At 39.1% G+C, this 144,179-nt stretch overlaps 2 protein-coding genes across 4 annotated transcripts; both read right to left on the bottom strand.

The window, feature by feature from the left end:
* Window positions 1-2,699: 2,699 nt before the first annotated feature.
* On the bottom strand, window positions 2,700-50,644 carry fam149a (family with sequence similarity 149 member A). 3 transcript variants are annotated; one of them, XM_004911184.4, is made up of 14 exons: window positions 49,574-50,641; window positions 19,991-20,101; window positions 18,095-18,227; window positions 17,624-17,766; window positions 15,011-15,136; window positions 12,469-12,648; window positions 10,549-10,736; window positions 10,007-10,161; window positions 8,232-8,326; window positions 7,570-7,797; window positions 6,599-6,719; window positions 5,835-5,963; window positions 5,341-5,419; window positions 2,700-3,467 (listed from the first exon to the last, which is right to left on the bottom strand). In XM_004911184.4, exons 1-14 carry the CDS (start codon window positions 50,179-50,181, stop codon window positions 3,394-3,396), a joined length of 2,370 nt encoding a protein of 789 aa, XP_004911241.2. In that variant the 5' UTR covers window positions 50,182-50,641; the 3' UTR covers window positions 2,700-3,393. The 3 variants fall into 3 exon arrangements, with proteins under 3 accessions (XP_004911241.2, XP_002934449.3, XP_012811109.2); XM_002934403.5 differs by lacking the exon at window positions 49,574-50,641 and adding an exon at window positions 25,690-26,264; XM_012955655.3 differs by having other exon boundaries at window positions 3,333-3,467; window positions 5,341-5,415; window positions 49,574-50,644.
* Window positions 50,645-59,676: 9,032 nt separating this feature from the next.
* On the bottom strand, window positions 59,677-78,852 carry tlr3 (toll like receptor 3). Its single transcript, XM_002934402.4, has 5 exons — window positions 78,726-78,852; window positions 75,903-76,344; window positions 67,981-68,172; window positions 64,055-65,886; window positions 59,677-62,037 (listed from the first exon to the last, which is right to left on the bottom strand). Exons 2-5 carry the CDS (start codon window positions 76,335-76,337, stop codon window positions 61,803-61,805), a joined length of 2,694 nt encoding a protein of 897 aa, XP_002934448.3. The 5' UTR covers window positions 76,338-76,344; window positions 78,726-78,852; the 3' UTR covers window positions 59,677-61,802.
* Between the last annotated feature and the right edge of the window lie 65,327 nt (window positions 78,853-144,179).

The following is a 144,179-nucleotide window of genomic DNA, read 5'->3' on the forward strand; positions in this document are numbered from 1 at the left end:
ATTGGCAATAACCAAACAAATGCGTATGCTCATTGACACAATTAATTAGGAGACAGTCCATTCAGATTCCTTCAGTAATAATCCAATTATACAATGCTTCCAAACTGGGATGGCATGAATTACATTTGTACATACAATGCTATTACATGATTACTGTGCTACTGAAGTGGATTGTTTTAATACAGTAGAAAAGTTAATGATGCCACTATTTTATTTTGTCAAATTTGTGGACTATAATACAGACTTTTCAATCCAAAGTAATACAAAAATAAAATTCTCTTATAAATAATATACATATGAAATTTACATAAAGGGTGTGCAGAACATGTCTGTATGTTTTGATGATTGTAGAAAGTGCATGGATCAGTTAACAGGGAATATAAAAGGAACACCATCACAATCCTTAGCAGGTCCCTTTCTACACCTCCTGCTTCCTACACTGGGCAGCCCCCGTGTACCTCCTGCTTCCTACACTGGGCAGCCCCCGTGTACCTCCTGCTTCCTACACTGGGCAGCCCCCGTGTACCTCCTGCTTCCTACACTGGGCAGCCCCCGTGTACCTCCTGCTTCCTACACTGGGCAGCCCCCGTGTACCTCCTGCTTCCTACACTGGGCAGCCCCCGTGTACCTCCTGCTTCCTACACTGGGCAGCCCCCGTGTACCTCCTGCTTCCTACACTGGGCAGCCCATGTGTACCTCCTGCTTCCTACACTGGGCAGCCCATGTGTACCTCCTGCTTCCTACACCGGGCAGCCCATGTGTACCTCCTGCTTTCTACACCGGGCAGCCCATGTGTACCTCCTGCTTCCTACACCGGGCAGCCCATGTGTACCTCCTGCTTCCTACACTGGGCAGCCCATGTGTACCTCCAGCTTCCTACACTGGGCAGCTCATGTGTACCTCCTGCTTCCTACACTGGGCAGCCCATGTGTACCACCTGCTTCCTACCCTGGGCAGCCCATGGGTACCTCCTGCTTCCTACACCGGGCAACCAATGTGTACCTCCTGCTTCCTACACTGGGCAGCCCATGTGTACCTCCAAAATCAGAAAAGAAACCAGTCCTGCCCCACTAACTGCTTATATTCTTCATCCCTTAGGATGGAAGATTGCCCATTGGCCCTTACACTTGACATATTTTACTTCTATGGTGATAGATAAAATTATTTCTGCCACTGTGGCAGGGCCCAGGCACATTTGCAAACCCCAGTAGTTACACAAATGCTTGTAATGCTAAGTGGTCTCAGAAGGGCCTTTCCATAGCCTGACAAGATCCTAACCTAATGGGATTTTCATACCTGCCCAGTAGTTTGGTCAGACCATCGTCAACAGCCAATGTTAGTGCTTCAGTGCTAATGAACTCATGGCCTGCTGGCTTCTTCTGATGTCTTTATTTTAACAAATGTGGTGGTGGTTCATATAACTGGACACTGTCCCATTGATTAAGGCAAGAAAGCTTAATTATCTATATTAGTGCCAATCTGTTGTATAAAAGGGCAAAATTGAAAACATTATCACCGTATTTACAATTCTACTAAGCTGGAGTTACTTCTCAAGGCAAATAAATACTAGATTTCAAAACAGATTTTGAAGAGTTCAGTAATGAATACAAATTAGTGTTGCACTATGATGAAACAAAATGGATCTCCTGGTCTGGTGGGTTCAGGGTTTGGGTTATATCCATAAACTGGCCAAGCCATACCTGTAAATACTGGAGGTGTTTTCAAATTAAAAAAACAATCATTTTATAAATGGTGCTAACATTTAAAAAGCACAGTTTAAATAAATATTTTCTGATTTTAGACCATTTTGATTTGGGTTAATGGCCCATTTATCTGCTTATCTGCCATAGATTATACAATTCACAGGGCCATATGTCAAGGACCTGACTGCCAGAGCTGTATATTTTATGTTTCTTGGTTGCTCTATGATCTCTGCCATGCTGCTAGTTGACTGGCACAGAAAGATCAAGGGCAATGAATTGGCTCAAATTCAAGCTTTGCTTGAAATGTTACACCTTGAATCAAAACCGCTAAATGACAGACAAATGAGGGATATTATTGTACATGGAAAAAAGTACATATTGTACATATTCCAAAAAGTAAGGGAAATATTTCACATTCTTCGTTGTAATAGTCTTAATTAGGCAGTTATTACACTGCATATTTTAATTGCTCATACTACATTTTTACACTAGGGGTGTATTTATTAACATTGGAGACAATGTGATGCCCATAGAAACCAATCGGCAATTAGAGTTGAACAGTCACCTACAAGTTAGAAAACAAAAGCAAAGATCTGATTGGATATTATGAGCAACATTACCGGTGATATTTGTGTCCAATGCTAATAAATACACCCCTAAATGTTTTTGTGTTGTACAAGTGCATACAGCAAACTAAAAATATGTGCTATGACATATATTATTATTATGTATTGTGTGCAATGGGAAAATTGTGCATATTATTTCCACTTTTTTACATTCCCCAAAAAAATGCTTTTACAAGTGAGCTTGGGCTAAAAGAGTCTGATTCATCAACAAAAGATTGGATATTTTCCAATAAATCCCATCTCCAGATGGCATCCTTGACTCCTACAGGAGATCAGGTTCTACCAACTGATCAGCTGTTGCAAATAATCCATAATGAACTCAGCATTATAAGTGGCTACTTATTTCATCCAGAGTCAAGGCACAAGTATATTATGTACTGTATCTATTTATTAATATTTGTTTTTCTGACTTCAAAACCTTTAGCAGTATCTGCTTATTTGTGGCCTTTTGTACTGTGAAACATTTGCTTTCAGGTGGCACTTCACTTTCAGCAGGAAGTTTTTGGAGTGCAACATGCCAGAGGTTTGCAAGTCTGCCATTTTCTATGTTGCTGTAGGTATAACTAATGAATCTGCATCTGATCTATTTGGAAACAATACAGGCTGTTTCATATGGAATACTCAGAATAATCCTGTAACATAACGTTTTACAATTGTTTATGCTCCATCTGAAATATAACAGCAATGATCATAATGCGGAGTCTGTTTTGTACAACTTGCCCCACTAATTGACATACAGTATCTGTTGCTCAGTTATAAACCTTGTTACAAAGAATATGGTAAATAACATGTTTGGCAATCAAGAGAGTTGCATATAATATTTGATGCAGTAACTCACCATCCAGAAAAAAATGGATTCATGGGTTATTTACAACAACAAGCTGCCCAATGAGATTTCATGTTGTGGCCATGTCTGATGTGCGGTGTCTATATATACAAATTTCATTTTACTGAGAAGGTCCCCCTCTAATGCTGTTTGTATACAAAGTTCAAATTTGTTTTGGTAATTTCTTGAGTTAGCATTTGGCTATTTGGCCCATTACTGTCCATTTCAGTACATTGTCTTAAGAGGCCACTTGAGACTTTCTTCTAGAAGTTGGTTGATTCCTCTGGAAAGATTTAGGCTGATACTGTGAACCTGGAAGAAAAATATACAAGTTTGTCTTTAATATGGATTACATTTTTAAAATGTCAAGTACTTGATCCCAACTAATATATAATTAATACTTATTGGGGGCAAAACAATCCTATTAGGTTTATTCATTATTTAAATGATATTTCAGCAGACTTAAGTTATGGAGATCCAAATTACGGAAAGATCCCTTATCCCGAAAACCCCAGGTCCCGAGCATTCTGGATAATAGGTCCCATTCCTGTATTTATATCCCTTAATATTCAATAAAACAAAGTATTAATAATTTGATACAGGTACCATTTTTATTGTTAGGAACCAATTTGATATATTTATCTACTCTGTGATGAAAGTGCATATTTGAGCTGAAATCAACCCTGTGTACACATTGCCCACAGTGCATCTAGGAAAGGTTTAGCATATTCTCTGCCAGCAGAGAAACAACAAGGTTGTAGAGCTGGTGTGATTCTCCTTGGGGATTTAATCTGATAAGGCTGGTTGTTCAGAAGATAGAGATGACAAATACATTGTCACAACTGTTTTTGAAGAAATTATGGTTATTAGCCAGTCATAAACATGTTCCTTATCAATTCTATTCTAAGTCTAAAAGACATCTAGATTATCATAATATATAAATGGAGTTTGAAGTTCACGCTGAAAATCACAGAATAGTGTGTTTCCACAGTATTTCAGTCTTTGGTGTTGCGCTTTCAGTACATAAGTTTACTTTTATTCAGTTACATGAATATATATATATATATATATATATATATAACGTTGATAAACTCCACGTAAAGAGGCCTTCTGGCCATTGTCATTCTTCTAAAGTTAGTGTGTCAGGAAAAGCCACCAGCTACTGAGCTGTAGTGTAGAATTAATGCAAGCAGAACATACGCCACCATTGATTCAGCCTCCTCTAATCATTTGCATATGTTCTGCGTGACTATATAACTAATACCGCTCTGAGAAATAAGTTGTTCTATTCTCCCCCAGCTTCCCATGTTTCTTTGGCAATTTGGCCCAAACACTTTGTACTGTTAACTTTGCACTGCACAACTCAAGTGTCACTCTCAAAGTTTATACTTTTTATACACTTAGAAACATTAAGTCACATCTAAAGTAACAGCAAGGTTCCACATCAGGTAGGTCACGGAGATCAATAATGTGCAATATCACAACAGTTCTGAGCTTTATCTTATCAGCTGACACAGTTGAAAGGAGGTTGCTGTACTGAGGACTTCGGACATACTGCAGGTTAAAAACAAAACATATATCTTTGCTCATTGAAATCATATTTAGTAATTAATGGCTCCCTACGTGAGCAAAGTATAGGTGCGGCTGGGCGACATGCCGCCCCTAAAATTGTGCTGTCCTACGGCGAATCTGGGCCTGCAGGTGGCAGCACAAATTTTGACTTTTATAAGGTTGTGGATTACTTTGGCCAACAAAGAAGCCCAAAACTTAATACTAACAAGTTCTAGGCTACTTTTTGTTTATATCTCTATCTTTAGTTATCATTGAAAACACTAGAATATGATGGGGGACAGGCTTGTGTCTTCAGGAACAGACTACACTATTAAATGCTAACCACTAAGTGGTAATCTGTTTTTTCCATCCATAAATATTACTGTGTGCAGGAACATGGAACCAAATCCAAACTTCTAATTTCAAGTGGCTTTTAAGAGACTGAAAACTGAAGATAAAACATTTTTGTTCACACATGAACACATGCATCTGATTATACACATTTCAGTTAAGATTTAGTTACGTAAGCACAATGCAAAAAGTATGAATTAGATCCTTCATTTTAGCACTACAATAACCAGTTACTAATGATAAGATAAATATTGTATGTACTATAAAGATTGTAATTTCTTACTTGTTAGGAAAGCCTGCCCAGTCCATGTATGGTTGGTAAAATCCATGGGAGTAAATGAGCGTCTGTGTGACAATTCTGACTGAAGAAAATACATAAATTATTCCAAGTTCAGATATTCAGTGTTATTTATGACCTACTCATAATACAGATGCATTTTTTTAATGTTATTTCATTTATTATTTAGAAGACATGAACTGTGGTCAGTTTGGCAACACCAGTGGGATAAAACAAAAAGGTTTATGTTGAGTCTGATGCCTGTATAGTTACAAATGACATTGACAGGCTGATTACATTTACCTCCTGCGGCCAATGATTACATCCACAGGATAATGCATAGTTGATGGAACAGGTTTTCCAGCACACCAAAAAAAATCTGTTCCATCTCAAACTGATTCCATTAGAAACATCAGAATAATTGGAAATATTATTGTATTTTCTGTGTATGATAATATCACATTTTAAAGGTGTGTATGCTAATGTGAATAGGAACTTACTCTAAAGGTATGCGTAGTGTTTGGTCTTGAAAATTGCTCTTGAGGTGCAGTCCTCTCTCGTGGGAGTCGGCGACCTGCACTATCAGGTACGGCACTAGATACTCGGCTGTGGGGGGGCCTGGTTTTGTTCTGAGAAAAAGAAAGATTTACATTATGGCTGCCAGGATCCTTCTGTTTCAACAAAGCATATCAGGGATATGGAAGACCTGCCTAATAGTTGGGAAATACATAAGCATATACTAGGCATAAGTTTATGTTTTGCCTCTTTAGTAGATATAAGTAGATTTAGTGGGCTGAATCTTTGTCTACTTTGCCTGATTTCTGTCATTTTTGGTCCTTTCAGTCAGGACCACGATCTCACATATATTAGTAACACAGAAATAGTGATACTCTAGGTAGTGCAGTATCTGCAAGCAGTATAAATTCCTACAGTGGATACATATATTAACATGAACAGGAATATGATTTCTTTATATTTTCATTACATAACACAAAATATAACAGTATGCCTTTATAGTATGTACACCTTGTGCTTTTTGATCAGAGCAAAAAAGAGAATGGTTTGCTACCATATTACCAAGTCAAATGATATTTTAGTTACATTCTATTTACAGTTAGTCAGCAAGCAGCTGGCTAAATAAAGCACCTAGAGAACCGATTACTATCGAGACACTCTCATACCTGAACAATCGCTGGTTTCAACTGGCTATAAAGTTAATTATTTCCAATCTATCACAAAAACATATGCACTATTAGAAACTCACAGCTGAATGCCGAGATCCGGGGACTGGCAGGTATTGCTCGGCCACTTCTGCGTTAATGGGTGGCAATTTATTTCTGTTAGCTTGGAAGGATGGTGACGGTAACCGGTCAAGCCCCGTGTATCTGAAATGCAAAAAAAAAAAAAAAAACGTTACTGCACTAAGTAAATATATTTTATTATAAAAATAAACTTACACCTTCCCAAAGCCTATAAGTTAATTGTTTAAAAATGTCATTGATGTGAAAATGCTAGATTCATTTATAATTACAGTTCGTAATTCAATACTTTTTGGAATAGAGTCCAAATAAAGGGAAAATGCCAAAAGGAAATCCATGCGCTAACTCTTTTTGTAGAGAGGATTTAAAAGTTCAGCTTTGCCTATACAGGTATGGGACCTGTTATCCAGAATGCTCGGGACCTGGCACTTTCCAGATAAGGTATCTTTCCGTAATTTGGATCTCCATTCCTTAAGTCTACCAAAAAATCATTTAAACATCATTTAAACCCAACAGGATTGTTTAGCATCCAATAAGAAGGAATTATATCTAAGTTGGGATTAAGTACAAGGTTCTGTTTTATTATTACAGAGAAAAAGGGAATCATTTTTAAAAATTTTAATTATTTGCTTATAATGGAGTCTATGGGAGATGGCCTTTCCGTAATTCTGAACTTTCTGGATAACGGGTTTCCGGATAAGGGATCCTATACCTGTATATTATTCCATACTGCTATATGAGTCTTGTTGGAAAAAGAGTAGTCATGTACCAAATCATATACAATGTATGATGTATATGATATGAAAGTATGGTATAGGAGGGAAAGAATACATTTCAAAATATCTTTTTAGCATTCTCACTAAGATCCCCCTTTAGATTCGTAACACAGAAAGGAAAATATGCAAGGACAATAAAAACGAACTGCAAGCCATGCAACAGACAAGAAACACAATAAGCTTAATTGCATTAAACATACAGTTTTGTCCCTCTTAAGACTTCATCACTGTAGACATTCGGGGTTTTGGACCGCAGAGGATCAAGAGTAATAGAAGGCAGGCGGCGCTGTGTTGGCGTTTTCCTAGAAGGTGTTTGCAATATTCGTGATGAGGAGAGAACACTGTTATCACTTAATCTTCCCAGTCTGTTCCGTGCTGAGTTTAAGACTCGGGGTGCAATGTTAAAGCTTTTATCTAACTGTTCATTTCTGCAGAAAAAATGAAATCAGATAACCAAATAGCTTTGAGTCTTGTATTGGTGCAGATTTTTCATCATAAACACACCATTTCATTTCACTGCCATCAAGGCTTTTGGCCAAAGTACTTAAAATAAAACTTTTCATAAATATTTCAAAACTTGGGTACAAAATGTCCTTCTGCTCAAGAAAGGTAGAATTTTGTTATTCCATGCACAGGAGTTCCCTGTTACTTAGAGAAGTTTCCCTTTAATTCAGTTGTAATAAAATGTTGCATCTAATGTTAAAATATAATTTAATGTTAAAGAAATGTGGCATCTAATATTTAAAGCCTGCTTAGGGCTTCCCCTGGTAAAAAACAAAATCACATTATACTAAGCACAATTTGTCCCCCAGAAGACATCTACAGAAGGTGATGAGACATTTCCTGCATGGCCTCTACTTACTGCATCTTCTCCGCAGATCCAGCATGTCGGTGCTGCAGGGGTTTGGCCTGAATTGTCATAACACCATTCAAGTCATTGTATAAATTGCGATTTGCCTGCAAATATATATATTATTAACATGAATGCTTTGCACTACTTACACTGAATTGCAAAAATTATATGTTAAATATAATATTCTTAGAGTTTTCAAAGTTCCGGTCCTATGGCTATTTAGAGCTGCAAGTCAATGTCATTAGCTAGCTGTAGGCAGACAGCTACTTGCATAAGTCATATCTAATTTAAGCACCATAGCAGAACTTTGTTTTAAAATGAAAAGGGATATATAAAATATACAGACATTTTCCCTTCCCTCTTTTATTATTATTCAGGTATAATGAGAACAGCTGCTATGCAATTTAACTGGCTATAAGGAATAGGATGCCAAGTGGACATATGGTCTGATAGTTCAATATGTGACATAAGCACAACCATAGCTTTAGGGATCAAATAGGATTAGACTCTGGGTGCAGTTACCACTCAATGTGTGTTTTATAACACAACACTACATCTAGGATATGATTTCAGAAAAAGTAGAAATTTCTTTAAAAACAATTATTAAAACCAGGCCAGGATCACTCAGGATTGCAGCAGTAAGGATTTCCAAGCCATCCCCACCAGACCGTAACAGCACCTGCCATAGACACTGTATTCCCATTCATATGTGAATAAATGGGAAGTGGCTTCAGGGTGAGGAAGTTACTTTTTATCAATGTGGATTTTGTACCAAGGCCAGTCCAGAGCCCTTTGTGCCATTAGACTTATTTGTTGTAATAATTATTTGTCCCCACCCCTGCAATAGCTACTCTCATGTTTACTCCTGTTGATAAAATAAATAATCGTTTTTCTACACAAGTGGGGAGAAATAATTATTATGACCTTATTATTTTTTTTCTCCAAATGTATCATGCTCACAGGAGTGAATGCAAACCTGTGCATGTAGCTGTATCTTGCACACATAAAGCTACAGCCCAATCTCAGATATGGGTGTGTAAAACTAATAATTATAGGAGCTGTTCAAGAGCAAGCACTTTGACATAAGCCTCTTATTCCTGGTATAAATCTAAAATAATGTGGACATTTCATTACAGTTCAGTAAATGCACTACCCTGAACTCTGGGGTGTTTATCTTTGCTTTCAGAAAATACTATTTACAATATGAAATCCACCACTCCTCTACAGTCAGTTTAATAATTAATGAAAGAAGAATCTCCCAAAAATAATGAACCCTAAGTGCACCTATTAGATAAAAACTGTTTCCCCTGCTGCAGGTGCAGATTACCTGGGGGAAACAATAATAAAGTTTCATGATGAGTGCTCTGCCACCTGCATGGTAGCTGACTCCATATTGGGGCACATGTATTTGCATAATGAGCTAGTGACCCAGCTCACTAATGCCCATAATACTACTGTTTCCCCCATTTGGAGTTCAGACTCTGTTTGCCAGCTGATAAATATAATAAATATATATAATCCTCTAATGGGGGGATTGTTGAAACCCTAGCACCTGGATATTTCATATATTTTTTATATTTTGATTGTTTGTAAAGGGCAAGAATATCTTAGCCCGTAGTGCCCTCCATTATTCTAAATTCTGTTAGCCAGCTACTCTGAGTTGGAAACAATTGTCCTGTGATGGGTGTCCTTTTTCATTGTTTGTGATCATCATATAATACATTTTACTGATATGAATAATGATACATACACTATATTAAATGCTGTTGTTTTTATGTATTTACCTGAGATGGAAACAGGTAGGAGCTGAATGATAAACTTCTTGCTTCTGAACCTCTAGATGGAGGGACACTTGCTGACTCTGAAATAATACGTGGGACTGGGATTGGAAGATACTTATTGTCATTTGACTGGCGCTTCTCCGTTTGCTTTAGCTCCTCTGTAAAAAAACATTGTATGTTACTTGTTGCAATTGGATTCTGTCTTACCAACTGGACACTAATTTTGTGTGTATATGCACAAGTATACAGATTACAAGGCAGGTAATACAAGGCATGTGTCTTTGTAAAGTACTGCACAATATGTTGGCGCTACATAAAGCAGAATAATAAAATGTTATCAATATAAGATAACAGGAATATGATGGCAATCCTGGGAACATCGGTAACAGCTAAAAGAATGTTGCATAACTATTAAAAAAAACACAGCAAATAAACTTTGCTCAGTTTGTGATCCCTTTAAAGTTGTGTGTTGTCACAGTTACAGTATATAGAAAATGATCACAGGCTTCTGGAGCACAGTATTCATGTCAGAAACAGAAACCTACCCAATGCTTCTTCCCAGAATCTTTCAATGAGCTCCTGCAAGGAATCAACTGCTTTCCTCCAGGCATCATCAAATACTTCTGCGGCCACAGTGTCTTTCATGCAGGCATTAGGAGAGACAGGAGGAATGCCACGTTTATTCCTCTTTCGATGAAGATTAACTTTCTTTTGATCCAAACCCTCATCATCACTAATGATTAAAGCAAACTTAGCTTTACTACCCCTAAAACAACAGGCTGCCATGCAGGCAGCACAGATGTATGACCAAAAATGCAGCTAATATGAACTAAATTAGCCCAAATACAGTTAATAAATAACAATCTATAAAGGTATACTTTGTGACAGGGGCAAAAATTAGCTTGTCCATGAAAATTATTTAATGGACAAGGTACATAAAGAAGATCAAGGTGACTCACCCTAAACAATGTAGGGACTAATTTTTTGGGTCCAACCCAGAGGTTAATAATGCCTGACTTACATACATTATGTTAAAAAAATGAAAACAATATAATTTATAAATGATTACAATAATTGTACTTTTTTGCTTTATAACAGCATTAGACACTACAGAAATAGAATCAACTGTATGGAGTGCTTGGGGCGGGGTTTTTTTCTTTGGAGATCCATGGCGTAAAGATTTTTCCCCGATGTTTCTTCTTCTTTTGTTGGCTAACATGGCCTTAGCCTTAGCACTTGTTTAAAACCCAAACTGCATTTCAGGCTTGGGTCAGTGCTGCAAACATTGCTAAAAAAAATAAAAGGCTGCCAATATGGTATCCCTGGGAAAAGCTCCATGAGGCTTGATCATGTTCTGCCCCAAAAGGCAGAGCTGTTCTAAAATCTTGGATTGCCATAATCATCTAAATACAATGATGTTGCACACAATTTTATCATGTCCTGTCGTTTGACTTGAAGTGTTTCAGAGATCTGATACAGGTATGCGACCCGTTATCCAGAATGCTCAGGACCTGGGGTTTTCCGGATAAGGGATCTTTCTGTAATTTGGATCTCCATAATTTAAATCTGCTAAAAATCATTTAAATATTGAATAAGCGCAATAGGATTGTTTTGCCTCAAATAAGGATTAATTATAACTTAGTTGGGATCAAATACAAGGTACTGTTTTATTATTACAGAGAAAAAGGAAATCATTTTTTAAAATTAGAATTATTTGCTTATGATGCAGTCTATCGTAGATGGCCTTTCCGTAATTTGGAACTTTCTGGATAACGGGTTTCTGGATAAAGGGATCCCATATCTGTATATGTTATTTGGCCAAATAGGTGAAATGGCTTATTTCTGGGCCTGAAAAACTGTAAGAAATTAATGCTCTAGGGTGGGATTGAAAACATTCAGTATGGGCTCTGTCAGGTGTTTTTCACTTTGAAATGAAAGGGAAGTCTCAAAAACTCGAGGATTATTTTGAAATACTGCTGAAATACACAGATGGAGAAAATTCTCAATTTACTTATTCAAACTGTAAGAACGGATTGGTTATTATGTGTCCAGCTCAATGCAGAGTCAATTTTCTGTTCAGCTTCATATGAAATAAACATATTTTTCTGTGTTAAGCTGGCCGTGCTACCAACTAGTTTGAAGGTACAATAACAAAAAATATGATTTCCCAAACTCATTTTCCAGAAGAAAATTGTGGTGCAAAAGCACCCTGGCTGCCTAGAAGGGCATCAACATATGTCCCAAAAAGAACAGAACAAAGTGTCGCACAAGTGTCGTAGACTTGTACCCCTGAAATATAACCTGTCACATTCTGTGAATAAAAACAAATAAATTAAGCACCCTTGTTTACTTTAGTGTGTGAGGTGCCTTATTGTATTTCTTTGTGGCAATAAAAATGGTCACAACTGTATGTGCATTGGAATATAATTGTGCATTACTTATTTATAGCAAAACGTATTATTTACTTTTCCCTGCTGTCAAAAGCGAGATATTCCTCAACAGTACCATCCATGCCATAAATCTCTTCCTTGAGAAATGAATAGGACGACAGCTCAGACATTCCTGGGCTCCCATTGGTGGCAGAATCTTGCACTTTGTGTAGTGGAGATGCTCTGGGTACAAGCTTTGACCCGGAGATGCAGAGCCTACATTATAAATAAAATAAAAGAAATTAAAAGATTATTAAAAAATCTAACAATTTAATTAGTTTGGTTCTCTTTTAATTCAAGTAGCCAATAGCCACTTAAGTCAGCGTTTTTCAGCGTTTTTGCCTGGTGTGCCGTAGGTGCAGACAAGACTCCCCCGGTCCCCTCTGGGACACCTTCCACTTCCTGGCTCCCTGATGCCCGGAAATCGTCACTGCCTGTGACGTCATCCGGCATCAGATCCAGGAGGGCGGAGCAACCAGAGAGGAGAGGCAGCACTATCCTGCCCTGGCACAACCTGACCGGGGGGAGCAACTGCCCTGGCCCTGCCCCGACAGACCAGATCCACCAGGGGCCAGGCCCATGCACAGCCGCCCTACTCCCCACCGGAGGACAATCCCGGGACACCCCTGGATGCCGCACCCCAAGACAGCCTGACATGTAAGAAACCAATTAATAATAATATATATATAATATAAAATTTTTGTGTGTATATATATATAATATAATAAAGTAATTATAAAATACTTTCTTTGTGTTTATTTGATTCCTATTCAAGAGAATTACTTTATATATAGTCAATATAGGCACAGAGTTAAATTTTTTAACATTTTCTAATGGTGGTGTGCCTCGTGATTTTTTTCATGAAACAAGTGTGCCTTTGCCCAAAAAAGGTTGAAAAACACTGACTTAAGTAACCTTAACATCTTTACCATAAAGACTATAACCCCCATATGTAATAAAAGGCAGTAAGTTTTCCCAATAGCAGTAACCCATAGCAATCAATAAAATGTTTGCTTTAAAAGTGTTTTTACAAAAAAAATAGCAAAAAAAAAGTATGGGTTAATTTTTAACTGTAATAACTAGTGCTGTTTCTCCCCCACTGAAAAAGCAAGAAAGTCCATGTAGGATTAAGGGCCTAACGGGCCAAGAGCTTAGGATTTGTATGTGCATAATAAGTCAGATACATATGGGTCTCAAAGTGTGCTGTACATCGCAGAGAAGCAAGTCATGTAAATGTTGCCATGTGGCTACAGATTATCGCTACCCAGAAAATGTCAAATCCAGCACTGATTATCAGTTGCAGTTGGTGATTTATGTCACTTGTCACATTACTCACTAAAACTTTTCAAAAAACAATCTACCCATGTACCATTTTATGTAATACACCAACCATAATGCTTACCCATTGTGTTACTATCTCACAAATGCCAGTAAGTGTCACTGCTACAGAAATGAAACAACAAAGCCTGGCAAAAACTGCATCACACTCACTGAGATATTTCATTTAGATTAGGGAGGAATGGGGAGTGTGGTTCATTGTGTAGTGATATCATGCAGTTTCCATCAGAGAATGAAACATGAAATGTCATTGGAATATAGGGTAATTAAGGCAGGTCACTGCAAAGCAACACTGTAGATATAGACCTTGCCAATCAAAGTACTGTAGCTGGAATTATTCATGGAATGAAGGCTGGGAATTCAGGGAGGACATGTCTGCTGGTTTTCATTGTATCTTCAAGCTCCATGGAAATGGAAATTCTCAATAACTGATGGAATGTCTGATGGAATCACTGTACTGGCAGGAATTTTTAAGCTGTTCTTGAAAAAAATGAAAATGTACTAAACGCTAACCCTCGCAAACTGCCAGTATATACCAAAGATTGCTGCATGTTGTTAAAAGGAATACCTGGAAGTTCTACTCATAAGAAAGAGATGCTTAGCTGGCTGGATGTATTACAGTCCAGTGGCAGTGAGCACCACCCACAACATGTCCTACTGATGAATTACCGGTATATCAGGTGCCAATAAACCCATTCTGAGTCCTTAAATATGAGGAAAAGATAATACTTTGATCCTAGGAATCCTCCTAGTGAAAAGAGGGACAATCTGCTCTTAATACTGATTAATTGATGCTCAATTTAACCATATAGCGAAAATGAACTGGTGCAGATTAGAAGAAAAATCTTACCTCTCTCCTCCAATCCACCGACAGTGACAAGATACAAGGAGGTGGTAATAGTAGTACAGAGTTCATTCCCAGTGTGCACTCTTATTATAAATATATAGATACATTTTATTTCCAAAAGTGGTGTCTAATTCTTCAAAATCATTGGCCAGTTATCCAAAATACCAAATGAGTCCAAATTACGATTAAATGTGATACCACACAAATAAGCCAGTGTTTATGGCCCTGCACTTTAGAATGGGTGTCTCTGCACGATGTGCCTCTAGGTGGCAACTGTGAGCTAAAACAAAAGGTAGAACACAGTCGGAAGTGTACCTGCACATTGCCCCACTAAATTAGATATTTTATCCTGGTAGGTACAGAGAGAGAGAGAGTTTAGAATGCACTACTTACTCTTTCATGTCACTGCTGCTCTCCCCAAGATCAGATAACGAATGAACATATGCATTGCTGGGTGATCTGCTCTGGAAATGCTGGAAGCCTTCATCCTTTGGCAAAATAAGCTGTTTTCCTAATATTCTAAAGTACAGACATATAAAAAAAATAGCAGGAATCAGTGAATTAGCAGGTGCTTATATGCTTTCAATATGTTTATACTGTGTGTATCAAAATATGAATAACTTGTTCTTATGTAAATTCTGCACTGGCAATTAGGGCTGGGCGATATACCGTTTAATACCGAATACCGGTGTTTTTTTTAAAAACTATATTCATTTTTCAGATACCGCAATACCGAGGTGTCAGGGTACTCACCCGTGCGGCCCGGTCTCACGCGCGTCCTGTTGTCCGCGGGTCGTTGCGCACGCGCGTCGGTGTGCGCTTGCGTCAAAGCGCACATACATGTCAAAGCGTGCATATCCATGACTCGCTGACGGCGCCGGTTCTGCGCATGTGTGGGGGGTATTTAAAGCTATCAAACGCCTCCTCCTGTGCTATGTTGTCTGCGGCCTTGCCTGGGAAACTAAGCCTGCCTGATTTACCTTACGACTTTCTGTTGCCGATCCTTCGCTTGCCTGACTCTGATTTTCAATACTGCAGTAATTATTCTCTAATTTATTAGGAAATGGGGTTAACACCTAATCATACATGGAAAAAAAATACCGTCAAATACCGTGACACCGAAATAATTTTGAAAAATACCGTGATATAAATTTTTGGTCATACCGCCCAGCTCTACTGGCAATATTAGAACTGGTGCTGCCCAGTAATCACATGGGAGACAGCATCTTTGGGTTCTGTTTTTATAAAAATACATTTTAAAAAAATTTTAAGCTAAAGAGGAGGTGATACAAGCACGTATGCACAAAGTGTGAAAAGCAATACTGTCATGGGAGTGAGGGTAAAAGGGCAAGAGAAAGGAGATAATGAGATGGAAGAAACTGATATAAGATCAGATCAGAAGGATACAGATTGAGGAACGTAACCGAAGAGAATACGGTACTAAACTATTTTATAGCTGAGAAGTCTAGAGGAAAGGCAAGTCATTAATAAGAATTAAAGGGGCAGTTCATGTTAATGTTTGTGTAACGTGTTATGAAGACAGTAATATCCTAAAACAATTTGCAACTGTATTTCATTTGTGCACTTAATGTTCAGTACTTTTAAATGTATCTGTAAATGTTGCTATTGAAATTGCTCTTGTAAATGATGCTATTTGTTTATCCCCTTCTGTTCTTTGAGTCTTAAAAAAATGTAACAACATTGTTTCAGAAGTCAGAGCCAAAAATTGGTACAAAATTGCCTTTTCCTGCATTCACTCTTCAATACCTATTTCTGCATCGATATGCTGGTTGCGCCTATTCAGCTCACTTTGGTCAATACAATTTTTTTTTTTCCCTGGGCCAGGATACCTTGTAGCACAGTGCCATGTTGCCATTTTTCTTACCTTTGTCAGACACCCTTTGTCAGACCTAGACCCCTTAACAGACCTAGACTTACACACGTGAATTTGAGTCAGTGTCAGACTGGGCCCCGGCCCTAGTACCTTCAATGGCGCCCTAGCAAAACCTTTTGTCCCGCCCGGTCAACGTCACGACCAATATCCAAATCTTTTTGGTTGTCTTGTCGATTCGCCATACACGCACCAAAATATCGTACGAAACTAGGTTTTGTACAATAATATTGGTGAGTGTATGGCCAGCTCTAGTCTATTCTAGGGATCCCATGGAAAGCTGATGGCACTGTGCTACAAAGATACCGAGTTGGTTGTGTTTTATTCCTTAAAGAAGCACTGACCTTGAAAAAAAAACACTTTTCTTCCTCTGCATTGACTTAAATAGATTACACCAGCTCTGAGGTAGTCTAAATATTGTTGTACATTTTTGGAGTAAATTAAAATACAAATCTTTATAAGTATCACCACTTTAACTTGGTAATGGATTGTACCTGCTGATTTCAGCAATGTTGATGGATGTTATTAAATCATAATAAAATTGTGATAAATCATGTAAAATCCAGAGAAAAAAACAAAGCTTGGTTAACAGGTTTTTTATTTTACACCACATTTTACACACAAAAAAGATATTACGGAGCTTGATAAATATGGTTGGGAAGTTTTGTTGATTTCAAGTCAGGAGCAGATATTTACATAACCCACAAACACTGTAATTACTGCCAGGCTAATCGTAATTCCAGGGTTCTCTTTCATCAGTGTGTGCCCATGTGCATAATATATCAAAGTTGGCTGAAGGGGTGCATTGGGGTATTATGGCGCAAACATATTTTAAAGGGGTGGTTCCCCTTAAAGTTGCACCTTTGCAACCAGGAAGCTGCTATTCAAAATTGGAGAGCTACAGAACAAAAAGCTTAGTAATTCAAAAACCATAGACAACAAAAATGAAGACCAATTGCAAATTGTCTCAGAATATGCTAAAAGTTAATTTAAAGGTGTATGCACAATTCTGCATGCGTATTTGAGCTTGCCTTTATAAATGGAGCCCCCCATTTACCCATTACAAAAGATACAGCATATCACATGACAAATAAGGCTAGTTGTTCTGCTATTACCTCAAATGAAGGGATCGCTTAGTCCACTCTTTCCCCTCCGCTTGCAGGGTCTTGTTTTGTGAGGTGATGTTACCTTCAAAAAGCATTTCATCCACATCCCAGAATAACTGATGTACCCGCTGTGTGTTGGCTTTATCAAACTCCTAGCAAACATGGTACAATACAAGGCTCTGCATAAATACAAGCAATATCACGTTCATGTTCAAATAGCATTTTGTGTAGAAGATAAATGGTTTCTTTTTATTGTTATCTGACTCACTGAATACACACACTGTCTCACTGTCTCAGTAAGTGACACACACCACACGCTGAGTAAAGTGATTGCATTTGATTTACTGTGCAGTCTATTATACAGAAATACTTTTTTTTTGTTTGCCAGCTGCAGCTCAATTACTATGCCTGCTGGAAACCATTTCTGCAGTTGTGTCAATCTCCAGTCAGAAATGCAATGTTTGGAAAGAGGTGACATACATCATCTGTCCAGGAATAAACGGAGCTTCTCTCTGTGGACAAGCCAGTGGTATAGCTTTGTATCCCCGACCAGGAATGATTTAGATCAGTTGGAGTGGTCTGCCCACTGGACGTCAAGGAGGATATGGATTCACTGTTAAGAAAAAAAAATGAAAATTATTAGCAGCATAAACTGCCAGTAAATTTTCTTCCTAAAGTTTGGGGAAAAAAGTAGTACTTGGATTTACCTGGGGGTGCCTAACCAATTGGAAGAGCACCTGAAGTGTCATGAGATCGCACCCTCTAACCCCACTATGCTACTCTGCATTTTTAATGTCGCATTTACATTTTCTGTGCATGGTATTTCTTTGCCCAGTATGGGTTATGTCCTTTTATTAAGCACAGTTCTTAAATATTCAGTGTCTATTTTTCATTTTAAGAGGCAACCCATTCTTTTGACTTTATATCAATAACTGTGGACACTGCAGCCTTCGGATCTAAACAAACTGGCACTCAGCTTCCATTCCTGTGTGTGAATGACTAAAATGACTAAGAACCAAGTTTTAAAGGCAGTGTTCCTAACTCATCTTTCAGCACTAATGGAACACAAAACCCAAGTGCTGTCTGATTGTTTATGAGGCCGTATACAGCAATGTTTGACCTGTATTCACCCTCAAGATATAGCCATAACCAGTGGGTGGGCTTGACCAGATATTGTAATTGGCATTGGAAGAATTCTGCCCTAACACATGTATGCAGGGTTTATGCATTTATACGTATACATTTAAAAATGTATGTTGTTCTGTGTCACAGTGCACACTGATTTTTGTTGCCACTGTCACTTTTCACCTTCCATTCCATTTTCAGTTCTAGTTTCTTCCATCTCATATCTTTCTTATATTCTCATTATTTATCCTTTATGTTCTGCTTCTTAACTTAAAGAGACTCTGAAACCAACTGTAAAGCTGTCCCACTGCGCCCCCTAGTTGATGAAAAAATGTAATTACACATGTAAACCTATTCACCAATGAGAATTTTACTGACCAAAACCTTAATTAAAGATGCAAGAGAATTGACTAATAAGAGTGATGATTCCCAGCACTATGTCAGGCATCTTCCTGTTATCTTACATATAGAGATAAATATGTAATTTTTGCCTTCATTACATGACACTGGAATCAGACAGGGAGATAAAGGCCAGGCTTGCTCTGTGCTGGGAAACTGTACTTAATGCTCCCAAATCAAATTGCAGGAACAAAGAACATGGAGCCAGATTTATACACATCAGCTGGGATTCTCATTAGAGAATTATTTTGCATTTCAATGCTGCTGTGGGCACTGGAGAGCTTGAAAAGTTTTTTTGTGCAATACTGTTTTAAGAATACAACCCTGATGTTGCTGGACTACAGCTCCCAGCATGCCTCTACCTTCATTATATATTACATTATTCTGGGATTTGTAGTCCAGCAACATCTGAGTAAAGTTTGGTTGAGCAGTGCTGTGAAGCAGGGTTTAGTGTCCATTTAAACATATATTTGTGTCTCTTGCCCCAGCTTGTTGGTGTGTCTTTGTGGCTAGTGTGGTAGGTTATGTGTTGTCTGCATGCCTGTATGGTGAGAAAGTGTACTGTGTACATTTGGAGGTGCCAAAGCTGGGTTCACCACATGAACTTTGCTAATCTTCTTAAGAATTTAGATTACTGGTTGATCTTTGTGACCCTAGTAAATATATATTCTTGCTGGTACCCAATATTTGTTTCCTTTGGTAGCGAAATACACAGTGATGTTTCCTATATTCACACATTCCTTGTGTTTCATTTTACAATAGTTCAGCAGAGAAACATGCACACTTTGGTGTTGCTTTCTGACACGTTGCCCATTACATTCCATATTAGTAAGAACCCAGTTTAGTACATACCATGTGAAATTATGGATAGCCTCCTGTACAGGTTTTGTAAAATGTTCTGGAAGAGAATCTTGAACATTGTCCGAAAGGTAATGATCAGCACCTCCCCTTGTTATTCCCTTCCTAAAATACAACACAGAACACAACATGGTTACACCTGGCAGCCAGTAGAACCTGTAAAGGCAAACCTAAGAATGAATTATTCTGGTGTTGTGAGATAAGAATGGAACATCTGCCTTCTGGAATAATACCAATTGACTTTTATTGCACTTGGAGCAACAATCATACTACTTATTCTGTATAGCATATTGCAATGAATAATGGTGGCCATACGTGTTAAGATTTTTCTCTCTCTTATGACCAATTTCAGTGCAATCTGACAAATCCGTCAAATTATTGTATAGTTAGTGGATACTGGACGATCGCACATCTATCGATTTTCATTGTTAGCAATGAAATTTGCCTATTGTCCAATTATTTGCAGGACCAAGCAGGTAGTTTTTCTAGCTTTAACGTGTATGGTCAGCGTTAGTTATTGTGACCTTATCTTCTGGACACACTGGCTCTCAGCAAATCTGCTGGCAGCCAATCAGAAATTAGCTTTGCTTATTTTAGCACATATAAAATAAAAGCAGGTAACTAGTTACTACATATGGGTTCAAACTGGACCCTAAGAAAATACAGATTCACCTGAAAGATATCCATATCCATATGTACCCTGTCTTGGTTGTGAAGCTTTTCATATATAGAGTGACAAGTTATGGCAAAATGTCTAAACTCAATGCCCAATGAGCAGTCACACTTAGGACTGTTTTTATAGTCGTTTCTTTTAAGAGTGGACAAACACATGTCTCTCTCTCAAAGGAGGTTGCCCAACGTTGTACCAAGTTGACTTTTAAGTCATTTGGAGAACCTTGTTCCTTGGATGGTTCTCACAACATATACCTTCTTCACTCCCCATTGTCATCTACCCTGCAAAGATGAGCACTGCCAGCAGGCACCGCCCATGAATTATTTAGGCTAGAGCTCTTATATAAAAGGCTGGCAGTGTTCTCATTAATTTATAGATGTTCTGATCAAGACATTTAGCATGAGATCAGGCACTAGGATGCCTTGTTGACTGATTAGATCATATTTCTTGTTTTAATGACGCTCCATCTCAAGTTTGGGGATATAACTTTTCCATCTTTGATCTTATTAACACATTATAGGTAGGTAGTACTTATCAGCAAATAAAATCAAATGAGATTCCCTCATTTTGCTAAATTTCCCATATTCATTTATTTATAAAACTACAACTTCAACAACAAAAATATTGCAGTTTGCCTTATTTATACAGAAGTTTGCTAAACAAGAATCCATCAGTCTGCCTGAAAATAATTTGGGCAAAATTACTGTAATGCTACTGAGACACCTGGATTGTAATGAAATAATACTTCACGTATGGGATCCGTTATCCAGAAACCCATTATCTATATAGCTATAAATTATAGGAGGACCATCTCCCATGGACTCCATGATTTCCTTTTTCTCTGTAATAATAAAGTAATATCTTGTACAAGATCCCAACTAAGATATACTTCACCCTTATCAAAGGTAAACCAATCCCATTGGGTTTATTTAATTTTTACATTTTTAGTAGACTTAAAGTATGGTGATCCAAATTATGGAAAGTACCCTTATCTGGAAAACCCCAGGTCCCACTCATTCTAGATAATAGGTCCCAAACCTGTTACTTAAGGTGGCCATACACGAGCAGATCCGCTCGCTTGGCGATGTCGCCAAGCGAGCGGATCTTCCCCCGATATCCCCACCTACGGGTGGGCGATATCGGGGAGCATTTTGGTTAAAAAAAAAATAATCCGATCGTTTGGCCCTGGGGCCAAACGATCGGATTATGTGGGCGGCAATGGGGCAGTCGGATCGGGGACCGCATCAACGAGCCGATGCGGTCCCCGATCCGACCAGATTTTCTAACCTGGCCGATCGAGATCTGGCCGATTTCAGGCCAGATCTCGGTCGGCCAGGCCGCTCTGCTCTCCCCATACACAGGCCGATTAGCTGCCGAATCGGTCCGAGGGACCGATATCGGCAGCTATAGTCGGCCCGTGTATGGGGACCTTTAGGTAACAGCAGTATCAATAGATAACAGTGATGTAATGCTCTACTACAGGTATGGGTTCTGTTATCCAGAGACCCATTATCCATAAAGCCCTGAAATACAGAAATATAGCAATAATCTTTTTCAAACAATTCTCACAAAGATTTTCTTTTCTCTGTAATAACAAAACAACATTTTGCACTTGACAGTAACTAAGCTGAATATATCCATGTTGGTAGGTAAGACCACTATCTGTCTTAGCAGCCTTAACTATTGTGATCCAAATTACGGAAAGACCCCATATCCATAAAGCCCAAGCATTAGAGACTAAATGCCATACTTTCAGCCTCACACACTGACAACATGGCGGGTTTGGCAAAATACCTACTTTGACAAGCAACCAGCTGTAATTAGCCTACCTGGATTTGTCACATCCAAGGGACTACAGTGATCTGGTGTGACATTTTACTAACAGATTAACAGTATAGGGGGATTTGTTTTCTGCATTCTTCAATGTCATTTTTCAGTAAGATGCTCTTTGGGTTTAATGGTGTAAATGTTATAAGAATTTTCTTGTAAAAAAAAAAAAAAAAAAATCCGGCAGCAGCCTTCAGGCCTAAACCATCCAGCTCTGGTACTACTGGAACATTAACCTGCTGGCTCAATAATTAACAATTGCCTTATCATTTAGTTAGTCTGCAAGGGAAATTGTTTACAAAGGGCATGTCACTATATAATAAGCAATTAGTTTGTTAAAATCCCTGTTTCATTAACTTTTTTTTCATTACTTTGCTAAAGCTACAAATGGGCCCCACATGAGAAAACATGGAAAAGGCAGTTCCCCAAACTCACACCTTGGTGTTACTGACTGCGATATTATTATAGATTCTGTTATCATTTCTATGTCTCTGCTTCTGACATTGTGTATCTTTTTTTTTTTTCTTTTCTTTAAAGGTTGATTTTTATTGAGTTTTAACAACAATAGAAGAAGAAAAGATAGGGTGGAAAAAGGACAGAGAAAAGGAAAGGGAGAAAAGGGATTGGAGAGTAAACAGACATTGTGTATCTTACTTTATTTCCCCTAGGCCTAAACATGTTTATGAACTACCATAACAAAATTAAATTAAATATTTAAGTAATATGAATAGCCATCAACAAATAAAACTGGCATTGTTGTATAGCTGTGACATCATTAATTAAAAAATTACTTATTATGAATGTGATCTACTGAGGGAATAATGTAGCCTTACAGTAAGATACAGGGAAATGAATTAATGACTGTAAATTAATGATGCCCTCACACCCACACACATCATGGAACTTTAATATCATTATATTTTAAAGTAAAGGGCAAGTTATATCTTTCTTGAACATCAGTGGACATAATGCATCAAGCACAGCTCCCCCTTGCACCTGCAATTATGCTGCAGTTATGGGAGGGAACATTGTATTGTGGGTAAAAAGACATGGTGGCTTGCATACACAATTGTACATCACACACAGCACTTGCACTAGTAAATGAGTCCTATTGTGATTATTTTTTATATTTTTTTGCAGAGAGTCAAGTGCATGTAACACAAATTACATCACTAAGCACTGATTATAAATGATTACATCACTAGGTACTATTTATAAGGAACAGGAGTAAATATGTAAAAAAAAAAAAAAAAACCAAATATTTCACTAAATAAAGTCTAAGCTGAAAGATGTTGTTGCTAGTTAGAGAGTTGGACTTTGGAGTTCACATAAAATATTCCAACTTCTGAAGTGCAACACAGACGGGCGCCAGGGGTTGCCGATAAGAATACTATTGGTTTCAAGGGGTTTAAATATTTAAAGAATTAATGGAGGCTAGATTCTGCTATTAATTAGAAAGCTATAAACAACTCAGTATCAACAAAGGTGAGACATGGAAGGGCTTAAGGCGTCCAGATGTTCCACTATTGTCTCTACAATAAAGTCGGATTAAATAACGTCTCCAGAATGTAAGGCAATATTCATTTGTGATGTAATTTTAATGAGCTCATATGAAGAATAAGATCATTGATGTAATCGTTTAAGCAGCAGTTTTGTACCACACCTTTGTTTACCACTTCTGTTAGCGCCTGAGATACCCTGTTTGTGCTTAATTTCTAGTTTTTATGAACTTATCAGTGCTACAAGTTATAGGGCCAGCACACACAATAAATTAAACTGAATATAATAAATCCAATAGCCTGCCTTTGCCTTAGCTTCCACAAGTGTGAGCACAAAGTGTGCACAAGAGAGAATTTTTGCACTCTCAGCCTGCAAGAAACCAGGGGGAACATTGAGGCTTATTACTATTACAGGTGTTGAGGTGCAACAGTTCAGTTATCAATAACAACCAATAAAATCTTTACTTCAATTTTCCAAAACTAATTGCTGATTGGTTGTTGCTGTTAACTTCTATATGTAAATTAGCTCCATGTCTTTATCAGGTTTATTTTTTCAAATCTATATATGTATATAATCTATATAAGTGTTAAATCTGTCACCCTGCAATACTATCCTAAATTCAAATAAGCATTTGCCCCAAATCTGCCCAACTTCAGTAAGTCCACCTTAATAAACTACTGTGACCCACCCTGAGGTGCCATCACTATTATTGGCTCTAGGGCTGTGTTTTATAACCTTTGGTTTCTACATGCTTTTGGACAACAACTTACAGAATTTTTCAACATATAACAAAGGGTTAAACTGGACCATAGGGTATTCACACCCAAGATACAAATTTCAATGACTAAAAGTACATCATACACTAATGGGCTTATTTATCAATTTTCGAGTTTGGGAATTCGAGTTTGTTTCTCTAAATTGAATAAACTCGCATATCAAATGCTCACTTATTTATTAATGTGGTAAACTCATTCGAATGAAAAACTGAAATACCTTGAATTTTCGAGTTTACAAACTTGAATAAAACTAGAAAACTCAAATATCTTGAAATCACCCCCTAAGTCATGTATTACTGACACATAAATTGTCACTTAGAGATCAGATCCGTAATGGTTTATTGACATTAGCCTGATAATGTATCAAATGGCCTCCATGCTGCATAAAACAAAGCTTCTAACATATCTCAGACATGATACAGGTAAAAAGGTTATTGTTTGGTAAATCCAAGTACCCATTGTGCTACATAATTTGAATATGGGTCACTTATGAATTGGAATAGGGGGCACTATTTCACTGCAGTCTATAAATGATATTCCAGTTTACCTTATCAAATGTATCAGAGATTCCACACCCAAATGAATATATACGAAAATCTATATATATGAAACAAAACACAGCTGGTGTAAGCTATCAGTGAACTTAAATCAAATCCAAGGGGTTGATTTTGTGTGCAGACAGTCACACATCATCTGTGTACAGTGAAGTATGTAATAAAAAGTTCCATTTAAAAGCAAACACAAAGGTCCAAACCCAGCTCTGGCACACACAGACAGCAATGGCACACAGACAGACAGCATGGCACACACACAGACAGCATGGCACACACACAGACAGCATGGCACACACACAGACAGCATGGCACACAGGGAGCAGGGTCCCTCCTGGGTTGGGATTAGAGGCTGATAGCACTTACCCAATGATCACAAGGTCTGCATGTGTGTCTGAGATAAGAGTGTGATGTTGCTGTCGCTGCTGCTGTTGCAGAGATCTGTGCTTCAGTCTCCAAGCAGTGTAGGGATGTGCAGCTATAGGCATGGGTGGCAGCAGGTTAGAATGCAGTCACAATGGAAAGGATTTGGTTTCCAGCAGCCACGGTTCATTTTCCTCCTCACACAGCAGCAGCAGCAGCAGCAGCAGGGAGCGCACATTCCTCCTTAGATCACAGCCACTCACTGTCCGCACAGCATTCAGCAAAGGCGTCGGGGTTCAGCCATCTGTGCTGCCTGTCAGGAGGGAAAGCTAATCTTCTCTCTCCCACAACAGGTTAATTCAGCCTGCCCTGCCCGCCCTTAACGGAATGGGCGGTGGTCTGAATGGGAGTGCGGAGAGGTGAAGGGTTTGGCAGGAACCGAATTGGATACGCGCTTTATCCACAAACCAAAGCAGTGAGCTCGGTACCTGCCGGATAATACGGCCAGAGAGCAATACACTGCATGGCGTTTTATATTTAGTAACAGGCCAGAAATAGGGGGAGATGCATTGGGCTGGCTGAGGTTCTATTTTTAGCCGTTAATCCCACCCTCGTTCTGAGACGCGCTCATTTCTGCTATATATATAGGGGGTATTGTGCGCTATATAGGGGGAATTGTGCGCCATATAGGGCAGTATTGTGCACCATATAGGGGGAATTGTGCGCCATATAGGGGGTATTGTGCGCCATATAGGGCAGTATTGTGCACCATATAGGGGGAATTGTGCGCCATATAGGGCAGTATTGTGCACCATATAGGGGGAATTGTGCGCCATATAGGGGGAATTGTGCGCCATATAGGGGGTATTGTGCGATATATAGGGGGTATTGTGCGCCATATAGGGCAGTATTGTGCACCATATAGGGGGAATTGTGCGCCATATAGGGGGTATTGTGCGCTATATAGGGGGTATTGTGCGCCATATAGGGGGAATTGTGCGCCATATAGGGGGAATTGTGTGCCATATAGGGGGTATTGTGCCCCATATAGGGGGAATTGTGCACAATATAGGGAGTATTGAGCGCTATATGGGGGGTATTGTGCACCATGTAGGGGGTATTGTGCGCTATATAAGGGAGTATTGTGCGCCATATAGGTCGAATTGTGCGCCATATAGGGGGTATTGTGCGCTATATAGGGGGTATTGTGCGCTATATGGGCGGTATTGTGCGCCATATAGGGGATATTGTGCGCTATATAGGGGGTATTGTGCGCTATATGGGCGGTATTGTGCGCCATATAGGTGGAATTGTGCACAATGTAGGGGGTATTGTGCGCTATATAAGGGAGTATTGTGCGCCATATAGGTGGAATTGTGCGCCATATAGGGGATATTGTGCGCCATATAGGGGATATTGTGCACAATATAGGGAGTATTGTGCACTATATGGGGAGTATTGTGCGCCATATAGGTGGAATTGTGCACCATGTAGGGGGTATTGTGCGCTATATAAGGGAGTATTGTGCGCCATATAGGTCGAATTGTGCGCCATATAGGGGGTATTGTGGGCTATATAGGGGATATTGTGCGCTATATAGGTGGAATTGTGCGCCATATAGGGGATATTGTGCGCTATATAGGGGGTATTGTGCGCTATATGGGCGGTATTGTGCGCCATATAGGTGGAATTGTGCACAATGTAGGGGGTATTGTGCGCTATATAAGGGAGTATTGTGCGCCATATAGGTGGAATTGTGCGCCATATAGGGGATATTGTGCACAATATAGGGAGTATTGTGCGCTATATGGGGAGTATTGTGCGCCATATAGGTGGAATTGTGCACCATGTAGGGGGTATTGTGCGCTACATAAGGGAGTATTGTGCGCCATATAGGTGGAATTGTGTGCCATATAGGTGGAATTGTGCACCATGTAGGGGGTATTGTGCGCTATATAAGGGAGTATTGTGCGCCATATAGGTGGAATTGTGTGCCATATAGGTGGAATTGTGCACCATGTAGGGGGTATTGTGCGCTATATAGGGGATATTGTGCGTTATATAGGTGGAATTTTGCGCTATATAGGGGATATTGTGCGCACCACGCTGCCGAACTCTCTGCCTCACACAGCTTTGTGTCTCTGTATTGTACTGAATGTTTACACATTGTTTTCTATTTTCTCTGGATAGTATCATTGTCTCTTAAAGGAGAAGGAAAGGCTAAGTCACTGGGGGGTGCTAAAATGTTAAGCACCCCCAAGTCACTTAAATTGCTTACCTTGTACCCCGGGCTGGTGCCCCTGTTAGGAGAAAACCACACCGTACCTGCAGCGAGCGCTTCCTTCTTCCGCATTTCTTCGAAATCCCTGGCCCGCCGAATGCGCATTAGAGTGAAAAGCCGACTTTCTTGTTTAAGTTCGTCTTTTCACTCTAATGTGCAGCGCACCAACGCGGAAGAAGGAAGCGCTCGCTGCAGGTACCCCGGGCTGGTGCTGTTCTCTCCTAACGGGCACCAGCCTGGGGTAAAAGATAGGCGATTTAAATCACTTGGGGGTGCCTAACATTTTGGCACCCCCAAGTGACTTAGGCTTTCCTTGTCCTTTAAGGGGCTGTTAAAAGTATATGAATTTAAGAAATAGGATTATCCCAATTTCTGGCTTCTTTCTCCCACAATTTTATACAATGAACTGCCACCTCCAACCCAGTGTGCAAAAACAAGTTCAGTTTGCATATTGGTTTTGCCTATTAAAAAACTACCACAGGCCTCTATACCATTTTGGTCTCCCCAAAAACAGAGGACATCATGATCCAACCCAGCTGCCTTGCTACGTTCAAACATGTCAGTGATCAGGCCCAACCCCCACCTATATCCTCTAAGATCTCTCTATTTTTGGACATCCAAATCTAGGATTGTTGCATCTGCCAGGTTCCCCCTCTGACAGGGCTCCAGCCTGATTTCCCTTACAAATGGAAGCTCCTTCTGTAATGATCATATATTCCTTTCCCCCTACTGGACCTGGATTTATCCATACCCCATCCAACATACCAGTAACCTGTGCACATTTATGGGTTCACAGTTCTTCATTATTCAGTAAAAAAAGCATAGTGAGAATTTGTTCTCCAGACTGTGCTTGGTTTTAGGAGCCTTATAAGAAGGAGGCTCTACACTAGCAGTCAGCATTATGTGCACTGGCTTTAATTGTAGGGTTAATGTCAGACAATGCCCAAAAACCTAAACACCTTTTAGCAAACCTTTGCAAATTGCATTTAGTAGAATCCACTCCAGATTATAAAGTTTGGCCCTTATTAAGGCTTACGCCACATGGGGCTGATTTTCCCTTTAGCTGTGCCTGCACCCTGAGGCACCCCGGGTGCAGGCAGACGTGGCAGATATCAGCCAAGAAATGTGAGTCTTCACAGTTCTAGCCAATATCCAGTGTGTCTGCCTAACCAGGTGGATTCAGGTAGATTTTAGGGTTATACTTTTTTTTTTTTTATATAAAAGCAGCAGCCTGATTGGTTGAATATTGTGCTAGTTAGCCACATATGTGGATCCACTTGCAGCCCCATACAGGTCTCTTTAAGCTCCAGCATGGTCTCTAATCTGGTTTTGTGTATTGGTGGGATCATCTTTAATGTGATCAAATTGCATTAAAACAGGGATTTTAACATTATATTGATTATCTCAGCAGTACAAAATATTCTATTTTTAACTGGCTTTTTTTAAAAAAAATGTAAACCATCAAAATAATTTCATGTAAAATTTCCCAGACTGCTCTGGGAGTTTACTAAATTTTTTTCTGATATAATGAATTTGAAATAACAGTGCCACTTATTTCTCCATTTACAATAACTGTATACAGTTGGCAGAATATTAAGCTAGTGAGAAGAAGAAAGCCTTGTAATGCAGGTTCTGACTATAACCAGTCAGCAGGTGGCGCTGCTGTTTTAAATTAATTATATCAGCAGCGTAGAAACTGATTATATTTCCTTTAATGCAGAGAACCAAGGCTAAACCTATGATGGGTCCTGCAGGGAATCATATAGAGAGGCAGCCTGATAAGCTGCCTTGTGGTTCTGCAAACAGCCCTAATTATTCCACCATCATTAAAAATAAATAAAGTGTCAAGAGAACATAATTACGGATCCAGCTAATTGGCATAATGTCCTGTAGAACGCCTAAAGGGAATACCGCGGATGTGAACACAAATATTGATTTATTTTCTCTGTGCAGTTGGTGTCATCAGTTTTTGTTTGGCAAACAAATAATATATACCCATTAAATGCCATGATTCAGCTGGATGCTTTTAAAGGGAAAATGTAATATTTTACAGTGAATTTTATTTTATTTTTGTTTCATTTCTGATCTGGACATTTGTCCCATGAACTAAACAAAAGATTGTGTTCAACTGTATCAAACAGAAGAATGGCCAAATGTCTCAGGACAACCCATTAATGAAGTAGAAAGGAGGCACAGCCTCTCTCTTCCTTTCTGTTTCACGTTGATGATGATGATGCACCGCAGGAGATGGATGGGAGGCACTAGCAACAAGACTTTAAGTTAAGACTATCTGGGATAAGGTAGCTACCATACTGCTCCATATATGGCCATCTTAAAACTATAATGAATGCTTCTGCTGCCAAGGACTAGTGTAGAACACTCCTGTAAGTGACAATATTATATTACTAATATGAGTAGGGCTCATGATAAAAGTAATGTAAAGTAATGTAAAGTAAAGTCCTTAGTACCTGAGGAAATGTTCTACCAAAATCAGAAGAGGCATAAAAATCAAAACTATATTAAAAAAAGGTTCAATAACATATCTACATATGGTAAATATAAGTGAATCATGCTCTCAGTATAGATCATGGGCTATGCTTGGTGTTATGGGTGTGACCAACTGAGTGTATAGGGCCTGTGATTTCTGAAAGCAGCCCTGCTTACAAATGTAAAGGACTTGGGGATAGACCAAAGTGCTAAAAAAATAATTATACTGCAAAGTTCTTCTGCTTAGGTTCAAAATATCCAACCTGCAAATCAAACTGTTGTTTAACTATAACTTTGAGAATCCCATAAAACCTTTAAATTCACGGGTTAGATCAGTGATCCCCAACCAGTGGCCCATGAGCAACATGTTGCTCCCCAGTCCCTTGGATGTTGCTCCCAGTGGCCTCAAAGCAGGTTCCTATTTTTGATTTCCTGGCTTGGAGGCAAGTTTTGGTTGCATTAAAAACCTGGCATAATGCCAAACAGAGCCTTCTATAGGCTGCCAGTCCACATAGGGGCTACAAAGTAACCAATTATAGCTCCTATTGGCACCCCCCAGTAACTTTCTCCATGCTTGTTTTGCTCCCAACACTTTTTCCATTTGAATGTGGTTCACAGGTATAAAGGTTGGGGATCCCTCGGTTAGACAATGTAAATTTTCATAGTTTGCTTTGTGAATTTTCTGAAAGAATATTAATAAATTGGCATTGAGTATTATTTTTACCAACCAGGCTGGTACATTGCCAGCCAGGTGGCAACCTTATTTGTGAATTCAATTCAAAAATAATCACCTGCCACTGGTTGGGGCCCACAGTAGTATCAGAGATGGGTGGGTCGGCGTGAGTCTATAAATAGGTGGGACTTGCCAGATCAGGTAGGGTTCGGACTGGGAGCAGGCAGGTGAGGGTCGACTTTTAGTCAATCTGCACATCACTTTTCCGCAGGGACCAAATGTGTTGTGTTGTATAATTGTACCAATTAGGATTGCCACTGGGGCAATGATGCAGGCTGGGTGTGCTTCTGAATTCAGGGGGTGGGGCTATGATACAGTGATCAATGATTGCTACTTCATTCAGTGACATTCCTGCCCTTATTTTTTTAATTTGGAAATCCGAACAGGCGGTTTTTACCCAGACAGCTGTTATGAAAACCATTCAGGTGGCAACCCAGCTCACTGGTGTGAGCAATTTTTTAAATACATACAATGGTATATATATCTTTCTATATATGTATATGTGAGCATTTTTAATTTATATATATGAGGCTTTTTAATTTATAGGGCCTGTTATATATAATAAGTGTTATAATAACAACATTACTGTTGGACAATATGCAATTTAAAATAAATTCACAGATTAGGACAGTAGGTGTCACTGCTTGAGCATGGAAAAACACTGCCCAAGGCAAGAACATTCTAACCTGTTGATTGCTTCTGATAAAACTGCCGACATGCAGTAGCTGGGTTACAAAGAGTACAGAGGGCTTGGTGGGGCTGATGACCAATGCAATAAATGTGTACAAAATTGGTTCAACATAGTCTCAGTTATGAAGAAAGACTGGCCAAGTTGGGTCTGTTTACACTGGAGAAGAGGCGCTTAAGAGGTGACATGATAACTATGTATAAATATATAAGGAGATCATATAATAACCTTTCTAATGTTTTATTTACAAGTAGGTCCTTCCAACGGACACGAGGGCACCCATTCCGTTTAGAAGAAGGGAGGTTCCATTTAAATATTCGGAAAGGATTTTTTACTGTGAGAGCTGTGAAGTTCTGGAATTCCCTCCCCGAATCAGTCGTGCTGGCTGATACATTATATAACTTTAAGAAGGGGCTGGATGGATTCTTAGCAAGTGAGGGAATACAGGGTTATGGGAGATAGCTCTTAGTACAAGTGAGGGAGTACAGGGGTATGGGAGATAGCTCCTAGTACAAGTGAGGGAGTACAGGGGTATGGGAGATAGCTCTCAGTACAAGTGAGGGAGTACAGGGGTATGGGAGATAGCTCTCAGTACAAGTGAGGGAGTACAGGGGTAGGGGAGATAGCTCTCAGTACAAGTGAGGGAATACAGGGGTAGGGGGGATAGCTCTCAGTACAAGTGAGGGAATACAGGGGTAGGGGGGATAGCTCTCAGTACAAGTGAGGGAATACAGGGTTATGGGAGATAGCTCTCAGTACAAGTGAGGGAATACAGGGGTAGGGGGGATAGCTCTCAGTACAAGTGAGGGAATACAGGGGTAGGGGGGATAGCTCTCAGTACAAGTGAGGGAATACAGGGGTATGGGAGATAGCTCTCAGTACAAGTAAGGGAATACAGGGGTAAGGGAGATAGCTCTCAGTACAAGTGAGGGAATACAGGGTTATGGGAGATAGCTCTCAGTACAAGTGAGGGAATACAGGGGTAGGGGGGATAGCTCTCAGTACAAGTGAGGGAATACAGGGGTAGGGGGGATAGCTCTCAGTACAAGTGAGGGAATACAGGGTTATGGGAGATAGCTCTCAGTACAAGTGAGGGAATACAGGGGTAGGGGGGATAGCTCTCAGTACAAGTGAGGGAATACAGGGGTAGGGGGGATAGCTCTCAGTACAAGTGAGGGAATACAGGGGTATGGGAGATAGCTCTCAGTACAAGTGAGGGAATACAGGGGTATGGGAGATAGCTCTCAGTACAAGTGAGGTAATACAGGGGTATGGGAGATAGCTCTCAGTACAAGTGAGGGAATACAGGGTTATGGGAGATAGCTCCTAGTACAAGTGAGGGAATACAGGGGTATGGGAGATAGCTCTCAGTACAAGTGAGGTAATACAGGGGTATGGGAGATAGCTCTCAGTACAAGTGAGGGAATACAGGGGTATGGGAGATAGCTCCTAGTACAAGTGAGGGAATACAGGGGTATGGGAGATAGCTCTCAGTACAAGTGAGGGAATACAGGGGTATGGGAGATAGCTCTCAGTACAAGTGAGGGAGTACAGGGGTATGGGAGATAGCTCTCAGTACAAGTGAGGGAATACAGGGTTATGGGAGATAGCTCTCAGTACAAGTGAGGGAATACAGGGGTAAGGGAGATAGCTCTCAGTACAAGTGAGGGAATACAGGGTTATGGGAGATAACTCTTAGTACAAGTTGATCCAGGGACTTTTCCAATTGCCATCTTGGAGTCAGGAAGGAATTTTTTCCCCTCTGCAGCAAATTAGAGAGGCTTCAGATGGGGTTTTTTGCCTTCCTCTGGATCAACTAGTAGTTAGGCAGGTTATATATAGGCATTATGGTTGAACGTGATGGACGTATGTCTTTTTTCAACCCAACTTACTATTTTACACCATACACACACAAATTATTGTACAACAATCTTAACTTATAGTTATGCTAGTATCCGCATTTATACCAGCCAGCTGCCTTACATGCAGTGCACCTGCTTAGACAGGTAAGGCAATATTGTTGTAGAATTTCCAAAGTACTAGATCTAACCCAGTAGATTGGTAGGTAGCATCCACTAGTCATTTGTTGAAAACAAATATCTACAGTAAATGGTTTCTAAAGCTGATGCAATGTTAGAACTTTTATGACATTTATCCTGTGTAAAGGTTGCTGGAGCCCTAGGGAATCAGTGCTTGCTCACCGAGCTGTTAACACAATTGTCCTTGCTTGGTTGTAGCAGCCACAAAGATGCTGAATATAGGGAAATAAATGCTATAGAAAGAAAATGACTGTATCAGAGAGAAAGTACCAGAGAGTTGCATCCCATGTGCATCACCAGTCTGCTATTGCCATAGCAATTGAGGGGGCAATAATTGTAGCACTTGATTTCTAGTTCAGGTAAGGGGCCCATTATCCAGAATGCTCGGGACCTGGGGTTTTCTGGATAAGGGGTCTTTTCCGTAATTCGGATCTCCTACCTACGAAAAATATTATTTAAACTGTAATTAAACCCAATAGGATTTTCCTCCAATAAGGATTGATTATATCTTAGTTGGGATCAAGTACAAGGTACTGTTTTATAATTACAGAGAAAAGGGAAACCATTTTTAAAAATGTGAATTATTTGATTACAATGGAGTCTATGGGAGATGGCCTTTCCATAATTCGGAACTTTCTGGATAATGGGTTTCCGGATAAGGGGTCCAATATCTGTACTGGTATGTGCATGATTCAGAATTATGTGACGTGCATATAATATACCAGAGCCATAATTAAACTCTACCTGGGCTACATCTTCCCTGCAAGCGAACGTTCTTCAGGAAGGCAAGATGTTGCCCAGATACGCAGCTGCGCTACTCTGCTCTTTTAGGTTGGGTCAGAGACTATGCGATAAGGGAGAGGTGAGGGGGGTCGAGGCAGGCCAGTTAAGGGGGCTTTTAAAGCCGGGGAGGGTGTTGTTCTCCTTTAAGCAAGTAATTCACATTTTTAGAAATAATTTCCTTTTCGTAGTAATAATAATACAGTACCTTGTACTTGATACCAACTAAGATATAATTAATCCTAACTGGAAACAAAACAATCCTATTAGGTTTATTGAATGTTTTCAAATAAATAAATGATTCGATCCGAATATAAGCCGAGGTATCTAATTTTACCTAAGAAAACTGGAAGAACCTGTTGCGAGTAGAAGCCTAGGGTTGGAAATGCAGCAGCTTCTGCTAAGTTTCAATAATCAAAATAAATACCAATAAAATTAGGATCTATCAATCTTACTGAACAAATACAGCAGAAGTCACTAAAGTCTGCCCCATGAGACAATCTGTAGTGACCAGATCACTTTGTGTATGGGTTAAGTAGAGCTTCACTTCACATATGTCCAGGCCCATCTTCTGGAGACCATCAATAGAAATGCTGAGGGATTCAAAAGAGACCATATGTTTGTTATGCACAGTGGACATGATTATGCACTCTATGTAGGCCGTGCAAAATAGCAAACCTAAATGAACCTTCACTATCAGCACCTCTGCATAGTGACATTGGCAATATGTGATGTAATTCTATACAAATATGTATATTATTAGTTTATAAAGAAAGACATTTATTCAACATAATTTTCTATGCATGATCAAATCACTTGAAAAAATAATTGCTGTCTTTTAATTCTTTGCCCTGGGTTCTTAGAAATCAAAGCTCTGTATTTGAAATGGAGTAACCTAGCTGATAAAAGTATGAAACTTACTTTTTCAGTATTTATACAAATAATGCACTCATGTTACAAGATGTCCATAGATCCCAACGATCAAATGTACTCTGTAGCTCTGCAAGGCCGGGATTGACATGCAGGGAGAGTGTGACGCCGGGGGCGGAGCAAGGAGTCAAGAAGGAGTGACGTGCAGCGGGAGCAGGAATCAGGTAGCAGAGGGCGCTAGCTGGAGGGACTCAGGTATAAGACGAGGGTTAATTTTTCAGCACATTTTGGGTGCTGAAAAACTCAGAGCTTATACTCAAGTATATACGGTACAATAACAATTGTAACAGCAGGAAGTAAAGAGGAGCCTTAAGGTGGCCATACAGATTTTAGCTGCCTATTTGGGTATTTCAGACCAATTCAGTAGCTTATCTGCCCATGTATGGGTACCCTCGATGGGCCTACCCAACCGAGATCTGGCCTAAAACTAGGCATATCTCATTCAGGCAGGTTTGATTTTTCTGTTAGATTGGGGACCGCATCGGACGGCGCCTATGTCACCTGTTTAATTCCCTTGGGCCAAACGATCGAATTAGCCTGATATCGCCCACCTTAGGTGGCCATATCGAGAGAAGATCCACTCACAATAATCCTCAACCACCAGGATCATAGGTTTATCAATCTGAATAGCCACAGAACTCGCCTTACATGCTAAGATAATCGGGCAGTATTATCGAAACTGTCTAAAGTGCCCAACTGAATCTGGGCATGCAGGGGCAGTTTTACATAGACCTTTACATAGATTAAATATTATCTTAACAGGAAAATAAACAAAATATACAAGCAAATCCAGCTAAATTGTCTCTTGTGAGCTGCTGCTTTATTCATAGGTTTCCACTGAGTTTGCATGTCTGTCTCTGCAACTTCCCCTTGTTAATTCCTCATTCCTTCGCACAACCTGCAAAAAGTTGTGTTGTTTTCAAATAAGAGATAAACTCTGCTACTTGTTTGTATGTGTGTTAAGGGTATGCAATCATGGGCTGCTAGGTGTGTCCTTGTATGGGATTTATTAGGGCGTTTTTCTAACTCAAGTGTTGCAAAATAGTAGAAGATATATAGGAGATATTATATATAAATAAACAAAGCTGGCAGTGTAGAGGGCTCTATGTAGATTCTCTCCAAGGGAACAAGATAAAAATGTTTGTTGAAGCTTTAAACTACAACATTGGCTAGCTTCTTCCTATTGGACTGCATAAAGCACGATGACCTATTAGTATAATAGAGGCGCTGTACAATGGAACAAGAACAAAAGATTGCATGCTTGTGTAATACTTGCCAACTGCTCAGCAGAACAAATCTTCATTCACAACATTCAATTGTTATTTATATAAAGGTGTCAGCCAAAAGGAAATCATAACTGTGACCATGAATGAGTCTGGTAGCGTAGACCAACAATACATTTATGTTCTGCCATTTTAACTTTTATTTTATGTGCTACACTTTATGCTATCAATGCTTTTCTCAGATTTGTCATTTAATTTACAAAGTCCATTGGTAATTTCAAGCAATACATTATAATGTACATTGTAAATGTAAAAAAGAAATTGCATCATTTCCAGTTTGTTTAGCCAGACGTTTAAATTTAGTTTAGTTGCTTATATGGATGTATACAGGAGAAAGTATTTTGCAACGCTTTCTGGCCTTGATTAATAAGAGATGCTGATGGTATGTAAGTACAAAAGAGGAAGCGCTATTTATGTAGTGGTTATTAAGATGTCCCTTTATTTTTATCAGACTGATTGCAAAATCTCTTTTGCCCTGTTTGCTAATTGGCTGCAGGCTCCAATTCACACATAAATGACAAAGTTCCATTTTTCCAATTTCATGCTCAACATAAGCAAATAAAAACTAATTTGTAGAAAAGAGTTTAGTTGTGGTTTAAAAAAAAAATATAAAACCACAAAAATCTGAATGTTATTAAATGAAACTGCAAAATGACCCATAGCCAAAGACAAGTATGTGACAATTATGTGTAAGAACAACAACAGAACTTTATAAAATACTAAGGGGCCGATTCACTAAAGGTTGATAATGCTTATCGCATGCTTTTTTGCGTTAAAAAGCATGCAATAAAAGCATTAAGACGCATATCGCATGCGCAAAAAACGCTGTTATTTCTATTGCATTGTGTTAATTAGTGAATAGAAATAGTACTAACGCATGATTCACAAACACATATAAAGCGTTAAACGCTCTAAATATCGCAATAGTCTGTGCTAAATATTGCAGTAGTCTGTAACACCTACTTGGGGCAGGCTGTACTTATTACTTTTGGCAACACAATATGGACTTTGCAGTGGGATTTTTTTCAAGTCTGTGTTGGCCCTAGAGTGATGCAGCCTCCAGTTTTCAGGAATATGGTAATTTTCAGAACAGTAGTTTTCCGAAAGTAATCGGTACGTGTGTAATATCGTGCGCTAATATAGCAATCGCCAAAATATATCATGCGCAGTGCAAAATAATGCACGCGGTGGAAAATAACGCAAGAAAAACGCTCATCACGAGTTAAATAACGCAAAGAACATCGCTTCTTAATTGTGACACGTGTCCTTTTAGTGAATCGAGCGTTAAGTTGCAAAAAATAAGAAGTGATAAAACGCATTATAAAAATAGCATTCGTTTTATTGACCATTAATGAATCGGTCCCTAAATATTTTGCACACCTTGCTTTTAGGGCATTTTTATTTCCTAGTGCTACTGGTCCTTTAAAATTGGCAGATAAACAACTGAATGAAATGCAGAGAACAGTGATGGAATGTGCACAGAGCCAAATGTACCTGCAAAGGTGAAACCGGCTTAGAAATGGAATGCACACTCGTTAGCCCTATCATTAATCCCTATGTACTTTTTCTTATTGTTATGCTAGAGGTTGAAAGGAGTTGCTAAGACAGAGAAAGACAAACTAAGCAAGTATTATAGGGCCAGTTTAAGACGTCTCTAAACTATGTATTATTGTTAAAGAAGAAGGAAAGTTTAACACCCCCCTCAGTGATTGTAATAACTTACCTAATACCCAGAGCTGGAGCTCCTGTTAGCAGGAAAGTGCATGGGGTACATGCAAGAAATCCTCTTCTTCCCCTCTTCTTTCTTTAAAATTCCAGGGCCAACAAATGCACAAGAGAGTGAAAAAGCCTAAGGGCAGTGGCAGACGGAGAGATTAGTCACCCCGTGCAAATCTTCGTTGCCACTGCCCTAAACAGAATTCAAATACTCCTTCTCTTAGGGCAGTGACAGTGCCTGAAGTTACATGAGGGGAAACTTCGGTGACTAATCTCCCCGTCTGCCACTGCCCTTAGGTTTGATCACTGAAGCAGTATTTTGATGATGTTCTAGACCAGTGGTCCCCAAATAGTGGCTCAGGAGCAATATGTTGCTCACCAACACTTTTGCTGCTGCTCCCAGTGGCTTCAAAGCAGGTGCTTAGTTTTGAATTTCTGAATTGGATGCAAATTTTGGAGGCATAAAGTTTTGTACTGCCCAACAGAGCCTCATGTAGGCTGCCAGTCCACATTGGGCTACCAAATAACCGATCACAGCCCTTATTGGTGACCCCCTAGGAACTTTTTTAATGCTAGTGTTGCTCCTCAACTGTTTATAGTTAAATTTTACTCACAACTAAAAAAGTTTGGGGACCCCTGTTCTAGACCAAGGGGAGATCTTTCAAAGATCTGTTCATCATAAAACACATAAGCCATTAGAATTTTTTAAATTCAAGCCACCCATTAAAGTCAAACAGTTTGCCGGGGGTCCCTTTACTTTTAAACAAATTGATTAACTCATAAGCATCTTCCCTGTCAGTTGCACAACACCACCATGCTAGGATTCTTATTAGACAATTAGTAGTACATAACATGTATTTGTGCAGTTCAGTATCTATAATAGAACAATCTTTAACTGCTCACACACTTTACTATCTATTGCCCTATTCTTATATATTACGGTGGTTCACCTTTAAGTTAACTTTAAAGAAGAACTAAACCCTAAATATGGCTAGAAATGCCATATTTTTTACAATATACTGACTGCACTAGCCAAATGTTTCAGCATCTCTATAGTAGTAATGATATAGGTCTTTACAGTCATCACATGAGCTCCCCATCTTAGATTCTGTTAGAATTGTCCAGGACAGTGTACATGTTCAGTGGGCTCTGAGCGGCTGTTTAGCAGCTAAGTTTAGGGGTTATTGCAAATTATCAAGCAGAAAATGAGGCTGGTTGGTCATATAAACTGATGCCACAGATCTGTTTAAATCTATTAAATTCTTATGCTAATTGCACTGGTTTTAGAGCTCCCATGTAATGTGAATCTGAATTAATTACTTCTCAGCCTTAAACTGTTACATTTATATTTTATATATACAGTATACAGTATTGTGAGTGGGTCTCTAAGCTCAGGTAAGTGCCAGCAGCACAGAGCATGTGCAGGGAATCAGCAGAAAAGTAGCAGGGGAGCGACTGGGGCATCTGTGAAGGCACAGATATTCCCTGCTAAAGAGCTGAGGTACAGATGCCCAAAACATAATGTACAACATTTCTAGCCTATTTCTTTAGTTAAGCTTGAAATCTCCTTTAAGTATGTTATCCCATTTCTAGCAACTTTGCAACTGGTCTCATTATTTTTTTTATAGTTTTTGTATTATTTGACTTTACCTTCTACATCTTTTCAGCTTTCAAATGGAGGTCACTGACCCTGGCAGCCAAAAATCAATTGCTCTGTGAGCTTACAATTGTATTATTTTACTTTTTATTCATAATCTATTAATTTAGGCCTTTTCATATTCATATTCCAGTCTTTCATTTAAACTGCTTGGTTGCTAAGGTAAACAAGACATAAGCAATCAGCTGCTGAAATTCCAAACTGAAGAGCATTTGAACAAAAAGCTAAATGTCTGAAAAAACCACAAAAGATAAAAAAAACGAAAACCAATCGCAAATTGTCTACCTTTTGACCTAAAGCATTTTATGTTGACATACTGCATTTATTGCAGACATCATATAATTAGAACCTGAGGTTTACACCTCCACTATTGTTCATGCTTGTGCATCAGGTATTATATCAGTGCTGTCTGATTCTAGGCCTTAAGGGCATAAACAGGTCAGGACCTCTGTTTACCGTCTGTTAAGGAAAGGTGATTCGGTCATACTGACTCAGTTGCAAATGACCTTGCCTGTTCTCAGACACGTGTATATTTAAATCCTAGGGTAACAAACAACCACAAAAAGTCATCCTGATAATTTTCATACATGGCAATGGGTCGTTTAGTCATCGGACTGGTTAGAAATGTTGGTTGGATAAAGGTACCATCTGCACATGAATTGTGTATCTAAATATATCCTTGGGGGCCAACAATGCATTTCCAGGAAGTCACTTTGGTACGATTGATGTCTGCCAACTATTTCATGTTCAAAACATCATCCCTTTAGGGCAGGGGTACATGGAGAGATTAGTCAAGGCGCAACAAATCTCCATTGTTGCGGGCAACTAATCTCCCCGCAATGCTATCCCACCGGCCAGAATGTAAATCGCCGGTGGGATAGCATATGCGGCGCCGCGATTTGTCGAAGTTGTCTTGAGAGGAGACTATGGCAAATCCTGGCACCGTGTATGCCATCCCACTGGCGATTTACATTCTAGTCGGTGGGATGGCATTGCAGGGAGATTAGTCACCCGCGACAACAGAGATTTGTTGCGGTGCGACTAATCTCCCCGTGTGTCACAGCCCTTATCCTACAATTTCAGTCTGAATGTTAGTTTTAGATCGTTGCATTTAAATGTACGATTAATATCCACACCTACGTTGGAAGAAGACTAAAATCTGAATGTGTATGGCCAAATTAAGAATGGTAGTCAAAGACCCATATCTGTGGCTAAGCCTTCAGTTTGTCAGAGGTACATATTTACTTAATTCTTCTTTCATCCTAAACAGAAATAAAGTCATGTTTGTGTTCTGACTGAGAATTCATTTGTGCATTGCATGTTAGTAAGGGCAATGACACACGGAGCTACTTGTAGACAGATACTTGTCACTGCTACTGAACACAAGAATATACCCTGCCACAGCCAATACTGAGAATTGTCTTTGCTAAAACACACCTCAGTGTTGTCTATTTTGTAGCTGTGACAAGTAGCTGGCTACAAGTTGCTCTTTGTGTCACGGTAAGCACGTCATTACAATCAACCACTGGCATTATGTCACCGTATAAGACAACAATTGCTGCCATTTTGAAACCACCTAGAAAACTAGTAGAATATCCGAAGGCAGAAATAATGTTCAAATGGGAAAAAAATAATACAGGTAACCCATTATCTAGAAAGCTCTGAATTATGGGAAGGCCATCTCCCAAAGAGTATATTGTAAGCAAATAATTCAAATTTTTTTTACATGATTTTTTGTTTTATTGGACACTAAACAATCCCGCTGAGTTTATTTAATACTTAAATGATTTTTAGCAGATTCAAATGACAGAAAAATCCCTTATCCAGAAAACCTCAGGTCCCAAGCATTCTGAATAACAGGTCCTATACCTGTACTAAAATACAGTCAAAGTTTTTTTTAAAAATGATGTTTTTCACAAAGACCATATACAGTATGGGATGTGTTACATGGATTGTTTGGTTTTCCATATAAGGATTTGGTTCATAAAAATTACTTTAACATTAAATAGACTTGGGATGCACCAAATCCAGGATTCCACACTCCTGGCCGAACTGAATGCTTAAAATCAGATGACTTTTTGTCACATAAACACAGAATTCAAAGATTTTTCACTGCACGCTGCGCAAGCGGTTCCTTGTTCTCATTTGCATATGCAAATTAGGATCCAGTTCAGTATTCACTCAAATCTCATCACAAATGATTCAGGATTTGGACGAATCCCAAAATAGTGGATTCGGTGCATCCTTGAAATGAACCCAATAGGGTTGTTTAACTACCAATATAGATTCATGCAGTTAGTGCAAGGTACTGTTTTATTATGGATAAAAAAGAAAATTAATCAGACATTAAAATCAGCCATTATTTGCTTAAAAATTGAGAAATGGGAGCTGGGCTTTCTGTAATTCTGAGCTGTCTGGATATTGGCCTTCCAGATAAGAGTTACCATAGCTGTACCATATGTGATGGTCGAAGAGCAAGATGTTTTTACCTTCAAGAAAATGGTAAGGGACTGAGACTACATCACTTGCTTTATTATTTAGTTTAACTTCTTATTCTTCTATAAGATGTTTAATTTCCCAGCTATCTGTTGTAATACCCTAATAAAGCAATCAATACTGCCTACAACCTCATCATCATAAATTTTAATTTGAAAATACCTGCCCTTATTAAAGTAACAACTTTAGTAAGTTTTAGTTTCAGTGCTATTTTTAGCAGGTCATTAGCTTGTACTAATTTTCTCTTTGTATGCTCTCCGCCATGTGAATATTTTATTTATACTGTAAATACCTGTATTGTTATTTCAGAAAAGCCAAAGACATTGAAGAAGCAATAAGATACCATTCCGGACGAAGAAAGCCTACACCTATCCGCTAACATTTTTTTAATTAGCTCTTCCATTTTGAAGAAGCAAAATTAAATATTGAACACTACAGACTTGACAATCGCCAAGACTTAAGTATATTCCTGGATCATATCTCTTTCACTCTCAGATTCTCAGCAGGGGATCGACAGGTCACCTGTTTAGATCTCACAGAAACACTTTGCTGTGAAAGTATCTACAGTCGTCTTTCCAGTTACATACCACGTAGGCCTTTTTCCAGGGAATGAAAGGAGATCTGCCATCGTTAAACAACAAAGTTGCTTGAAGTAATTAGTTTTCCCAAAAAGGTGTAGCTATCTCCTCTGGATTGTAAGCTTATGTGAGGAGAGCACAATATTGCTGAGTGTATACACCTGTATTCATTTTGTCTGATAATTACCGTATAGCCTTTCTTTGTTTTTAGCGGAATAAAAGTGGGAAATCACTGAACTTGAATGGTATTTCAAAAAGCATCAAAGCATGTAAAAACTGTATTGTTATTTCATGCCATGGGAGTCCAAAGATGTTTTATGTAGGGGAATCTCCAGAAAATTGATTATCATCAGAGCAAATATTCCAGATATACATGTACATACATCAATCAATGGCATAGTCATCTAGAATCTTTTTAGGGGAATTTTTAGCATTTTCCTTCATGTACTGCCAGCATTTTTTATACCAGTGATCACCAACCAGTGGCTCATAAGCAACATGTTGCTCCCCATCACATTGGATGTTGCTCCCAGTGGAGTCAAGGCAGGAATTTTTGAATTCCTGGCTTGGAGGCAAGTTTTGGTTGTATCAAAACCATGTGTACTGCCAAACATGCCAGCCCCAGGAATTCTTGTGTTGCTCTCCAAATTTTTTTATATTTGAATGTGGCTCATAGGTAAAACAGGTTATGGATCCCTGTTTAATATCATGCTCTCCAGAACATACTACTATCTAGTGTAATATATGAGATTTTTCCTCTTAATTTCAGGCTGCAAGTTGGGCATCAGAGCCTTCATACTTTGAAATTCTTGTTTCCTTGTTTCTGAATTGTGTCGTAGATTAAATTATCCTGCCCTGCAGCAAGACATTTTTTTTAAATATGTCTCTGAAACCTTATATTTTTTTAAATCCCCAAGAAAAATCACTTTGGATAAAAAGTACATTCAAATTTCAAATATGTTATATAAAAGCCTTTGCAATTATTATACACGCCATTGATTTCCAGGAGGGTTAGAAAGTCAATTTAAGGAGAAATGCACAGCTCGGGGTTGCTGTGGGTAGACTGCTTACGCTACTGAAGGCTAATAAAAACAGCCAAGATGTTGCAGGCTACACACTATATATCTCCCTTCCCTAGCAAAATGCCTATGAATAAAGAGAAACTGCCAGTCTCTGCCAGTAGGACAAAAGAACTGCATATCTTTACCTCAGTTACTTGTTTTCACTGTAACTAATGATCTGGGAGCAGTAAAAACAAAGCTAAAACAATGATAAAGCTTGAAAAGTTCCATCCTGTTTCTAGGAAGGATTTCTTAGCACTAACAAGGTATTTCTACAAGAATTGTAACAATGGGAGCTGCAAAATGTCCTCTGTATAGGAGTGGCATTTACAATCTGCTGGTTTACCCTTAACTGGCTATCCCTAGTATGCAGCAATAATTTATTCAATATATGTATCCCCCACATTTGTGCTACATCTTGAATTTAAGCTGATATAGTATTTGAGTATATTCTCCAAGATGCATACTCTCAAAATTAGAATTGCACTATTCTAGCTATTGGTAACCTAATAGTCTGTTTATTTTGACCAACACTTGTGCATTAGAAAGGGTAACACACTGCTGGAAGAAACTGCATATGCTTAAAAGTTAAAAAGAATATTTGACAGTGCTCACCTGCAGAAAATTTTCATCTGGTATTGTCCCCTGGCCTCCTGATTTGCCAGAAGCCCTAACTCTTAGGGCTCTGGCACACGGGGGGGGGGGGGGGGATTAGTCGCCCGCAACAAATCTCCCTGTTCGCAGGCGACTAATCTCCCCGAAATGCCATCCCACCAGGATGGCATACGCGGTGGCGCAATTTCAGTGAAATTGCGGAAGTTGCCTTGGGAGGAAACTTCCGCGATTGCCGCCGCGTATGCCATCCCACCGGCGATTTACATTTTCACCGACAAAATTGTATGAAACCTCGTTTGTACGATATTCAGTGCGTGTATGTCGACTCGCTGATTGGGCTGATCGGTTAAAAGATTTTGATCAGGCACCATTGAAGGCGCCTGAGCAAAATCTACCTTCAGGGCTGAATCGGCAGAAGGAGGTAGAAATCCTACTGTTTCTACCTCCATATCTGACGATTCAGCCCTGAACTTCTGTGGAGTGTGGGAACGATCTTTTGTGCGACCATCGATCGAAAATCGCCATGTGTGTGGCCACCTTTACCCTTGGATACAGATTTATAGAGTGTTAAATGACACTCTTTGTTTGTGACTGAGGAAGCTGTATAGGTAGGAGAAAAGCACCTCATTTTTCATGTGCAAGAGAATAATACATATTTTACATGGACGCTCCAGGAGTGCTCTGCAATATAAGAAGGGTCAGGTTGCAGTATACTGTAAATATGTGTATGGTATATACTTATACCCTGTTATTTAGAATGTGTTTGTGTGTGTTGATTTTAAAACAGGCTACAATAAGAAGTTTTCCATTGTAGGACTTGAGTACAAAAGGAAATATTCTCTGTAGGGCTTATGTATGTCCACAAAGGCCCCGTACTTCCCCCAAAGTTAGTTGTGCATAAAACCACTTTCATTAAAGGTACTAGTGCAAAAATATGATCCTCGCACTTCCCAGTATTTACGCTCAGTGATGCTCAGTCCTTCCTGCCTTACTTTGCAACTTAAGTGTTGTTGCATATACTAAAGCAGGGGGGAGCCATGGAGCTACCGTTACTTCTGGACCAGTGTTCCCTCAGTGCCCTGTATTAATTGCTGCAGTTTATTTGCTCCAAAAGAATAGGTTCACACATCACTTGCATGGTGAACGCCGGATTTGACATCAGTCTTTGAAAATATTTGGCGCAACTGCCCCAATTTGCGCATGTGCAGTCACATTTATTTTGTAAATTTGTGGAAAAATGTTGCATTGCGGGGGAAAAAACATCGCAATGCTCAAAACTGTTCTTTGCTCAGTGCACTTGTGGACATACATGTGCTGTCGTGTTGGAATAATACAAAGCCTACTTTTTCTATCTTTTTGAACCCGTTCTTGCTATGTTTACTTCTTTTTTAAACTCTTTTGTGTCACAGGCTGATAAAAGCTGCTGATTTGGCCTTTCTAGGTCAAGTCTGGCCCATGTATGGGGCCTTTCCAAGGACCCGCAGGACTGCTAACTGACAAAAAAGCATGCCTATACCTATTGTGCAGGTTATAAAATCCCATCGGACAAGGAACGCATTACTGTGTTGGTGAAGTTTATTCCCAGTACATCTCTGTAGGCCCACAGTATTACCCAATCATTGGCATGCAGGACAAACAATGGCATAAGCCATACGTATCTTATACGGTTTTTATTATTTCTGTTACAATAGAATATTTAGCCAGCAGCTTGACATAGAAGGTTTATATGCTGTTTTTCTTATGTTATTATAAACCCATAATATAAAATCAAATTATTTACTCCATAGAAACTTCCATAGAAGGGGAAATAAAGCACATTTAAAAGCAGTCACATATTCAACAGAAATACAAGCTGTGCCTCCAACACTGCTCCAACACTGCTGCTATCAATTTAAATGGGATTAACCACAGATCCATACATCCAATAACGAATGTTCACAGATTAACAATAATTGTATGCAGTACTTATGCTTTATAAAATGAATAATATTAATGGATCCTCCCAAGTTCATTGTACAACTTATATAATTACCCTGCAGGAAAAGCAGCTAAGGACATAGGCCCTTGACTTCCTGTGACAGTCAAGAAACAGAATATATAACACTTAAAGGCTAATGCTCTATGGGGCTGATTCTCAGCCTGTGCTTAACTACTCTGGAATCCGCCTTTCCCTGTGCCTACATTTGAAGCTATTGCATTGGCCTGAGGGGCATATGGAGTGGATTTTGGCACTGAAATGCGTGAGTATGCGTTTTGGAGGCAATCTATCTGTGTGCCTGCACTGGGGCCGACACAATAGGTCTGGTTGCAGCACAAGGAAAGGCTGATCTCAGCCTAGGGGCCAATTCTCGGCCTGTGTTTATCTGCAGGCCAAGAATCAGCCCCGTGTGGCATTTGCCTAAAGGGGTAATCATATTACTGCTTCAGTTCAAGGACCGATTTCATGAAAACCTCATGTACAGCTCTATATTGTGCCTGTTTAATTAGCAATGTTCAACAATAGCCATGAAGCTGTGTAAACACGTTACCACTATGTGCACACAGTTATTCCAAATTATATAAATACCAGCCTCTTCTGTGCTGACTGCTGTGGTACATTTTACTTCATTAAATGGGTAAAAATACAGGTCTGGACACAATAATACAAGGATGAATGATCTTTGGGTTTGATCCTGAGCTACATCCACGGTACTCTCTTTGGGTTTCCTGTACGATATGGTTATAGGATCAGTGTTGCTTTCAATTCTTTAAACAAAAAACATAGAAATATTGTGGCCTTGAGATAATAATGTGGTGTGTCAACATTTTTTGATGGAAATAACCCTATTTAGAGGACCAAACCACATGTACAGTGTGAACCACTATCTAGCCATTGACTAAAAAAATGTTAAAATGTTTTAAGCTTGATGCTTAGACATGAAAAACATATGCTGAATGGCTGCCCATGACTGACAAATGATTTACAAATTAAGCAAAAGTAAAACAAAATATGTTTACAGAGCACAATTAATTTGTCAGTGCAAAACTATATTGCTTAGAATGGAGCTGTCCAACCTACCCTCCAGCTTCCAGTATGTCCAGTCTCCAGGATCCACTGATGATGAGCTTGGGAAGGCCTGCTTTATTATACAGTCTTGTGTGTTTACTTACCTAAGCACTTTTTTGCACAATTAGAATTGTATGTTAAAATAATTAAGGCACATCTTTATTGTTAGAATTGGAATTCTTGTAATCCAATCCAGCCAATAATGTTTGCCAGATGATAAAAGATTTTAGTTTCCCCTCTGTGCAGAATTGGGCAAGAATTATGGTCTTTAGCCATCAAGCTGCAACCAATGTCAGTATCCCAAATGCACAAATGAGTTATACAAATATATCAGTCAATTTGTTAGGGATGTCAGGTTACTAGGCCTGCAGCAGCTGTTGAACTACAGTTCCCAGAATTCTCTCTCTGCCCTTGGCAATTAGGATATAAATAGGCATTCTTGGTCTAGGCCTCTTAACCATATGCTTAAAGGAACAGTAACACCAAAAAATGAAAGAGCTTTAAAGTAATAAAAATATAATGCACTGTTGCCCTGCACTGGTAAAACTGGTGTGTTTGCTACAGTAACACTACTATAATTTATTTGATAAGCTGCTGTGTAGCCACGGGGGCAGCCATTCAAGCTGGAAAAAAGGAGAAAAGGCACAGTGTAGATAACAGATAAGTTCTGTAGAATACAATTGTGTTTATCTGTTATCTGCTATGTGCCTGTGCCTTTTCTCCTTTGAATGGCTGCCTCCATGGCTACATAGCAGCTTATTTATATAAATTATAGTAGACTTTCTGAAGTAAACACATAACTTTTACCAGTGCAGGGCAGCAGCACATTATATTTTAGTTACTTTTATACACTTTCATTTTTTGGTGTTACTGTTCCTTTAAAACCCTTTCTACTGGTACAGTGTACTCATAATCAGGCTAAAACAACCAGTACCAAATTTAGTAAAGACTGCTCTATCTATTAATCTAAATGCAATATATTTCAGTATGAATATTCATATTTATATCGCACAGTGATTAAATATCTATGCAAAAGATCACATGCAATAGGACACAGAGTCTTACTAAAGAGATTTGCATAACAGAGCAGTGAAATAAATTAAATTAGGTTTTGAAAGCCTATTTTCTGCATGGTTCCTGCTACCACTTTTCTTTATACTTATCCCTTATTAAAACAGAACAAGTACCTGCAAACTACTGCATTAATTACAATTACTATTTAGCAGATTAGTCTGCTCAGTGCCATATTTAAACAGAGAAGTATATAAAGGACAGATACACTATACAGTTATGGGATCTATTATCTGGAATACTTGAGACTTTCTGTAAAGCAGAACATAAAGAAAAACTGAAGAAGCCAAAAATAAAGAGTTATTTGTTCAAACAGGGCATTACTGGAAATAGCAGTGCCACCTTACAATTAATAACCTCACACCTGTGTGCTGCACTCTGATTGCTTTGCTTTCAAAGAAATGTATTCTGTCACTAAGCACTTACCCTTGGCTATGGTGGCTTTCTTCATAATCTGTGGTCTCCTCTCCGATATCCGGCAAAGTGAAGAGCATGGACTTGGTGTTCCATCCAGGAGCAGAGATATCCTGATGAAGCCGGGGAGAACGACTGGGGTGGCTGAGCTGCATTGCAGGCATCACTACACTTGCATTTGAGGGAGCTGGACGTACTAGAATGGGAACTGGTGGTGTTGGAGAAGTAACTGTACTTTGTGGCCCTAACCCAGATTCTTCATTTATCTGCTGAGGGTATGACCCCAAGGAACCGACCCCTAAGTTGGCAGCATGAGGTTTAGTTGAATGGGATGGACTGCTGGGTGTAGAATATCCTGTCAGGTGAGTAGTCAGCACCTTTCCAGATGGAACTCGAGGTAAAGATGAAGACGAAGATGTTAATGAGCTCAGAATGTTTGTTGGTGATGGTGGTGCCGGTAGTAATATAAAAGAAGCTTTTTGGGCCAGAGAACCATTTGTGTTCCCTGAAGCAGAACCCTGAGAAAAAGGACTACTAGTAGATCCAGGATTAACTGGAGACACTGAAGATTTAAAAATCTTTGCAAAAATAGTACCCAGATCCAATACAGCCACCTTCATTTCTTTGTGTTACAACAAATAACATACCAATTTGTACCAAACTGTGTATTAAAGATGTAGCTGGGCAAACCCAAGATAAGGATAAGGTCACAGAGGGCAGCACACCCATAGGCTGAACAAGTCCACACCAGAGTACAAAATCCACAGAGTCCCCCTCTCACGCAATACTGCATATCAGGTTGGCTGGGGAATCAAAGACACTCTTACAAGGATTTTCCAATATGGAACCCAGCCCATACAATGCCTCTGCTTCCTGTGCAAAAGAGAGAAAAGTGCATTATTGGTGCTCCTGGGTGAAGCAGAAAGCAGTGTGTTTATGTCTTGATTCAGTGGCTTGGAGCAGCTGACACAGGAGTAGAGGGGCGGGTGGTTGCTATGATAAACAAAAAAGGGAGAGACTTGTAATTGGGCCTTTCAGGCTCTGGGGCCTGAAAGGCAAAGCTTTCACCCTGAGAGACGGAGAAAGAAAACAGATTAAGTCACTGTATTGTACTCAGGACTGAAGAAAAGCAAGCAGAGCCCAGTCAGAGGGAGGGGCCCCTGTTTGTAGCCTGTTGCTGACTGGCATGGCTTCTTGGGCTGTGCGATTTGCTAATGGCATTGTGCTGTAAGGTGATACAGCTCCCTTTAACTTTACTCTGTGGCCTCTCTTGTAAGACAATTGCATGACTTTATTTCATTCCAAACTACACTTTTGCCTTTACAAGTAAGTAACCTCTGAGCATTAAAAAAGTAAGTTGTGACCGTGAAACAGTTATTATACTGGTCAACTATAAGTTTCTGAAACAATAAAATTTATATTTAGGATTTGTTGCTGGGAAAATAAGTAGTAACCTGGTGCCTGATGATCGGGTCCATTTACGTCTGCCAGTGCAGTGAGCAAAGTGCAATTTTGAGTGCAATCACCATGTTTTTTTCCACAATGCAACATTTTTTTCCCAGAATTTAGGTGTCATTGTGGATGTAAAAAGGCAATTCTATTAATACAATTGTGCTGCGCCTACTACAATTGCGCCTGATTCAATGGACACAACTACATGTGCGCTTTATGTGGCTGGTGTCATACCATTAATAAAATACATTTCTCCTGGGCAACATTTTTTTTACTAAACATTTGTTAAAAGCTCATATGGAAGTACTCGATATTAAAAGAATATACTTTAATGTAATAATTAATGTAATGTGGGTTAATAAGATAAAGAGGACTGAAAGGTTGTATGTAGTGCAGCCCAATATAGTGCTTAGTATGATGGCACATGGGTTCCTTTCTCTGCTGGTGTATTTTAGCTGGTAATAAGTGCTACAAACTGCCCCTGCAGTGGTGTCAGGTCAGGCACATTAGGCAATTGTCTAACTAACTAACTAATAAACAATTACCAATATAATATGTTGCTTGCTTTTGAGTCTATATTTCCCATGGTGCAAAGTAGCCCTGTCATTACCACCTGCCATAGGGATCTGCTTCAGCCTGCACCCACTGGCTCTGTCTATCTTGTACGTCTGAATGGCTCATAGTTAGGGGAAATGTAGGGGGCAGGAGGTGGGACATCAATGTGCCTGCCCTCCTAATTACAATACAGGTATGGGACCTGTTATCTAGAATGGATAAAAGATGGGGTTTTTCCGCATAAGGGGTCTTTAAGTAATTCGGATCTCCTATCTTAAGTCTACTAAAAAAATTATTTAAACAGTAATTAAACCCAATAGGATTGTTTTGGCTCCAATAAGGATTCATTATACTATATCTTAGCTGGGATCAAATACAAGGGGTCATACCTGTACTGCCAAATTAAGTCAGTTCTGTGTTCACAGAGCACACGCAGGTCCCTGTACTATTTTGGAGTACAAAGACTTGCAATTTAGAAAAATGCAGAGAGAGCGCAAAAAACATTTTATACACTTTGCTTCCTGCCCTGCACTTTGTAGTTGACTCCTATCATATTAGTGGGCAAACTAGGCTTTCCTATACTATTCTACTTAAATCTGCAACCAGAGTAAAGTGATACTCTTATAATGTCTATGCTTTTATTGTGATAGGAATTAATGTGTTCATCTCTCAATTGCTTTTTCTTTTCCTAGCTATTCTCTCATGTATATTGTTTATGATCTCCTACAGTTCTTGCTAAGCAAACTTGCATGAGAATTTGCCCACTATTTGCAATGTTATAACTGAGCCATTAGATATTACAGGGGAGTAAACTGTATGGCAGCTCTTTTTCTCTCTCTTTTTAATAAATATCATCACAGCTTTATTTTTTGTCAAATAACCAAAAGCATTTAATATTTTGAAACAAAGGGAAATTCATCAATACAGTACTTAAATAGTAAATATAGTAAACAATACTCCTACAACTGACTGATGTGATCATCTAACTGCTTTGATGTTAATGTATTTGTCAATGCTTTGAGAATTCTCCCCTTGAAAAGGTGAGCATCAGTGAGCACATTTTGGCCCCAGGCTGATTCTCAGTCTGACTAAATGGAGATCATTAACTGCATAATTATCCAGAGTTAACTCTTACTGCATAGACTTGGCTCTGTATTACTGGCCAGCCAGTAGGGACCCTATAGCACCAATCGGCAATAATATTATACAGCAGTCGATTTGAACTTTTATTTTCTGATTCCCCTTGTCAGTGGGTGCATGCCACTGCTGCTCCTATTCCCAATTATTTCAGCCAATAATTTAAATATTCCATAGATTCTGAATTTTTAATTCCATCTACCAGCGTATGGCCATCAGTTGTTAGTGTATCTACCTGGGTGAATGCTGCACTGCCATCTAGAGTAAAAAGCAAGGACATATTTTAGGGACAAGGAAAGTCATCCCTTGTCCTTTAAACGTTTCCTAGGCCTTCTATAAAAAGAATATTTTAAACATGTGAATATACACATTCAAAATCAGACCATCTTGCAGTAAATAATAATTATGTAATTAGTCATGGCCTGGACAGATCTGATGCTAAACTTTATGTCTGGTCAATGTACTAGCTGATCTCTCATATACAAGAAGCGAACCAAGTAGATGCTTTGCATAAGTGCAACACATTTAAAAAGCATAATACCTGCTATTCTTTCCCTAATCCCTGTATGTTCATGGTCCAATCATTATCCTAATCAGGGTCAGTGGCCCCCTACAACAGACAAAATTTTAAGCTGTATCCTGGAAAGAGCCAGTGAAGAATCAACACAAAACTTTTTACCATATGAAATGATTAATGAGAACCAGTTAAAAAGTTCCCTATACAGGTAGGGGATCCCTTATCTGGAAACCTATTATCCAGAAAGTTCCAAATTATGGAAAAACCATCTCCCATAGACTCCATTATAAACAAACAATTCAAATTTTTAAAAATCATTTCCTTTTTCTCTGTAATTATCAAACAGTACCTTGTACTTGATCCCAACTAAGATATAATTAATCCTTATTGGAGGCAAAACAATCCTATTTGGTTTATTTAATGTTTAAATTATTTTTAGCACATTTAAGTTATGGAGATCCAAATTACGGAAACATCCCTTATCTTTGAAACCCCCAGGTCCCAAGCATTATGGATAACAGGTTCAATACCTGTACTACATTAATAAACAATGCTAACTATTAATGTACATAATCTTGATTCTTATGTTTCAGACTCTTAATCTCCCATATCCACTTGAAAAAAATGATTATATAGCGGTTCTGATTTTTACCTGGAAAGGCACTCTGTTAGATTATTTTGATTATTTTGGTATCAAAATTACATCCCAGTTAAAAGACCTTGGAAAATAAACTATATACCACTAGTTAGATCTATTATAAGAGACCATTAGTATGTGCAGGGACATGATTACACAGATGCCTAGGATTTCCCAGTCAGTTTAATTATTATCTTTCTTCTAGCTTTTCCACTTTAGCTTTCTTGCCATGACAGAAGAGCAAGCCCCAGTTGGGGTGCTATTAAAGAATTGCAAATTTCTTCTGAGGCAGTTGATTGTCTGAATTGAATAAATAAATCAGAATGTTCTGGGTGCACAAACCCAACAACTTCCCTTTCACTACTTTTCTTTGACTCATTCTATCTTTTTTTGCACAAATCTTCAAACATGACTCTGGCCTTTATGCTACATAAACTCTGTGTACACGTTGTTCAATCATGAGGTGATGGATTCTGGGACTTGAAGTTTCTCTCTATAGAAACATAGTGGGTGGTGCACAGATTCTCTGCAAAGCAGAGGGACTTCAAGTATCCATCACTTCACAAAGGAAAAGGTGTGTCAAAGGGATATTGGGAAATGATTTGTATGAATATCATGGTTTCCTTTCAATCTGTGGGATCAGGTACGTATAAATACATTTATATTTATTTCTGGAAGTCCAGATGGAGTTTATGCATCTTTTCTCTGTAAATCCAACTGAATGAGCTCATCTCAAAAAGGGGGGTATATTGTTTCTTTAGTTTTGCTGTCACTATAGGAAGTCAAATCCAGATTGGATTCACTTTGGTAATGGAAAAACTGGGATCATTACAGCAGATTGGAGACCTTCTGTATCTTTGGTTCTTAGATAATATCAATTCAAATCTTTTAATAGAATAGCATTATTGATATACTGTAAGTTATTTAACCCATCAGTGTTAGCTCAGCTGAGGATTTGAATGCTCCTTCTTCCTTCTCTTTTAATTATTGTTTTATGGTTGATTACTACAGTAGTCACATACTCTAGTGCCCCCAACTGCTTTGAGAAATGTTTTTAAAGGTTGAAATCAAAATTTTATCTTTTGAAACAATGACATGGCACCTATGATGTGGTAATACTTATGACTAGCCGTTATTCCCAAGTCAGATGCTCATGATTGAAAAGCATGGAAACAACATATTCCCATTCATAACATCAGTTATCAGTTTGAGAATAATATTCTACAAAGCCCAAAACCAGGCACTTGAATGCTGTTGAAGATGCACCAGAAATGTGAGATGAGAGTATCACCTAAATGATGATTCAATCAAACTAATTAGAGAATCATCACATATGAACTCATGAGTAATTTAAACCTGTCAATGTCATTGAAGATTATCTGTAATCAAATATCAAATTACATTACGGAGAGAATGCACCAAAAGCCATGTTATCTGTGACAATGGAGAACTAGATAACTTCTACTAAAAAAAAACAAGTATGTACCTACCTACAAGTAAACTACCTGGGGGCCGATTCACAAAAGGTCGTTAACACTTAATACATAGTTTTATGCATTAAAAAGTGGTAGTTAATTAAGTAACACTTCATCAAAGTAATTTCGCATGCGTTACTACTCATATTGCATGCGCAAAGATCTCAATTATCGCAAAGCGTTATGTCCATCGCATTGTGATAATTATCTAATAGAAATAATACTAACACATAATTCACGGACATATTTTAAGCGTTAAAAGCATAAAATATGCTGATAATTTGTGCTAATATTAACACCTACTAGGAGTGCACGTTTAACACATTGCGGTTTGTGAAGACAACTTAGAGTTTGCAATCGGATTTTTGTTGCATTGTGAAGAAAAGAATCAAGTATGTGATCGTCCTAGAGTGACGCATCCTCGAGTTTTCAGGGAAAGATCAACTCTAGAGGGATTATCAGAGGAGGCGCTATAGGTTAAGTAGCGCAGCAATCTATAGCCTGTATGAGGTACTGGAGTCTTATCTGCAGCCATGCTGTTCCTGGCATAGTCAAACTCCTGCGCTCCCTTCATTTTTTCAGAAACAGAAGTTTTCAGAAAGTTGGAGGGATCTATGGGGCAGTGTCACAGCCACATTTTCACGTTGCCTTGGCCAGGTCCTGGATGCAATACGTTCAGAGTCTGGGAATTATATAAAGTTTCCCATCAATAGAAATGACTGGAACATTGTAAAAAGAGAGTTCTATTGTGTGAGTGGCATCCCAGATGTCTTAGGTGCCATAGACTGCACCCATGTGGCATTTAATCCGCCACTAGACAAAGAGCATATTTTCCAGAGTTGCAAAAATTTGCATTCTCTGAATATCTAAGTGGTGTGTGACACTAACATGAATATCATGAGTATTGTGTCAGGATTTCCAGGCTCTTGTGATGTGATGATTCTTAAAGCAGTCTAGATTATATGCTGATTTTGAAATCACGCATGAAATAATGCATAAATATATTGCATGCTTTAAAATATCGTTTACAAATATGTCATTGCAAGATAAATAACGACAATAAAATCGCTTCTTAATTCAGACAAGTGTCCTTTTTGGCCATAAGGCTACTTTGTTACATAGGGGGAAGTGCAAAGTGAAATAAAAGTGGGCACGGCAGGTGTGAAAAACAGGACTCTTTCTATGTGACTGACTGTAATTCCAAAAAATCATGCCAATATTTTTGCAACCAATCACAAGGGCCACAGACCAGATATGGCTAAATTATCAGATGAAAACAGCAGTAAACAATCTGAGATTTATGACAAAGTTCAATACTGGGGCCATTTTTATTTAGTTTTAGTTACTAAGGGCCGTGACACACAGGGAGATTAGTTGTCCCGTAACAAATCTTCGTTGTCGCAGGTGAGAATGTAAATCGTCGGTGGGATGGCATACACGGCAGCACTGAAGTTTCCTCTCAAAGCAACTTCGGCAACTAATCTCCCCATGTGTCACCGCCCTTAGGGGCTGATTTACTAAGACACGAATTCGAATCCGAATTGGAAAAATTCCGATTGGAAAACAAACATTTTGCGACTTTTTCGTATTTTTTGCAATTTTTTCGGCGCCTTTACAACTTTTCGGAAATTGTTGCGACTTTTTCGTTACCAATACGATTTGCGTGAAAAACGCGAGTTTTTTGTAGCCATTGCGATTCGCTCGTATCTTGTCGCGACTTTTTCATATTGAGCGCTCGTAAGCGGCGGCCGAAACTTTCAGACTTAGCATGTTTTTGGATGCCTCCCATAGGACTCAATGGCACCCTGCAGCTCCAACCCGGCCCAAGGAAAGTCTCCCATAGGGCTCAATGGCACTCTGCAGCTCCAACCTGGCCCAAGGAAAGTCTCCCATAGGGCTCAATGGCACTCTGCAGCTCCAACCCGGCCCAAGGAAAGTCTCCCATAGGGCTCAATGGCACTCTGCAGCTCCAACCCGGCCCAAGGAAAGTCTCCCATAGGGCTCAATGGCACTCTGCAGCTCCAACCTGGCCCAAGGAAAGTCTCCCATAGGGCTCAATGGCACTCTGCAGCTCCAACCTGGCCCAAGGAAAGTCTCCCATAGGGCTCAATGGCACTCTGCAGCTCCAACCTGGCCCAAGGGAAGTCTCCCATAGGGCTCAATGGCACTCTGCAGCTCCAACCCGGCCCAAGGAAAGTCTCCCATAGGGCTCAATGGCACTCTGCAGCTCCAACCTGGCCCAAGGAAAGTCTCCCATAGGGCTCAATGGCACTCTGCAGCTCCAACCTGGCCCAAGAAAAGTCACCATACTGAAGCTTGAATGAATCCGAACGCTATGAAAAAATCGCACATTTTGCGCAACTTTTGGAATGGCTACGAAAAAGGCGCGACTCTTCGCGTAAGTTTTAACGCTACAAAAAAATCACCAGACTTTGCGCAACATTCGGAACGGCAACGAAAAAGTCGCGATAATTTTCCGAAAAATCGCCAAATACCGATCATTACGAAAAAAACGCAATCGGACGCATTCAGCCCGTTCGTGGGTTAGTAAATGTGCCCCTTAGAAGTAGTAACATTCAAATTAGATTTAGCTAAATAAATGCAACAATATGTTTTTGGGGTTTGGTGTGCACTTTATTTCAAAGGATCTTGTAATTAATAGGCTTTGCTTTCATTAAACAGTGTCAATATGCAGCAGTTTGGGGCAGTAAAATAAGACTGGAATCTATCTATAAAGCAAGTGTGCAAAAGACCCCAGTGATCTGTATTACAACTATTAATACACTATTGCATAACTAACTCCTATAGCATTAGCATCTCCATGCCCAAGGTAGAGTTCCTAGGGTCCACCCATAATAAGCATGCAGTGGGGGATTAAGGGCAGACCCCCTATTGTTGAGCCACTACTTCAATTATGTTTTACAGAATACTCAACCAGGGTCAGTTTATTCCTTTACTATTCTGAATATTTAAAAGATACTGCTTGCTGACTAGCCTGGTGCCAATAATATGGTTTAGGGGACGTCTCAAGTTATAATGTGAATTCCTTTTTTCTCAAGCCAGGGCTGTCAACAAAGCCATTACATTCCCAGAGTATTTTATTAGTTCTACAGAGCGGGGCTGTTTGTTGTATGTGTACTGTGTGGTATGTTGTTTCTATGTGCTTTGTGGGTGTGCAGACGTTACCTGAAAGGAGTCACTATGTGCTGAATAGTTTTGCAGTATTTTTATTTAAAGGGCAAGCAAATGTTGTCCTAAACAAAAAGAAAATAAATGAAAAACTTGCCTTATTATAATTGATCAACTTTCTGAATGCAGGCATTACTTTAGATATACAGGTATGGGATCCCTTATCCGGAAACCCGTTATCCAGAAAGTTCAGAATTACGGAAAGGCCATCTCCCATAGACTCCATTATAAGCAAATAATTCTAATTTTTAAAAAATATTTCCTTTTTCTCTGTAATTATAAAACAGTACCATGTACTTAATTCCAACTAACATCTAATTAATCCTTACTGGAGGCAAAACAAGTCTGTTGGGTTTGTTCAATATTTAAATGATTTTTAGCAGACTTAAGTTATGGAGATCCAAATTACGGAAAGATCCCTTATCTGGAAAACCCCAAGTCCAGAGCATTCTGGATAACAGATCCCATACCTGTACTGAAAAACAGAACACCAAATGCAAAATGTCTTAAAGTTTTCATTATAGTAAAAATGTTTTTCAAAATGGCCTTTCCCTTTAAGAGATAGTTATACTCCTGTGTGGATTACTTCTGATATATTTCAAACATGTACTTTCCATTTATATAAATAGGAAACAAATCATATCTGTAATGGGTGCTTGAATCATTACTACAAGTAGCTGTCATCAAAACCAACCTTGTGCCATAGCCCTGACAAATAATGACATTTGAGAGTGAGAGGAATCTTAGTACAGGTATAGGACCCATTATCCAGAATGCTCGGGACCAAGGGTATTCCGGATAAGGGGTCTTTCTGTAATTTGGATCTCAACACCTTAAGTCTACTAAAAAATCAATAAAACATTAATTAAACCCAATAGGATTGTTTTGCATCCAATAAGGATTATTTATATCTTAGTTGGGATCAATTCCATGGTACCGTTTTATTTCTACATAGAAAAAGGAAATCAGTTTTACAATTCTGAATTATTTGATTATAATGGAGTCTATGGGAGACGGGCTTTCCGTAATTCGGAGCTTTCTGGATAATGGGTTTCCGGATAAGGGGTCCGATACCTGTATTACTAAAATTATAATATCAAGTGAGTAGACAACAGCAGAAGTAATAGAAGGACAAAATCATGAGAAAGAGATGAATTGGGAACCTCCAAAGCCTTATTTTTTAATTAAAATTTCAAAACATTTACAAGGGATAAATATTTCTTAAAATACAAATCCAGTTCACAATGTAAACTAACACAGTTGTTTTAAAAGCAGAAACAAAATAATAAAAAGGGGTAAAAAGAACAAAGAAATAATAATAAGGCAAGAAAGAGAATAATGAACAATGAAAAGGGTATGAAGCCTACATATAGGATCCATTTGCTGTTTCCTTTCTGAGCTGAATGACAAAGGAGGTCTCTATGGCACATTCTTGTGTTTATGTGATCCTTATCTGATGCAGTATCTGAAAAAAAACACTTCTTCATTAAGTTGATAAAAATCTACAGTATTGAGTGTTTGTTTATATTTAAATATATACCAGGGTCGCTGCTTCCATGAGACGAGTTGAAAAACTCACCTTAGGCAGCAGTGCCCCCAAAGTTACCAGGGGTGACAAAAAGCAAAATGAAAAAAAGACGCGAATTTCCGGTTTTTATAACAGAAATTTAGCTCTGCTAGTGCAGAGATCACAATTGCGCTCCCTACACTAGTGATGTGGCCCCCCCTAGACCCCCTCCGGTGCTGTAAAGGTAATCACGTGGGGGTGCTCAGGCAACCCAGGGGCCAAAAATGCCCCTTATATACACTTGCTAAGGAGCCCAGCCAAAATAGGCTTCCCATGAAACTAATACTATCTTTCTACTTTCTAGCTGAACAGACAATAATTCATCCAAGATTAATATGCAAATAATAAACTATTCCAGCAAGAATGAGCAGGACTAACTGGCAGCAACAGTTGCTAGTCTGTTACCTGGCGCTACCTCATTCAGGTGTTCCCAAAACATTTTTATGGTTATAAAAATGCCTTCCCCTAAGATCAAGTGTTAGCAATAAAGCAATGGCATTGGAAGCCACAGGGCTTTGGCACACAAGGCTTTTTGATGACTGCTAAGAGCAGTAATGTCCTAATATTTTGTACATTGTAAGGTTAGGAAAGAGTCCATGCCAAGGCTGCAGCGTGTATCCATAAGCATAATAAATATGGTATGGGATCCCAAGAAAGTTCTAAATTACAGAAAGGCAATCTCCCATAGACTCTATTTAAATCAAATTAGCCTTTTTTTTTCTTTAATAATAAATCACTACCTTCTATTTGATGGTACCTAAGCTTAAATACATATTGGGGGTAAAAAAATCGTACTGGGTTTATGATGTTTAAATGATGTTTTTGAGTTTTAGAGCACAAAGAAAATCTGTGTTTGTGCACCTCTGCACCCTATTGAGGCCCCAGTTGATGCAGTGTCATGCAGCTTCATAATAACTATGCAGTAATAATAATAACTGAAATAATTTACCAAGAGAATAAAAGCAAATGAAACACAGAGCACACAGATAACAAGGGAGAGGGGAAAACTGAAAGTTATCACTACACTTCAAGTTGCTTTATCACTAACAAAAAGCTGAATCTTCCCCCAAAGCTGCAACAAACAGTACCACAGGCTAAAATGTGTACCGCTTTATTGTGCAAGCAAAATAAATGACATCTGTAGTGGATAAGATTTGAATAAAACAAGGACCATAAATGGCAGTAAAAATGTTTTTAAAGGGCCTTAATTAGAAATAACTACTTTATTAACAATAAAGTGATTTATTAACCTTTGAATTAAAAAAAATCATTTTTTTTCACAATTCAAGTTTTCTCAAATGTCTTTTATTCATTTAGTGCAAAAAACCCTAAAACTTGAATGTAAAAAGTCAATAGGAGTTGTCCTAGACAAAGTCAAGCCATATAGGAAGCAGAGCAGACTAAAGTAATCCCATAGCAAGGATATTCAATAATTGGCTTGGTTTGCAAGAGTTCTGATATTGTGATCCGAATGGTATCCAAAGTTGATGAATGCTGCAATGGATCCAAAATGCCAGTTCACATGGGATTCTCAAGGTAACAGGGCAATTTCCACATTAGTTTCTCATAGTTGGGCCTTATACCTTATTCTAGATGTGACTGTTAAATAAAGATTTACACTGATTAATCCTTAGTTTTGGAATAAGCACAATAGTGTTCTGCATATTGTACCCGTATTCTGCCAACAAGCCATACTGTGCAATCTTTATCCATTAAAGTAAGTTGACTAAGTTTGTTGATCCCAGAGCAATTTTAAGTCTTTGATAAAATGTCTTTATTCTTTCCATTTGATCCGGCCAATCCAATATGCAACGTGACTTGAACATTCCTCTTCTTAGGTGAATGGTGTGATATAATTTGTAATCTGGGATGTCTTCAAGGAATATAAGTATAATGGAATCACGGTTTTGTTCGATGGCTTGCTGGAAAGCATGTTGAACCTTGAACCTTATTGAAAAAAAAGTAGATGAGCTGTAAAGATATTTTACAACTTTCCCACTACAATTAGGCTCATTTATTAAAAATGGATTTCATGGCATTTTCATTTCAACACTAAAGGGCCATTTACTTACCGCACAACAGTGTGTAAAGTGCAATTTTGAGAACAATCTGCATTTTTATTACCCACTTGCACTAATATTGTCATGGCTGGCCGATTCTTTTGGCACAACTGTACTGCAGCAATTAACACAGGCCGCTGTAAGAAGCTATTGCCTGGTTCTTAAATGGCATTAGGTCCAGGGTTCTCACAGCCACCTACATGAACTGCCCCAGCATCTCCAGTGCTGAAACTTGGGAAGGCCAATGTATTCATTTTCATATTTGATTATTTCCTGAATCTCGCTAGTGACATGGCCGTATTTTTATATATATAGGCACCCAAGGTCTCGGGAACTTGGTGGGGGGGGCAGCCTTCGGGTGCTTATAAAAACAATCATTTTTTAAAAAAATTTAAATAGTTTTCAGAGTTCAGGAAACTGTAAGAAAGCAGGATAAATGGCGCAAGACATGACAGTAGCACAAAGCAAACATGTTCTGTAAAGGAAGGCAGGCAGACTGTCTGCTGCTACCAGAATAACAATACAGCTGAAATAAAGGAACACGGTGCAGAACTATACACTGATTTCCATTGAGGGCTAAGTTCAATTTTCCAAGTGTGTTGCTAACCAAATAGATTGTGCCAGGGAAAAAATGTTGAGTTGAAGGATCTTAGTAATAAAACACAAAATACTGTAATAAAAACTTCTGCTAGGGAACATCCGTTTTTTAAAGATCAACTCCTCTCCTACCCTAGGTATTGCTCTTCTCACATTCCAGAAAATCATAAATCTACAGTTGCTGATAAAAAAGGGGGCATAGTTAAGTGGTGACAGTCAAATACATAATGATTAAATTGTGTGCATTTGATAGGTATACATGGTCAGGCCGGGCTGGGATGCAAAAAAGGCCCTGGCATTTCAAGTACACAGAGATTCAAACAGCCAACAGCCCACTAACAGATACCCCTCTGGCATTTGCTAGAATCTGCAGATTGCTAATCTGGTCTTGTATATGGTTGATGTGCACCAGCATTTCAAGTACCAGTATTCACAAGCCATTTGCTTAATGGAGAATGCTGCCGCAACCAATAGTAAGGTACATTTACTACACTGACAAACACTAATGAGTTAGTGCATAACAATAGAAACACTTAAAAAGTAAAAAGAAATGGAGATAATATCATTCAGCATTTAGCATACTGTGTCTAAATACTAGCCACTACCCATAATGCAATGTAATATGAAGCTGATCGATATGGCTTAACAATAACTTGATATTAGCCAATATTAAAAGGCCAAGAACAGCAAAAAAAATAATCTGTTTGTGCTGATAATACACTTATTATTTATTATCCAGTAAGGGACAAAATATTTGCTTCAAAGTCAAAGTCCTATAATTAATTACATTGCTCACCTGGTTCTGATATCTGCAAACATGTTTAATCTATTGCATAACTGATGATCTGTAGGCATTTGCTTACAGAGACTCAATTGGGCTCTAGATAACACACAACCAGGCATTGTCTGTATCCTGTACACTGAAACCAAAAGCATTTCATATTATTTAAATATTGTATTTTCTAGAATTGTATCATCTAGTATCTGATAGAGCAGCGGTTCTCAACCTTCCTAATGCCGCGACCCTTTAATACAGTTCCTCATGTCGTGGTGACCCCCACCATAAAATTATTCCTAAGACCATCAGAAATAGGTGTTTTCCAATGGTCTTAGGCGACCCGTGTGAAAGGGTTGTTCGACCCCCAAAGGGGTCCCGACCCACAGGTTGAGAACCACTGTGATAGAGCCTCATGGCAGTCAAAGGCTGTGAGAACTTCAGCAATAGCTTGGGGGCTAAAGACTTGTTACTGCATTTATTGAAATTGTAGATAATAATCGACTGAAAACTGTGAGTTTGCTTCACTTACCTCCTGCACCAAGAATCATTTAACAAATTTCGTGTCACAACAAAAATAATCTTTCTACTTCGGTTTATGCAATCGACAAAGGCAGACAGAGTCGACGTGCCAGCTTCAAGGTCCCTCTCTTCAAAGCAAAACTGTAACTTACTGCCGGCGTTCTTTTCAAGTGGAATCAAATGATTTTCAACCCAGGAAACATCATTTTGGGCATGAATAATATAAGCATCATAATCAAAGTTTCTTTTCCTCGGATCAATTTCTTTAAAGCCAAGGATCCTGTTGATGGATACTGTCCAATAAAAATGTATTCGCCAACCTTGAAACTGTATTAGTAAGACTGACAATATAAAAACCAGCATAAGGCTGAATGTAGATACAAAGAGTCGAAAAGGTGCCAGTTCCTTGCAGGGAGAGCTATCAAAATTATCTACAGGATTTCCATGGTACCGGGCTGGGGTATTGCATATATATTGTGAGTGAGCAAGTGGGACGCTTGTGTTAGTTGTATTAAGCCAACTTGCAAACCAAGCTATACTTTCACAAGTACAATCATATGGGTTTCCACCCATGTTTAGATATTTCAGGCTACTAAAAACATTTTTAAATAAATCTTGTTCTACTGATGTTATAAGATTTTTATGGAGATCCAATAAAGTAAGCGAATGTTGATCATCAAACACAGATGGGGGCAGTATGTAAACATTATTTTCTCCAATGTCCAAAACCTTCAGTTTGCAAAGTCCCTTGAAAGCATTAGCTGGTATCTCATCAAAGCCATTGGATAACAAACTGAGCTTCTCCAAGTTCTTTAATCCCTTCAAAAACAAAACAGGCCCACCAGGATTAGCCTCTTTCCACAGTCGAGCGAGGTTGTTGTGCTCAAAACTAAGAATTCTTAAATTGGAAAGACTTTCAAAGACATCTTCTTGTATGTTTGCAATGTTATTATTGCTGAGATCCAAAACAGTTAAATTCTGCAGAACCTTGAAAGGTGAAGGATTGAGGTCTCTGAATGTTAAGGCTGTCTTTCTAAGGTATAACTTACTGAGGCTTGGAGCAAAAATGAAAGAATTGCTTGTGAGAGTAATTCTTCTGTTGTAGGAGAGATAAATCATTTCTATATTAGCAAGGCCTTCTAATTCATTACCAGAAACTTCTTGATCTATCTGGTTGAGCCCCATATCAAGTAGCTGCAGATGCTTCAAGCATAAAAATGCTCCATTTTCTATTTTGGTCAATCCAGTTTTGGTGAGGTTGAGATGATACAAAGGTGACTTTGACAGCGATAAAAATGTTCTGTTGGTAAGTGTATGCTGTTGTAATGTGGAGTCACTTAGGCTTAAATTGGTTAAACTTGTTAGACCAATAAAAGTATGCTCCGTAATGGAAATTATTTTGTTGGCTTCCATATTTAAGTATTGCACATTGTGCAACGACTGAAATGATAGGTCATCAAGTTTAAGATTTGAACTTAAAGATTTTCTTAGATTCAGAACTCTAACCTTTGACAAACCATTAAATGTTTTGGGGTTTACATGAGAAATGTCATTATTCTCTAAGTTCAGTATTTCTAATGCACCAAGGGAAACAAATGAATCGTTATCGATTTGTGACAAACTGTTTCCTGAAAGGTCCAGCACTGTTAGATTTGTGTCTGCTAATCCTTTAAAGGTTGTATTACGTATTTTTGAAAGTCTTATATTATTTAGCGTAAGGTTGCGAACTCCAGTGTGCGCTAATTCTGAGCAGACCTGTTCTGTCCGCTGAGGGTCCAATTGCGTATTTTGAATGACAAGAGCAGCAAAACTTCCAATTGCTTGAAAGCAACCTGGATTGATCTACATGAAGACAAATGAAAATGGTTAAATGATGGCTAAGAATTGTAGTTACCTAAACATTGATTATTTATGTTAACTCTCATAAATGGAAACAAAAATATTTGTGATTAGTTTTCTCATGTAATTAATCAAATACAATGAAAATCAGCAGGAAAAGGTGCATTAGAGCAGTGTTGTCCAACTTATTATATGAAGTGGGAAAATGATTTCTTGTTCAATGAATTTGAGAGATTATATTAAAATATTGATTATACACTGAAGTCCATGGAGCAGACTAGGGGCCATAAAAATCCCTTGGAAGACCACATCTGGCCTGCAGGCCATATGCACTAGATAAGCTATAAATGGAGTGCATTGGGCACAAGTGGATCTTGGTTAAATGGGAAAAAGAATATTTTTGTCATAAGTAGGTACAGTTTAAGGATTACTGGTGTCTAGTATCCCCCAACCAGGACATAAATACAGAATAAATCATAGATAGTTTTACGGTGATTTTCTTAGACTGACTTTGTGTTTCACAGCTTTATTTGTAGACTTTACAAGGGCAAGGAAAGTTTATCCGTTAGATGAATTACAGCTTATAGAACATGTATATCTTTATTACTGTATATACTGCAGGCTGGCAGTCTGCTACAAAAAGCACCAATCTTACATTAAATCTGTGTACATATAATTCAGGATTCAGTGCCTTTCTGGTCAGTTTCACTTCAAGGAATGGAAAAAATAGGTTATTTGTTTGCTTTGGTTTCCATCTGTTGGAAATGGGAACAATGTCAGTAAGTTTCACTTCATTAGGTATCTGTTATACATGTGGGTAAGAAAGATAAGGAACTGAAGCCACATTAGGTTTGCTGAATGGAGATGGAAAGGTGACAAGTTTAAACAAACTGTGGTTTTACTGTGAAACATAAGACAATTTGCAACCAAAATAAAAAAAGTTAACCCATAATCTTCTACATTCCAAGTTAGAAAATAAGGACATCAATACCCTGTCTTTCCCAGTCACTCCCATGATCTGCCCAAAACTTTCCAGTGAGCCCTGCCCCTTTTGGATACTTTTGTCAATAAACTAAAAGGCTAGGCTGGGTTATAAAATGGAACATACAGGTAAATACAGAGTCAAGACAAGAGCACAATTAATTTACACTGTATATGGTGGCACTGTGAGCCCCCAAAAGGACTAAGCTTTTGTTAAATTACAAATAGCACCCATCAGTAGAAAGAGATGATAATTATGGGATTTGTAATGTAAAAACAGTTGGGAGTCACAGGTTGAGTAACCCTAGTACAGTAGGCCATATATCATATGGTTTTTCAGCTACTGCATGCGACTAGCCAGAAGCATGTATAACAAGTAATCTGAATGTCTATGACCATGGCTTGTAAGCAAGTGTGAATTCCTTGTTTTTCTGGCATTGTGAAGCAATTATATGCTTATATGCCAGAAGACAGGAGAGGCATGCTTATTTTACTGAAAAGGAGTTTTTAGATGCTATTAACTTAGCCTAACAGGCCCTAATTTATAATAATGGTGGCCAACCCTCTTAGCTCTATACAAAAACCTAATCTTTCAAAACTGGAACTGATGAGGTTTAACAAGATAACAGGGTCTTACAGCTTTCAGTTTATAGGTACATCTTTGCTATGCAGCCTGTATGTACATCCAAACAATACACATAAGCAAAACTTTACATGTTCTTAGCCATAAAATCCTAATTTTCTTGTTTTGAGAAAAAATACAGTTTTATCAAGTCTTTTACCATGTTAAAATCATAAATTGTACAGCTGTGTGCACTTTGCACATCAAACTCTGGCGAGATACTTTGGTAACCCTTAGGGGCAGATTTATCACACAGAAAAATTCACCCACTTTCTATTCATACTTATGGGATTTTTAGAAGCGTATTTATCGATATAATTAGAAAGTTTGTGAATTTTTCTGCGGCGAGCTCTCATCTCACATTTTGATAAATATGCTGCTTCTCTGCTTTTGCCATTTCTTGAATATGTTGTTTTTGGAAATATGTTATTTTGATGAATTTCAGAAGAGGTATTTTTATGTATGGTATATATTACATAACGGCAAATACTTACCTCTGTCAAAGGGTTTGAAGACAAGTCAAGCTTCTGGAGGGAGGTGTTAGCCAGAAATTCAAATGCTTCTTTATTTAGCTTAGAAATCTTATTAGAATTCAAGTAGAGTTCCTTCAGATTGTTCAGCTGTTGCTTATTTCCTAAGGCCGTGGATATCATTTTGTTGTGGGACATATCAAGAAAGAGTAAATTCTGTGTATATGATTAAAAACATGGATTAGATAAAATGGAAAAGAAATATCAACATCACTTAATTGGATTGTGTTTAAAAAAAATGGACTGCAGTATCTTGTGTTTACTATACAGGTATGGCATCCATTATCTGGAAACCCGTTATCCAGAAAGCTCAAAATTACAGGAAGGCCATCTCCCATAGACCTTGTTTTTGTATGTATGTATAACTTTATTTATACAGCGCCACAAGGGTACGCAGCGATGTACAATCTTACAAAATACAAAATTACACACAGGAAGGACAAGTGATATAATAAATAAATACAATAAATATATATATATATGCACAGGGAATAAGTGTGGTATGAGACACAGTAGGAAGGAGGTCCCTGTCCCGTAGAGCTTACAATCTAAGTGGTTGGGTAACATACAGGCACAAATTGGAAGGTTTATTTCCCTTTTCTCTGTAATAATAAAACAGTACCTTGTACTTGATCCAACCTAAGATATAATTAATCCTTATTGGAGGCAAAACAATCCTATTGGATTTATTTAATTTTTAAATTATTTTTTTTAGCAGACCTAATGTATGGAGACCCAAATTGCAGAAAAATCCCTTATCTGAAAAAATCCAGTACCCGAGCATTCTGCATATTTGGTCCCAAACTATACTTTGCATTCCCAATAGGCATAATTAGTACAATGTTATTCTGTTAGCACCTTTTTTAAGCATAGAGAACTTTCTGAATTGCACTCTACCAATAAGAATAGGAAGCAGAAGTTCATGTTATTGAGTCCACTTTCTTACCCCATATATTCAGTCACTATGGAACAAAAAGAATTATTAAGAATCCACTGCAGTGGATTTTTTTTAATCATAGTTACCATACAGTATATTTTGTTATGCAGTATGGGCAATTTCAATTATACTGTCCATGTTCTTTCTTCGGGTGGGGGCAGATTGCATTCGAGGTGGCCATACACCAGGGTTGCCCCACTGCTGCCCCGGGGCTCTGCACCCCCCAAGGTACCCCCACCGGCTGCATCCCCTGCAGGGGCCCCCTCCCAATGTCCTTCCCTGAGTGCACATAAATGAAACATGAGGACACCGGTGACCAGGGGAGCGGCAACATGCATCGGGTCTGGGCCCAGTCCGACCCTGCTATACACAGGCCAATTCTAGAGGATCCACAGCTTAACTTGTGCTTCCCCATGAATGGCCAAATCACACAATGTATTTTACTGGACAGGTTGGTCACAGTATGACCACATTTGCTAATTTGGGGGAAGGCCATCTCCCATATTTAATCAAATAATTCAAAATTTTAAAACATTTTTTTCTTTTTTCTCTTAATAATAAAACAGAACCCAGTACTTGATTCCAAAAATTATATAATCAAACCTTATTGGAGGCAAAACAATCCTCTTGGGTTTAATTAATGATTTTTATTAGACAAGGTTCTAAAATCAACCAATGCTACATCACTGTGCACTGTGTGCAATAATTTCCTCCCTTATTGGCATAAAAGGTAACTAATGCATTAAGGCAATAAATGCTTTGGTTGTATTAGTCCTTGCATGTGGCTGCTGTACTAATTACTGGCACAACTATGCAGGAAAATCATTATGAAAACTTCAGTTTGCAGTCTGAAAAGATAGACCACCCCATAAATGCTGAGAGCTACTTCAGTAAAAGCTCTCACTGAAAGGATTGTGGGGTGTTTCTAAAACATGGCACCAAGGTCTTTATATTAAATCTTTTTACCATTAGATTGTAACCTCTTTTAAGCAGGGCCCCTTTTATCGCCTATATTATTTAGTATTTGTATGTATAAGAAACAATTCTGAATGGTGCACACACTCTATAGGCCAGATTCATCAAAGTTCGAATTTCGGATAATTAAACGTACAAGTGCAAAAAAATTGTATTAAATACGAAAATTTCTGACGTGCGTTGATTGTGCGAAAAATCGTATCGTGGTCGTATGAAAATATCGCGGTACGATCCGAAAGTTACGAAATTTTTGTATCCAAATGATCGTAAACGACGCAAAAAACTCTCTGACTTTGAACCTTCAGTGCATGACTTGGGAAGCCTCCCATAGGACTCGATGGCACTCTGCAGCTCCAAAGGAAAGTCACGATACGGAAGCTTGAATGAAGAACAAAACTTTCATACTCATTGTGACAAATACAATTTTGTCGCACAAATTGACGCAAAGCACGAAAAAGTTGCGAAAATTAATGAAAGAATCGTAGAAAATATGCACAGTTCTATAAATTAGAAAAAATACGATATTTTTGTAATGGTACTAATTCATACATTGATAAATGTGCCCCTCACAGTAAAATACCTGTGCAGTATCAAATCCAGCGGTCCTCCTACAACCGCACACAAAGCTGAATCTGCCTTTGAAACATTTGCATTCTGTTCCACTAAAGGTGGCCATACCTGGGCAGATTTAACCTGCAGATTCAGCCCCTTCAGGCCAATTTGACAGCTTATTTGCCTCCAACAGGCCTACCCCAAAAACTGCCCAGATGTCAATTGGGCAGGTTTGGTTTTCCCATTGAATTGAAGATTGCATTTATTTCTTGATTTGGTCCTTGCCCCAACGGCCTGTATGCCCACTGTTGTGATTCATTTGTTTGGCCCGAGGGCCAAAAGATCGGATCAGCCCGATACCGCCCACCGTAGATTCTTAGGCATTCTAAGGAAAGATTTGCTTGTTCGCGTGCAGATCTTATAATGTATGGCCAGCTTAAAGGACAAGGAAAGGCAAAAATGTTAGGCACTCCCAAGTGACTTTAATCGCTTACCTTGTACCCCAGGCTGGTGCCCCTGTTAGGAGAAAACAGCACATGCCCGGGGTACCTGCAGTGATGCGTTTCCTCCTTCCTGCTTTGTTTTGCCGGGACCCCACGACAGGCGCATGCGCAGTAGAGTGAAAAGCCGACTTCTCTGTTAAAGTTCCACTATTCACTCTACTGCGCATGCGCGCACACCCGAACCAGGAAGGAGGAAGCGCTGCAGGTACCCCGGGCTGGTGCTGTTCTCTCCTAACAGGGGCACCAGCCGGGGGAAAAAGTAAGCGATTAAAGTCACTTGGGGGTGCCTAACATTTTGGCACCCCCAAGTGACTTTGCCTTACCTTCTCCTTTAAAGCTCCAAACAAACCAACTGGCTGCAGCACTTGTTGTATAACTTCAGCACTGGTTACTTTTTCAATTTATTTGTCTCTGCCAGTGTTTGTATGTAATTTGTATATCAAATGTATACACTCTTCAGTTGTACAACTCTGCAGAATATTTTGACACTTTATAAATACATAATAATAATAAACATGAAGAGTAGCTCTTACTACTACTTTTAAAATAAAAAAAAATCTATTCTAATTATTTTAAATAAGGAAATAAGAGAAAAAAATTGCATACTTTAATACAAAAGAGAAATACGAACAGGAACCAACACCTGATACATTAGCCAAGAAGAACTAAATGTGATATTACAATTGCATCTTTTCTCACATCTTAATGGAGGGAGCTAGTCGGGCACATAAAGATGCTTGGAGACGCAGGCACTCCTGAAAGAATTATTGCTTCCAGTTTAGGTTTTTTTCACAGGCTGGGTGTTTTAGCATAAATATTAAACCCGCACAGTAGCTCTAAAGATTTCTCTTCTGGTGGCACTGATGGTATCATTTGCCTTCTTGCACTGCTTGGCTACTGCTGACTAAGGTATTGGCAGAATCAGATGTATTTATAAGAGAACATAATGTCATCCTTATTAGGTATGTTTCAGAGCTTCTGTATTTGCAGTTGCAATGTGTTCCACAAATAGCTATTACTGGGGACTCAAAAGTCCCTACAAATATACTACAAATGACAATTCAAGTTTGCTGAGAAACAACTCAACCTCACTCCACAATAGTCTGGGAGTGTATACACCCAAAAGAATTCCAAGGTGTCAGCACTATCCAGGCTGAGATCTAGATTCCCAAGCGAAGAGGGTGCAATTATCATTAAACAGCTAGATACAGTATATAGGTAGCTGAGTAGCCTTCATAAAAAAATAAAAGAGGATGGGTGGAGATCCAATAGAATTGGACCCCAAGGCACAGCTGTGAGTTGTCCATCTATTATACTGCTATTGATAAGTCCCACTGCCTGGTTGTGCTGTGAACTGTCACTGTATGAGTCAGAACCACCAGTGCCCAATATATTATTTATACACAAGGAATATAAATACGACATGTTTTGTCTGTTGCACCATGCTTATAAAAGTATAAGTTCCATGCAGGATGCTGCCACTTTAAAGAGCAATTTGACAAAATTGGAAAACTGGGCAGCAAACTGGAAAATTAGGTTCAATCTGGACAAGTGCAAAGTTATGCACTTTAGTAGAAATAATATAAACACAAACTATCTACTAAATGGCAGTTTGTTGGGGGTATCCTTAATGGAGAAGGATCTGGGGGTTTTTGTAGATAACAAGTTGTCTAATTCCAGGCAGTGTCATTCTGTGGCTACTAAAAAGTTCTGTCTTGTATAAAAAAGGGCAAAAAAAAACGGAGCTTCCATGTGAAGCAGCATAGGTGGGTTTTCACGGTGAGGGCAGTGAGTTTGGGAAATGCCCTTCCTAGTGATGTTGTAATGGCAGATTCTGTTAATGCCTTTAAGAGGGGCCTGGATGAGTTTTTGAACAAGCATACTATCCATTGTGATACTAAAATCTACAGTTAGTATTAATGGTTGTATATATAGTTATGTATGTGTTGGTATAAAATAAAACATTTCATTTATTTGTCCCCAAAAAACTTAAAATTGCATTAAAACACACCTTCAGGGAGCTTCTCTCTCTTCAACCTCTGCTGGCAACTGAACAGTGGGCGTGTATTTTCTGTGCTGCAATCTAACTTCTGCACTTGATTTTTCAGTGTGCAATAATCAGTTAAACATCTTAGCAGCAATTTTATTTCATTTACTGTATATACTCGAGTATAAGCCTAGTTTTTCAGCACCCAAGATGTGCTGAAAAAGTTACCCTCGGCTTATATTCAAGTCGGGTGCCAAGGGTCCCTCCAGACTAGCACCCTCTCTCCTTTGTGTGCAAATTAGGCCACCCACAACCAGACCCTCCAGTGCCCTGGCCTAGGCTCCCAGTCGCAATACTTAGTTCCCCTTACACCTCCTCCGGGACCGGGTCTGCTGCCAGTTTGCCAATGTGCAATGAGCCTGGGGTAGTACTCATATTGTTTTTGTTGACCCTCTTCTCCTCTTACAGAGCTAGTTTACTGTTTTTCTTTGAAATAAATATTTAAAAACATATATCCCACTAATGCCTCAATTAATGTAATTTTATTGGTATTTATTTTGATTATTGAAACTCAGCAGTAGCTGCTGCATTTCCCACCCTAGGCTTATACTTCAATAAGTCAATAAGTCAATAAGTTTTTCCAGGTTTCTTAGGAAAAATTAGGTACCTCGGCTTATATTCGGCTTATACTCGGCTTATACTTGAGTATATACAGTATTTGTCCCCCAAAAAAATAAAATCGCATTAAAACACACCTTCAGGGAGATCCTCTCTCTTCAAACTCTCCTGGCAACTGAACAGTGGGCCTGTATTTTCTGTGCTGCAATCTCACTTCCTGCACTTGATTGACAGCTGCAGAGCAGCCAGGAACAGATCCTGATAGCTGGCTACACTATGTGCGTTCACTTGCAATCGGTACAGGGTCCTGGGAGGTATTAACCAGGTACATGGGTTGGCGGGGGCATCGGGAATTGTATATATACTCGAGTATAAGCCGAGGGTGACTTCTCCAAGCAACTAACTATACACACATACAGTGGAGGAAATAATTATTTGACCCCTCACTGATTTTGTAAGTTTGTCCAATGACAAAGAAATGAAAAGTCTCAGAACAGTATCATTTCAATGGTAGGTTTATTTTAACAGTGGCAGATAGCACATCAAAAGGAAAATCGAAAAAATAACTTTAAATAAAAGATAGCAACTGATTTGCATTTCATTGAGTGAAATAAGTTTTTGAACCCCTACCAACCATTAAGAGTTCTGGCTCCCACAGAGTGGTTAGACACTTCTACTCAATTAGTCAACCTCATTAAGGACACCTGTCTTAACTAGTCACCTGTATAAAAGACACCTGTCCACAGAATCAATCAATCAAGCAGACTCCAAACTCTCCAACATGGGAAAGACCAAAGAGCTGTCCAAGGATGTCAGAGACAAAATTGTAGACCTGCACAAGGCTGGAATGGGCTACAAATCCATTAGCAAGAAGCTGGGAGAGAAGGTGACAACTGTTGGTGCGATTGTTCGAAAATGGAAGGAGCACAAAATGACCATCAATCGACCTCGCTCTGGGGCTCCACGCAAGATCTCACCTCGTGGGGTGTCAATGATTCTGAGAAAGGTGAAAAAGCATCCTAGAACTACACGGGAGGAGTTAGTTAATGACCTCAAATTATCAGGGACCACAGTCACCAAGAAAACCATTGGAAACACATTACACCGCAATGGATTAAAATCCTGCAGGGCTCGCAAGGTCCCCCTGCTCAAGAAGGCACATGTGCAGGCCCGTCTGAAGTTTGCCAATGAACACCTGAATGATTCTGTGAGTGACTGGGAGAAGGTGCTGTGGTCTGATGAGACCAAAATAGAGCTCTTTGGCATTAACTCAACTCGCTGTGTTTGGAGGAAGAAAAATGCTGCCTATGACCCCCAAAACACCGTCCCCACCGTCAAGCATGGGGGTGGAAACATTTTGCTTTGGTGGTGTTTTTCTGCTAAGGGCACAGGACAACTTATTCGCATTAACGGGAAAATGGACGGAGCCATGTATCGTGAAATCCTGAACGACAACCTCCTTCCCTCTGCCAGGAAACTGAAAATGGGTCGTGGATGGGTGTTCCAGCACGACAATGACCCAAAACATACAGCAAAGGCAACAAAGGAGTGGCTCAAGAAGAAGCACATTAAGGTCATGGAGTGGCCTAGTCAGTCTCCGGACCTTAATCCAATAGAAAACCTATGGAGGGAGCTCAAGCTCAGAGTTGCACAGAGACAGCCTGGAAACCTTAGGGATTTAGAGATGATCTGCAAAGAGGAGTGGACCAACATTCCTCCTAAAATGTGCGCAAACTTGGTCATCAATTACAAGAAACGTTTGACCTCTGTGCTTGCAAACAAGGGTTTTTCCACTAAGTATTAAGTCTTTTTTTGTTAGAGGGTTCAAAAACTTATTTCACTCAATGAAATGCAAATCAGTTGCTATCTTTTATTTAAAGTTATTTTTTCGATTTTCCTTTTGATGTGCTATCTGCCACTGTTAAAATAAACCTACCATTGAAATGATACTGTTCTGAGACTTTTCATTTCTTTGTCATTGGACAAACTTACAAAATCAGTGAGGGGTCAAATAATTATTTCCTCCACTGTATGATAAGACCAGCTAACAATGATGTTGCCAGGTTTCCAAGGTTTATCAGCTTGCCCTAATGCCAAATAAAACCTGTATATATATATATATATATATATATATATATATATATATATATATATATATATATATATATATATAAAATGACATGTTTTATTTACAGAATGATGTAGAAGTGCACAATGAAAACCACTGTATGTATGAATATTTTCTAGGAGGCTGTGCTAGTTACAAACCAACTGGGAGGGTACTTTTCATCTTTCCATCTGTACTGTATCTTACCTCTAGCTTTTCAAAAGGGTTTCCATCAATATTGCTTATCCCATTGGAAGCCAGATGAAGCTCACTTAGGTGGACGCAAAAGGTAAAATCATTTTCTGAGATCTTTGTAAATTCGTTATGCTCTAAATTCAAGGTTTTCAGCATTAGAAGCTGTTTACACAGGGCTGGCTCAAACTGATGAAGAGTATTAAATCCAGCATCGAGTCTCTCAAGTTGGTCATATACAGAAAGATTGGCAGCAGGCAGTTTCTTTAGTTGATTGTGAGAGAGGTCTAGTGCTTTAATGTTTCTTGGGAGATCAGAAGGGATGGCAGAAAGTTTCAAGTGACTGCAGTCAGCAGTGAGGTCCTCTGTGATCTTACATGGATTTCCAGCCACCAGAGACATCCCATAAATCGCGTACAATATGTGTAGAGAAAGCCATAATTGTCCCATTTCATTTCTACAAAAAGAAAAGGTGAACAAATAATAAATGAGTTGTTGGGGTTTGGAATTAAACATCTGTCTGGTTGTAAGGTCTTGATCACACCAGTAACCAGGCAGCTTACAATGGAAGATTTTCCAATGGGGCCTTTATTTTTACAGTACAAAATAAGAAAAAGCAGAAAATGGAATTCACACATACAATCTTGTGCTTTGCTTGCAGAGTTAGTGGCCCTGTTTCACAGTTTCAGGCTGGAGCAGAACAGAAAAGTGAATGTTTAAAAAAAGAAATAGCAATGCCAAAACACAATAGGGGTCATTTTCTTTCCCCTAGACCTATGTACCTCCTCCTGCCCCATTCAGGCTGACAATCCTTGTGGGTCCTTAGCCTTAGGCAGGAGATTAGTCACCTGCAATAGATCTTCTCTACTGTGGGCTACTAATCTCCTTACTGCGGCAACTAATCTCCTTCAAATGCTTTCCCACTGGCAATGAAGTAAATCGCAGGTGGGAAAACATAAATGGTACTTGGCTTTTCTAAACTCACACAAAGTTTCCTTGTGAGGCAGCTTTGGGCAACTTCAGAAAAACAGTGCAGCATATATTTTCCCACCTGCAATTTACTTGAGGAGATTAGTTGCCGGTGGTTAATCTCACTTACCTGAATCAGCTGTGGAAAGGAATACGCGGCACTTCATTTTCCAAAGTCGCACAAACTTTCCTCCTTCCTAACTGTGGGTGACTAAATTCACCATGGGCCCCTACACTAGCTCATAGTAACACTTTCACACAGAACATAACACGGCAATTACAAATACAGGGGTACTTGGCACAGAAATATGACAGGGCACACTTTGTAGCACAACAAAAAGGCCTTATTTTCTTCCATTTAGGTACATCAGACACTTGCATACACAACCAAGAAACACATTTAGCAATGAATTTAAATGTGTAATCTTTGTTCACAGTCCCCTACTGTGAGAGCTTAAAAACTATGGCACTTCTGGGGATGGTAATAAAGGGCACCCACAAGGAAAAGAGGTAGGAAATACATATTATGTCATAACTGTTAGATGTTCAGCAGACATATTCTGTACATTATAGGAAAAGGTGGAAGATAGAAAAATATTGCCCTGTCTTTACAGCACCTAGAGTTGTCAGGCACAACCCCTTGTGACACTGTCAGATGCAATTTGTGCCTTCCAATTAATGAGTATGCAGTACAAATGGGCCCCTTCTTGCCTAGCTCTTGCTCTGTCTGTTTAAGCTGCTAGGATGTTGGCCTAATGGGGCTGATGTGATTATTTGGTCTCTAGATAATAATAGATATCCCTTGCAGACTTGTCTGAAGAGAATCATATCCAAGCCCCAATGTGAGTCCCAGTCAGATATTGCTTTTAAACATGCTCAGAGTGTCAGAGGATGTTCAGCAACAGGGAGGGCTACAGGTATTGCTTATGCAAACAGAGGACAGCCTGACTTTTTTTTACACCATTCCTCAATGTCTGTTCCTCATCTGACTTCTGTGCATCTGGACCTGTGTCACCCTGCTGCCTGCTGTGTCACTCCAACCATGTTCTCAGGGCTGGCTGGCAGAATTTCCAGTGTCTTACTGTATGCCTTATTCTCTGCTCTCAATACACTGCTGGGATTTGAAGGCAAGACATCTGCAAGGGGGTTATGGTGTAGGCCTGCATCATGACCCCATTTTTATACTTCCTACCAGTCCCGCAACAGCTTTACCCCCAATAACCTACAGTACTTTGGACTTGGTAAAGCAAATGCAAAGGCAGCCCTGTTTACAAGCCTTTTTACTGCAGCTCCATATGCTCCATTGTTAACCCAGCCCTGCCCTCGCCTTATTCTGCAATCCACCCTTTCTGGTATGTATTTTACCTAGTTGAATTAATCAGGCCCAGACTGGCAATCTGTGGATTCTGGCAAATGCCAGAGGGGCTGCTGTAAGCCGCCATAGTCAGTGACTATTTATTGGGCTGGTGGGGGCTGTTTGGGCCTCTGTGTACTTGGAATGCCAGGGCCTGTTTAGAATCTCAGTCCAGAACTGTAATTAATACACCCCAGCAAGGAGCTACTCACTGGGGGGAAGCAAATAGTTAAACTACGTTACCATGTTACGTCTTCCAAAAACAAGTAAAACTTTTCTTTTTTCCTCCCCTTTAATGAGACTAAAATCAGCAGCTCCTTAATGCAGAGATAAGCTGGGTGCAGAATATCACCTGCCAGTCACACATTCCTATTGAAATCTGCATTAATGTGGTCTCTTGGTCACGTGAAAGGGAAAGCAGATCTGTGTTTTTCTATCATGTATTTATCATTTAATGTAGGGCTATGCATATGAAAACAGGATTAGCAGTATAGTTTTTGGAGGGGAAAACTTACAGATTGTTGCTGGGGTTTCTGCAGATGGCAGACGCCGATTGCTTCTTTAGTCTGTAACAGAGGAAAAAGTCACATTGCCGTCACTGTGCTTCATGGGAGACTCCTCCTGCTATAGGAGTGGCTGGTTGTGACTCATGAATGCACTCAGTACAGGGAATATCATGCAAAACAATAAGCTGGGCTCCAGCTGGTAAAACAAGCTTGCAGAATACATACATACATGCTGACATGCAGTCGCAAACTCACAGCTGCAAAACTTGATGCTAAAAGCAGTTCTTTATTTTTTCCGGTTCCTCTATAGCTCGCTAGCAGCTCTGTCCTCCTACCACCACAGTATGGTTTATATTGGCTCCCCTGTGTAGTACATCATTTCCCTTTTATTGCTTAGAATACCATTTGTGTCAAGCTTTGCTAAGCAACCATTGATACTAGTTTTTTTATCATTAAAAATCTGTAATGAATGTACAGTATATAGGAATATTCATTAGAATATTGTACATAATGACACAATCATGATTAACCAATTTATGATTTTTTCTTAAATATACTAATAATCATAGGGAATAATGTGAGAAAAGCTTATGATTAGTTGTGGCTATTTGCATTTTTTTCTGCGATCTCACAGTGTTAAAAAATGTAATCCTAAATGGCAGATTTATGAAAATGTGAGTTTAGAGCTTAATACATAAAAACTCACCCACGTTCTATTCATTCCTAAAGGATTTTAAGAAGCATATTTCTAAATGTGTCAAAGGTAGAGTTTGCCAATTTATAAATACGGTTCTTAAATCCCATAGGATTGAATAGAACGTGGGTGAGTTTTTTACATATTAAAGCTCTAAACTTACATTTTGATAAATCTGTCCCCTAGTTTTGTAGGTAAGATTTCATTGGTGACTTACATATTAAGAAGTCCAAGTTTCCTTCATCCTACTGAATTCTGACTTTGTTCCCTTCCATACAGTTAATATATATCAACTACAAATCTCAGAGATCTAATAATATTTTTTTTGCTAACAAACCCTGTATGTAAGCAGAAGGATCTAGGAGTTATGCATCACTGCTGACTATGACCAAGATGTGGAATTACTAGTCTGGCAGGCTATAGTACAGAAAGGAACTCTGCTGTATATACATATCAGTAAATATTGCTCTTTTGCATCTTCTAACTCGGGACACCATGCAGTATTTCATTAGAAGCAAAACGGTAGCAAAAGAGCAACAAGGAAATTTGTGTTTGACATAGGGTTGCCACCTTTGCCTGGTTATAAACCTGTACAAAGAGTCATGTATGATGACGTTGGCACTGTGTGTCACCAACGGCATCATGCAAACCGCTGACATCATCACGTGATGACATTTCTGGCCGCGCGATGATAACAGGGGTGGGGTTATTGGGTCCACCAGACACAAATGAAAGGATTTCTGCCCAGTTTTTAGAATGTTGGAAAACTGTGCTGTCCAGGACAAAACTGGGCATGTGGCATCCCGAGTTTGGTGACAGCTAATATGCATGGCACATGGCTATAATTAGGATGTTTATTAATGGAGCAAAAAAAGTTGACCTCTGTTTTTAATGGTTTAAATCTGATACTTTAGTTAATACATTTGTGACATGAAATAAGTTTGAGTAGGCAGAAAATAGAAGGGTCTCTAAATCATCAGTATATTCTGGCAAATAGTCAAGTTATAGGGTTCTCTTCAGGTTAATCTAATGGTTACTATTTACGGAAAGAACAGACCAATATTCCTGGATGCCTTCTCCATCATTTGGGACTTATAACCGGTGTGTTTCCCCTAATGCCCATGATTCAGAAGGTAATCAAGAGGGTGAGGCAGAATCGGGGAACAGTGATAGCCAAGGTGGCCCACGAGGTCATGTTACCCAGAGCTGTTACACTTACCCCATGGCACTATCTGGAGTCTACCATTGAAGAAGAATCTGATCACTTAGAAATGAATGGAGTTGCCAGACCTAAAGAGACTCAATATGGGACCTCAATTTCTTAATTTCAGGTGTGGCATGTTCCTGGATTCTTCAATACACCAATAGCACTCACTATTTTAATGGACAGATTTATAAGGCAAAGACTCATTTTCAAGCTGCTCTTTGATGGTTGGAGACCCCACCTGATATGTATTTCCTTGTCCCAATGTAACAGGAAATTACTATCCAGGGCTTGTTGGAATTTCTATACATCTATAAATCACCACAGCATAAATGTACTGACAAAAAGCCACATGCAGTAAGTTGTCATAATGTTCCCATTAAAGTATATACAGGAAGAATTCCATTAAAGGGGTAATAACCTTTACGTAAGTATGATGCAGAAAGTGATATTCTGGCACAATTTTCAATTGACCTTTAAGTTTCTTATCATTTCCATTTTTTCAATTTTCAGAAGCTTCCCGACTTTTCTTCTATTTTTTTTTCCAGGGAAACAAAATGCATGCTGGAATTCTAGCAAAGTTGAAAATTTCACAGAAAAAAATGTGCTTAATCTCTAGATGTGAATATAGCTAACTGTAAGGCATGATAGTGTCAGTGCTATTTTAAATCAAGACCCTATAAAGTGCACCGCCAGCTTTGGTGCTTTGTGATTAAAGAGATTTAGCTTGTTATATCTGATATAACTATTTATCCCAGATGCATGGATTATTCCTCCCTGGCTTCTCAGCTCTTTAATGGGGGGGTTAAGCAGTAATGGATGAATTAGTGGCAGCACAATTAGCTAGAAGTGTTACATAGGAAATAAATGGGCCAGACGGTGCCAATGGCTGCTGCCCACTTCTCACTCCCCCCATGCTGTTGGGATGTACTCTGGCAAGAGCATTCTGTACCAGCTGGATTGCCGAGGAGGTGACAAGCAGAGGGCTAAATGTAGGAGTGCGGTTCTCTCCGTATGCAGCATCACCAGAGGTTCCAGACGGGGAGAGTGGGCTTGAAGAAAAGAAGGCAGCTTTTGATCGAGACCAATAATCCTATTCATATATGCAAACATTTTTAAATGGACCCAGGGGGAAAGCTTTAATGCAGTCACTTCCAGTAAAATATTTTTTAATTGAGATTAGTTGACCTGAGGTCCAGAAGCTCTAAAACCCAGGTTGGTGCCATTTATTGTGTTTGCTGATAGATTGAGGCCAAAGTAAGGTTAAATATTTGTCTTGCCTTGGAAACCCCACAGCTCCTCCACAGCTCTACCTCATGGCAACACAACATCCAGATTGCTTGTAAACTTCACAATCATGGTATGGAAAGCTTGCTCCCATTTCTAACTTTATTTTTCAGCCAGTTGTGCATAACAATCACAATGAACTCAAATTAATTCTCTCATATCCATCCAAGCCTAATCTCCCCCTTCCAGGAAAGCTTCTTCCCCTGATACTAACTGCCAGCCCACTTAGCTTTCCTGTTCATTTTATTACTACACACCTGCCGGTGGTCAGCTTTATAAGTTGCTGCCACCTAATGGCTGGACCTGCACATGTCAACTATACACATTACTAAAATAACCCTTTCATTTAACCCCTTTACATGCTCAGAATGCGCAGAACAGAGTTCCTTTTGAGGTCCCTATATCCATAAGGATATCATAGGATACATTGATTATTTATTAATTTTTTAAGGCCACCTATTTTCAATTTACATTCATTCATTATTTCTTATTTTAATTCCAAAATATTAAGGGTTAAAAGTACTGTTAATATGGTTGAATTTTGTTTACAACAGCTCCACCTGCTGGTCACATTCCAAACATAAAGTAGTTGAGGACATCAGGAGAAAGAAAGAGGGCTGATATGATGTTCTTCTGGTTAGAAAAGACATTAGAAAAGTTATCTGAGGTTTCTAATGTTTTTTTATAAACCAGAAGAACATCTTTCTTTCTCCTGACAACTTCCTCGATAATGTCCTTGACTACTTCCTGTTCCAAAAGTGACCAGCAGGTGGTGCTGTTGTAACAAAATGCATTTATATTAACAGTACTTTTAACCCTTAATATTTTGGAATTAAAATAATAAATAAATAATGAATGTAAATTGAAAATAGGTGGCCTTTCAATTGTAAGTGTACTTTCCTTGAGACTTGTGTGTGCAATATTGTCTTTGTCATAACTGCTAAACTGCTTTTGATGCTATTGTGGGTTCTCTGTTATTATTATATTGTGTATATGTTATTCATAAAGAGGGGCAGCTCCAGTAATTTTGGCAGTAAGTAGTACAGATACAGCTGCTTTTTAAAGGGAGGATGGAGGCCAGGTATCTATGCGCCATGGGACAGAATACTGCTGCAATAGAGTGTTACCCAAATGGGGTTGTCCCTGCCTGTTTGACTGTAAAAGTTGTTCAATAAAATATGGATCTGCTTAAAGGAACAGTAACACTAAAAAATAAAAATGTTTTAAAATAATTAAAATATAATGTACTGTTGCCCTGCACTGGTAAAAGTTGTGTGTTTGCTTCAGAAAGACTACTATAGTTAATAGAAATAGCTGTTGTGTAGCCATGGAGGCAGCCATTTAAATTGAAAAAAGGAGAAAAGGCACAGGTTACATAAGAAGATAACAGATAACTGTGTAGAATACAATGGGAATCTGCTACTTATCTGTTATCTGCTTAGTAACCTGTGCCTTTTCTCCTTTTTTCAATTTAAATGGCTGCCCCCATGGCTACACAGCAGGGTATTTATATAACTGTAGTAGTGTTTATGAAGCAAACACACAACTTTTACCAGTGTAGGGCAATAGTACATAATATATTAATTATTTTTATACACTTTCATTTTTTGGTGTTACTGTTCCTTTAAAGGAAAACTATACCCCCCAAACAATGTAGGTCTCTATAAAAATATATTGCATAAACAAGCTCATATGTATGTAGCACACCCGTGAGTGTTGGCTATAAGTATCCTTGAGCGTGTGCTATTTGAGCTGTGGTGATTTGTGTAGGCCTCAACTTGGCAAACACCCTGCAACTCCCGGGACCTTGCTGCCCCTTGGGTGAGTGCTTACCCGGTTGCTGGTGATCCGCCTGGGGAGGAATTGACCAGGAGACTTGAGATTGCCGATTAACCAAACAAACTTCTTTATTTATTCTAAAAAGCATTCAGTGGTATTATATGCAGATACAGGTATCTCTCCCCAATATCCAAACCAGGAGCTTCTCTCTGTCTAGATATTCTCCCCTCTTTGGGAATATGCTGTGACCTGAGCTAGCCACTGAATGTAACAGTAACGCTGGTAGGTAATAACCTCGCTGATCTCCTCACAGGGGTCTCAAACTGCCCAACTAAATAACACTATCTATACTTTCACTCCTAGGGGCTGATTTACTAAGACACGAATTCGAATCCGAATTGGAAAAATTCCGATTGGAAAACAAACATTTTGCGACGTTTTCGTATTTTTTGCGTTTTTTTTCAGTGCCTTTACGACTTTTCGTTACCAATACGATTTGCGCAAAAAAACGCGAGTTTTTCGTAGCCATTACGACTTGCGCGAAAAAACGCGAGTTTTTCGTAGCCATTCCGAAAGTTACACAAAATCTGGCGATTTTTCGTAGCGTTAAAACTTGCGCGAAAAGTCGCGCCTTTTTCGTAGTGTTAAAACTTAAAAGGCGCAACGTTTCGCGCAAGTTTTAACTCTACGAAAAAATCGCGACTTTCCGCGCAAGTTTTAACGCTACGAAAAAATTGGCAGATTTTGCGCAACTTTCGGAATGGCTACGAAAAACTCGCGTTTTTTCGCGCACATCGTATTGGTAACGAAAAAGTCGCGATAATTTCCGAAAAAATCGCAAAATACCGATCATTACGAAAAAAACGCAATCAGACGCATTCAGCCCGTTCGTGGGTTAGTAAATGTGCCCCCTAGAGTGACTATAAAATATCTAACTGAATTATCTAAACTGGCTCCTGTACCTACCTCTTAGAGAGGTGAAGTCCCAGGAAGAACACCTCATGGTTTGTGAGTCATCTCCTTTTAAATTGCAGAACACCTAGTGGTTACTGCTGAACTGCAGAGGAAACTCTCTTTTAACCTGGAAAGAATAATTACAGTACACACACAATTAGGACCACCCTTAGGTGTCCATATCCCAACAAGGCCACCCACATAAATAAGAGAATTACCCATATAGTAATGTTATAAAAGGGGCAAAATGTGCCCAGTAATTCACACGTTTGGTTTCAAGCAGCTAAAATGTAAATACTAATTGCTGCTTGGTTGCTATGGGTTACCAAACCAGAAGAAGAAGTTTCATCTTTCATTACCCTTTTACTGAGTAAAGCAATGTAACTGCAAGAATGGGAGTTTCCGCAAAGTGGAAAGTAGGAGGAGAGATTTGCTCCAGTTATAATTATTTGTACTGGTAGAATCTAGGCTCCAGTGTAGCAGACAAGAGCACGCGTCCCCTCTGAAATAAACATAAAGCAGACGTGGGTGTGTAGATATTTCTCTTAGATACCACTCAGAAAAGGGCAGACGAGTACCCAGAGATAGGGGGGCCAGACCTAATGAGAAGGCCACAGTGTAGGAAGCGCTAGTATGACCTATAGAGTGCTACCAAGCTCAGCAGCTTCAATTGCATGGTGTCATGGTCTAAAGGCAGCAAATAATCAGGAATAGGCATAAAGATTAGTAAAGCGCCACATGTTCTGTTGCACCATCCTCCATTATACATATGCAAACACAAGGATATACATCATTTTGTGCAGGGAACCTTATTTATTTTCAGATTTGTATAAAAAAATGAAATATCTTGAAATATATTGAATCTAATTATTAACCACAGAGAGTTAATTTTTAGAAAAGCTATTAAAATATATACTTTACATATTTGACCTATGAATGAAACCACCCATTAGATGTAGGGGTATCCTCAGTCTGTCCAGCAATAAAAATTCCCCATAGAATCCTAGATTGTCAGCAAAATGTTCAAGTTTAGTATTAAGTTATATTTTCAGTGTATGTATGTGAGAAAAAATAGAAACATTCTAATTACAATTTTTAAGCAGGATCCTTAAAAAAACAAAGGCAAGGTTGGTTTAGCATGCGCTTCCCACATGGGGACTATAGGTGGCAGCACAGACCATTATTAATAGCGTTCCTTACTTTATTAAGTGCATTTCTATACACTGGGCAATTTATCTAGTGCACAAAATATTATAGCAGGTATGGGATCTGTTATCCAGAATGCTTAGGACCTGGGTTTTTTCAGATAAGGAGTCTTTCCATAAATGGATCTTCTTGCTTTAAGTTATTAAACCCAACAGGACTATTTTGCCTCCAATAAGTTACTTGGGATTGAGTACAAGGTACTTTCTTATTATTACAGAGTAAAATGTAATCATGTTCTAAAATTTAAATTTAGTCTATGTGAGATGACCTTCCCATAAATCAGGGCTTTCTGGATAACAGGTTTCAGTTCAATGGATCCCATACCTGTATTAAAATGATGCAATCTTTCAAAGAAGGTACCAGGCTGTCTGATGCAGATCTCCAGTAAGATGGGAACCTGATGTATTGCAATAGTTATGTAAAATACAGTTATATACAGCTCCAGAATTTGCTACCTGTTTTAGTCTTTCAGTAGCTGCAAATATAGTTATATATTAACTAAAGTGCTGTTTTCTATTTTTCTCAGTGAAAAGTTTGATATTCTTTTACTCAAGGAAGAACAGTTGAACTTGTCATTATTGTCAACTTCCTTCCCTCTTCCCTGTTCTCAGATTATTGCCATTCTGTATATCGCCCTTATTTACCCTTATTTCCCTACTACTGTTATCTAGTTAGATCAGTGGGGTAACTTTAACTGTTGTGCAAGTAATTGGGGGGCAGCTTGTGTGTCCCCTCAATCACACACAAGCTGCCCCCCAATTACTTGCAGTGGGAAGAGAACTATAGGGCACTTATGATGGGTACTATAATACAGCAGGTCCTGCAGTCTGGGCTCCCCTGTCTCCCAAGCCCCCCTTTAACCATGGGGTCTCCTGTATTGTAGTTACGCCTGCTAGAGGATACTTTTCTGAAATCATTTAATAATAGTAAGTATGGAATCTCTTATCTAGAACCCCATTACCAAGAAAGCTCTGAATTACAGGAAGGCCATCTCCCATACTGTGCATTTTATTTAATGATTTCCTTTTTCTCTGTAATAAACAGTACCTTGTACTTGATGGTAACTAAGCTGTATGAATCCATATTAGTGGCAAACAATCCTATTAGGTTTATTTACTTTGTTTAAAGGGGAAGGAAAGGCTAAGTCACTTGGGGGTGCTAAAATGTTAAGCACCCCCAAGTGACTTGAATCGCTTACCTCGTACCCCGGGCTGGTGTCCCTATTAGGAGAAAACCGCACCAGCCCGGGGTACCTGGGGCGATTCGCTTCCACCTTCCTTTCCCCTAGACTCCGAGTCCGGCGCATGCGCAGTAGAGTGAAAAGCCGACTTCTCTGTTAAAGTTCGCTTTTCACTCTATTGCGCATGCGCACGCAGCGAGAGAGGACGGAGGAAGCGATCGCTGCTACCCCGGGCTGGTGCTGTTTTCTCTATACAGGGGCACCAGCCTGGGGTAGAAGGTAAGCGATCTAAGTCACTTGGGGGTGCCTAACATTTTGGCACCCCCAAGTGACTTAGCCTTTCCTTCTTCTTTAAATGATTTTTAGATCCAATTGTGGAGATCCAATTGCAGAAAGATCCCTGTATCTGAAAAAGTCCAGGTCCCAAACATTCCAGATACAGTAATACATCCAGGTCTGGACTGGGATTCAAAGCAGGCCTTGGCATTTCAAGTACACAGAGAGCAAAACAGCTTCCACAGCCCAATAAACAGTGAGTTTCTATGCAGAGCTGTCTTCAACTTCAACTGCTCATTGTCATAGGGGGAGCTAAAAATGTTTCCGATAGGCAGAAGTGACGTCACATATGGGATTGTGCTTCTATAAAGTTACGCTATGCCCATGCACAAAACCCGCACCAAAAATTTCTACCCGCGCATGTGCCATTGACTCAGGTGACATCATTTAATGCTTACTGTGAATGTGTGCCTGAATTCACTGCAAGGCTTTGGGGGATTTGCTAAAATTCAGGAGAATGCTATTTAGGACAGGAGACCGGGGGAGAGCCACCAAAATCAGGTAACTCTTGATAACAGACTTTGAGCAAACTTAAGCTGTGGGTTTGTATAATACCCTTTTGGAGAGCAACAGAAAACTACAACAGAAAATTAAACAGATGAGAGTTAGGACTATTGTTTAGCACTTGGCAGACCATGTTGACATGGAGTTCTAGGTAAGAACCCAGTAGAAACTTCTTGGAGAAGCAAGATGGAAGGTGCCCCTGAAGAACTTGGTCTGGAGGAGATGTGTTGAATACTGTAGGGTCTAAATCTATCCAATTTACTACCGGAAGGCCAGGAGCTAATCCAAGCCAGTTTAAAGACTGCAAGGTAGAGGAGTGGTCAAAAGTCTCTGGTATGTGTGCCTCTAACAGTACTAGGGTTAAACCTCGCAAGTATTTTAAAAGCCTGGCCAGTAAAAATGTTGCTTGATGTCGATGTTATTAACAGGGAATAAAGATAAAAATAAAGGAAGTTGCAACCCTAATCAGAACCCCCATGGAAAGCCATCACTCAAAAGATACTAGCATCTAAGGAATATAATAAGGACAACAAAATATTAAATATGATTAAAGAGAAGAGACAACTGAAAGCCAAACATTTTACTGCAGAGTCGAGGCTAATACTATTATTATGTCACATTTCAATCTTGTAGTTGTTAGGAACAATTGCTACTTATTAAATAACTTCTTCTGGAGCTTCTGTCCTGCCGCTATGTTATGAGACTGGCTGCCTTCTACAGAAGATTTCATTTGGAAGGTATAAAATGGTTGAAAAAAAATATTATTGAGCAATACATCAGGTGATAAAGACATTTTAATGACTTCCTGCAGCAGAACAGATCTGCGGCTCTAGCCGAGCTATTGATTTTAGGTATATAGTGTTGGGAAGGTTAATCATTGTCATGCGCTGCATCAGCTGCAGAGTCATCTAGAAAGACATGTACTATTGATTTGTGAGATACAGTCATAACCCACAATGCAGCACATTCAAATCAGCAAGCTATGCGTTACAGACAAGGGAACTCACAGGTTAAAGATTTCTATGATGCTTTACTTGTGGTGTTTGTGTTTTGTGATTCCTTGGTGCCTCCACCCAATTACTGAGAGAAAATCACAGCAGAGATTAAAGCACGGTCGATGCATGAGGAGCTATCATTGGAAGAAGCAAACAAAGCAAGTAGTACATTACCTGCCATCAGATATGTTGGCTGTGCTGGAATGGCTGCACGTGGGCAGTGTAAGGTAGACATCCTAGGCAGGAGATGGAGTAGTAGTAAATTCTGCTGTGGTGATATATGGCACAGGTTACATCAGATAAGCTGTGTAGAATATAATGGTCTTCCATATCATGTCTAGACAAAGTTTGCTCTATCTCTCTATATACAGGAATGGGACCTGTTATTCAGAATGATCAGGACCTGGGGTTTTCTACATAAGGGATCTTTCCATAATTTGAATCCCCATACCTTAAGTCTACTAAAAAATAATTTAAACATTAATTTAACCCAGTAGGATTGGGAATAATTATATCTTAGTTATAATAAAGTACAAGGTACTGTTCTATTATTGCAGAGAAAAAGGGAATCAATTTTAAAACTTAGAATTATTTGCTTATTATGGAGTCTATGGGAGATGGCCTTCACCTAATTTGGATCCCATACCTTTATAATAAGAATTGCATTTCTGTGATGACTACAAGTAGCTTGAGAAACATTTAGACACATCTTTGAATTAGAGAACAGTGTTAGGGAATTTTCTCTTTCTGTAGCCCTTTGTTTCCTCTGCATTTGCACTCAGAGTTCCCAAAGTCAGATTGATGGCTTTCCGGGTTCTCGCAGACGATCAGCTGTTAAACAAAGGCTATTGTGTTAAGTGAAGAGAGAAAGGCTTATGGTTATTAATTGAGACTATAAATGGAACACGGAAAGAAACTGTATGGAAATACACGGTACTTTGACTAATTTATTCTGATATAGCTGCATAAGTCATAAATTGAGAATGGAAATTATTTTCACCTGTTTACTAATGTCATCATTGTTCTCTTAAAGGCATAAGATATATCCATTCCCTTGCAGACTACATCCATCTTGTCTGGCTTTGCCCCGTTATCCAGAGGTTCTGGACAAGGGTGACAGAAAAGACCAGACAACTCCTGGCTCGAATAATACCCCATTGACCTAACAATACTGTTACTAAGCCAAGTAGAGAAAACAGCCCCTAACTCAGCTATAAGAGTCCTATTGTGTTAATTATTTATTTATTCAAGCCAAGAGACAGGTTGACAGGCAAACTCCCCAAAAAAGACTATGGGTATAATTGGTTAATAATTCAGTCAACTTATGTACTTATGTAGGGGTTGCCCTAAGAGGTTTGAAAAATTTGGTCCCCATGGATTACCTCTATTGTTTCCACAAACTGTACCAAGTCAATTTAACAGTCCCACGGCATCCCTTAACCCCCCACCCCATGTAGAAACAACAGTTTTCTTCATAAGTGGGAAAATATCAGTTTATTGGTGATTATTAATACATTGGTTAACATCAAGATGGTCTGGCATACCAATGTAATCTTTTTGCATAAAATGTGTTTACAGGTATAGGATCTTCCAAAAAAAGGGATAAACTGGATAACCATATATAGATTTATGCAGCTTATTTAGGTTTAAGTACAAGCCACTGTTTTATTATTACAGAGAAAAGCTAAATACATTTAAAAGAATTATTTGCTTAAAATAAACTTTATAGCAGATGGCCCTTCCATAATTCTGAACTCTCTGGATAATAGGTTTCTGGATAATGGATTCCATACCTTATTATAAATGTGCCTAAAAACAATGCTAAATATTGTGTAGAAAAAGATGTACATATATATTATGAACAATGGGGTAGTTTGTGGCAGCCCCACAAGTGCTGAGACTCTCCCTACTATACATGAGACTTTAAGGCAGTGATCCCCACCCAGTGGCTCAGGGGCAACATGTTGCTCACCAACCCCTTGGATGTTGCTCCCAGTGGCCTCAAAGTAGGTAGTTAGTTTTGAATTCCTGACTTGGGGGCAAGTTTTGGTTGAATAAAAACACAATTTACTGCCAAATAAAACCTCCTGTAAGCTGATAGTGTGCATAGAGGCTGCCTAATAGCCAATCTTAGCCCTTATTTGGCACCTCCATGAACTTTTATGGTGCTTGTGTTGCTCCCAAGTCTTTTTACATTTGACTGTGGCTCATGAGTAAGGAAGGTTGGGGACCCCTACTTTAAGGTTTCCTCTTAGAATGAGGGCTAGACAGAGTTGTTGGGCCCATTGAGAGGAGAGATTAAAAAAAAAAACAGGATGCTACTAGAGGTAAGACAAATAAATCATGGGATGTGGTATAATGGATAATAGATTTGGAATGGGCACATTTTTGCTACACACTATAATCAATCATATGAAAGGGCTATGGAGCATGGGGCTATTTTTTTGCTCCACGCCAATACCTGCCTAAAAGTGCCCTGTAGACTTCCACTGGAATCACCTGAGAAGTACTTTTATGCTTCTCCTGGCAAAGGCATTTGTGCACTAAAAAATACGGGAGCTCAGACCTGCTGAGATCCATTCAAACTTCTGGGCACATCATCCCTGGTTTCAGTCTTGTGTAAGTCCCCAGTTCCAAAGAGTTGTTGAGAATTCTTTACCATTAACTTACCATCAACATATCTAGTATAAATAAATTTAAAGCAACTGGACTTGTTTGGTAATCATTGAAGACGTTTCACTACTCATCCGAGCAGCTTCTTCAGTTCAACTGACTGGTATGGGAAGTCCTCAGCATATATACTCTTCCACTAATCCAATCACAATGAAAGCATTGTCACAATCCAATCACAATGAAAGCATTACCATCAACAGTTGCTTTTCTAATGAAAGTCAAAATAACCGTAGCCCTAGAGATGCCACAAAAAATATGTTCAATCATTTTTACACTAAAGAAGCTAAATAGTTGAGAATCACTCAGGGCAGAACTGTATAGATTTGAGTTTGCCTTTTTTAGGGTATGGGCCTGGTGTTCAGAGCGTCTCGCTTTCATTTCTGAGTAAACTGTTTACCAATAGCTCCAGTATTTTGCCAAACGAATGAGTACTTTTGAGCCAATGCCAGTGGATTATCTCCAAGCTTCTAGTTTAAGGTTTTATGCTTTAGGGGCCTTATTATAACAGTGCGTGTCTATTCCAGTGCGCTGCCCATTACAGCTCATTATGTGATGAATATTGAAGAATATTACAAAATGTCAATTTGTTTCCTATTTATGCAATTGCTTTCATTTATGACTTATCATAGGCAATGTCAAGCCATATTTTGAATTTCAGATATTTGAGTTTTGAATGAGTTTTTCCTTATAAATGAATGAGTTTTTCTTATAAATAAATAAGTGAACAGTTGATATGCGAGTTTTTGGAAAACAAACTTGAATTCACAAGCTCGAAAACTGATAAATAAACCCATAAATAAATAAAGTGTTTGCCATTTGTTTGCTCGATAGCTTTTGTTGGGGAATCCTCCATAATAAAATATCATCAAGCTATTACAATTTAAGCAAAAAGTAGAAGTAGAATTAAATAAATATTAATATGTTCCATTTTAAAGTAACGCTTTACCTTCACCCTCTACATCTGCCATCATTTGACATTTAAATAGAGTGAAGCTGTAGGTTATTATTTCCTGCTGACTGTGCAATATTTCCTGAATATATCCCCCGAGGGGCTGCGTTTGGCAGTGTAGATAGTAGCTATGTATAAACCATTATTATTTATATTAGAAGCCATTTGGGTTAGAGCTACAGAATGGATCTAGCCCACCTTTTTTAGTTTTCATACAAGCAGCTGTTATACCGTGCACCAAGACACATAATGCTGTTCTGCATAACAAAAAATAACTCATGTCTTAATGTCCAAATGGTGCGTTTCCCCTACTGGGAATATGGCAAGAAATGAAATCCTAAGCATCTGTCACATACCAGATAAATCCTACAGGGTTTACAGTAAGCTAGGTAAGTCTTGCTTGTTCATGTGTAGTCTGTTGGTTTTTTTACTCTGCAGGTACTGGATCTCGTATTCAGAAAGCTCTGAATTACGGGAAGGCCATCTTCCATTGAGTCCATTTTAAGCAAATAATCTCAGTTTTTTTTAACCTGTAATAATACAGCAATGCCTGCACTTTATGGTAACTAAGCTGCATGAACCATATTGGAGGCAAATTTAATGTTTAGATATCTAGAAGACTTAAGGTATAGGGATCCAATTTATGGAAAATTTATGGTCCAAAGCATTTAGAGTAATAGATCCCATAATTGTACCACATGCTGAAAAATCTCTATAATCAAATAAAATAAAGACTTACAAAAGGAAGACAATTAATCCCAAATCCCTTTGCTGCCTGTGTGTGCTTTACTCTGCCTTCCCTACCCTGCCTGTGTGTGCCATACTCTGCCTGTCCTACCCTGCCTGTGTGTGCCATACTCTGCCTGCCCTACCATGCCTGTGTGTGCCATACTCTGCCTCCCCTATGCTGCCTGTGTGCCATATTGTGCCTGCCTTATGCTGCCTGTGTGTGCCATACTCTGCCTTCCCTACCCTGCCTGTGTGTGCCCTACTCTGCCTGTCCTATGCTGCCTGTGTGTGCCATACTTTGCCTGCCCTATGCTGCCTGTGTGCCATACTCTGCCTGCCCTACCCTGCCTGCGTGTCCCATCCTCTGCCTGCCCTACCCTGCCTGTGTGTGACATAATCTGCCTGCCCTATGCTGCCTGTGTGTATGGCACGCTAGTTGGACAGCACTGATCTAGAGGATAAAATTCACTTTATTGTACTGCATTGGCATGAAGAAAGGACTACTCCTTTACAGTGCCACATTAGGTGGTGCACCAAGCCAATTTATCCCAGGCTATCTGTTCAAGTTTCTGCTGTTTCTTAGTACTTAGTGCTTGGTGCCCCCTGTAATACTTCCTCTTATATTGAAGGTTCCTGCAGTTATTTACTTTCCTCTACTGTCGTCCCTGGGGAAGGTTACATCTGTGCTCTGCAACTATAACAGGGGCAACTCATACAAATAGGAGGGGAATTAATAGCAAGTAACTGTGTTATTTAGGAGGCAGATCTAATGCAAGGGGAAAAAAACATGTTATTGAGATATCAAAGCTCCAGTGTGTTCCTGAAGGACGTGTGTTTTTGTGTAATTAAAAGTAGTACAATAAGGGTTTTTTAGCTGTGTGTGTGGCCCAAAGGACTGGGGTTTTTTTTTTTACTGCACTTTGTAATTCTGCACCACACTTTTGGCTTCTGTAACTGCTTCGTGATTACAATTCTAAAGGGAGGAAAGTGTGTTACACGGTTACCTGAATTGAACTAAAATAGATCCTCTGTGTTGTAAATATGCATGGAATCCCACAACTTACTGGCTTGAATTGCCACATTGTCTGCTTTTATTATTTTAGTTTAAATAAAACCAGTCATTGCTTTTCGGGTTTTATAGAAGTTGATTTCCCTCATGTAAACCCGACTGATGAGAGAGATTTATCAAATCCCAGATAAATGCTCAGATTCTCCCTTATCTTTTTTTGGCAGAACTTAAATTCATCTAAATCTGAATGTTTGCCTGAATATAATACAAACCCTTAAAGCAGACATATTGGATAAATGGAAAAAACCCACATTTTGTGGGCAATTATGAATAATATATGGTGCTGCTTTCACTTTGGGCTAAAAAATAATCCTTTATTGGATCTCCCTATAGGTGGTATCAGTTCTCTGTCCTAGTTTCAAATGAAGAGTGGGCGTGTCCTAACAGTCCCTGCCAGAAGTACAGTAAGAGGGGGGTTAGCCAATCACAGCCCTGCAGTCACACAAGCAAAGACCAGACTTTAGTTCACTATCAGGTCAGCCTGGCTGCTGATTGGTTCCTATCCTACAGTGCCTGTACTGAGAGCCGCCGCCCCCCCTGCACATCCAGAGAATTCAGCCAGCAGGTGGAACAGATGGGCGGGACTAGTGGGGTTTTGGTGGAATTTCTCAATAAATCAGTCCAAAACACAACTTTTTTTTAAGCACAATCCTTCTATATCTACAAGAGTATAATTCACTGGTACATTCTTAATTTTTATATGTTGTGTCTCCTTTAAAATAAGGTAACCACATGACAACAAAATGATCACGTACTGTACATTTTTTCTCCAAACTTAGGGTATGGTTCAGAATTCAGAGTCCATTGAGGAAGTTTCGAGATTTGACTGATTTGACAGTTGTAATCTCTATGTCATAATTAATAAAGCTAGGTTGGTTTTATGAGCAGTGGTCATGTAATATGTTGGGATGCCAAGCATCTGCCTTGGGCATAGAGATCAAAGAACTGCAAGTACTATTGCAGAATAACATAGCATAATGCTAGGGAGATATATTCTAATATTTCACAACAATGGGTTCATTATATATTGTAATACACAAGTTTAAGTGATTTATATGACACAAATTATATAATAGATTCTAAGCCCCAATTCTAAGTATATAATTTATAGGCTATTCATGGCTCTTGTGTATTATATTCATATAATTTAAAAATACTACCACTTCTTATCCAAGCCTTTATCATTAACCTTCTTAGGCCTGTTCTGAACTGTACACAGTATAACTTGTTGGGGACCCAACTAGACATTCCTTCACTGTACCCTCTTTTTTTAATTTATATTTTTTTCAATTTTAACAAATAAAGATTGATATAATAACATGTAAAAAAGAGAATAAGAAAAAAAGAGATTAGCAAGAATTCTATGTTTATTAAGTTTTCTACCAATGGCGTAACTAGATGCCACCGGGGCCCCAAAGTAAATTAGGTTTAGGGTCCCAAAACATTGGTAAGTTGACCTTTTCTAACTAAGATACATTATTGAAATCAGGCTTTAGTGGGCCCCCTACCCTCCTGGGTCCCCTGCAACAACAGGGTCTGCTTCCTCTGTAGTTACGCCCCTGTTCGCTACCTTTTCCACCCCATCACTTATCCCAGTTGCTAAGTCTATAATATAATTCTGCTCTTGCTTTGCTCGTTTCCTATACCAAATGAATGGGACTAGATAAGACTTCTATAAAACAAATGTTTAGTAAAGGGAATGTTGTAGGTCTGTTGTATGATCACTTTGTAAGCAATGTTTTAATAAACATTAGCATTGCTTGTAAGAGCTGCATTATGGGTTCTCACCCTTATATTTTTCATTTGGCCCTACAAATGTCTTGCTAGAAAGCATGCACAGCAATTGAGAGACCTCGCTCAGTATTGTTATGTGTTGGAATTTAGTTACATGTGCATGCTGATATGTATCTCTGCTAAATCAGGTAAGATCTTTTACAAAGGTAAAATGCTCAAGATAGAGACAGCCTTTCAGCACCATTGTGTATTGTTAGCTTCTTGTTACCTACAAAGTCAGTTTGTCATGTATGGCAAAGGGACACCTTAGAAATGAAATAACACAGGGTCGGGGACAGAAGGTGTTCTGTCCAGGGTAAACCAATCTCCTCTGGGTTACGGGAAAATCTAGCACAATAAGACCTCAACTGACTTAGGAAATGGTGGGAATCGGCTCAAATTCAGATCTTATCTCTACTACTATTTGGCTTTTTTTTTTATAGATAAGTAAAGCAGAAAAGTACTTTTTAAAGCGGGAAATAAAGCAAAAATGTTCAATTTTGTCTAGAACTTAAAGAAAATATACAAAGTGGAATGTTCAGTCTGGTTGAAATGCAGCAGTAAATAGAAGCAGGTAAAAAAGTTTGATTGCCTATAGTTAAAGAAAAACTTGTGGCACTTACAAAAAGCGTGTTCCTAGCAAACCTGTCAATAAAGTTGCACTCAGTCTCACAATTTAAAGGTGGCCATACTTGGCGAGGTTGCGAACCCTTTTACGAAAACTTTTTTTGTTAAAACTTTTTTACTCCAGATGAAGGTTTCTGTGTTAGGACCAAAACGTCAAGTAATAAACCTTTTATTTTTGCCCCACCCCTTCATGAACCCTTCCTCCACCACCTAACCCCCCTCCCCCACTGCGTAACTCTTCTTGTAGTTGACACAAATCGATATCCCCCTGCTCCTGGGCCTGGGTGCCAAGGCATATGAGGCCCTAGACCCGTGGAATTTCCCCCAATGTCCCACCAGCTCAATCTCAGAGTAATGCCAACTGTCTGTGAAGAAGGAATAATGATCTGGGGCGATTCCGTACTTCTGACCTTAGCAACAGCCTGAGGAAGGTCCATACAGACTGGGTTTCTGGAAATGGAAGAACCCAATTCATTCTGTCTGCAAAGGACCTGCAACATAATTTATATACATTCAAAGTCAGTTTTATAGAAGGACCCCTTTTATCAGAGGGCCTAGCAGGGGCTCCATAGATAAAAGTTCTAAGGACAAACTATATAATATAACAAATGTAATTTGTATGTGGAATACTAAAAGTTGTAATTTAACACCAAGCCGGAGGGCCAGGGCATGGATTGCTCACTATTGGTTGAAAGAGAGAGAATTTGATAACAGGACAATAATACAATCAGGCTCATAACAAAGGGCAGTGATCCCCAACCAGTGGCTCGGGGGTAACATGTTGCTCACCAAGCCCTTGGATGTTGCTCCCAGTGCCCCCAAAACCAGGGAGTTATTTTTGATGTACAGTAGGTTCATCTCACATGTGATTACGTGATTTGGGTAGTAGTCAACACTGCCAAGGACAGGGTTTAACGGGTGCAAAATGCCACTTTCTATTCTGGTTTAAGACTATGGCCACACAGGGCTGATTTTCAGCCTGCAGGCACATGAAGTAGATTTTGGTGCTGATATGCGTACTTGGGACAATGCCATCTGAAAGCTGATTGGTGCGTAGGGGCTGATTGTGTCCCGTGAGACTCAAACCTAATGCTTTTGATTTATATGCCACTCAGCATTGCTACAGCAGGCCATTATTGTTAAGGAAAGTTTATTTAATTCATAATGCTGTATTTTAGCTTTCAGTTTCCCTAAATATTAAATAATGCAAACTCCAACTATACAGCCCTTTTAAAAATATATTATCAGTTGCAGTACTTTTTATGTGACCCAATGCTGGATTTCTCCGGCTTGTTTGCTGTATAACAAATATAATCTTTTCCTTAAAAGCTCAATCTTAGTGTCTATAAGTAGGTTCTTCATTGCTCCAGGGGCACAGTTCTAACAGTCTGTTCATTGTTTGATGTGCCTTTAAATGACTGAAGTATGAAATCAGATCTAATTGCATCTTCCATTCTTAAGCTGTTTTCCATAACAGCCTTCAAACCCTTAGTGGTAAAAATAGCCGGAAGGCCCATTGTTCATTTTTAAGCTAGTTGGCCTTGATCTGCTTTTCTCCAAAGCTGCAGCATTTCAGCAGTCACCGAGCAAAGTAATGTAAATAATCAGTCTCACTGTCGCTAACCCACCCAGAGCTACTCCTCCTACAGTATATTCAAATCATAAAATCTTTTTTTTTTTAAATTTGTTCTGCAGCCATCAATAAGGTGCCACCCTTGTACCACACAGACATACAGCCGATTAGCCATTAGCCATGCCGAGTAATACAAATAGTCCCCAATGCCATATAATAGTTCTCTATGTGTTAAACTGAGAACTGTACATGTTTAAAGGAGTAGTTCACTTTTAAGTTTACTTTTAGTATTTTATTAAATGTTTAATTCCTAGTAACATTTCAATTGGTGTTTTTAATAATTTTTTTTAATGATTTACCTTCCTATTATGTCTATTTTCAGCTTTCAAATAGGGGAAGTCACTTACCCCCAGCACCAGGGGTCCCAGGACTATCAGAAAACAATGGCTGCAATGGGACATTTTTTGCTCTTTTTAGACTGTGCCCTGCATTTTGTAACTTGCCACAGGTCTCCATGCTCTGTGCCTGAGTGAGGCAGTGCCAGATCCAAGGGGGGGGGGCAGGTAGGTGGAAAGCACATATGTTTCCACCCACCTACCCCTTACCTTGCACATCATTCAGAGGTGTATGGTAGGGAGCGGAAGGAGGTGCAGCCAACATTGGGGCCCTGTCCTTACCTCCTGCCCTAAAGCAGGCAATAGGGAGAGGACTTATTTGCCCCTTGACACTGCTCTCTGCAGGGAGCACCACATTTTGACCTGATATAAAATACATTTCTAAAGAAATGTGTGTTGAATAGTGATAATAAGATGGATGAGATAATAGCCACTTAATATGATAAAGAAGTGTTTAAATTAAAAATCTATATAGTTATTTATATATCTTTTAATACAGTTTTCTTAGATGACCTTGTTGCCATTCTCAGAGCTGTAGGTATTAGGTAATGCCAGCTGTAAGATCTGCCATATCTCTGACTGTCAAGATGGGGAAGGTGACACTGATTAACAATTGCTCTTAGACCTTGACCTTGTCACCACTCTCTTAAAAAACCCTCTTACAAGTACTGATAGAAACTGATAGAAACCGTCGTATTGTAATCAGAAATGTTTACTGAAAAATTCAACAAAATTCTTTTAAATTACATGTACGGATATATCGTGCACATTTTTAAAAGGCATTTGCTCATTTTTATATATTTTGCTGCATTTTCAGACAATATTAGTTCCACTTTATTCTGTCCTGAAGTAAGTCACAAAAGCAGTTACAGGTAAGGGATCAGTTATCCGGAAACCGGTTATCCAGTTCCGAATTACGGAAAGGCCATCTCCCATAGACTCCATTTTAAACAAATGATTCTAACTTTTAGAAATTATTACCTTTTTCATTATTTTTCTGTAATAATAAAACAGTACCTTGTACTTGATCCCAACTAAGATATAATTAATCTCTATTGGAGGCAAAACAATCCTATTGGGTTTAATTACTGTTTAAATTTTTTTTTTAGTAAACTTAAAGCATGGAGATCCAAACTATGGAAAGATCCCTTATTAAGAAGACCCCTGGTCCCAAGCATTCTGGATTACAGATCCTATACCTGTACCACACCATCCACCTGTCACTGCTGCTAATGGAAATGAATGAAAAGAACCATACGAAAACAAAAAAAAAACAAAGATCTGATTGGTTGCTATGGGCAACATCACCAGTGAAGTTTATCTCCAGTGCTAATAAATATGCCCCCATGTGCTCTATTGCCCTAAGTCAGTACAACTGACATATGGGAACAATGTGTTAACAGTATGTACAGTGGTGTGAAAAACTATTTGCCCCCTTCCTGATTTCTTATTCTTTTGCATGTTTGTCACACTTAAATGTTTCTGCTCATCAAAAACCGTTAACTATTAGTCAAAGATAACATAATTGAACACAAAATGCAGTTTTTAAATGAAGGTTTACGTTATTAAGGGAGAAAAAAAACTCCAAATCTACATGGCCCTGTGTGAAAAAGTGATTGCCCCCCTTGTTAAAAAATAACTTAACTGTGGTTTATCAATTTCAATTTTCAATTTCAATATCAATTTCTGTAGTCACCCCCAGGCCTGATTACTGCCACACCTGTTTCAATCAAGAAATCACTTAAATAGGAGCTACCTGACACAGAGAAGTAGGCCAAAAGCACCTCAAAAGCTAGACATCATGCCAAGATCCAAAGAAATTCAGGAACAAATGAGAACAAAAGTAATTGAGATCTATCAGTCTGGTAAAGGTTATAAAGCCATTTCTAAAGCTTTGGGACTCCAGCGAACCACAGTGAGAGCCATTATCCACAAATGGCAAAAACATGGAACAGTGGTGAACCTTCCCAGGAGTGGCCGGCCGACCAAAATTACCCCAAGAGCGCAGAGACAACTCATCCGAGAGGCCACAAAAGACCCCAGGACAACATCTAAAGAACTGCAGGCCTCACTTGCCTCAATTAAGGTCAGTGTTCACGACTCCACCATAAGAAAGAGACTGGGCAAAAACGGCCTGCATGGCAGATTTCCAAGGCGCAAACCACTTTTAAGCAAAAAGAACATTATGGCTCGTCTCAATTTTGCTAAAAAACATCACAATGATTGCCAAGACTTTTGAGAAAATACCTTGTGGACCGACGAGAGAAAAGTTGAACTTTTTGGAAGGTGCGTGTCTCGTTACATCTGGCGTAAAAGTAACACAGCATTTCAGAAAAAGAACATCATACCAACAGTAAAATATGGTGGTGGTAGTGTGATGGTCTGGGGTTGTTTTGCTGCTTCAGGACCTGGAAGGCTTGCTGTGATAGATGGAACCATGAATTCTACTGTCTACCAAAAAATCCTGAAGGAGAATGTCCGGCCATCTGTTCGTCAACTCAAGCTGAAGCGATCTTGGGTGCTGCAGCAGGACAATGACCCAAAACACACCAGCAAATCCACCTCTGAATGGCTGAAGAAAAACAAAATGAAGACTTTGGAGTGGTCTAGTCAAAGTCCTGACCTGAATCCTATTGAGATGTTGTGGCATGACCTTAAAAAGGCGGTTCATGCTAGAAAACCCTCAAATAAAGCTGAATTACAACAATTCTGCAAAGATGAGTGGGCCAAAATTCCTCCAGAGCGCTGTAAAAGACTCGTTGCAAGTTATCGCAAAGCTTGATTGCAGTTATTGCTGCTAAGGGTGGCCCAACCAGTTATTAGGTTCAGGGGGCAATTACTTTTTCACACAGGGCCATGTAGGTTTGGATTTTTTTTCTCCCTAAATAATAAAAACCCTCATTTAAAAACTGCATTTTGTGTTTACTTGTGTTATCTTTGACTAATAGTTAAATGTGTTTGATGATCAGAAACATTTTGTGCGACAAACATGCAAACGAATAAGAAATCAGGAAGGGGGCAAATAGTTTTTCACACCACTGTATATGTTTGTCCACTAATGCAAGAAGCTTTACTGGTAAAATGGGGGACTGTAGTTAATGTCACTAAATGCGATTAAATGAGTTGTATGAATGGGCAGTAAATACTGAAGGCTATACCACATTTTAATGAGATGTTGTAAAAGAAAAGAAGGAGTGCTTAACATACCAGCTGCCACGTAGGACTGTAGGGCGTGTTTAGTAATCTGAGCTTAGAACAACTGAGCATGCCCACAAGCCAACAGCCAAAGCAAATTCCTGAGGAAGGGGGCTGAGTAGGTTACAGGAGGAGAAGGAAATCTAAGTGATAAAGGAGATGTTGCAGCCTTACTATTAACCTCTGGACAACCAGTGTGGCAGGTACTGAAAGATTTCAAAGAGGCTGTTCACTGATTACATTTTTGTGTGTGGGGTTTACATGTCCTATAAGGGCAGTACTTCAGAGCATAGATACAGAACTGAAATGGTTGTTATTTAAATCATCACTGTTCTCAGTTTATCCCTTAAGAAATAATTAGAAGAGTGATAAAGGGATTCTGTAATGATTTTTATGGTAAACGTTTTACTATGTTACTATGTATAAGAGTAATTTCACTCTATCATTTAAAATGGCTGAACAAAAAACATGTTTTTCCATGACAGTATTTCTTTAAGGATGCGGTTGAGAGTGTGGCTTTATTAAATAATGGTAAAAATGTGATTATAACAGATACATAAAAGGCAAATGTGCTAAATCTATAAAATAGAGTAGATTACAGGCCCCACCTGATAAGGATGTTGGCTCAGCTCTAGTCAGTAAGTGACGCAGGATATGGTACATTAAGGGTTACTCAAAATTAATGTGAACAAGGTACCAGGGCCAATGGAAAACACCCTCTGCCCTCGGGTACTGAGAGAGCTTAGTTCAGTTTTAGCCAGGCCCTATATTTAAAAAGGAAATACCACCTCAGCCTGGCAGTTATATGCCATGACACAATAGCTGCATTGAACTACAGAAGACTTTATTGAAGGCTTCTCACAGATGATACAGATTGGAGCCAATTGACCCTGATATATGTATATATACCAAAATACCTTAGGTCCCAAAAGGGACCGAAACGTCAGTTGTACATGCAATTATAATACACAAGATTTTTTTAAACCACAAAGACCCTTGGTGCTGGCTGTTTTATTTTGATATTTATATGATATCCCGTGCACAGGGGCAGCTGCAGAGCAGCAGTTTTTGGAGTGTGGTGCTGTCGTGTGGACTGTTTTATATATAAATAAATATATATATATATAGTCTCTTAGAAAGCACTCACGGTAAAATATAAAAATAAAACAATTTATTAAACAAAAAAGTCTACGCGTTTCGATCCATATAGGATCGTCATCAGGACAGTATCAGGAAGTGAGGTGCATAGTTAAATACAAACATGATCCAATCAGTGCATAGAAACAATTAAAACACTATTAACCCATTAAATGCATATATAAAATCTTCTAATATACCGCTGTTCATGTAAACCTAGCGATGTGCCACCCCTATCAAGTGTATGTCTAAAACATCTAATTCATGTGATCAGATACCTATGTATATTAGTATATATTAATATTACAGTGATTATGTCCCACCCAGGGACCTAAAGGTAAAAGACGTGCAAGTATATAATTATAGTAAATCCCATAAAGGGAAAGTGCTAGTGCCAAATACTTAAACTGGATTCTGTATCAAAAAAGAAAAAAGAGCAGAACATAACAATCAGTGTGTGAGCGTACTATATCATAAACCCATGGCAGATTAAAAGATGCCATATCTTCCAGGGGTGGCATAGTAAAAGTGACCTAGTGACAAGTGATTTAATCAACATGTAAGACGGACTCCAAATATTATAACATTAAAATGTACTAAAAATAACAGGAAAGAAAAAAGGAAAAAGGAGGAAACCAATAGCTCAAAAGTCAAAAACGTTACATTAGGCGAAGTAGATAACTTAATCATGTTAGCATATAGGGTATCACCAGACTGGACTCCAGTCCATCTGGACACATATCCCTCATAATCCCCATCAGTTGTAAGAACTTAGATATTAATTGTCAATCACATACAGGGGCGGGCCATGCCGACCAGGCGCCCTAGGCAACCCGGTCGGCCAACTCCGCCCACCTCCCCGCCCCCCCAAATGGCGCATGCGCGCCAAAGCACAGGAGGAGGGGCGGTGCCATTAGATCGGTCATTGCCTCCGCCGCTAATGACAAGCGGCGGAGGCAATGATAAAGTAGCACTAGGGGTAGGCAGGAGAGGCTCCTGCCCGGCGCCCCTCAATCGTTGCGCCCTAGGCAGCTGCCTCTTCTGCCTACCCCTAGTTCCGGCCCTGATCACATAAAGCTACATTAATTCGTGTTAATCTATAGAGGGCGAAGGTGTGGAAAAGCACAAGTAATGTTATCTCCACCAATTGTTAGTTGTGCAGTACCCGCTGGTAAAGAATAAGTAGTATTTAAAGTCATATTAACTCCAGATGACTCAACATCCAGAATGGCCAACATAATCAGGAAGAACACAGCCGATTATTGAGTCTCAAGAGGATCTTAAAGATGCCACGGAACAGATATAAAGAACATCATATATCACTGGCTAATTAATCAGAATGTGTCAATAGTCAGCTGTATTATCTCATAGGAAGCAGGAGAGTGAAAACATCTCATTCAGACCCCGTGGAGCAATGGTATCCAATCTCCGGATCCATTGAGCCTCTCTCTGTAAAAGAAGTTTAGATCTATCCCCACCTCGTGACAAGGGGGAATATGATCTATCAACATAGCTCTCAGCATAGGCAATGAATGTTTCTGTTGTACAAAATGTCTCCCCAATGGGCTATCAGAATTTCCTGATGCCAAAGCCGAACGGATTACGGATCTGTGGTTGTTCATCCGTGTCCGAAACGTAGTAATGCATTTTCCTATGTAGTAAAGGCCACAGGGGCACATAATACAGTATATGACATATTCTGATGTGCAACTCAGCCTATACCGGATCGAAAACCTTTTCCCATTATGTGGGTGGGCAAACCGGGCCCCTGTGATCAAACATCCACAAGTCTTACAATTGCCACATCTGAAGCATCCAAGTTTACCAGTTCTCAACCAGAATATATATATAAATTACACAAATAATTAGCATGGAAGACTCTCACTTTTGCTTCAGCATGCAAACCACATTATCTCTCTCTCACACAGTTTTCCTCACTAAAGCCTCCATGACACCTCTCTCCTTACAGTGTCCAACTGCACTCGACTTGCCTCTCTGCAACTGCTGTAGGTTCTCATGTAGGTCATTGTTATCAAAAAGAGTTTGTGCTCTCCCGGTACATTGCCTTATTATTGGCTCCCAAAGGGGACTCCCCCTACAGGCCAACTTTAATGGTAGGTGCCATCTAGTGGACAGCCCAAATACAGCTTAACTAGATACACAGAAATAAACTCCTTACATAGTGGGCAAGTTATTTGAAGGCTTGTTAAGGGATCACATTCAAAATTAGTTGTGGAAAATGGCATTATGAGCAGTAATCAGCATAACTTTATAAAGATATATAGATTTTGCCAAATCATTTAATACAGTGCCCCCCAAACAACTGCTTTCTAATCTAAGGTCTCCTTGTCTTAATAAAGATGCTTGTACATGGATAGGAAACTGGCTACATAATCGGGTACAGAGGGTGGTTGTTAATGGTACATACTTGGAGTAAGGTTCTTAGTGGGGTCCCTCAGGGTTCTGTACTGGGTCCACGTTTATTTAACTTTTTCATTAATGACTTATGGGAGGGTATTATAAGTAATGTATCAGTGTTTACAGATACATTTACAGATTTGTTTACACAAAACTCTGCAGCCCAATTAATTCCATCCAGGGTGAATGTGGCATCCTTGCAGCAGGATCTTGACAAATTGCCAATCTAGGTGGGTAAGTGGCAAATGAGATTCAGTATCGATAAATGTAAGGTAATGCACCTGGAATGTATGCAAGCCACTTGTACCCTGAATGGGAGTGTGTTAGGCAAATCCTTAAGGAAGAAGGACCTTGGAGTCCTTGTAGATAATAAACTTGGCTGTAGCAAGAAATGCCAGGCAGCAGCTGCAAGGGCAAACAAGGTTTTGAGCTGTATTAAAGGGTCAGAGATTAGTGGGAGGAGGGGGAGATTCTTCCACTTTACAGATCGCTGGTAAGGCCCCATCTAGAATATGCAGTTTTGGTCTCCAGTGTTCAAACGGGACATTATTGAATTAGAGAGGGTCCAGAGAAGGGCAACTAAGCTGGTAAAGGCTAGGGAAGGTCTCAGTTATGAAGAAAGACTGGCCAAGCTGGGTCTGTTTACGTTAGAGAAGAGGCGCTTAAGGGAGTGTTTGATAACTATGTATAAATATATAAGGGGATCATATAATAATCTCACTAATGCTTTATTTACCAGTAGGTCCATCCAGCAGACAAGTGGGCATCCATTCCAATTAGAAGAAAAGAAGTTCTTAGTATTCAGAGCTGTGAAGTTGTAGGATTCCCTCCCTGAACCAGTCGTACTGGATTAGATAGCTCCAAGAAGGGGTTAGATGGCTTTTTGCAAAGAGAAAATACAGGGTTTTTGAAAATAGTCCTTAATACAAATTAATCCAGGGACTGGTCCGATAGCCATCTTGGAGTCAGGAAGGAACAACCCCCCCCAAAGGCAATTTGAAGAGACTTCAAAAGGATTTTTTTGCCTTCCTCTGGATTTACTAGAAGTTAGGTAGGTTATATATAGGCATAAAAGGTTGAATGTGATGGATGTGTGCCTTTTTTAACCTAACTTACTATGTCACAACGTTACTATTACAGTGCCCCTTTAAATCCTCAGGTAACAGGTAATGACATATTATGGAAAAAATGCAAATCAATCATAAATGAAAAATTGTTCATTACAGTAGGAAACCATTTAGATACATTATACAGAATAGTAGGCCATTTTACTGCTGTAGTTCAAAATGAAAAGGGTATGGGCAGACGTGGAGTAACTGGAGTAACTGCTTGTTGTAGTTTGTAGTCCTTGATGTTGCAAGTTGCTAATTTGACTTTGGCTGTATCAGCGCTGGATTACAAGCCACCTTTTAATAGCCTAACCAGAACAATGATCTCACTCTTTCTAAATGATAACTATAATGTAATATCTTACAAAGCAACTGTTTATAGATATAGGAGGTAAAATTAACTTCACCACAAGATCTGGAGAGCACATTCCTTTCCTTATCTCACAGCGTCACATAAATATATTAGGACGGAAACTATGCAGGCAATGGCATATCTTCCCCTGGCTCTTAATCAGACATATTTATATCTTGGGTTTTTTTTATTGTTATTAAAACAATAAATTGCTGATCATACACATAACAAAGATTTTTTTTTGTCTTTTATTGAATTGGTATAAACAATAGGAATATGAAATAAATGGCTACATCATATTAACTTTACTTTCACTGCAAATGTGGCTCACCAAACAAAATATAAATAAGTCCAGGGTCTGCTCACTAGGTACCAGGCTTGGTTATGATTATGACAATTGGTCCTTCATGGTAACCCTTCCTGCTCTGTCTAACAGGCCCCTAACTAATGCTATTGAATATCACGGGAGAACTTAAAGTTAGCAGTCTCACAAAAAACCTATTGGGCCACTTTCTAGATGATAAGAGCCCCCCTACTGACTAAGAGCCATTCAATGCATTTTAAAACTTTTTATAGTTTATAGGCTTGAAGCAGCATTAGAGCACATTAGTTAGATGGGTTTATAGAAGCATGGTGAGAAATAAATACATGCCCTTTCTTTTATAAAGAAAGAATCTATTGCTGTAATAGCAAAATTATTATTTCTCTTCCTACGTACTAGGTATTACTTTCCTCCAGTCAAAAAAGAGATGCAGTTGATAGTGTGGATTCATTAAAATTGAATTCATTTGGTTATAGGGGTCTCTGAAAACATTATACAATAGAGGAATCAACCCACTGTATCAAGCCCACTCTGTATGGACACAGATAGTTCAGCTCAAGTTAAGCTACTGGATAACACAGGCCTCTCTTTTGTTTTCTTAGACTTGCTTTCATCGGGTATGATACCTATGGATTGGAGGAAAGGTAATGTATTCTCTATTAAAAAGGGATTGTATTGTCAACCTGGCAGTTTGATATCTGTAGTGGGCAAGTTTTTGATAACATTCAAGTTTATGTTCAGGAGAATTGCATTATAAGTAGGAATCAGCATGGCTTTAGAAAAGACAGATTGTGTGAACAAATGTAATAGCTTTTTATGATAAAGTGGGATGTTTGACTGCGTTTGTGCAGGACAGTTAATTCCATCCAGGTTGGCAGGATCTTGACAAACTGGCAATCGATGACATTCATTGTGGATAAGTGTAAGGGAATGCACCTTGGATTTAACATTATAACATTAATAGGAAAATGACCTGGGGAAGTTGTGGAAAATAAACCTAGTTGTAGCAAGCAGTGTCAGTCAGTAGCAGCAACATGGGTCAGCTAAGCTCTAACTATATTAGAAAGGGTATAAAAAGGGTATAATCGTAGGTGGAGAGAATAATTCTTCCCCTTTGCAAAGCACTGTTAAGGCCTCATTTAGAATATGCCCTGCAGTTTTTTTAAAGAGAGTCCAAAGAAGGGCAACAAAGCTGGTTAAGGGTATTGAAGGTTTCAGTTATAAAGAAAGGCTGGTAAGTTGGGGTTGTTTACACTGAAAAAAAGAGGCACTTAAGGTGAGAAATGCCCTCTGGAGAATAGTGGTGAACTCACATATTGATTAATACAGAAATTGGATACGTAATCTGGAAACCCATTATCCAGAAAGCTCCAAATTACAAAAAGGCCATCTCCCACAGACTCCATTTTAATCAAATACATATAATTTTTAAAAATGATTTATTTTTCTCTGTAATAATAAAACGTATAAAAAATAAGTAGTTTGTACTTGATCCCAACTAAGATATAATGATTTTTCAGTAGACTTAAGGTATAGAGATCCAAATTATGTTAGACCCGTTATCTGGAAAACCCCAGGTTCCTAGCATTCTGGCTAATAATTCCCATACCTGATTTGATATTTTCCTGATTTCCTGTTTCTCCACAGTTGAAAAAAAGTTCACTATTTGACAGTTATTTCACTATTTTATGTGTTGCGTACTGTACTCCATGTTACTACCTGCAGACAAGATTAAAAATAATCTCCCATCAATCAACCAGTTGCCTGCGTTGGGCTTAATACTATAAGTCCAAGAGTTCTCTTAGGATTTATTTCTTTTGAAGTAAATTATACTTATTTTGCTGACGTTGGTAGTAAGGTCTAATAAACGAAATGGAAAAGTCAAAAAGGCTTTTGTTGAGAATGTTCTTTGGTTTAAGTCAAGTTGTTATATATAACTTATTCCTTCCTGAGAGCTGCTTTGAAAGCCTTCAATTGAGGGCTTATAGGGAATCAACTTTAACATTTGTATGAAAAATACCATTACAAACTAGCCAAAAACAACCAAGAAACAGTATTAATAATAAGGTAAAGTGCAAAAGTATTACTAATAAGGTAAAGTGCAGGTACTGTGAAAGCACAGGAAGGATATGTAAAAGGGTCAAGATTTTAGACACTGGCATTAAAGGACATGAAACCCCCACAAAAAAATGTAATCAGTGAATAGCCTCTTTGTAATATATAATACCTGCCAATCCTGTTGTTCAAAGGTTAATAGTAAGGCTGCAGCATCCCCTAATCACTTAGGATTTCTACTCCTCCTGTAACCCACTCTGCCCCCTTCCTCAGTAATGTACTTTGGCAGTTGGCTTGTGGGCATGCTCAGTTCTTCTCAGTTCAGATTACTAAACCTGCCTTCCAGTTTAGGAGTCAATGTATAGATGACACTGCTGGTTCCCACAGAAACTCTGCTCTAGATGTCTGCTCCTATTTTTTTCTCCTTACCTCTCTCTCCTGTGCTCAATCCAAGCAAGACTTTTTATCAAAGTAAGTTCTGCCTGTGTAAGCCTGCATTCCTGATTGCATGAACTTTACAGAGCGCATGTGCTGTTTGCAGATGCAAATGTCACAGAAGATGTATGAGAGGGAAAATGGCTGCCATATGAAGATTATTATTTGTTTTAAGAAAACGCAATGGTGCTTGCAAATGGGGGGATATACTGTATGCAGTACAAATAACGTGGTGTGGGAGATGTGCCCAACTGATATACATTGTAGGACAATGTAGGCTTTTCATGTCCTTTAATAGTTAGCAGGGAACTGTAGGCATTGTCACGTACCCTGGCAAGGTGCAAAACATAATGTTAAGCATTTATGTATATGATAGTGCTTATAATTATGGCACCCATTGTCATCCTAAAGTCACGGCAGAATAAAATCAAACTAACATGGTAGTTTTTCCTTCACTTTCTTGCAAATGTGTTCACCTCTTCATCACTACTATGCAGGCAATTTCTCCCCCGCACATCCTACACAGTGTTTTTTCTTATAGCCTTCTGTCATTGTGTGTGAGTTGCTGGTGAATGTACTGCCTGTGCTCTATGTATGCATTCTGTACCTGACTATAATCCATTATGCACTCTAATAAAGCATAAAATACAAATATGCATTTTCCCTGCACATAAATTGGCTATTTTGTTGAATTTAAGGAGTATTACATTAGAGCAATCTGTTCTATTTTTATTGAGGCATGATTGATGTATAAATCATTTATTGTATTCATCAAGGTAACAAAGATTGCTATAATTTAGAAAACTAAATTAAGAACATGCTATATTGCCTGGTGTCAAGCAAATTAGTATAGAAAGAGAGCAAACATTTCTGAGATGTGACAGTATATAATAATATAATGGAAACATTACTGGTGCCTCATCAACAAGTACTGGTAGTGAGGGGTAAGAAGTACGGTAGTCGGGTAAAACAGGTGACATTTACAAGAATACTGAGCTAAAGGTACAATTTGATCATGGATATTTTATAATTGAAAATTATTATCTGTGTAGTTATGCAGACTGAGCTATAGGCCTATTAGTGAAGGAATTATAGGATAACGCAATTAAGTCAGTAAGTAGGTGTAAGAAGGATCTGTAGTAATGGAGAGGTATAAATTGCTGGTAAAGGGATAGTCCTTTTTTCTTACATGGGCTAAAATAAAGCAGAGAATATTGTATCACAGAAATGTTGGAGGAGTAATAAAGACTATGACAGTGTAGAGCTCAGGTGAAGTTTGGACCCAATGAAGAGGCATTGTCATTGGTTACTATTCAGCAATATGATTCCAGCATAGGAAAGGATATGTTTGCCTTACTTTGACTACATCTCAAGCTAGAGGTGAGAAGGAATTCTAAAATTACCTTAAAGATAATTTTTTCTACCATTTAAAATGTTATTCTTAAACCAACTTGAACATTTTTTTTTTAACTGTAATATTGGTGTTTAGGTGCCATCTCAGTGCATTGAGTCTGAGTCTGAGCTTTCAGAAGGAGCCAGCGCTACACATTAGAACTGCTTTCAGGTAACCTATTGTTTCTCCTACTCCCATGTAACTGGAGGAGTCCCAAGCTGGACTTCAATTTCTTACTATTGAGTGCTATTCTGGTACCTACTGGGAGCTGCTATCTTGCTCCCTTCCCATTGTTCTGCTGATCAGTTGCTGGGAGGGGGGTGATATCACTCCAACTTGCAGCTCAGCAGTAAAGCGTGACTGAAGTTTATCAGAGCACAGGTCACATGGCTGTGGCACCCTAGGGATTGAAGAATATGGCTAGCCCCATGTGAAATTTCAAAATTAAATATAAAAAAATCTGTTTGTGTTTTTGAAAAACAGATTTCAATGCAGGATTCCGCTGGAGAAGCTCTATTAACTGATGTGTTTAGAAAAAAACATGTTTTCCCATAACAGTATTCCTTTTATGTGCTAGATGGGTAGCTAAACAAAATCCTCAGCTTGAAAGGCAGAAGGAACAACATTCACCAGGAAGTAGGACTAAACGTATGCAAAGTGCTGTAGCAGTAGCTTACTCACAGAAAGATGATGTTTAATTCATTAACTCTATATTGCACAAGTGATCCAAGAAATATCCAAATGATATTTCATTAAGGTAAAACAGAATAACTTGTAATCTCTGCTGAACAAAAGAGAAATGCAAAAATAGCTCACCCTGAGCTGAAATATAAAGGGCTGTACTAAGCTAGGGTACCATTGGCTCTCTAGTATTCAGTGACATTAAACACTAAAGGAACAGGAACGCCAGGTGGCTCTACACTTACTGGGTTATATAATAAAAGATACAATGTTTGCCCAGGTGCAGTTACTTATAACAACAAGTCACCAGGTAACATTTTCTGGTCACCTACTTAAAGGCAAATACCTTAATGCCTGCCATGGTTTACTGCACCTGGGCAAAGTAAGCACGTTTTATGAAATATGATAAAAAATTCAAGTAAAAACATATACTACATATAAACATTTGTAAATGCCTAGTGGGCTGTACACCAGGTATCATTTAAAACAAAACCAAGGTTTCAGCCAAAGTAATAGCCTTAAAGAAGCACAAATATGATGCAGGAACGACACCCAGTTTTCTTGATTTTAGGAAGTGAAACAACAACCCAGGAACACTGAAATATCAGCACATGGACAGTGAAAAACAAAAAGTTTGAAAATAAGTGACTTGATAAAAAAATAAAGGAGCTTTTTGTTTGGAACAGACTGAGCAGGCCGAGACAAAGCATCAAAATTCAAACCACCAAAATAACAATGAAGCAGGTCAATGGACTTCTAACATCAGGGAGGCCAGAAATCTTACAGGAAGAAGACTTGGCCCAGAGGTTATGCTGGGAAAGAGAAATGCCTGGCAAATATAAGGTCAAATGTTTTGTCGAGTAGCAGGAATATATAAGGGTTCTAGTCAACACATAGGTAATCGGGAGGAAGCAAAGAAAGGAACTGAAGTCAAAGTCAAGGATAGGCAAATGCAAAAATAACTCCAAGGGATTAGGTGCCCCTTGCACCAGTCTATACTGGGATTATAAACCTTAACCAGGGCAGACCAAGAATAATAGCAGTTGAAAGGTCTTTCAACAAAGAAGATGGCTTCCTCACAGTTATTTCCCACCTAGAAACCAGATAAGCCAGGAACCCCTAGTCTTTTATTCTAAGCATGAAAAGAAAAGATGCACGTAGACTAAATTTGGACACAAGAAAATGTCTTTATTGGCCTATTTCACCAGAAAAAAATAGAAGGGTTGATAATAATAAACAGCCCTATTTATCATAATTTGGAAATTGAAATATATTGGTTTTAAGTATTTCTTTTCATATCTAAGCATTTAGCTGAGTTTTGTTTATCTGGATAATTTTAAGTATGGCAACAAGACAAATATGTGGGTTACAGACCTTGTTACTTAAAGTAATCAGAATCATCTCTCAAGCTAAAAAGACTGTCAATGTTTTAGGAAATTGCATTGTGTTATAAACCTACATACTGTTAATGTACTGAAAAGGGAAAGAAATGTTGCTTTCTGCAGAGGAATGACCACCCAGCTCCATCGTTCATTTTGTTGTTAGTTGGGGCCTAGCTACCAAAATGTTTATTCCTCCTGCCTTCACTTACTTCTTCCATCCTGCCTGTAATTATTCTGCCTGTAATCATAAACCAATGTAAGGTTTATAATTATTTTGGTACAACAGCAGACCTAAAGTGCAATGTTCTGCAGAAGGAAAGCCGGGGGTGGGTTCCTACCAGTAAAAATATCCTCCTGCATCCCTAACTAAACAATGCGATTCTCAGAAGCCAGCTGTCACAATGGCATTCCATACACTTAATTTACTTAAGTTATGTTCTTTAAAAAGAACTATGACATAATTGTGGTTCGATCTTGAGCTTACCAAAGTCATGCAGAATTGTGGCATGCATAGAATACTTACAGCTTAAATGAAGAGCCATTAAACCAAGGTAGGATGTAGCCAATTTGATTTCGAGAGAGTAAGGGGGTGCTGAGGCCGGCCCAGGACTCCTACCTTTGTCAGTGTCTTACCTTGGTTTGTGATAATTACTCCTTGTATACGGTACTCTAACACACAATTCTGCTCTCAAAAATCATTGTGTTGATTGGAAATTTGTGTAAAAGTAATGGAATGGATGCAGAAAGTCTTACCAAAGAAAAGACTCAGGCCAAATAAATATTCCATATATACAACATTGTATGTGTATACAAATCAATCACAGCTTTTCTCTGACACTCTATGTTAAATATGCCAGTTTATCAGTCTTTTTTGTGAGCCTTGTGAACTCTGGAACATATTCAAAATATCTTTGACTTGGGCATTTTTCAAATATGTCTATGCTTCAAGATTTATGGTGATCTTATTAACTCAAGCATAAGGCATCTCTGTACTTAATGCCTGCCATAAACAGGGCTCCCTAGTACCTTGTGCCCCCCTGCAGTCCCAACATGCATGTTCTCAATACACAATTTAGGGGTGTTCTACATGCCGATCACCCCTCCAGTACGTAGCACTGCACTTACATGTTTTTTATACATTTGATCAGTGCCCCCCCTTACCAGTTAACAAGGCTGGACAGTCTCTCAAGCTGGATTCATATGGACAACAGATATGTTTTTCCCTTAACTGACCTTTGGCTAAGTTAATAGGGTTGCCATCTTTTTACCGGGAAGATACCTGCTGGGGCAGGGAGTGGGCCACGAGGGGGCGGGTTGTGATGTTAATGGAAGAGCCTTAATGTTACAGAGCAGAGTCACAACACTAAGGTGTGGAGTTCACCATTACAATTTTAATTGGGGAGGAATTTGGGAATGTCCGTAGGAGCTAGGAATAGGATAATGGGGTGGAGATGGATGGGGTGGATCGGGGCTGGTGTCATATTGACTAGTTATTACAAATTTACGAACAAGTATATTACAGGTGGATGTGTAATGTCAGCCCTAGCCTTGGCTGGTATTTAACTTAAGTGGCAACCCTCAACCCCACAGTTTTATATATTTTTATATATTTTTCCCCATAATGTACATTAGGAATCTCTTTTTTTCCTAAATAATGTTATAATAAAACTCTACTTATCACTCAAGATGAAGTTGATGCTCAAGTAATATTGGCAACACATATTTCCTTTGGTATAAGCAATAATGTTACTGAAAGCATAAATTCAAGGAAATTCCTATAATACAGGGAATTAGGTATAATTGCTTCTGCAGCAGAATGAAGAAATATGACAACTGACGAGAGCTGCTGTTTAAAACAAGAAACATTACAATAACAAGGCAAGGTGACAGGATATTGATGTTTAACAGAAAATTAATTTGTGGAAATTTTCATTAACCTGAAAAGTAGGCCCTAATATGTACACTCAAAAAACCAGGAACGACAGCGGTGCCTCTGGACAAATATATAATAACTCAGTCTAGGGTGGCAAAATTAAGCCCCATAAAACTATGCTAACACTGGGACTAGGTATTAGGTAGGTCACTTTCTTTACATATATGGGGCCCGATTCACTAAAGTCCGAAATAAGGAGTGCTATTTATAGCATGCGTTAAAAATCTTATCACTTCTTATTTTTCACTCGATTCACTAAAAGGACACTTGTCATAATTAAGAAGCGATGTTCTTGGCGTTATTTATCTTACGATGACATATTTTCAAGCAATATATTACGCAGCGCACAAGATATTACGCAGCGCGCGATATTTTATGCAGAGCGCAATATATTACGCAGAGCGCAATATATTACGCACGTAACCATTACTTTCTGAAAACCACCATTTCCCTGAAAACTGGAGGATGCATCACTCTAAGGCCAACATATACTTGAAAAAATACGACTGCAAACTCCATGTTGTGTTGCCAAAAGCTCACGAACCGCAATTTTCTTTAAGTACCGCCTGCCCCAAGTAGGGTTAATATTCACACAGATTAACACGATATTTTGCACGTTTAACGCTTCATATGTGTTTGTGAATCATGCGTTAGTACTATTTCTATTCGCTAATTAACGCAATGCGTTTTTTTTGTGCATGCGATATGCGGATTAACACATGCGAAATGACTTTGATGAATCGGTACTTAATTATCGCATGCTTTTTAATGAAAAAAACTATGCTATAAGCGTTATTGACCTTTAGTGAATCGGGCCCTATAACGCTTATCGCATAGTTTTTTTCATTTAAATATGTCGTCGCAAGATAAATAACGCCAAGAACATCGCTTCTTAATTATGACAAGTGTCCTTTTAGTGAATCGAGCGAAAAATAAGAAGTGATAAGATTTTTAACGCATGCTATAAATAGCACTCCTTATTTCGGACTTTAGTGAATCGGGCCCATGATATGTTAACCATTGAAAGACCAGTTAAAATTAAAAAATAAATACTTTCAAAGATAAAACTTATTTACCATATGGTACAAAAAGATCACATACCTTGCAATACACCATTATTCAGGGGCTAATTTAGTGCCCAATTTCCTGAGGTGCTCCAAGTAATCAAAAGTTCAAAAGCATGTTAAAAATGATTTTATCCTCTAGGATAATGGTATACCTGAGAGTTATGGCCTGAGTCTGAATGAGTTAGGGGACAGGTAGGGGGAGGGGCTTATGAACCACCCCCTGCCAACCACTTTTGGATAAAGTGCTGTCTGTTCAAAAAAAAGGGCACATACATTTTGGTCACATACTTAGATTCTTATCAACATGCCTCACAGTGTACAAAACCCCCCTAAATAGCCCAGTCCTAAATTTAGTGCCAATTCCATCAGTGTGACGCCATTTGCATTTTACAAAGTTCTCGCCATTTTGTGAATTGTTCATCAGTTTCACAAATTTTTCGTTGAAACAGGACAGATTCGCTCATCACTAATTATGGGCAACATCCTACGAGCACCCAAAAGAAAGCGAATACCACAGAGCAATTTCTTTACATCAGGGATTCAGAAAAGGCCAGACCAAAACCAGAGAACAGAAAAAAAAGCAGTGAGTGGTCCCTAGAGCTAGAGGAAGTATGGCGGTACCACAGGAGGCGGAATGCCTAGGCATGGACTGCAATTCCCTGTAGTACCTCAGTCCTGGCAACTCAGAACATGATAGGAGGAGAAAATGGAAGTAGAACTTGACTGAGCTTGTTTTGTGAGAGCTTTTTACTATTTCTGAGCTTAGGGGTAGATTAGAAATTTCCTTAAGGGATAATAGCATGGGGCCCTGCAGTCACGTGGTTGTCAATTGCCTTGTCAGTGTGCAAGTGAAGCAGGTAGCGCTCTGGAGCACTGCACTATTTACTACGTTTGGTAATAGATGAATAGAAAAAGGAAAAAAGAAGGCTATGATTTCTGTGAATTATACCTATTCTGTAGCTTCCACCCAATAAAATTCCTTTGTTAAACTTCTCAACTCTCCAGTTTTATACAGTAGATGCAGTAGAAGCAAGAAAGCCTACACGGATGGATGTTTTCATGAACAACAGAGAAGTTAATATCGTGTTTTAGTTCCACCCCAGCTGGATAAAACAACAGGCAATTGAAAAAGCATTCATTACGTGAGTAGAGTAATTGAATAAAAGAATTCCGAGGGTACAGTAACAACACCGCATATGTAAACTTGGGCAAACTTGCCCGGGCCATGCAAATTCTCTTTCATTGTCAATCGTCCAGAAATAACTAGGACAAATTTTCCCATCTGTGCTCACAATGTAGGCAACTAGTTGCGTTCATTCATTTTGTAGTTAAAGAGGAAATTAAGAGCCAAAATGTACTGTGAGCTTTGCAAGGCCTGACTGTGTCTGTTATGTTTGCTCACGCATTAAAGTAAACAAGCCGCGTACCAGGAGAAGCATGTGCATTTATTTACTTTCTTCTCCAGCCTTTGATAATCATTCAGGGATGATATTTCTTTGGCTGAATGTTTGCAAATGATTATTGAGTATATCGCTCAGATAGGCTGTGCTTACTTAATAATAAATACAGTCACTGGTACTGAGGTGTTTTTCTTATTTTTGGCAAAGCTTTTCAGGCCAAGGTTGTTTCAGTGTTGTCTTAAATCAAATATTCTGCCCAGTACATTTTACAACACATCCATTTATGACCTGCAATTGCAAGTTGTGGTTGCACAAATTTAGCCACAGTTGTACATAAACATGGTATTCCTTAAAGGAGAATTCAACCCTAACCAAACTTTAGACTCCCTCTATTGGCCTCCATTGCCTCCCCTACAAGCCCCCCCCCCCGACATCTATTGCTCTGGAAATTGCCCTACCTTAAAGTTGTGCATCAGAGTTCACAGGCAGCATCTTCTTCAACTTTGGACCCTTTCTGTCAGTTTGGCAACAGTAAGCCTGCAAGAACATGAATTGATGAATTGTCGAAGCAAGGTCTGCAGCGCCAGATTTGTCTACTGAGTGCCCAGAGGCCCCCCCATAAGCACCCCATCGGCCGCCCCCCTCACTCCCTCCCCAAGCACATCCATTTATTGTGATTATTAATTCCAGGACTGAAGGAAGCAAGGTTTATATAATTTATTTAGTGTAAGTAAAGTTTATTTTGCTTGACACACAATAGAAAACAATTTGGAATTATATTTTAGGGTGACAGATCCCCTTTAATATAGTGATTGGAAAGGGGTGGTGCTTTCTCTTTGGCCTTTCATCTTCTGATGTGGATGTGTTTGAAGAGCCTGGTGTCAACAAGGCCCAGTAAAGAGTTCTGCCCTGGAGGGACGACCCTTCTATTAAAAAAGTGGACAAGGTTAGTCAGATTACAGGATTAGTTTTGTCAGAGTATGTTCTAGAATTGTAAGATAGTAGGGCATAGCTAGGAAGAGTGCTTGTGCTCCGCTTAAAGATTGATAGGTGGAGGTAGCTCTCCCTTATGCATAACTGGCCTAAAGTGAAGGGACTATAGCATGCAGGGATTTCAGACTTTAGTGTATCACACACATTGGAGGGATCTGGATCACTAACTCGTCTAGCAAGGTATATGTGGTGTCACAACTGTTGGCTCTATCCATGATTGTATCTGACTGTACAACAATACTACCTCAATTGATCTGTGAGTATTAACCTTGTTGCTGCTGCTTGCCACCCTCGAAGGAGTTGGTAGCTTTAGGGTTACCACAGCAGCCTGCATCAACAAACACACCAAACTTGCGCCTAAAGAACTGGGCACAGGCTTTTTTATGGCAAGCACTGGAAACAACATGAACCAAACCCTGAAGATTCTCATCTAAGTTGCATCCAATTCATGCTGAAGTGTATCAGCTGCTGTTGCACTGGAATTTGTGGCTTGCAATTACACTGAAACTATGGAGGAAAGTGATGTATTGTGGCTAAAAAAAAATCCATTACACAGTGCATCAATAAATGCACTTTGCAAACTGCTCCTATGTTTTTAGCTTATCGCTTCCATCTTTTTTTCAATATTTTTGTGAGTGGTTGCCCAGAAGAAATACTGCCATCAGTACCACCAACCTAGCAGAAGACAAATAAGGTCCTTACCCCTGCATTGTGGCACCCTGTACATACAGTATATACAACACATGTAGATAAATATGTTTGACAAGAACCTAAAAAATACTTAGCATACATATGGCTCTTAACTTAGAAGTGTTAATCAGTAGCTATTTCCTCTAGACTAGTGTTAATGTGTAAAGTGAAAGTAGATTTTATAGCTGGGGTGCTTCCTCAGAACAGTATTATAGACCATGTGTAAGCAATCAATGAACCATGATCACTTGTTTAGTTTATCTTATTAAAATGTTTGTTTATTCTTGGTGATTTTAGAATGTGCCCAGCACTTTTTCATTGTTCTGCAGTTTTAGACTCAGTTGAACAAATTATTTTGAAAGTGAGTAACAAGTATGATGTGTTTATATGGTGCATCTTAGTGCAGCTGTTGAGTCTGTAGGACTCTATTCAAAAAAGGGGCAGAGTGCAGATTTATGGAAAATGTTCTGTTTTTTGCACCTTGTTCCATGGGCTGCACCTAAGGCGCACTAATAGAATGGAGAGCAGCCAGCTGTGCTTTTTTCTGGAATGCTTAAGAGTGTGTATGTGATGAATTCTTACAGACAAGGCAACGCCTCTGTACTCTGTGTATGCCCCCTAAGCGGTGCCCCTTAGTGCTCTTGATTTTACTTCTAGGGCAATAATAAATGAGCCCCCATTTTTGATTAATTCAAGCCAAAATTTATTTTAAGAAAATGTACTTCAATGTCACGGGTTGCACTTCCGTAAAGTTGCGTTTGCCACTGCTAGATCTTTCCTGTCCTGCTCTTGACCTCCAGTCTGTGTCAATTCTTAACTAACACTGGAAATAATTACTAACTCGAAACTTGATCATTTCGTTACCACTTGAAAAAAACAAATATCCTGTTAAACTGCTCAAATGTACCAAGTGCAAGTAGCTCCACCCAAAGTACGATGCCATTAGCTGTACCACAGTTTGTATAAAAGAAGTTCTAACTATGCCATTAACATTTCTTTCAATTAATGTCAAGTTAACACTAGCATTTGCTTCATATTTGAATTTGCTTCCCTTGTGGCAGATAGTCTGTTCCTGGCCATGTGGTAGCTGTTTCAGAATTATAATTGCATTTTACAGCTGGCTGACTCCCCTTTAATTGAACTCTTGAAGAAGAGTGGGGGGTTTTTGCCCTTGGTATATGCAAGCTGATCCAGACTGATCCAAACATCAGAAACCAATACTGAAATGCTTGCGACTTTAATATGCCTTGCAATTCTAACATGTTTAGAGCTATCCAGCTGTGCAAATTCAATAGAATATGACCTTGAATAAGAAAAAGTTGCATATGAGACATCAGATGGTTATTTTCTCTTTTCTCTGTGTAGCCATGGTGCCAGGCTGACATTCTTTCAGCATTGCTTAGGCATGATATTGTCAGCAGTTATATCTGGGCTTTGAACTCATCTGCAGCTTCTGTGGGCTAATTCTTGGAACAGAACACGCACGGACTGCTGGATATAATTATGCACACTTTGGCACAATCTTCTTCACTTTTTTCTCAGGGGACCTAAATTAAGATAGAGAATCAGCTTCACAATCCAAAAGTTAGTTTAGAAGCAATCATGAACCTTATTTTAATTATCAGTTTCTATTGCATGAAGGAATTTTACATTGTTAGGACCCCCCTAGGGGCAGGGAGATTCTGCGGACCCACCCTAATCAGCACCCAATGGGTTAATAATCCCTCATTTAAATATACGTGAGGTACAATTAACTACTTACAAAGATGGATAATAACAAAATGTGTTTCTCAAGAAATTATTCATTGAAACTGTACACCTGACCCCAGTGCTTTATCCAATGAGAGCGCATCTTCCAGAAAGTAAAGGAAGCACTATTGGTCCCTTTTTCTGATCTCTGATAACAATATTTTGGGTGATTGGAATTTGTATAGCAGGAAAAGGGTTTTATTTGTTGTTGTTATCTTCCTCTTTTTCTCTCAATTTTAGTAAGTAAATAGATAAATAAAATTAACTATATTGCTTTGTGTGACCTCATTTTCACATATGGTTCCCTTGCTACACATAGCACACCATTTAGGTGTGATAAAGACTAGGGGGCACATTTACAAAAGCACGAACGGCCGAGTGTTCATGCGAACGCTCCGAGCGTATTTTCAGCAATTTTTTCGGGCGTCCGCGCGGCTTTTTCGTACGGCGCACAACTTTTTTGGACGTTTGCACGAAAAAAACGGAAACGTTTTACCGGTGTTTACAATCGTTCAGTACGAAAATTTAGTGACTTCGGATCGCCAATATGATATTATCGTGACTAATACGATTTTTTCGTAAGCATTTTCATGATATTTGCGATCTTACGAAATTTTCGTTTCCAATACGGTTTTTTCCCATTTGTGATTCGGATTCGTGGATTAGTAAATGTGCCCCTATGTCTGCTGTGTGGTATATACTTCAATAAAGTCTGTTCTCTCTGTAGCCATTTAAACATTTAAATACTTTAGCAAGCCATAGTAATCAGTGGTGTAACTTTAGGGTGCCCTGAGGACAGGAGGATCAGACTGTGGGGGTCTGCTTCCTCTCCACCGCTCTCCTACCAGACAGTGAGCAGGGGGAAGCGGGGAACATTGGTGGAGTGGGGAGGGGAGTTGCAGTTGCAGTGCACTGGGCCACTCTGAGGATTTTTTTGGTGGGGGTTGCAAGGCCTGGTGTGTTTCATTGGTCTAATGCAAATGTAATAATGAATGTCAGTGTAGGTTTGTGATGGGTAGCTGGCCTGGCACGTGTATTTTTTAAAATAAAAAACTTGGGAAAACTCCATTGATGAATTCTCAAGACACTGGCACTATACTGCCTTGTAGTACAGTTGGTTGTGCAAACATTTGCACTTAAGTCGGCCATACACGCACCGATAATATCGTACGAAACCTCCTTTTGTCCGATATTCAGTGCGTGTATGGTGGCTCGCCGAGACGACTGATATCGCAAAAGGCTGCAGATATCGGTCGACTCATCGAAAGATTTTGTTTTGTAGATTGTAAGCTCTTTTGGGCAGGGCTCTCTTTACCTCTTGTATCGGTTATTGGTTGCTTTATATGTTACTCTGTATGTCTAATGTATGAAACCCACTTATTGTACAGCACTGCGGAATATGTTGGCTCTTTATAAATAAATGTCAATAATAATAATAATAATAATAATTGGGTGCAATTGAAGGTGCCCAAACAAATTCTATGTTTAGGGCTGAATCGGCAGAAGGAGGAAGAAATCCTATTGTTTCTACCTCCATATCTGAACGTCAGTGGAGGGTGGGAACGATCTTTCGTGCGACCGATGGCCACCTTTAGGCACTGAAATTATTAAGTGTATGGCCACCTTTAGACACTGACCCCGTGGGGGTTTGCCAAACTAGGGCTAGCTATCTCTAATTAGGGCATGGTAGACAAGCTTGCCTTATTAAACCCTAGCCTTATACATATCAGCCATTTGCAAGAAATTGCCAGCATTCAGCAGCCCTGTGTATTTAAGGGGCAGGTGAGGGAAGACCCATAGACATCCTGTGCCCTACCATTCAGAGATGCAAGTTAGGGAGCACATATGGGTGCAACTGAGCCATGTACTTTACAGATTACCTTTGGCTCTACTTTTGTGCCCCTTTGTGCTCTTACACTTAAGTCTGGGGTCTCAGTAAAATTCTATCTGGTAGGAAAAACATGGAACTATCTAATTCATTTAGTACGTGTAACATTAATGCACTACAAAAAGAAAGCATTTATAAAGATAGAACATGTTTCAGGGTATTAGCTCTGTGCTCAGTCCCTTGGTCTCCCTGGTCACATTTACCAAATTTCTTGTTTTCACATTTTTCTTATCTGTAACATTAAATGCTGCACATTCTCTCTGTCTTGTATATGCTGCCATTTTCAGCTGTACAATATTGCTCCAGTGTGACCTTACCTCCCAACAGATGGTACAAAGCTACTTATTAACTTTCCTGTCATGTCACATGGGTTGCTGCAACCCTCGGCTATCTGGCCGTCATGTCAGCAGAGGATAAACTGTTTTACAAGGCATTTATAAAGGTTATGAGATTATTGGCAACAGAGTCACAAGTATCAGGATGCTAATTTATAGGTTAATGTATATCAGCTAATAATATTAGCAGCGCACTAAGTTTGCCAAATGCAAATTCAACAGTGCTGATACATTCTGATTTTTAAACCAGAAATTCATTTTTTCTATTGCAAAGAGCAATTGCACTCTGCGCACTAAGGAAGTGGCATCAGGAAAGCTGCTGAAAAACCCACTTAGCGTTTGCTTTTAGCCAAGACAAGCTAATAGTAAAATCCTTTTTTTTTAGTTCTTAATAAGGTAAAAAAAAGCTTAATAAGGTAAAAAATAAAGCAAATAGAAAGATCTAGCATCAATTTATTCTTTGCTGTTTCTCTCTTTCTCTTAACTCTTGACCATCAGCAATTTAATTAGAGCAAATGGCTTTTATTACAAGCCCTAAAAATTAATATGGCTAGAAACACCATATTTTATATATTGAACATACTGCACCAGCCTCAAGTGTCAGTATGACCTTGACTTTACAATGGTCACAGGAGCTTTCCATCTTGGATTCTGTTTTGAGTGTCAGTGACACACACATGCTCAGTGGGCTCTGAGCAACTGCTGAGAAGCGGACCTTAGGGGTTATCTCAAATCATCAAGCAGAAAATGAGATTGGCCTGTCATATAAACTGATGCTACAGGGCTGATTATTAAATTGTGATGCTAATTGCATTGGTTTCCGAGATGCCATGTAATGAGAATCCAAATAGTTACTAATCAGCTTTGTATTGTGACATTTATATTCTGTATATACAGTATATTGTGAGTGGGCCCCTAAGCTCAGGTAAGTGACAGTAACACAGAGTATGTGCAGTGAATCAGCAGAAAAGAAGATAGGGGGTACTGGGGGCATTTTGGGGACACAGATCTTCCCTGCTAAAGGGTTGTGGGTGCCTTGGGCTGGTACAGAAGCACAAAATATAATGTACGACATTTCTGCCCTACTTATTTGGTTAGGTTTTAGTTGTTCTTTAAGGCCATGTCAATTAAGGCATGTATTTAAGGTTCCAATTTACTATGAGACTCTTCATTTATACACACACCTCCCATTAGAACCATACAAAGATAAAAAACAAGATACAAGTATAGTATCCGTTATGAAGAAACCAGTTATCCAGAAAGTTTTGAATTATGGAAAGGCCATCTCTCATAGACTCCATTTTAAACAAATGATTCTAATTTTTAGAAATGATTCCCTTTTTCTCTGTAATAATAAAACAGTACCTTGTACTTGATCCCAACTAAGATATAATTAATCTGTATTGGAGGCAAAACAATCCTGTTGGGTTTATTTAATGTTTGAAAAATTTTGTAGTGAACTTAAAGCATGGAGATCCAAACTACAGAAAGATCCCTTATCTGGAAGCCCCCAGGTCCCAAGCGTTCTGGATAACAGGTCCCATACCTGTACAGGTATTCTTTTATTTCATGCCTTTCACTATTTAAAATGTATTTATCGTATTTAGATTTCTTTCCTGGGCCTAACTAAAAGTATGCATAACTAATCTTTTCTAACTACACACAATACACTTAAATTGCTGAAAATGTCTTTGTGCTTTTGGGCTGGCCTTCTTTTCTGAAGTGTAGACCTCACTGTGTTTTGCTGTTAAACCATGCGGAAACCCTGAAGCGCCGTAAGTTTGATCTTTGTGTTGCATTGGGATGTCAGTGCTCAGATTTCTTTATGTCCTGTCCTTCTGTCACCGGATCTTTGATTTTCCACATTCTCTAAAGGTGACAATGCTCCTTTGACTTGGCCTTTTTTTTCTTTTGAAAAATTCTCTTTTTGTCTCGTGCTGGTATTGTAGCATATTGCAGATTATGAGAAATATATGTGTATATGCGCATCATAGACACTGCTGTGAGTCTGTTTGAAACTGTATCAATTTAGTCTCAGTTTAGTCTCTTTCTCTCTTTCTGAGCTGGTTTATTAAAGTGGGCATGTACACTTATTTTCACTGTGGGCTGGATAAATAGGGCCTTTATCGAACATAGGTTCTGTATAGTATCTAGTAGAAATTAAGTCTCAGAAGTGTGAAAGAGGCCATTTATGCCAGCTTGAAAAAACATCCCTGAACAGAGGAGGGGGCCTGCGACACTGCTTGTCGTCAACATACAGTGTCGCTTTGACATCCTTACCCCGGCGGTTTCACAACAGTTCACACTTCCAGTCATGTACTTTGAAGGATCAACATCTGCATCAATGAGAATCATGGTACAGGTATGGGATCCCTTATCCGGAAACCCGATATCCAGAAAGCTCCGAATTACGGAAAGCCTGTCTCCCATAGACTCCATTATAAGCAAATAATTCGGATTTTAAAAATTGATTTCCTTTTTCTATGTAAAAATAAAACAGTGCTTTGTATTTGATCCAAACTAAGATCTAATTAATCCTTACTGGATGCAAAATGTTTTATTGATTTTTTAATAGACTTAAGGTATGAAGATCCAAATTACGGAAAGACCCCTTATCTGGAATACCTTTGGTCCCGGGCATTCTGGATAACGGGTCCTATACCTGTACCATTGTGACTGGATCATACCTTCTTAGCCAACACCTAACTGAATAAGTTCAATGGAACCATTATGATTGGATGCCTGTGACTGTACTACCCTCAAGGGTTTAACTCCAAGGAAATGGAAAACTGATTTATTCCCGAGCCGGTTTAGTGTTCTATAAACTATGGAGGTAGAACTTGCTTTACTATTTTTTATCTTCTTGATAGATGGACTCAATGTTTTGTTGAATAAATAGGGTATACATGACCCCTTTAAGATAAATGTATACACCATTTACTCAACAGAATGTTGAGTCTATCTATTGAGAAGAGGAAACATTTGTGTGGGGGAGCAGTGAAGGGGATAATACATGTCAGCCTACACAGGCAATATTTGGACTGATATTGCTAAATCATACTGGATTCAGGTGGCAGGGGGGTCAGAAGCTCAAAGTACAACATATAAAGGCTTATTTACAAGTACAAAAGTGCACAATGCAATAATTGATGCAGATCACCATGTTTCTTACCCACAATTTTGTGTGAACTGCTAGAAGTGATGTGTGCCTATGGGGAGATTGAAGTGGGATCACCAGGAGGGTATGATTTTGCATATTCCTCTCTTAGTCCTGATGCTAATGTTTCACATTAAGGCTCATGTACTGATGGAACATTGCAAAATGCAAAATATACAGGTGCACAAATGACCCTATTGTATTTGTATGCAGAAAAGTGGTTTTCTGTTATATTTCCTGCTAAGTCCTTCAGTAAAATTACCAAGAGGAACTCTGGTGTGAAAGGAAAATACTTTCAGCCTTAGGGCATTGACAAAGGGCACAGTTTGATCACTCAATATCTATAGGGGAAGGGGCAATTTATATATATGGAGTCTCAAAGGGAAGCGCACAACTTGTGGCAAATAAGCAATAATCATCCCTGTGTGCAGTGAGCCTTGTGATTACCTTAGATAACATACAGTATGTTATTCAGTTGTTCCTGTTTCGCTAAAGAAATAACATATACAATAGTCAGTGTCAGCACAAACACAAATTCATTGCATTCATGTTGAAAAGGGAGAATTCTGTCCCTTTAACTGTAGTGCTCCTTTAAGCAGGACCGCCACTCCCTATAAGCAGAGTACTCAGTCTGCATAGGGCACCAACTCCCAGGGGGGCACCATCCCAGCTGCTCCAAAAAAAAAAACATTTTTATATATTATAACATACCCCCCAACACTGTCCCGCCGGTTTTTATAGCACATCCCGCTGTCCCGGATAGTTCAATCAATCTATGGGGGCAATTGGGGGCACTGTGTGTGGGGCCCCTATAGTAGGTGTTTTTTTTTTATTATTTTATTTTTACTTCCGTAATATTTTAGGGAGGGGGCACAAAAGTAAATTTCTGCTTAGGGCACCCATTTGGCCAGCAGCGGCCCTGCCTTTAAGAAAACCTTCAGGGGCCGGTGGCAGCATTTATGCAGTAACATGGGAATAAAACAATACTGAGCAATCTGAGGCCATTTTATGTCTGTCAGTATCACTTAACACAGAACTGAATTTAGTACTTCGGGCTTATGAAATATCGATGACTCAGAGTTGTCACAGCGGCATTCGGCTAATACATTTCAGCTGTTTCTTATAAGTACATTTACTAAGGGTCGTGACAGTCAGGCATATGAATAGACAAAAGATCAATAATCAGTTTAAGAAAGAAAAATGTTAACAGAAAAAAAGGCAGACACACACACAAACATGAGATCTGTTATCCGGAATGCTTGGCATTTTCCAGATAAGGGATTTTTCTATAATTTGGATCACTAGATTGAGGGTACTTTATTATTACAGAGAAAAGGGTAATCATTTTTAAAAACTAGAGTTATTTGCTCATAATAGGCTCTATGGGAGATTCCCAGCCATGGCAATATCACCAAAGCATTTTTATGTTCTCTCCATGTTCAGGGTTCTTCCAAGTGATCTGATTCCAAAAATATAGAGGCAGATTAATTGGCTACTAATAATGTCCATAGTGTGTGAATCTGATTTAGGGATTGTAAAATCCACAGGGCAGGAACTGATTTGAATGATGTATCATTTCTGTAAAGCATTGCAGAATATGCAACATACTCATAATAAGATAGAGGTATAATTCACTCACTAACCTTATATTTGTTTGTCCCTTTGACACAAGAAAAATAGATCTAATTTTAATTGCACATTTACATAAAAAATATTTGCTGTACATTAGAGGACTATACCATCACCATGCTAATAAATTATGTCAAATCTTTTATATTCTGTGCTTCAGAACTGCAATGCTGGAGTGCAGCCCTCTTTTCTATAACCTTTATATACAGTATTTAGATTGAATTAAATACCAGAAGAGAAATTAGAAAAAAGAAAAACTGCCAAACGGATATGGGATACAGGGTTCATCTATACCAGGCAGTGCAAAAAGGTAAATATCAAATAGGATCTATACTATGGTGTAACCACCTGATCTTTTTCAATAGCCCATACATTTACACCGATCAATAGGGAATAGCTATAGTTTTGCAGTGAAATTCACGGGTTCACCACTGGCAAACTTTTTTATAAATCTGTGCTAGAATGTCTCCATGAGGTCTGTGTTCCCAAATGCTGCTGGTTTACACTCTGGAGAGACAGCTGTATTCAAACCAATAATAGTCTCAAAAGGGAGTCCTCACTGCCATGTTCTAAGGTCCTGCTGCTTGTTTCCCCCCAGAGAGACAGCTGCATTCACTACAGTTACATTTAAAGGGGATTTTGGTCATGCTGATTTGGAGAATTTCTGGCATGGGCAACTGGAAAAACCAGGGAAATTTAATTTTGTCCTTTCCTTTGAGGCCAATGCTTTTGACTGAAGCTTTGTGGTTTTGCAAATTTTTATGCGCTAAGTTTAATAAAAAAAAATCAATAATAACTAACAACTAATCAATAAATAGGGTGAAATAGAAGAGGAGAGGTAGGAAAGAGGTAGTACAGCATATAATGGTTGTCTAAAGAATGACCTCCATCCTACTGTGTCTCATACGACATGGCACTTACTCCCTGTGTATTTATTATAACACTTGTCCTCCCTGTGTGTAATTTTGTATATTGTAAGATTGTACATCGCTGCGTACCCTAAATTAATACATACATACATACATGTCATTGGTTTTCATTTTTTTTTCAAATTTGGCAGCATAACCCAAGCTTTATATGTGAACCCGGTTTGCCCAATTTTCAATTGAGTTCATAATCACCAATTTCTTAGCATACAGAAGGATTCTGAAGAGTGGTTTTATACAGTGGGAAGATATCCTCACCTAATTCTTAGTTAAAATGCTTCCAAGGTGCAAAGATTGGGAAAGGTTAAGTTTTACATACTATTCTTGATTGGCCGAAATTCCCATGCCAGGTAGAGGAACAAAATGTACTGTATGGCCTGTCACATCACATTTGCTCAAAGTTGCATGTATGCGGGGAATTTCTGAACTACTAGGATGTCTCCCAGCATCTTGATCCATTGAAGACATTTTGGAGACCCTTAAGGCTCGCTAATTTTGAATATCTTCAGAGTCTCAAATTTGAAGGATTATTGCAGAAGAGTGTCTCAATAGTTTACAAGCAATTTTTCATGCTTTAAATATGGGTTGTAAATGTTGTTGTTTGGCCAGGGGTGCTGCTGCCACCCCCGGCACCCAGCCAGTTACCAGGGGCTGCAAAAAGCCACTCCTGGTAACTTAAACAGTCAAAATTCAGATTTTTTTCATCAGAATTTTGACTCTTCTAATGGCTCTAGAATTTTGACTCTCTGATGCAATGATGGGGGGGGGGGGGGGTGCAGCATCAACTTGGCTGCCTGAGGGTGGCAAGGGCCCCTGATGCAGCACTGTGTATGGCAAGAGTCTTACTGCCTCCAACAATGGGAATGCAACTACCTTTCTATAATATGCAGACTGCACTTCAGAACACTTAGCCAATTCTTATTACTTAGCCTTAAAGTGAGTGGAAAGGTGTTTTCCCCTCTGGACTCTATTAAGGTAAAAAGTTCCTGACATTAATAAGAAGTGGAATTAGATCAGTAGAGTAGCTTCTAGAAAGCGTGAAAGGTCTGTCCCACTGGTAATGAAAAGACTGTCCCACTGGTAATGAATCACATAAGCCTGGTCAAAGCTCATACATTAGTCTAACTGCTGCCACTTTAGCAGAATGGAGAGCATGGCTGCTTTCTTTCTGTAGTACTGTAGCTGATCCAATAAATATGTGTCATTGCCAGGCAAGTCTGTTCCCATGGGGGCAAGCATATTGATTTAGCACTATCCGTATGGAGAAATCCTGGTGCTCCTCGCATAAACAGCATATGGGGTTATACAAAGGTCTGTGTCGTGTATATGGTGTTGCATGAAATATATATGTACACACACACACACAGGTGTATTTACATTATTTCTAATATCACATCTGATGTTAATGCTTCTTCTCCTTTACCAGACCCTTTGACAAATGAAGACTCGCCCATCATGTCCAGGAAGGCCAACAGATTGATGTATACTTATACTTAGTCAAACAGAGTGAAGTACTTTCCTATTTTACATTAGTGGAATCTGTGGAATTTGAACGTCAGCTTCACTTAATTCCATATTGATGTTGTATGTGTCAGTTGTTGTCACAACATTCCTTCCTATGTTTATTGTGTTTTGTTTCCCTTTGTGTATGGTTTGTTGTGCTTGTTCCCTTAGCTACCTGCTAGGATGTGAAAAGAAATAGGTGAAAGGAAATTCAGCTCTGTGACCCCTCGACTTCCTTCGGGAGTTATTCTTTTCTTGATCAACTTTATTGACAATTAGCAATTACATGCAGTCCGTTTGGAAAAGACTGCATCAATGTGCAGATGCGGTCATTGATCCAACAGCAAAGTCAAGCCTGCCCAATCATTATCTGCCTGATTTTCAGCCAGATATCGGTTGGGCAGCCCCATCTGATGCGCCATACATGGGTCAATAAGCTGCCAAATAAGCTATCCAGAAGGCAGCTTTTATTTACCTATGTAGGGCCAACTTTACACTGAATGGCTTTACAGAGGAGGGTGGTATCAATTACATTATGTCATATAGAGCAAGATGCAGGGCTATATTTACTGTATATATATAGGCACCCAAGGGTCAATGCATGCCAAGGTGGCAGCCTTACAGGGGATGGGTGCTTATATAATAACATTTTTTTTAAAGAGAAATTAAAAACCCCAGCTGCCAGACACTCCAGCGGCAGAGCTGGGGGGTGAGGGGTCAGCGGAATCTTCAGCGGAGGGTGCATGCACGTCAGGTCTGGTGCCTAGGGATACACATAGGTCTGCTTGAGACCCCCTTGTATGATCTACATCAAATCCTTCCAGCACAATGCCTACAGGCTCACATGCTATAGACAGCCAGGGGCTACTTTCCCCGCAATAAGCAAAAATGCTAAGTATTGTGTAACTCGTGATTACAAACAAATATCACCATATTCCTACCTTCCCATTGGTCCCAAGTTTAAGGAATGTACACGTGTGCACAGATTATTACAACATCATAAAATCTGCATCGATTTTAATTAATTTTCTCATAACTGAAAATAAAGCTTTTGGTGATGAAACTGGTAGATAGCTGAAAGCCTTTACTCATCCTTTCTGATTCATTTAACTGTGCACAGATGCTTATTATGTCATTAAGAGATTTGATTGTCTTCATTAGAGCGACAATGTATCATCAGCTTCAAAAAATAAACAACCGCAGCTGTTTTGTACTAAAACACATTTGAAAGTGACCAATGGTGAAAAAAATGATGCTATAAAGTGGAATTAAATTAGCAACAGAAGCATTCGCTTAAGCCTCAGCCAATTAATCTGCCTCTTATACTGTATTATGGGATTGTAATATATTTAGGTGACAATCAGTGGATTCAAGCTGAGTAAATACAAGTGGGTGCCCATGTGGGGGTTCTTGTTAACCCCTGGGCACTAGGAACTAATTTAGTTTAAATAATACGACAGTGCTCTCTGCTCTTTTTTATTAATTTGCTCTAGTGTAAAGCTGGCCATACAAATAAAATCCGCTTGTTTGGCAACCTCCTTGAGTTTTGGGCAATATCGGGGTGATTATTTGGCCCTCTGGTCAACAATTGGGTCATAATTGCTGCTATGCTGCTATTGCATGGCCATCAATCCACATTTGGTGCATTTTGAGCCAGGTATTGGTTGGGTAGACCTGTTGGAGGGACTCATTCCTGGCAAAATCAGCAACTTAAACCTGCCCATGTATGCCCACCTTTAGTTCAAAGGTTATTTTCCCTTTTGTTTATTGTAATAAGTAATCAAAGAATTCTTTAAAATGCTTTGACTTTGATGTTTCAACTTATTAAAAAAAAAAACAGATTTTGCTCACTGCAGTCCAGGCTGTAGGTGAAAGTTCTGTTAATGTGAATATTTTTAATGCTTGCCTTATACATATTTTCAATTTTGAATTCCACATGAGATAATTGCCATTCATACTCTTTTATTTTATTATTTTTTTTAATTTTGTTTATTCTACAAACTCTTTAGTCCTCCTAATTATAAATAAAGAAAAGTTACACAACACCCACCCTGTGAGAGTACTACAGATTAACTAAAGAAGTAGGTTAGAAATGTTATACATTATGTTTTTGGCCCAAGACAACCACAGCCCTTTAGCAGGGAAGATCTGTGCCCCCAAAGATGCCCCAGTAGCCCCCCATCTTTTTTTCTGCTGATTCACTGCACATGCTCTGTGCTGCTGTCACTTACTGAGCTTAGGGGCCCACTCACAATATACTGTATATATACAATATAAATGTCACAGTATAAGGCTGATTAGTAATTTATTCTGATTCACATTTCATGTCAGTTCAAAAACCAACTTATATGGCAGGCCAACCTCATTTTCTGCTTGATAATTTGCAACAACCCCTAAGCTCTAAACAGCTGCTCAGAGCCCACTGAGCATGTGCGTGTCACTGACACTTCTAACAGAATCCTGTGACAACAGGCCTGGATCATTACTGTTATTTAGATGCTAAAACTTTAGGCTGGTGCAGTAAACTCAGTATATAAAATATTCTGCCCATGACACCCCCTTAGGGTGTAAGCTCTTAAAAGCAGGGCCCTCTGATCATTTTATTACTCTGTAAACCATTGTTTATTATATTATTGTTTATTATTATTATTATTATTATAATTATTATTATTGTTATTATTATGATCCCTGTTCAATAAAAATTAATGTAAAGTGCAGCATAATTTGATGGCGCTATATAAATAAATAAATGATGAGTATTCTTGTCAATCATGTGTGTAAGGTCCACCGTGCAAGACTGAGCCAGCCTGATTGACAAGCCCTAAGGGACTATTAGAGCCATGAGGAAAATGGTCTAAAGGACATATAGGCACAATTTAAAGAAGACTACAATTCTGGTAAGAACTGAGAAGTGTCACTATCCCTTTAACTCTCACCTATACAGAAAAATAAACAAACAAATTGTGAGTGCTTGCCAGGCCTGGAATTTCCGTAAGGCCACAAAGCCTGGGGCCTAGGATGGCACAATTTTAGGGGCAGCTGGGTGGCATGCATTTGTTTCCGAATCTCTGGGTTCACAGGAGATTCTCCTGCATGCAATGCCACCTGCACTTTCAGATTAAGGAGTGCACATGAGAAAGAGAATGGGGGGAGGAGCAGAAAGAGGTGCCTGAGTGGAAATAGGAGGGGCAGGAGAAGGTGGAGCATACAAGGAAGACTTGGCCTTGGGGCACCCTGTAAAGAAATCTAGGCCTGGGGCTTGCGCTAAGAATAACCCAGTTTACATCAACCAGTGGCTATTTTTCCACTGCTCAAACTAACCTACATTCTGGAGTTGGGCAGCTGCTACAATCAATATACAGCCATTATTTGCACACACAAAGAAAATCATATATATTCCTAAACACAGTCTGATTAAAAAACAGTAAAAACAGAATGTATCATTTGTACTCAAAGTCCTAAAAAGCAGCATTGCTATGAGAATGCTTGTTTGTGGCTGATTTATACTGTTTTGTGTTTCTGGGGGAACGGGAAACCTCTGTCTTAGGAAACTCATATGAGTATTTCTAGCTTTAGCCTACAGTTTGTAATAGGATACAAACTTCCAAGTCTGTTTATTCGTGGATCTGTCAATAAGATGAATTCATGAACGAGAAAAAGCCCTGGTGGTCTGCGGCTACTACATATACGTATAGTCAATGTAACTGGAGTCTGCCAGTCATACTGGAGGTTCCCCTTAAGTCCCCTTTCACAAGCAACCAGTTTGCCTGTTTGTGTTGTAATAATGTCTGTAATAATCTCAGATTCTTTGGTCAACCTGGATTCTCTACTTTGTGCATTTAATAGCTGATATCTTGACCATACAATGTTGGTTATTATTCTGTGTGCAAAAAGGTAGAATGGATTATGTCAAGATGTTATTAACTTAAAAAACTAAAAAAAAAATTGACAGCAGGGCATGGTGCAAAGTGCAACAGATGCAAGTTGCTGTTTTTCTCACTTTGCTCCCTGTTCCATCCCATAACTGACGGCTCTGGCCTTGTACTTCAGTGTTCCTTTTACAAGTTAGGGTATGTCAGCAGGTGTAGGTCACAAAGGTTCCCTGTGCTTAACACCTTCCCTATGTAAGACAGAAAGGACAGAGCTGCACGGTGCCCCCCACTGCCCCAGCACTCAGGCTGAACTGATAATCAGGGGCAAGGTGCAGGGTGCAAGTGCTTCTGGAATAAGCACTGAGTGGTGCAATCTTGCACACTTTAGGCCTCTAGGACTTATATTTGGGGCCATGGTAATTGACCCCTTATATGTTAGCAGATTTTACACACAATATAATATATAAGGAAGAATAAAGCATCCAAGATGATGGCAACGGGTCTCCAAACTATATAATAACATGTGAGAATGGGTGGCTTTGTATTCATTAAAATATTTCTTCAGAATTTTTAATATGGATAGACAAAATTCATAATTTTTGGATTTGCCTAAATTCGCCACAAATAAATTAAGATAATAAAAATTGTATTAATTGGGAACAATAAAATTGTTGCATGCAGTTGTCTAGAACTTTATGATCAGTTAGTAGTCAGGCCTATTAATGGGGTGAAAATCCTGAAGAGTGAGAAGTTCAATGACACATCCCCATAGGCCTGCAGTATGCAAAGAACTGATTGGTGGATCTTCAAGTGTATGACCAGTTTTAGAATCTGGACAAATCCTGCAAAAAGTGCTCATTCATAAACAGCACAATCTAAAAGCTATAATATACAATACAGAGAAAATGGTGCTCACTATCACACCTTATTTTAAAATACAAAATTAAAAAATGTCTATTAGCAGTATAATATACACAAGATTAAAGATCACATCTAAGGAAAATCATTATTACTATACTGGTAGATGCCAGCAGTGCCACCCATACTGAATTAGACAAATATCTATAACCTGCACCCAGCTCTACTTGTTACCGCTATAGCAGCGTTACTGTACATAAATCATAAAGCAGAGGAAGAAGAAATGAAGGTGCAGCAGCATATGGCTAAGAATGAGCTCACAGATCTGGCAGGGATGCTGTTGTGCTGAAATGTCACTATGCAAATTGTGATTCAGATTCAGGCATTTGGCTTTTCTTTCGTAGAGTATTCTAGCAGTTAAAATAAAAATACTTCAAGCTGAAATGCATTACATATTTTTGAAAAGAAAAATTCATCTGAAACTGTACTTTTAAAGAAAGTATCTGCCAGATGCTTCACTGTGAATGAACCCCCTATAAAGTCCCCCTAAAGTCAGATACTTTTGTAGCTTCTCAAAGCTTTCTTTTTTGTTCTGGCTGTACGATGGTTAGAGAGAGGATTAATCAATGCACATTCCCTGGTCTCCTGTTTTACTAGTAATTTAGAATCTGTGGGGCTCATTTACCAACGCATCGCAGCGCTATAATAGTCGCAGAGGCAAAACTTTTGCCCTGCGCATAAGCATATTTAACAGTATAGCGCAAACACGGTCGCTTAAAGTTTCATGCGCTAGTTTTGACGCAAACTGCTGCGCCATACAAACATGCACATATGATGTCGCAAAACTGCACATATGATGACGCAAAACTTGTCATAAATTGTGTGCATAGATGGCGCAAGCTAATGCTCTAATAAACCCGTACCAACTCACATTAACAAGGAAAACTGCCTTTATAGATAAGAACAAAGTTAAAAAAAAGGGTAAATGTTATGAAAACATTGTAAACAAATTAACAATTATATTTTTCTAATAATGCTAATCAACATATCATAAATTAACATTAACATGGTTTTATTAATGATATACCTAAATTAGTTTATTGTAGCGCAAATCTGCGAATATATTAGCGCAAATGTTGAAGAACGCGCAGTCAGAAATACGCCACAAATGAACTGGCGTAAAGATTTCAATGCAGCCGTGCCTGTGCAAATCTGCCCCTATATACGCGCAAATAGCACATATATAGGCGCAAAGGGCGCACTCTCGCAAAAATTGGGCACTTGAAACACGCCCCTAGCCACACCCCCAAAAAACATGTAGTTGTTTGCGACATTATTGCCCAGTATTTGCTACATGCGCATAAAAAGAACTGGCGGAAAAAATAAATGAACCGACGCAATGTAACGCATATGCAATTGCGTGTGCCCACAAAATGGCGCATAATCATAATTGCGTCGGTTTGTGTGCTGCGATGCATTGATAAATGAGCCCCTGTGTGTTTTCCTTTACAGTTTTTTTTAGAGGTCGAGATTCAGGGCCAAAACTAGGGGTAGGCAGAAGGGGCACATGCCTAGGGCGCAATGATGGTGGGGGGGGGGGGGGGGGGGGGGCGCTTCTGTCCTCCTAGTTCATAGCTCCCGGGGATCTCCCCTTGTTTGCTGTCCCCCACTGCACTCCTGCACCCTGACATGTGCCATCCCTGTCCCCCTGCTGTGCGGAGTGTGCGCTGTTCCAATCATAAAATTGCCAAGCCACCATGCCAGGTCAAGGTACTGTAAATGAAATGGTGGTACTACTTATTAAGTTTTGGTCATATTTTTCAGAGCGCACCCTAATCAAGGCACTGGGCTCACAGGGCTTAATCCTTCCCTATTATTAGTTTTTATAGTAGAGAGATTTTGTTTTGCAGACATAATCCTTCCCTACATGCAGTCTTTAAAGGAAAGAAATCAACATTAAAGGGATGAGTGTGCTACAACCACATAGGAGTTTGGACATTAGTAATTTGAGGGTTGATAAAAAGTTGACCTGACTCTAACCCATCTCTGATGTCATGAAGGGAGCGGGACAGAGCAGGTAAGTCCCTATAAATACAGGTTGCAGAAGCGGGGGATAGTAAGGTCATAGGCAAGGAACACGGAAGGAAGAGATCGGCCTAAACCCGCCTGCAACCTGCAAATCTTGTGTGGGTGTCAGCCTGAACCCGTCCGACCCACAAGTTTAGGGCCAACCTACACATCACTATGTACCTTCTTTCTCTGGCATGATCTACAAACTTAAGCTGGCCATACACGCACCAATAATATCGTACGATACCTCGTTTCATGCGATATTCGGTGCGTGTATGGCAAGTTGGTGAGTCGACCGCTATTGCAGGAGGCTGCTGATATTGGTCGACTCGCCGATCGGTTTAAAGATTTTGATCGGACGCCATAGAAGGCGACTGAGCAAGATCTGTCTTCGGGGCTGAATCGGCAGAAGGAGGTAGAAATCCTATTGTTTCTACCTCCTTATCTGCCGTTTCAGCCGTTCAGCCCACACGTGGCAAATCGCAACGTGTGTGGCCACCTTAATGGTGGTAAACTTGCTATACCATGATAAAATTACCGTTGTATGACATTACAGCGTAATAAGAGTGCACCCAGTACCATATGAATTAGATTTATTCCCCATACAATTTAACTGAAGGCCTGATTAAATATGAAACATAATCTTGATTGCATCCTCTTTCCTTTCATGTTCAGACCAAGACAGCAATGAATTAGCTGACATCCAGCGGGAGCAATATTGTTCAGGAATCAATAAGTAACTAAAAGAAATCCACAAGACAGATGCTGTATTATAAATGATCTAATCTGCTAAATTTGCTTACGAGGATGCCGAAGCAGTCAGTGCTTGCCAGTGGTGGGTCGCGTTGGACATTATATAGTAATGTACATATGTATAACTGCTTTAAGCTTACACACAGCACATGTACTGTATGTTTACAGTAGATTAACAGAAAGAAGCACCTCTTCCCCCAGCCAGTCACCTTTGTCTAAGGAAACATAAAGCAGATTAGATTTAAGCAGAGCCAGGAACCAAAGAGGCCTCTAATTAAGCATAAGCATTAGCTTTCTCTTGGTTAGTACAATAACTTTAAAAAAATCTTTAAATTAATATGCAGGAACAGGTCTGGACTGGATTTCAGAATAGACCCTGGTATTTCAAGTACACAGAGGCCCAAACAGCCCCCCACCAGCCCAATAAATAGTGACTGTCTATTGGATCTTACAGCAGCCCCTCTGGCATTTTCCGCAATCTGCAGACTTCCAGTCCAGGCCTAGGAAGGAAAGTCTAAGGCAGAAGAAAAGGGCAGAAGAATGGGCTAATAGAGCAGCACACAATGTACAGTGCCATCAGATTATGAAGTAGCGCTTCACTTTTCAGCCTGACACTCAACACCAGCACTCAGCACCCTGTTATTTCAGGAGACATTACAACTGCTGAGGCCTCACAGACTGCAAAGGGCTGTGGATAGTGTGATCCTGTTAAACTGAGTGATACTGAATGTGCTCACATGTCCGTTTTGCCTTTGCTACTGAGCTTCTGCCTGAGCAATTATGATTTAAAGTGACCCTGCACGTACACAGCGAGCAGCTATTTGTGCATCTGTCTCCCACACAACACATGGCCTGTCATTCATTTCAATATGGTAAAAAGGTGAGCTCTGTGTGCCAGATGCAAAATCCAAGGTTAAAATGGTCATATTTTTGGAAGAGCAGGTAAATGAAAATGAGAGGACCCAGCAGAGCGGTGGGCACCAGGGTTGGGAGTTGGAACTATCATTTGTCAGTACCTGTAGCAGAGCTGTCAAACCCCCTAATTATTCAGGAGTTACACAATTTTGGTGGAATATTCCAAATTCTCCCAAAGTCCTGCTATGAATTCAGGGTGCGCATGCTCAGTAAGTGTTCGGTGACGCCATTTCATGCATTTGTAATTTTTCAGCTGCAGCTGTGATTTTGCACATGCGTGCAACGTAATTTTGCCCTATAGCCTAAGGGGCTGATTTACTTACCCACGAACGGGTCGAATGGAGTCCGATTGCGTTTTTTTCGTAATGATCGGTATTTTGCGATTTTTTCGTATGTTTTGCGATTTTTTCGGATTCTTTACGAATTTTTCGTTACCAATACGATTTTTGCGTAAAAACGCGAGTTTTCGTATCCATTACGAAAGTTGCGTAAAAAGTTGCGCATTTTTCGTAGCGTTAAAACTTACGCGAAAAGTTGCGCATTTTTCGCAAAATGTTCGTTTTCAAGTCGGAACTTTTCCAATTCGGGTCGGATTCGTGGGTTAGTAAATCAGCCCCTAAGTGTTTAGATTGACAGCTCTGCTACAGTGTTGGGACTTACCTTGTTGGGTGGGACAGGTAAATTGGTCTGTCAGTGAAATCCTTTTAGACTAGCCACAATTAGGGACCAATTTGCAGGCAATTAGTTTAGCAAAGGGTTTAGCTTGCTTGGAGCACTATAGAGTTAAGTGTTTCTGCTCCCTTACTGCTGCTTGGCATTGAGGCCTTGCTTCAATCTTTTTCCACCCTTTTAACCTCAAAGTTTTTTTAATATAAATATATATATATATATATATATATAGCATTTTAATATAAAGCAAAGATGCTCACAGACGCTCATTAATTTGGCTGCTTGTTACATAGCAAAAGCTACTGCATATTTTTCTTTTATTTATTTATCTAGTTGAACATTCTCTGTCCCACAGACATTTAGTTTTGGATTTCTGTAAAATGTGCCCACTTGGAGCAGGCATGTAAAGTTTTTTTTTAATTTGATCTGAGGAATGTTTTTTATCATAATAAAAAATGTTTTAAGATTATTGAAATTAAAAATTCTTATCAGTATGCAGCAGAGGCACTACTTATGCAACTCAGATTTATCTGATATTATTTACAGCTTTTTTCCCTATTTAAGATTTGTAGACTTTAAAGTGTATGGACACAGGGTCGGACTGGGCTGCCGGGACACTGGGAAAAAACATGGTGGGCCCCGGTGGCCCAGACCTGATCCCTGTTGTCGCTTCCCCGTCCGCTGATGTCCTCCCCTGATGCGTTTCACTTAAGCGTGCTCAGGGGAGGATGTAGGGCGGGTGGCGGGGGCCCCTGCGGTGGGTGCGGGTGACGCGGCCGGAGGGAGCACCCCCAGTCTGACTCTGTATGGATATTTGTGACCAATAGCGTACACGTATAAAATAAAGATCATGGGGCACATTTGTACATTTGTACCTACTTGGATTTCAAATACACAAACAAATACAGAAACAGAATGGATTTTATCGTTATATATATATAGGGGCACATTTACTAACCCACGAACGGGCCGAATGCGTCCGATTGCGTTTTTTTCGTAATGATCGGTAATTTTGCGTTTTTTTCCGGCGTCTTTACGTTTTTTGCGTAAAAACGCGAGTTTTTCGGCATCTTTACGATTTTTGCGTAAAAACGCGAATTTTTCGTAGCCATTACGAAAGTTGCGCAAAGGTGCGATTTTTTCGTAGCGTTAAAACTTGCGCGAAACGTCGCGCCTTTTAAGTTTTAACGCTACGAAAAAGGCGCGACTTTGCGCGCAAGTGTTAATGCTACGAAAAAATCGCGACTTTGCGCAACTTTCGTAATGGCTACGAAAAAGTCGCGTTTTTACGCAAAAATCGTAAAGACGCCGAAAAACTCGCGTTTTTACGCAAAAATCGTAAAGACGCCGAAAAAATCGCAAAAAAAAATACGAAAAAGTCGCAAAATGTTCATTTGCAATCGGAATTTTTCCAATTCGGATTCGAAATCGTGTCTTAGTAAATCAGCCCCATAGTGTCTGCAAAATAAGAACTTTTTCACAATGGGATGTACTTGAGACTATTACCTAACGTACATTACAGCACTCACCCTGCCCCTTCAATTCCCCTCCCTTCCACCCCACCCATATTTTTAATGAGTTTATTATCTTTTGATTGCAACTGGAAGAATATGAGCAGTTAGTATTTGGAAAGAATTTTACTTTTATAAAAGATATAGCAAAATGTTGCCTACCTACTGTTATCATTGCTATGAAAATATTCAGTATATTTTTTTTCTGTCAAGCTGTTCAATGATAAAAACTTTTTTATTAATATACATCTATGTTTCCTGTAAAATATCATTAACCTTTAGAAATGTCTGCTAATGTGAACATGGAGCTAGCCAACACTACTCAAAAAGGTCAACAAGTTTCACAGTTTCTTGTAAATCCCATTTTGTATGTGTTAGAAACCAAACTCCCACTTGCACATTTTAAAAAGAGCCGTGTAAAATCAATTCTATCAACCTATTATTATTATTGCTATATTATTATGCACTTATAGAAACATTACAGCTGAGGCAGAGTATTATATCAAAAGAGTACAGGTACAGGCAATATGAAAAGGATAAAATGGCCTTGTTCACAGGGCTACTATTTAAAGACCAAATAAATATTATCAGTGAATGCTTTTATATGCTATTGAAAAATGAACTTCACTGGCAAAACAATATCTTCAAGTAAAATTCATCAAAAATCTTGAAGCTTAGGAATGGTATCTACCAATAGAGTAGGGATATTTGACTTAAGTAACCTAAGGTAATTGCTGTAAACCCAAATAGCAGGCCTGAAGAACACTGAATGATGGGGGCATATGGGCATTTATTACCACCTTTGCTCAGGCTGCATTTCTGCTAACGTACCAATAAGCCGATAAGTTCCCAGGAGTTCCCATCTAAATGGAAGAGTATGCGGACTAACAACGCCCATTGATATCAGGTTCTCTAGTGGATGCTATGAGGCCCAGTCTGACACTGCGACTCACAACACAGGGCATCACACACCTGGCATACAAACATAAAGATATGGGTAAACATTAAACAATCAGGAGAATGATATCAGTCGGAAAGGTTTAACACTCTAGGTCAGGGATCCCTAACCTTTCTTACTAGTGAACCACAGTCAAATGTAAAAAGACTTGGGGAGCAACAGAAGCACCATAAAAGTTAATGGAGGAGCCAAATAAGGGCTAAGATTGGCTATTAGGCACCCTCTATGCACACTATCAGCTTACAGGAGGCTTTATTTGGTAGTAAATCTTATTCAACCAAAAGTTGTCACTAAGTCAGGAATAAAAAAATAACTGCCTGGTTTGGGGGCACCGGGAGCAACATCCAAGGGGTTGGTGAGCAACATGTTGCCCCTGAGCCACTGGTTGGGGATTACTGCTCTAGGTAAATACTGGCGGTTTGGATCACTCTTTGTTATGTAACACTACTTAAAATGGCACCAGCATCTTGTGATGATTAGCAGATCAGTCCCTGGCCAAGCCGCCCATGCTCCCTAGGCAATCCAACTGGCCACATTGTCCCCAAACCCCCGTGCATGTGCGGGCAAACAAACATAGATATTTGTCTGAATCGTCAGACCAGCATAAATGTACAGAATATTGGGATGTATATGGCCAGTTTTAGGGTTTATGCGGTAGATTATGGAGCAATGTTTCAGAATCTGGTCTTTTGTCAAGGTACCTTTGCTGCAAACACGCAAGTATTTCTACATTGTTACATATCGCACTTTGTATTAAAGGGGTAGTTCACCTTTGAATTAACTTTTAATATGTTACAGGCATTGATATTCTGAGACAATTAGCAATTGGTCTTAATTTTTTATCTTTTATGGTTTTTTGGTTATTCAGCTTTATGTTCAGCAGTTCTCTAATTAGTATTTTAGCATCTATCTGGTTGCTACGGTCTTTTTCACCCTTAGTAACCAGGTAGTGGTTTAAAGGAAAAGTAACACCAAAAATTTTTAAGTAAAAAATCTATTCTACCCTGCCCCAATAATTGCCCTATCCTGCAAACCATTTATTATTTTGAATGCTTTATTAGAAAATACCTGTTAAAACTTGGCCATTTGAAATAGGGCGATACGGCAATGCAGGGGGAGCATCCACTATGCAACGATCGATTGATCGATCCTAGCCTTCCTTCTGTATAGGAAGGAGTCAGGCTAGGATCGATCAATCGATCGGCGCATAGTGGATGCTTCCCCTGCATCGCTGTATCACCCTATTTTAAATGACCGGAAGCGGGTATTTTCTAATAAAGCATTCAAAATACTAGTTTGCAGGATAGGGCAATTATTGGGGCAGGGTAGAATAGATTTTTTAATTAAAAATTTTAAGTATTACTTTTCCTTTAAACAAGAGATGGGAATATGAATAGCAGAGGGGCTACACAGAAAGATAAGGAATAAAAATGAACAATAATAATAAACACATAGCCTTAAGGTCCCCATACACGGGCTGATACCTTGGAATCAAACACTATATTAACATTTATATTTATCCTCATACTATTGCAAAAAAATGATAAATGTTATAATTTCATCTTCAGAATGTAGGCTGGTATTGAACTAAAAAAGCACTATACGTTACTGTGTGACCTTGATGAGCTTAAGCAAGCATGACAGGTTTCTAACCAGGGTTCTCAGCGGGTCCTTGGATATATGAATAATTATAGTGCCTCTTCAATAAGGAAATCTGTTTCCTATTACTGCTGCTTAACTGGGATTAGTGCGCATGGCATTTTCCTTTTCTCCTGTGCCAACAGATTTCCATGCATGACACATGCGAGATTGGTAGCATTACTTGAGACAGGCTACCATAAAATCAGTCCAAAATTATCTTGAGGAATATGTCATTGTTTATTAATATATATTGCTCAGATGGCAGAGACCAAAAGAAATGTAATTCCTAGAAAAAAATGATTGATTTTTTATAAGGCATGGTATAATAATTACTCTTCCCATGTTACTACCACTTACCTACCCAAATGCCAGCCTCATTGGCATATTCCACCTTGTCCGTGCTCTAGGTATAATAATGCCCTGGCCTGCAGAGGGTTTGTTATGTCCCAGGCTAGTGTACACTATCATGTAAACATTGAATTCATGGATTTTACTGTAATCTGGTAGGTGAACAAAGGTTTTTTATGTAATTGTTTTGGT

This window comes from Xenopus tropicalis, chromosome 1 (assembly GCF_000004195.4).
Source record: "Xenopus tropicalis strain Nigerian chromosome 1, UCB_Xtro_10.0, whole genome shotgun sequence".
NCBI lineage: Eukaryota > Metazoa > Chordata > Amphibia > Anura > Pipidae > Xenopus > Xenopus tropicalis.

Excerpts from the sequence above, each read along its gene's own strand:
- fam149a (XM_004911184.4), bottom strand. The coding sequence starts at position 50,181 with ATGAAGGTGGCTGTATTGGATCTGGGTACTATTTTTGCAAAGATTTTT. Across the intron at positions 12,649-15,010 it reads AGCAGCAGTGACATGAAAGA|GCTCTGCATCTCCGGGTCAA; the intron begins GTAAGTAGTGCA and ends TTTATAATGTAG. Across the intron at positions 6,720-7,569 it reads GTCTTAAGAGGGACAAAACT|ATACACGGGGCTTGACCGGT; the intron begins GTATGTTTAATG and ends TTTGCATTTCAG.
- tlr3 (XM_002934402.4), bottom strand. The coding sequence starts at position 76,337 with ATGGGACAATTATGGCTTTCTCTACACATATTGTACGCGATTTATGGG. Across the intron at positions 68,173-75,902 it reads ACCCTTTTGAAAAGCTAGAG|AATTTACTCTTTCTTGATAT; the intron begins GTAAGATACAGT and ends TCATATACACAG. Across the intron at positions 65,887-67,980 it reads CTTCAAACCCTTTGACAGAG|ATCAATCCAGGTTGCTTTCA; the intron begins GTAAGTATTTGC and ends GTCTTCATGTAG.